Below are 133,841 nucleotides of genomic sequence, written 5' to 3'. Positions count from 1 at the left end.
AAACTCTTGAAAATTAAAAATAAGAAAGTATGAAAGATTTTAAAAAGATACAATGGAAGATTTGGAAGGTGAAGTTGAAGTCTCCCAGAGAGTAGAGGGAAAATAGGAAAGTACAGAGAAGAGAAAAGAGAACTTGAGGATCCATTCAGGACACTCAACATCCCATCTATAGTAATTCTAGAAAGAGAAATGATAAATTTTCCCAGAAATGAAGGTCTTGAGTTTCCAGAATGAAAGACTCCCCCAGTGCCCTGGTAAAATGAGTGCAAAAAGATCTAATCTAAGAACACTAGTGATAGAAAAAGGGAGGATCCTGAAAGCTTCTAGAGAGAAAAAAGCAGGTCACGTAGAAAAGATTACGAATCAGAATGATACCAAGTTAGAAGACATCAGAATAATCCCATCAAATGCTGAGAGAATGTTGTTTTCAATATTCAAGTCTATGCCTTGCCAAAGTATCAAGTGTGGGAATAGTATAAAGACATTTTCCGACTTGCAAGGTCTCATTTATCTATTCTTTCTCAGGAAGCAACTGGATGACATTTTCCACCAAATGATGGAGAAAAAAATCAAGAAAAATAGAAGTCACGGGGTCCATGAAATGGGATCCAATACAAGAAAGAAGCAAAAGGCATCCCCAGTTATGATGAAGGGAAATCCCAGGCAGAGTTGTGTGGCAGGCTTAGGGTGCAACCATTGGAGTTGGAGGACTCCAGAAACAACTGGAATGGATAATTTACCATATACATTTGACTGTATGAGAGGAGGTTTTCACTACTGATAGAGAGTTTAGAGATGGATTTAATGATATGTATATAGATAATTAAAATTTTTAAACAGGCTATTATTAATTCCAGGAAAGACAACTCGTAAAAAAAAATAATTTCTATATATTTCACAATATAATTTCTATAAGCCTGTGACTCATTTGCAAACATTTATATAATCATAATGAAAAACAGAATAGAGATTTAACTAAAAATTATGATAAAACTTTTTTGAGAATATGAGGTGAGTGGTAAGAGATATAAGAAAGTTAAATCCTCATTGTCTATAGTTGAAAGGTAATAGATAATGTGTAAAGTTGAAAAATCAAGAAGTAACAGTAAATGCGAGTTATTTAGAATTGAAAGATAAATACTAGAAGAAACTACAAAAGAGTTTGAAAGCATTGCTTATGGATTAGGAGAGCAGGAATTGGGGTGAAGCAGAGATCTCTGGTTTTATTTTTAAGCCTCAGAATTATTTGAGTTTTTTAAAAATCTATTATTTATTTAATTTATTTATTTTTGGCTGCGTTGGGTCTTTGTTTCTGCACGTGGGCTTTCTCTAGTAGCAGCAAGTGGGGGCTACTCTTCGTTGCGGTGCACAGGCTTCTCATTGCGGTGGCTTCTCTTGTTGCGGAGCACGGGCTCTAGGCGTGCGGGCTTCAGTAGTTGTGGCACGTGGGCTCAGTAGTTGTGGCTCGCGGGCTCTAGAGCACAGGCTCAGTAGTTGTGGCACATGGGCTTAGTTGTCTGCAGCATGTGGGATCTTCCTGGACCAGGGCTCAAACCCATGTCCCCTGCATTGGCAGGTGGATTCTTAACAACTGCACCCCCAGGGAAGCCCTGACTTTTAAAAACTATATAATTTCGTAGACGTTGATATGAAATATACTTAAAATTAAATGATATAATTTCAAAAGTAAGTGAATGGATTGAAAAGTGGCTGTAATAAATTAGCTTTCCAATTCAGTATGGCAGAAAGAGTGTGCATCATACAGAAGAGAGTTAACATAGCAGGCCTGACTGCTGTCCTTTGAAATGCCTGCTTACATGGGTGGCATCTGAGAACTTCCTGGATTTCAGGAAGGTTCTCACCACCCTCACTGATAAGAGTGGTTCACTGTGCTTAAACTATTTGTGCAAACAATATGGTTTACGCTAGACAGCTGCTTTCCTTCTGGAGTACATGCCACCAGGCAGAGGGTGCCTTTGTAACCAGCCCCCAGTAAAAACTCTGGACAGCCTCTAATGAGCTTCCCTGGTAAACAACATTTGACATGTGTTGTTACAACTCATTGTTGAGGGAATTAAGTGCATCCTGTGTGAGAGAGGACTCTTGGAAGCTTGGTCCTGGTTTCCTCCAGACTCCACCCCATGTGCCTTCCTTTTCTCTTTGCTGATTTTACTGATTTTGCTCTGTATCCTTTCTCTATAATAAATTGTAGCCATACATACAGCTGCATACTGAATCCTGATTCTTCCTATTGAATCACTGAATTTGGGGGTGGTTTTGAGGACCCCAGACACACATTTTACTTCAAATACCCATTAAAATAATAGTGTAATTACAGGATGCATGTTTGCAAGCAATAAAACTCAATTCTAGCTGTCTCAGGAAAAAACAGAATTTATTGGAAGGGTTGAAGTGGGGCTGACAGAATTGAAAAGAGACTGGAGGAGCAAACTAGAAATCAAATATAATCTAGCTAGGACATTGCCACTACTGCCTATACTGTAAGTAGAAACTTAATATTTCTTCTTTTACTTACTAGTATTGGAAATACAGTTTATTGTTGCCTGTTCGTCTTATATTTAGCCACCTTGCTAAACTTATTATTTCGAATAATTTGGTTGGTTCTTAAGGGTTTTCTCTATAGATAATTATATTATTTGTAAATAATAGTTTTGATCTTCCCTTTTCAAACATTCCTTCCTCCCTCCCTTCCTTCCTTCCTTCTTTCCTTCCTTCCTTCCTTCCTTCCCCCCCCCCCCTTACTGACCTTCAGCACAATGTTAGATAGAGGCAATAGACATCCCTGACTTGTTACTCAGTTATAAGGAAATGCTTCTGACATTTCCCTACTAAGAATGATGTTTGCTTTCGGTGTTATGTGAGATACCCTTTAACAGATTCAGAAAGATCATTTCTATTCTCACTTTGCTAAAAGTTTTTTCATCATGATGAGTGTTGAATTTTATCAAATGCACTTTCTGCATCTATTAAGATGATAATCGGTTTTCTCCTTTACTGTTAATGTGAAGAATTGGTTCTCTAATATTAAACCATTCTTGTATCTCTGAAATTAGCCTGACTTTGTCATGATTTATTACCTCTTTTATATATCACTGCTTTGGTTTGCTAATACTTTAATATATTTGCATCTAGGTTCACAAGTGAGATTACTGTAATTTGATAGCTTTGGGAATTAAGTTTTATTAATCTCATAGTATGAATTGGAAATATTTCCTCTTTTTCAGTTTTATGGAAGAGTTTGTATATGATTGAAATGAACTATTTCTTGGAAGGTTGGAATATTTTTTCTAGGGTTTGTTCATCTGAGTTTTGCAAAATGTTTTCTTTTGAATCTCTGCTACATTTATAGTTATGTTCCCCTTTGCATTACTAATATTTTTTTCTTCTCTTCTTTTCTCTCCCCTTTACCCCCACCCCCAATCAATTTTATTAATTTTTTTACCCCAGATAGCTAGCTTTTGGCTTTGTTGATCATCCTTAGTCTTTTTTTTTTTTTTTTTTTTGTGGTACACGGGCCTCTCACTGCTGTGGCCTTTCCCGTTGCAGAGCACAGGCTCCGGACGCACAGCCTCAGCGGCCATGGCTTACGGGCCCAGCCTCTCCGCAGCATATGGGATTTTCCCGGACCCGGGCACGAACCCATGTCCCCTGCATTGGCAGGCGGACTCTCAACCACTGCGCCACCAGGGCAGCCCCCCATTTTTTTGATTGTTGCTCTAACCATTTTAATCTGCTTCCTTCCACTTTATTCTGTTACTTTTCTAAAAGTTTGGGTGCCTAGTTTTTTTAATTTTCAGACTTTCTTCATTTCTAATATAAGCATTCAAGACTATAAGTTTACCTCGAATTACCACTGTTGTTTGTTTGTATGTTTCTCAAGTCTTGATACAAGTATTTTCATTTTTGCTCAATTATAAATATCTTTACACTTCTCTTATGATTTTATCTTGGATCCAAGTGTTGTTTTGAAGTGTGTATATGTTAAATTTTTAATTTTGAGATAATTTTAGTTTCACAAGCAGTTATAAGAAATAATACAGAAGGATTCCATGTACACTATCCAGTTTCCTCCAATAGTAATATCTTGCAAAACTATAGAAAATATCACATCCAGAATATTGACAATGATGAAAATTCAGCTGTTAATCTTACTGAGGATCCCTTATATGTGATGAATCATATCTGTCTTGCTGCTTTCAAGATTCTCTTTGTCCTTGGCTTTTGACAGTTTGATTCTGATATGTCTAGACATGGATCTGTTTATCTTAGAGTGTGTTGAGCTTCTTGAATGTGTAGATTCATGATTTTCACCCAATTTGGGACATTTTGGGCCAAATTTTTTTTTTGTTCCCTTCTCTCCTCTCCTTCTGGGACCTCCTTATGCACATGTTGGTACACTTCATGGTGTTTCACAGGTATCTGAAGCTCTGGCTGTGTTCATCTTTCTTTATTCTTTTTTTTCTCTCTATTCCTCAGACTGGAGAATCTCAACTGACCTGTCTTCAAGTTTTCTGATTCTTCTTTCTGCCAGCTGGAATCTACAGCCATGCTCCTCTAGTAAAAAATTTCATTTCAGTTATTGTACTGAAGTTCTTTTTTTTTTTTTGGCCTCGTTGCACGGCATGCGGGATCCCAGTTCCCCGACCAGGGATCGAACCCAGGCCACAGCAGTGAGGGCGCCAATTCCTAACTATTGGATTGCCAGGGAATTCCCCTGAAGTTCTCTTTTTATATTGGTATTTATATTGGTTCTTTTTTATAATTCTTTTTCTTTACTGATAGTCTCTATTTGGTGAGACATTCTCATACTTTCCTTTAGTTCTTTAGATATGATTTCCTTTAGTTCTTTAAACGTATTTATAATAGATGATTTAAATTCTTTGTCTGGTGAAGTCTGTCCATCTGAGCTTTCTGAGAGACAGTTTCTATTCATTGCTTCTTCCCCTTGTGTATGTCCTGTTTTCCCCTTTCTTTGTATGTCTCATATGTTTTTTGAAAACTAGACATTTTAAATAATATAATGTGGCAACCCTGCATATCACATTCCCCTCTCTTCCCAGGGTTTATTGGGGTTGCTGTTTGTTGTTGCTGCTGCTGCTTCTGTTTTTTTAGTGACTTTCCTGAACTAATTCTGTAAAGTCTGTATTCTTTGTCATGCGTGGCACTGATAGTCTCTGCTTGGTTAGTTTAGTGATCAGGTAATGAATTGACAGCTATCTCTTTACATGCCTTGAATTAATGTCTCCTGGCCTTTGCCAGGTGTGTGTGTGTGTGTGCGTGCACATGCGTGTGGTGTTAGGGTATATCTTCAAGACTCCAACACACTGTGGACAACTCTGCTTTAGTCTTTACTACCTGCTTGTGCAGAGCCTAAAGGTCTCCCAGCAGTGAGTGAGATTAGGGTCTTCTCAGACCTTTCCTGGGCATGCACACGGCCCAGCACATACATGTGGTCTTCTAGATATCCAAGAATATGTTGGAACTTTTCAAAGGCTCCTATAGATACCTTATTCCAAAGTTTTTCCTTTTAAGCTTTTTGTCAGCTTCTTCCTTGCCCCACACAATTGTTATCACCTAAGTCACCTGTGATGTTAAACAATTGCCCCTGGTTATTTTCAATAAATGCTCCAGGGAAAAGGGTATTCACAGTGAATGAGCTCTGAGTCAGTTCAAATAAACACAAACCCTGAGAGTGGTGGTTTACAGGGAACTGCCAGACAGGTCAAATAATGACAGTTATTTGGGGATGGAGCCTTTGAAAAGCTCCAAGCCTATTTTGACCTCTCCAGTGACTGCTAGGCTGCTAGTCTTCATGGCTGCCATGTCTGCAGGGCTGTTGGTTTCCAAGGCCACCATGGAAGGAGAGAGAAGACGTGAATAGGGCAAATTAAAATGCTACAAAGTTTTTTGTTTAATGGGATTCAGCCATTTTTTGTAATAAATACTCTTCAGACTGTTCTGAGCCTTTGGTTAATTTTCAGAGTTCGGAAAGTGTTGATTTTGGCAACTTTGCCAGTGCTTTCATTGCTTTTATAAGGAGCAGTTTTCTAAGGTCCTTGCTCTGCCATTTTGGAAGGGTCTCCTATCATTTTGACATTGATACAGTCAAAATAAAAACAATTCCAGCACCACAAGGATCTCTTTTTTTTTTTTTTTTAAACATCTTTATTGGGGTATAATTGCTTTACAATGGTGTGTTAGTTTCTGCTTTATAACAAAGTGAATCAGCTATACATATACATATGTTCCCATATGTCTTAGGATCTCTTATGTTGTCCTTTTATAGCCACATCTGTTTCCTTCCTGTAGCCCTCTTAAGTCCTGGCAACCACTAATCTGTTCTCTGTTTTATAATTTTGATATCTCTAGAATGTTATATAATTGGAATCATATAGTATATAACCTTTTAGATTGGTTTTTTTCGCTAAATATTATTCTTTGGAGATTCATCCAGATTGTTGCCTTTATCAATAATTTGTTCCATATTATTGCTAAGTAATAATCCATGATATGAGTATACCACAGTTTGTTTAACCATTTACCCATTAAAGGACATCTGAGCTATTTCCAGTTTGAGGCTTTTATGGATAAAGCTGCTCTGAACATTCACGTACACGTTATTATGTGAACATAAGTTTCTCTCTGAGTTAGAAGCCCAGGAGTGCAATTGCTGAGTCATATGGTAATTGCATGTTCAGTGTTTTTATTTTTTAATTAATTTATTTATTTTTGTCTGTGTTGGGTCTTTGTTGCTGCACGCAGACTTTCTCTAGTTGCAGTGAGTGGGGGCTACTCTTCGTTGCGGTACACGGGCTTCTCATTGCGGTGGCTTCTCTTGTTGCAGAGCACAGGCTGTAGGCATGCAGGCTTCAGTAGTTGTGGCTCGCGGGCTCTAGAGCACAGGCTCTGTAGTTGTGGCGTGCGGGCTTACTTGCACCGCGGCATGTGGGATCTTCCCGGACCAGGGATTCAACCTGTGTCCCCTGCATTAGCAGGCAGATTCTTAACCACTGTGCCACCAGGGAAGTCCTTTCAGTGTTTTTAATAAACTACCAATCTAGAAGACATAAAAAATGGAAAAATACTCCATGATCATGGATTGGAAGAATTAATATTGTTAAAATGTGTACACTGCCCAAAGCAATCTACAGATTCGATTCAATGCAGTCTCTATCAAAATTCCAATGGTATTTTTCACAGAAGTAGAACAAATGATCCTAAAATCTGTATGGAACCACATAAGAAGCCCAAATAACCAAAGCAATCTTGAGAAAGAAGAACAAACTGGAGTAATTATGCTTCCTGTTTTCAAACTATATTAATCAAAAGCTGATTTCAAAGCTATAGTAATCAAAAAAGTACAGTATTGGCATAAAAACAGACACATAGATCAATGGAACAGAATAGAGAGCCCAGAAATAATGCATATATGACTAATTAACTTACGACAGAGAGCCAAGAATATACAATGAGGAAAGGACAGTCTCTTCAGTAAGTGTCCAGTTGGGAAAACTGGACATCCACCTGCAAAAGAACAAAACTGGACCACTATCTTATACCATACACAAAAATTAACTCAAAATGGATTAAAGACTTGAAACTCTAAAACTCCTGGAAGAAAACATAGGCAGTAAGCTCCTTGACATCAATCTTGGCAATGATTTTTTGGATTTGACACCAAAAGCAAAAGCAAAGGTAAATGAATACATCAAAGTAAAAAGCTTCTGCACAACAAAGGAAACCATCAACAAAATGAAAAGGCAAACTACTGAATGGGAGAAAATATTTGCAAAGCATAGATCTGACAAGGGGTTAATATCCAAAATATATAAACAACTCATACAACTCAATAGCAAAAGACAAAACAATCCAGTTTTTAAATGGGCAAAGGATCTGAATGGATATTTTTCCAAAGAAGACATACAAGAAACCAACAGGTACATGAAAAGGTGCTCAACATCACTATCATTAGGGAACTACAAATCAAAAGCACAATGAAATATCACTTCACACCTGTTAGAATGGTTATTATCAAAAAGATAAGAAGTAACTAGTATTGGTGAGGATATGGAGAAAAGGGAACCCTGCTGCACTGTTCATGGGAATGTAAATTGGTACAGCCATTATTGAAAACAGTATGGGCGTTCCTCAAAAAATTAAAAATAGAACTACCAAATGATCCAGTAGTTCCACCTCTGGGTATTTATCCAAAGGAAATGGAACTACTAACTTGAAAAGATATTTGCATCCTTATGTTCATTGCAGAATTATTTGCAGTAGCCAAGTTGTGGAAACAACCTAAGTGTCCATTGACTGGTGAATGGATAAAGAAGATGTGCTGTATAAGTCAGCTGTATATTTATGAATATTATTCAGCCATAAAAAAAGAAGGAAATCCTGCCATTTGGGACAACATGGATGAACCTCGAGGGCATTATACTAAGTGAAATAAGACAGAAAGACAAATATTGTATGATATCAATCATATGTGGAATCTCAAACAAACAAACTCACAGATACAGAGAATAGATCGATGGTTGCCAGAGGTGGGGATTGGGGTAGGCAGAATGGGTTAAGGGGGTCAAAAGGTACAAACTTCCAGTTATAAATAAGTCCTGTGACTATAATGTACAGCATGAGGACTACAGTTAATAATACTGTATTGTATATTTGGAAGTTGCTAAGAGAGTAGGACTTAAAAGTTCTCACCATAAGAAAAAAAATTTTTGTAACTGCATCGTGATGGATGTTGACTGGACTTATTTGGTGATCATTTTGCAGTATATACAGGTATCGAATCATTATATTGTACACCTGAAACTAATGTTATATGTCAATTATATCTCAATTTTTAAAAAAAAAGCATTTTCCTTGTGTTAACAGGACTAAGCCAGTGGCACACAGTTATCCATGAAATCAGGTAGAAGGTACAGGCAAGCAGTGACTGGTACACGGATAAGTCTTCCTGAACAATATAAGAAACTTAGAACTCTTTTACTCCAAGTACCTGGCCTTCTGATTACATAATATAATTTTCTAGTATTTTAGAACTGTTCTTTTCAATTTAATTTTTGTGGCTAAGTAATAAATTCATAAGGTTCAAAAGCCAGAAATATAAAATGGTATATAGCAAAAAGTCCCATCCCATATTTGTCCCGCATCCGTTCAGTTCTCTCTCATAGGAAATTGCTGTTCTTAGTTTATGTAACCTTCCAGAATTTTATTATGCACAAACACAAAGTAACATAGATTTTTAGTACTTTACCTCTCCTTTTTAATAAAAAAGGTAATGTGCTGCATTAACTGCTCAGCGTCTTACTCTTTTTCACTTAGTATATCTTGGAGACCTTTCTATATCAGTGCATTGAGATCTAATCAGTGCATTGATATTATTATTTTTTTAAATAGCTATCCATATTTCATCATATGGATTACTATAATTTAGTTACCAGTCCCATACAGATGAAATTTGGGTTGTTTCAAGCCCTGTTATTGCAAGCAATTCTGGAAAGAATAACCGTATACACATATTGTTTCATACATATGGAAGTATGTCTGTGGGATAAATCACCCAAAGTAGAATTCCTGGGTCAAAGACTATCACATGTGGAAGCGTGATAGCTCTCCGTAAGGACTGTGCCAGTTATGCTCATATAAGCCATGTGTGAGAGTGCCTGCTTTCCCACAGCTTCATCAGTGGAATGTGTTGGCAGACTTTCAGAGTTCTTGCCAATCTGATAGGTGAAAAAAATGATATTTTGATGTAGTTTTAACTTGAATTTCTATTATTATGAGAGTTTGAGCATTCTTTCACATGTTTAAAGCCATTACCCTGGGAACTGACAAGAGTAAGAATGCATTTGTATATACATTTGTTAAAACTGGTGGAACTGTGCAGTTTAAATCTGTGCATTTCACTGTATGTAAATTATACTTCTGGTATCATTTTTCAAAAAGAGTTTTCTTTCTCTACTTAATGACTTTGTCAAAAATAATTTGACCGCTATGCGTGGGTCTATTTCTTGACTCTATTCTATAACATTGATCTATTTGTTCTTTTGCCAGTGTCACACTGTCTTGATTTTCTTTGCTTTATAATAAGCTTTGAAGGCATGTAGAATAATTTCTCCAAATTTACTTTCCTTTTCTAAGGTCATTTTGAGTATTCTATGTCCTTTGCAGTTCCGCATAAATTTTAGAATCAGCTTATCAATTTCCATAATAAAGCTTGCTGGAGATTTTCATTGGGATTGCATTGAGTATATCAATTTGGGGGGAATAGCTTAACAGTATGAGTATTATAGTCCATTAATAGAATATTTTTTCCATGAATGCATGTCTTTAATTTCACTCAGAAATGTTTTATAGATTTCAGTGCAAGAGTTTTGTGCATTTGTATTAAATTACCCTAAAATATTTTCTATCTTTTAATGACCATATAGATGATCTTTTGCTGGCTATTCTTGTTTTTCCATACCTATTTTAGGATGAAATTGGTTTAAAAAAGAAAGATTCTTTTTTTAAAGATTTTTTTGATGTGGACCATTTTTTAAGTCTTTATTGAATTAGTTACAATATTGCTTCTGTTTTATGTTTTTTTTTGGCTGGGAGGCATGTTGGATCTTAGCTCCACGACCGGGGCTCCAACCTGCACCCCCTGCGTTGGAAGGTCCAGTCTTAACCACTGGACCACCAGGGAAGTCCCAAGAAAGATATATTTTTTAAAAGAAGTCATTTGATATTTTTAAAGGGAAAATTGAAACCTCTTTGATATTGTCTTACTATTCAACAATAGGTCTCCTTTTTGCTTGAGTCTTTTGTGTGCTTCAATAATGTTTTAGGCTCCCCCGCCCCCCCACCCCAACCCATGCTAGGTCTTACACATTTCTGGTTAAGGTAATTCCTGAGTATTTTATATTTTTGTTGCTGTAATGAATGGGACCTTTCCTTTCATTGTATCTTCTGATTATTGCTTGCGTATGCAAAAATTACTTATGTTCATATATTAATTTTTCATATTTTACTTTACTGGATTTTATTATTGTTTGTAGTAGTTTTCAGTTGATTATCTTGCATTTTGCATGTGTATAGTCACATTATGCAAATAATAATAACTTTACCCCCTTCTTTCCAGTTTCTATACTTCTGAATTTTTTTTAGTCTTCACCAATTGTGTTGGTAGTATCTCTAGTATAATGTTAATAGCAGTCAGGGTAGTAGACAGTCTTTTCCTGATTCCATTGAAAATGCTCCTACTGTTTCCTCATTAAGCATCATATTCATTTTGGGGATAAAATTAGTTTATTTTACAATGTTAAAGAAGAATCTATTCCTCCTTTTTAGAGGGTTTTTGTTTTAATTTATTTAATTTATTTATTTTTGTCTTCATTGGGTCTTCACTTATGTGCACGGGCTTTCTCTAGTTGTGGTGAGCAGGGGCTACTCTTCGTTGCGGTGCACAGACTTTTCATTGAGGTGGCTTCTCCTGTTGTGGAGCATGGGCTCTAGGCACACGGGTTCAGTAGTTGTGGTGCACAGGCTTAGCTGCTCCATGGCATGTGGGATCTTCCTGGACCAGGGCTTGAAACTGTGTCCTCTGCATTGGCAGGCAGATTCTTAACCACTGCGCCACCAGGGAAGTCCTTTCGAGGGTTTTTATTTTATTTTTAAAATTTATTTATTTTATTTTTTTAGTTTTGGCTGCATTGGGTCTTCGTTGCTGCACGCAGGCGTTCTCTAGTTACGGTGAGAGAGGGTTACTCTTCCTCGCGGTGCATGGGCTTCTCATTGTGGTGGTCTCTTCTTGCGGAGCACGGGCTCTAGGTGCACAGGCTACAGTAGTTGTGGCTCGAGGGTTCTAGAGCGCAGGCTCAGTAGTTGTGGCACATGGGTTTCGTTGCTCCGTGGTATGTGGGATCTTCCCAGACCAGGGATATGTCCCCTGCATTGGCAGGCGGATTCTTAACCACTGTGCCACCAGGGAAGCCCCTTTAGAGGGTTTTTAAATCAAGGATGTTTGTTGAACTTTATCAAAGCTTTCTTAATATCTGTGAAAGTTATATCCTTATATTGAACTATCTTTGTATTTTTAAAATAATCTTACTCGATCATAATGTGTTGTCTTTAATGTATTCCTGGTTTTTGTTTGCTATATTTTACTTAGTGTACTTAGGCAGTATTTTGTACCCTTGTATGATCCCCTTCCCTTGAAGAAGGTAGGCAGGTCCTTTGAAATATAATAGGGTATATCACTCCTGTGATTATGTTATATTATGTGGCAAAGGTGAGGGGATTTTGCTGATGTAATTAGGTCCCTAATCTGTTGACTTTGAGTTAATGAAAGGGAGATTACTTTGGATGAGCCTTACCTGATCAAGTAAACCCTTTAAAAGAGAGTTTAGGGCCTTCTCTGAACTCAGAGAAGCTATCCTGCTGGCTTTAAAGATGTCAACTGTCCTGAGTTTACAGCCACAAAGAAATGAATTCTGCAAACAACCATGTGAGCTTGAAAAAGGACGTGAACCCCGGATGAGAGTGCAGCCTGGCTGACACCTTGATTGTTACCCTGTGAGACTCTGAAAAGAGGGCCCAACTAAGCTGTGTTCAGACTCCTTAATCCATGGAAACTGTGAGATAATAAATATATATTGTTTTAAGCTGCTGTATTTGTGGTAATTTATCACACAGCAATAGACAACTAACAGTATTTTTGCATCAATACCCAGAAGTGAGATTGGTCTGTAATTTTCTTCTTTCCTTGTCATATTTTGGTACTAATGTGATACCTGCCTTATAGAAATAACTTGGAAGTTTTCTTCATTTTCAATCCCTTGAAATAGTTTAAAAAACATTTGGGAAATAAGCATTGGACGGTTGTCTGTTTCTTAAAGGCCTGGTAGAACTTCCTTGTGAGACCTGGGACTGATTTTTTTGGTAGGGATATTCTTTAAAAACTATCGCATTTTGATTTTCTTCTTATTTGGGAGTTTGTTTTTTTTGGGTTTTTTTTGCGGTACGCGGGCCTCTCACTGTGGTGGCCTCTCCCGTTGCGGAGCACAGGCTCCAGACGCGCAGGCCCAGCGGCCATGGCTCAGGGGCGCAGCTGCTCTGCGGCATGTGGGATCTTCCCGGACTGGGGCACAAACCTGTGTCCCCTGCATCGGCAGGCGGATTCTCAACCACTGTGCCACCAGGGAAGCCCTGGGAGTTTGTTTTGATAAATTATATAATTCCTCAAAAGTGGTACACTTCATACAGGTTTTCAAAATTGCTTGCATAGGGTTAAACAAAGTATTTTTATTTTATTTATTTATTTTTGTTCACACAGCTTGTGGGATCTTAGTTCCCCGACCAGGGATTGATTGGACCTGGGCCCTCGGCAGTGAAATCACGGAGTCCTAACCACTGGACGGCCAGGGAATTCCCAGCAAAGTAATTTTTAAATGATTATGTAAACTATTTTTGTTTCTATGGTTATTTCTTATTTTTGTGTATTTGTGCTTTCTTCCATCTTTTCTTCATTAGTTTAAGTTAGGATTTTTTTCTTCCCCACACCTTTTCCATTTATTTATTGGTTCTTTCCTTCTTGTTTTCTAACTTATTAATTTCTGCTTTTACTTTTTTTTTTTCCATATTCCATCTCCTGTTTTCTTGCCATCTCTTCCTTGACTTCTTGCATTTCTGCTATGAAGCCTTTCTTCATTGAGGTAGTTGCTTGTTTTGTTCTGTTTATAGTTAACTTGTGGTTAGATTTTTAATCTGTTTCTTGTCTGGTTCTTCATCTCTTAACTTTTGCTGTTCCTTCCCACCTTTTGTCTTATAGTATCTTTGTAATAATGATGTGCCACTTCCTTTTTTATTACTCTTTACTCAATGAGTTGGATTTTTCTGGCCCAGCCATTTGTAAGAGATTCCTTCAGTGATTGTATTACATGGGCATTTTCCAAGATCTGCCACCTCTGGGTCATTTCTCTATTCTCCCTTTATCTTTCTTGTACTTCCATCCACATAGCTTCTGACCAGTTGCCTTCTGCCTGGTGATTTCCAGCTCTCTCAACTCTTGTGGTGTGTAAAGGATGTAGGTTGCTCACTTCAGGATGAGCCCTTTACCCACAGGAAATGTAGTTTTACTAATATTTTCTGAGATCTGTCACCTCTGGCCTCTTTCTGTTCACTTAATCCCTGTGGTATCTACTTGATCCCCACGCGGCTTCTGTGATGCTTTTGGCAGCACTTAATGCATTTTTAAGTATACAGATGATACCTGTCACTCAGTTTTCCTGAAAATAGAGTTAACTGGTTTTTAATCCCCCATATTTCTTACAGTTTTTGCAAGAGAAAACTTTAAGAAGAGAGAAGTTGTTCTCACCAACCCCCTTTTACCACAAGCCTTGACCTTTAATTAACCCTACATATTAGATATTTTCATTATCACTTGGCAAAACGTTTGTTCAGATTTGCCTACATTTCTACTGTTTGTTTTTTTTTTTAGCCTTCCTTTCTTTCTTGCATCTCAAACCTTCTGACTGGTATCTTTTTCCCTCTATCTGAATTGTATCCTTTAGAAATTCTCAGAGAAGGCTAGTTGGTTTTTGTTTATCTGAAAATATCTTTAGTTCATAATTTTTCTTGAAAGATAATTTTCTGGTTGTAAGTTTAGGTTGATAGCTATTTTCTCTCAGCACTTGGGGCAATATTCCAGTAGTCTAGAATTTACTGTTGCTGTTGAGAAGTATGCTGTTAGTCAGTTTGTTGTTCCTTTGTAGGTGATCTGCCTATTTTCTTTAGCTGCTTTTGAAGCCTACTCTTTGTCTTTGATGTCCTGAGTTTTACTGTATTGTGTTTAGATGTGGTTCTTTTTTTTTTATCTTGCTTGGTATGCATTCCGCATTCTTATCAGAGGATTCAAGTCTGGAAAATTCTCAGTAATTGCTATCCCAAACATTGCTTCTCTCCAGTCTCTTTGTTTTCTTCTGCTGTGACTGATTAGATTACATCAGACCTTCTTGTTCTATCCCCCATATCCCATAAACCCTCTTTCAGAGCTTTTCACCTTCTTATCTCTTTGTATTCCAATTTGGGTCTTGTTTTTTCACTCATAGTATGATGGCATTTTTATTTCTTTAAGCATTTCATACATTTAAAAAGATTCAAGGTCTTCCCTGGTGGCACAGTGGTTAAGAATCTGCCTGCCAATGCAGGGGACGTGGGTTCAAGCCCTGATCCGGGAAGATCCTACGTGCCGTGGAGCAACTAAGCCCGTGTGCCACAACTATTGAGCCTGCGCTCTAGAGCCTGTGAGCCACAACTACTGAGCCCGCACGCTGCAACTACTGAAGCCCGCGAGCCTAGAGTCCATGCTCCGCAACAAGAGAAGCCCCTGCAATGGGAAGCCTGTGCACAACGAAGAGTAGCCCCCGCTCGCTGCAACTGGAGAAAGCCCATGCCCAGCAACGAAGTCCCAACACAGCCAAAAATAAATAAATTTAAAAAAAAATTTTAAATAAATAAATAAAAAGATTCTATGCCAAACGAAAGATGCCAGACACAAAGGGGTACATAGTGTACAAGTCCATATAAATGACATTCTGTAAAAGACTAAAGCATAGGGTCAAAATTCAGATCAGTGGTTGTCGACGACTGGTAACTGGGGGGAGCAAATTGACTTCAAAGGGGCATGAGGGAGTTTTGGAGGTAAAGGAAATATTTTGTATCTTGATTGTGGTGGCGGTGATCTGACTGTACACCTGTCAAAATTCCTTGAGCTGCACACCTAGAAAGGATGAATTTTACTATACTAACTTATACCTCAGTGAACCTGATTTCTAAAAATTGTATAATTAACCACAACTTACATGCCAAATACAAATAGTGGAAGTGGGGAAGAGGAAGAAAAAAATTCATTAAAATGTATAAATATATACACAACAATGAAAGAAATACGGCTAGAGGTGACAGTCTTCATTCTGTAATTGCTTATGAGGATGCAGTTGGTATGTATGACTTTCCCCTTCTGTAATTTATGCCACATTCCCTTTGCCTTCACACAGGCACTCAGTGGGCTGAGGTTTCTTAGTAAATTTACCTTCACAAGGGATCTAGCCCTTGATAATTCTGTCCTTTGGGGGTGTGGTGGTCTTCCATTAACTTTTTCCATTGGATGTGGTAGTGTAAGACCTGCTCTAGAACAACAGATCTGAGTTAAGATTCTCTCATGCCCACTTTGAAGCTGCAACATTTCTATCTTGTCAGTATTATTCAGGATCAGTTACCCCAGTTAACACCATGACCCCTCTTTTGCCTAATTATTTGTGGTATAAAAGTCCAGAATGACCAACAATGGAAACATTGTTTTTTCCCCTTGAGTAAGCTCTTGTATCCCCAATCCCAAATAAGCAGAGTCCCAAGTCATGGAGATAAGAAGCAATTATTTGGCAAGTCATTTCACTTAATATTGAAAGGCGCTATCCCACTTCCACCTCATCGTTTCCATACCTGCAATTAGGAGAAGCACTGTGTGCAGATACATTGGTTCATGATTTCAAGCAGGTAGTACATCCTGCAGGCCAGCATCCAACACCTCACAGGTGTTGTCTCATTTGGAGGTTCACCTGGATCCTCAGTAGGCCACTCTGCTGTGCTATAAGGCAAGCTGCTGGTTGAGGCATGGAGAAAGTATGAGATACCACTTCACACCCATTAGGATGGGCAGTATCAAAAAAAAACAGAAAGCAACAAGTGTTGGTGAGGATGTGGAGAAAATGGAACCCTTGTGCACTGTTGGTGGCAGTGTAAAATGCTATAGCCTCTGGGGAAAGTATTATGGTAATTCCTCAAAACATAAAAAATAAGATTACCATATGATTCAGCAATTCCAAGTCTGGGTATACACTGAAAATAATTGAAAACAGGGTCTCAGAGTGATATTTGTGCACCCATATATGCATAGCGGCATTATTCACAATAGCTAAAATGTGGAAGCAACCCAAGTGTCCATCAGTAGATGAATGGATAAGCAAAATGTGGTACATACATGGTATTCAGATTTTAAAAGGAATTCTGCAATATGCTACAACATGGAAGAACCTTGAGGACATTATGGTGAGCAAAATAAGCCAGTCACAAAAAGACAAATACTGTATGATTCCACTTGTATGAGGTACTTAGAGTAGTCAAAACCATAGAGATAGAAAGTTGCCAGGGTCTGGAGGGAATGGACAGTTATCGTTTAGTGTGTATTTTACCATAATTTTTTTAAAAACTGGATAAAAATGAGCAATAGAAAAATATCAGTATTAATCCTATACAAAATTATCATAATAAAAAGGAATAATATACAGAATAACATTCCTTCAGCTAATGAACACATGCCAGGACAAGCTCAAACAGTAGATCAAAGCTGTAACCTATTATTTTAAAACAAGCTAAAAGACATTAAAATAAAGTAATACATGGTATGAAAAATAACCCTAAATCAGAATTAGAAATTCTGAGGTGACGGAATTCAGAAAGTAATAAGAAATTAAAGATCATTCCATAAATGAAAACCTAATTAAAAGAAGCACAAGAGTGGGAAAACACAACAGATGATACCTTAAGAGAAATACAAAGTGAAAAGAAAGAAAATTTTGAGATAAAGTGCAGAAAAAGATTTTTTAAAGTATTTTAGATATAAAGCAATTCCAACAAGCAGGGAGAGCATTCCTAGGACATCCTCAGATCAGTAGCCAGTACGTGGCCACCACAACAAGAGCCTCATTTCTCTCTAATGGGTACATCACTTCACTTGCCTTGTATAAGTTCCACTCAGGGTCAAACTTTCCTCAAGTGTCCCTGAGCTGGAGGAAAAGATTCGCAGCCCAGCGGCTCACTCTCTCCTTCCAGAGAGACTCAAGGGACTCTGAGGTCTTTCCGCCCTTGGACTCCCAGGGCTCTTATGTGACACGGTAGAACAGCCAGTGCTTTTTGAGATTTGAGCAAATGGTTGAGGGAAATGCCAATCGATAATATAGAAGAGAAATGTTTACCAGACACTTGATTAGCCAATAACGAAGCAAAACAAACAAAAAAAGAAGCAAATTTAAAGGTATAGCAAGTGTGTTGCCTTCTATAACTTGGCTGGTGACCAATTATGAGACCTAGTCCAATACATCCTGCTCACGTTCAGCTGTGATTATCTTGCTTTTAACTTTTACTCAGTCACTTTGACAATTTCCTTTAGTTAATATTGGGGAATTGGGATCTTTGTTTTCCTCATTCTTTTGCGGGGACTGAAGACAAGTATATTTAGACCCTGCTTCTCTTTGAAGGTTTAGAATAGGCACTCTCTTCGTCTGAAGCAGCCCTTCTTCACAGCTATAACCACATACCACACCACCATCACCCCATTTATTCTTCCTAAAGCACATTTTGTCCTGTGTTTTTCTTTCTTTAGCATATCAACTTTGAATTTGATACCTTAGGCCTCTAGCATGCACTCTCATGTTCCCCAAAATGATATGTTGAAGTCCTAACCCCTGATACCTGTGACTGTGACCTTATTTGGAAGAGGGTCTTTGCAGATGTAGTTAGTGAGATGATGTCATGCTGGAATAGGGTGGACCCTAAATCCAATGACTGGTGTCCTTATAAGGAAGATGGAGATTTGGAGACACAAACACACAAAGGGAAGATGGTCATGTGAAGACGGAAGCGGAAGCTGGAGTGATGTAGCTATAAGCCAAGGAATGACAAGGATTACCAGTAACCACTAGAAGCTAGAAAGAGGCCAGGAAGAAGTCTTCTTCTCCCTAAAGCCTTCAGAGGGAGCATGGCCCTGCCAACATCTTGATTTCAGACTTCTGGCCTCCAGAACTGTGAGAGAATAAATTTCTATCATTTAGTCACCCGGTTTGTGGAAGTTTGTTACAACAGCCCTAGGAAACTGATACACACTCTCTGCCTCAGCTTGTTTAAGTTAAACATGTCAGACAGAAATTATGTGAATGATGTAGTGGTTTATCTTTGTAAAAGCATACTTAATCAGAAAGAGCAGTCATTTATAAAAATTACCTAACAAGTCCATCAAACACATCTCTTACTGCTATTGTTTTCTAATCAAATAAAATATGATTGTTAGAACCTTTAGGGACTTGAATTAATTACAAAAAGAAAAGACAAATGGGAAGAAACCAATTTGTTTTTCCTTTTTGATATAAGAGATATTGTCAGTTTAAATTCTGTAACTGAAATTTTTTCTTTTAGAGTTTTCCTTGCTAAGTGTGCGAGGAAAATCAACAAAGAAGGCTGTTAATTAACAAGTGAGCACTGGATATGAATTTAGATCAAACAGGCTGGAATTACAAAGTTTGGGAAGTGTTTGCTCTTTCATCTCCTGAGATTGGTTCTGGGAACTAGCAAACGCTACCTCCATATCATTTGCTTTCTTTCCTTTTACAGTGTTTTGAGGATTAAACAGTGCAGTGATGGTTGTCCAAAAGTCAAAGAACACAGCTATGAGATCAGAGACACTAGAAAACTGAAAAAGTAATTGGCTTTTACTGACTCGGGGAGATGATTGCCCAAGAGGGAAGAAAACTAGTATCTGAGAAATAAAGGATTCAGAAATGTGACTGCTGAAATAGGGAAAACTAGAAAATAGCACAGAAACGTCTGAGATGAAGTCAGAAAAGGGTTGTACTGTGAAGAAGAATGAAAAAGCCAAACATTTCAAGTCAGGTGAGTATATAATATAGGAGAAAATCTAGGTGACCTTGGGTTTAGTGATGAGTTTTTAGATACAACACCAAAAGCATGATCCGTCAAAGAATAGATACATAAGTTGAATTACATTAAAATTAAAAACTGCTCTGCAGAAGATACTGTTGGGAGAATGAAAAGATAAGTCACAGACTGGGAGAAAATATTTGCAAAGCATGTGTCTGATAGAGGACATGTATCTAAAATATACAAAGAACTCAAAATTCAACAATAAGAAAACAAACAACCCAATTTTTTTTTTTTTCTTTTTTTTTTTGGCTTGCACCGCGCGACTTGCGGAGTCTTAGTTCCCAGACCAGGGATTGAACCCGGGACCTCAGCAGTGAAAGTGTGAAGTCTTAACCACTGGACCACCAGGGAATTCCCCAAACAACCTCATGTTTTTAAATGGGAAAAAAAATCTGAACAGTCACCTCACCAAAGATGTCCAGATGGGAAATAAGCACATGAAAAGATGATCAACAGAATATGTCATTAGAGAATTACAAATTAAAACACCAATGAGATTCCACTACACAACTATTGGATTGGCTAAAATCCAAAATACAACACTAAAGGCTGATGAGGATGTGGAGCAACAGGAACTCTAATTCTTGGCTGGTGGGAATGCAAAATGATGCAGCCACTTTGGAAAACAGTTTGGAAGTTTCTTATGAGGTTAAACAAAGGCTTACCGTGCAATCCAGCAATTGTGCTCTTAGGTATTTACTGAACTGAGTTAAAAAAGTATGCTCACACAAAAACCTGCACATGGATTTATAGCAGCTTTATTCATGATTGCCCCAAACTGGAAGCAACCAAGATATCCTTCAGGAGGTGAATGGTTGGATAAATTGTGGTGCATCCAGACAATGGAATGCTATTCAGTGAGAAAAAGAAGTGTTATGTTATCAAGTCACGAAAAGACATGGAGGAACTTTAAATGCATATTGCTAAATGAAAAAAACGATGTGAAAAGGCTACCTACTCTATGAGTCCAACTATATGACATTCTGGAAAAGGCAAGACTATAGAAACAGTAAAAAGATTACTGGTTGCCAGGGCTGCAGCAGACAGGGGGTGGGGGTGGGATTAATAGAGCACTCAGGGCAGTGAAATTATTCTGTATGACACTGTAATTGTGGATACATGACATTGTGCATTTATCAAAGCTATAACAACTATACAACACACAGAGTGAACCCTAATGTAAACTATGAACTTTAGTTCGTGAATATATCAGTATTGATTCATAGATTGTAACCAATGTACCACAAGATGTTAATAATAGATGTGTGCCTATGTATTATAACCAAGAAGGATTTACCATTGGAATCTAAGGATAGTTTAACATTAGAAAATCTATTAGTAGATTCATTATATAAAGAGATTTAAAGGGGAAAGCATGATCATTGTTATAGAAAAGGCATTCAGTACAATTTAACAGTCATGCAACTTCTTTTAAAACACTAGCAAATTAGAAAAAAATCAACTTCCTTAACCTGATTAAATGTATCCACCAAAACCCAGTAAACATTCATACTTAATCGCAACATTAAGTATTTTAGAAGTACTTCCTTTGAAACAAGGCAAGGTTGTCCACTATCTTATTGTTGTACAGACTAGGTATGACCTCTGCCCTTCCCCAGTGCTCATTATTAGACAGAGGAGCCAAAATAAAAAGACATCCCAAAGAGAACTACCTTCAGAAGTAGAGGTATTCAAACAGATGAACCAAAAGTTTAGAACAAGCATAATAGACATTAAAATAGCTAAGGGAAGGGCTTCCCTGGTGGCGCACTGGTTGAGAGTCCACCTGCCGATGCAGGGGATACAGGTTCGTACCCCGGTCCGGGAAGATCCCACATGCCATGGGGCGGCTAGGCCCGTGAGCCATGGCCGCTGAGCCTGCGTGTCCGGAGCCTGTGCTCTGCAACGGGAGAGGCCACAACAGTGAGAGGCCCGCGTCCCGCAAAAAAAAAAAAAAAAAAAAAGCTAAGGGAAGATGTTAGTGATATGAAACACAAAATAATGAAATAGATATATTGGGCATGTTCTGTCAGTATGCATGCATTTTGAAGCTCTGTTATTAGACACACACACGTTTATGATTGTTATGTCTTACTGATGAAAACTGACCTTTTCATGTTATAAATGTCCCTCTTTGTCTCCAATAACTTTGTCCTGAAATCTTTTTTGTCTGCTATACTGTAGCCACTCAAGCTGTCTTCTGCTTAGTGTTTTCATAGTCTATGATTTTTCATCCTTTTACTTTCAATCTACCAGTGTCTTTATATTTAAAGTACTTCTCATGTAGACAGCATGTTGTTGGGTCTTACTTTTTTATCCTTTCTGACAATCTCTGCTTTTCATTTGAAGTGTTTAGGTCATTTGCATTAATGGAACCGTAAATATGGTAAGATTTAGGTCTACTATTTGTTACTTCTGTTTGTTCATCTGCTTTTTTCTTGCCTTTGTTTGGGTTAATTGAATGTTTTACTCGTTCTGTTTTGATTCTTGTTTTGCATTATTTTTCAGTGGTTGCTCTAGGGATTACAGCATGCATCCTAAACTTATCGTAGTCTACTTGGATTTTAATTTTTTCTTTTAAATTTTTTGGCCATGCCATGCAGCATGTGGGATCTTAGTTCCCCAACCGGTGATTGAACCTGTGCCCCCTGCAGTGTAAGCATGGAGTCTTAACCACTGGACTGCCAGGGAAGTCCTCTACTTGAATTTTATATTGTCTTACATCACATGAAATGTAAGAATCTTACAACAGTAAAGTTCCATTTCCCCCAACTTATCTTTTGTGCTATTGTCTTCATATTTATTAAATATACATATATTATAAACTCTACAATGTAGTGGTATATTCTTCACTTTAAATATTCATCTCTTTTAAAGAAACTATGAGGAGAATATACAGTTGACCTTTGAACAACGCAGGGGTTGGGGCACAGACCCTCTGTGCTGTCAAAAATCTGCGTATAACTTATAGTCAGCCCTCCATATGCACAGTTGCTTAGTATCCACAGCTCTGCCTCCACGGCCTCAGCCCGCCACGGATCATGTATTACTGTATTAAGCCTATCTAGTCAATTTTTCATGTATGGTTTTTAATTCTAGAATTGCCACTTTTTTTTTTATAGTTTCTAGTTGTCTGATGAATTTGCTCACTTGCTTATTCATTATGAGTACATTTTTTAAAGGTTCTTGAACATATTTATTATAGCCACTTTGAAATCTTCACCCACTAATTAAATATCTGAGTTATTTCAGAATTGATTTTTATTGACTGCCTTTCTTTTGGCTATGGTTCACATTTCTGTGCTTATGTGCAAGTTCAGCATTAAACAAAAATCTTTTAATACAGGGCATTGTAGCAGATACATTGTAGAAAATCTAGATTCTGTTATCTTCCTCTAGAGACTATTTATTTTTATTAGGCAGTTAACTTGGCAGGCATAAAATTCCAAATTCTGTGTCCCTTGAGATAGGCAGCAGCTAAAATTTCTGCTCAGTTCATTTATTTTCCAGTTGTCTTTTTCTCATTGTTTTCTGCTGGGCTCCTTGGAGTATCCCCTGTACATGCACAGGTCAGGAGTCAGCCAAGGAGTTGGTCAAATTTTATATGCATTTTTAAGAAGCCTCTGTGCCTTCTTCCTTTCTTGGATTTCCTTTCTAAACTTGATTCTCTGACTTGTCAAACTAGCAACTTTACGCTTGAATTCTGGCCATTCTATGCTATGTTTTCTGGGTAGTGCCTTCAGGCAAAAATCCTTATAATCACAAGTCGTATCCAGTGCACCTCCCTTCTATCAATGGTTGACTCCCTTCCAGTTTCTTCCTGCTTTTATTCTCTCCAGTCCCTTCAAATCATGGTACTCTTTTATTTTATCCAGAGTCCATTATTATTATAATGCAATACAGGCTACTCCGTCACTACTAGAAGCAGAACCTCCTACTTTTGTTTCAAAACACTCAAGTGAAGATGTTGACTTGTCTGAGATTTAAAGGAAAGATCCAAGGTAGATATATACATTTGGTATTCATTGACCTATAGATAGATGGTACTTAAAGCCATGAGAATAGGTGAGACAATTAAGAGGTGAGCATAAATAGAAAAAGGAAACAAGAATAGAGGTTTTTTAAAATTAATTTAATCCTCATGAAATTAAAAGTAATAACACATGCTATTTATTGAATCCTATGCAGAAGACTTTTTTTTTTATCTTTTAAGAATTTTTAATTTATTTATTTTTGGCTGCGTTGGGTCTTTGTTGCTGTGCACAGGCTTTCTCTGGCTGAGGCGAGCTGGGACTACTCTTTGTTGTGGTGTGCGGGCTTCTCACTGCGGTGGCTTCTCTTGTTGCGGAGCACAGGCTCTAGGCGCACGGGCTTCAGTAGTTGTGGCACACGGGCTTAGTTGCTCCGCGGCACGTGGGATCTTCCCAGACCAGGGATCGAACCCGTGTCCCCTGCATTGGCAGGTGGATTCTTAACCACTGCGCCACCAGGAAAGTCCCCTGTGCAGAAGACTTTCTATGCGTTCTATGCATTTCTCATTGAATTCATCCAACAGTATCACCAGACAAGAAATTAAGGCTCAGACAGAAGTGGTTTGCCGGTAGTCACATAGGAGGTGGATGAGAAGAAGAAGGAGGGAAGGAGACTATTGAGAAGAAGCAAACTGTACAATAGCAGAAAAACCTTGGGTGAATTTTTTAAACTCTCAAGAGTCCCAGTTTCCACATCTGTAAAATGGGAATAGCAGTTACTTTGTCATTAGTGTGAGGATTAGAAACAATATATGTAAAGTACCCAAAGCAGTGCACCTAGGAAACATGCAACTAGAGGATAGCTATAATGCCTATAAATGTTTTATTTGTTGTATTTAGCTTTATTATTTCATGCAAATAGAATGAAGTTTCCCCCAAATTCCTTACCAGGAGTAGGTGGACATAGGGGTGGAAAAGACGGAGAGGATCAATAAGGAAAAAGACAGACAAGAGAGGGAAGGGCCTTTAGGATGATTATCCAAAGTGGACTCTGGATTGACCAGCATCCATATGGGAGAAGTGGAAACTGTTTCCCACTACCCCTAGGACCCTGTGTGTCTGCTGGATTGATGAGTGGACTCTCCGTCTGGCTGTGGGCAGTACCTCCAGGTCCTTTCAGGGATAGGGGCTCAATCTATACAAAAGGAAGAAAACCTACAGATCAAGTCAAAAGGTAAAGCTTTTATTATTTTTATTTTATTCTTTTATTTATTAGATTATAACCCAAAGTATAAAATAAATATCCATGAGTCCATTCTGGTATAAATTGCTGAATAAATCTCCCATACAGGAGAACTCCAAATAATTTTTGTAGATATTCCCTTCTCAAGGAATGGCAGTGAAAAAGGGGAATGAAAGGGGGAAGAAGTAACTTTATAGTGGAGAAATCTGGCTAACACAACCTTACCTAGGTAATCAAGGTTAACACTGACAGTGATAAATCATTTTTTTTTTTTGCGGTACGCGGGCCTCTCACTGTTGTGGCCTCTCGCGTTGCGGAGCACAGGGTCCAGATGCGCAGGCTCAGTGGCCATGGCTCACGGGCCCAGCCGCTCTGCGGCATGTGGGATCTTCCCAGACCGGGGCAGGAGCCTGTGTCCCCTGCATCGGCAGGCTGACTCTGAACCACTGCACCACCAGGGAAGCCCTGATAAATCATTTTGGTACTATATACTCTTTTTTTTTTTTGGCTGCATTGGGTCTTCGGGTCTTTGTTGCTGCGCGCAGGCTGTCTCTAGTTGTGGCAAGCGGGGGCTACTCTTCGTTGTGGTGAGCGGGCTTCTCATTACGGTGGCTTCCTTTGTTGCGGAGCATGGGCTCTAGGCGTGCGGGTTTCAGTAGTTGCAGCACGCGGGCTGTAGAACATGTGGGCTTCAGTAGTTGTGGCTCATGGGCTCTAGAGGGTAAGCTCAGTAGTTGTGGTGCACGGGCTTAGTTGCTCCATGGCATGTGGGATATTCCCAGACCAGGGCTCAAACTCGTGTCCCCTGCATTGGCAGGTGGATTCTTAACCACTGTGCCACCAGGGAAGTCCCTGATGCTATATACTCTTCATACAATGTGATCAGAATGTCATTTTGCTCATGTGGTCTTAGTCCACAAAACACATTATCCCAGTCTTATCATGAGAAAACATCAGACAAACCCTAAGTGAGAGACATTATACAAAATACCTGACCAGTAACTCTTCAAAATTGTTAAAGTTACTGAAAATAAGGAAAGTCTTAGAAACTGTCACAGCCAAGAGGAGCCTAAGAAGACATGTGGCATCCTGGATGGGATCCTGGAACAGCAAATAATAGGTAAAAATTAAGGAAATATGGAAGTTTGGATTTTAGTTAATAATATATCAATATTGATTTATTAGTTGTGATAAAGGTAGCATACTAATGTTAGATATTAATAATAGGGAAACTGGGTGTGGAGTACATGGAAATTCTCTGTTTTTTCTTTACAGCTTTTCTATAAAACTATTCTAAAACTAAAAGTTTATTTTATATATTTAAACAAATAAATTTTAAGGTTCAGCTTGACACTAGACACAGATAAGGTTTTTTGGAATCATTTTATTCCTGATTCTTAAGGAGGTGGCTGAAGTCATGGTTTCACTGTAAAAAAGGATAGGAAACAGGGACTTCCCTGGTGGTCCAGTGGTTAAGAATCCTCCTTCCAATGCAGGGAACGTGGGTTCCATCCCTGGTTGGGGAACTAAGATCCCACTTGCCGAGGGGCAACTAAGCCCACGTGCCACAGCTACTGAGCCCACGTGCCGCAGCTACTGAGCCGCGTGCCACAACTAGAGAGCCCGTGCACCACAACTACTGAGCCCGTGCGCCTCAACTACTGAGTCCACACACCGCAACTACTGAGCTCATGCGCCACAACTAGAGAGACCACACGCTGCAACTAGAGAGCCCATGTGGTCTGGAGCCCAAGTCCCACAACTAGAGAGAAGCCCATGCACTGCACTGAAGAGGCTGTGTGCTGCAATGAAAGATCCCGCGTGCCACAATGAAGATCCCACGTGCTGCAACTAAGACCCTGACACAGCCAAATAAATAAATTAAAAAAAAAAAAAAAAGGATAAGAAACAGGAGAGACAGGTGTGGATAAAGGCAAGCAGACTCCTGGACAGGTAGAGAAGGGTGCCATTGGAACAATGGAAAGGTCTCAGAGACAGGCAAAGAGACCCATATATCATCTCACCTATTTTTGAAAACTCATACCTAGGCTGAGCATATTAGAAGAAGTAGTTGAGCACTGGCTTAAAAAAAGGAGTGAAAAGAAGGTAGGTAGGTAAGAAGGAAGGAAGGGAGGGAGGGAGGGGGGAAGGAAGAGAGAGAGGGAGAGAGGGAAGAAAAGGAAGGGAGGGAGAAGGGATAGGAGGGAGAGTAGGAGGGAGGGAGGAAGAGAAAGAGGAAGAGAAACAGAATTTCCATTTTAAAAAATTCATCTTAAAACAACTTTCTGGAATGTTAGCAGTATTTCACAATGCAGTCATCTCATTTTGGCAGCTTGATTGATTTCCTGATTTCCAGGAAAACTGAGCTGTCATCTGGTTCCTACTTGGCGCTTTACCGACATGAATATGCAGTTCTCACAAAATGTGAAATGGCTGCTGAAGAAGTGAAATTTAATTCTTTCTGACGTATTGCTCCAAGCCCTCCACTGTCTCAAAGATAAAGAAACCCAGTGGAGAAACTTTCCTCCTCTCCCCATAAAAAAGAGAGTGAAGGTTCATTTCTTTAGGAGTTTTTCACATGAACTAAAGGTTCTGAGCCAGTCTGTTGGGTGGGAGCAGATGGGAGAAAGCACAGTGCATACCTACATGACTCAGCCAAAAGCTTGAGAGCAGCGGCCATGGGCCATGGCGTATATTTCCCAGTACTTCCAAGAGGATTGCCATCATCAGTGTGTTTTTGAGCACCTCCTGGTGCAAGAACTAACATTTACTGTGCACTCTGTATGCACTTACCCCTCACCAGTCCTGTGAGGTAGACCCTTCTATTACTCCATTTTAGAGAAAGAAAATGAAGCTCAGAGAAGTAAATACCCTGCCCTCAAACACATGGTGTGATGGTTAGTTTTATGTGTCAATTTGGATAGGCTGTGTGCCCAGTTGTATCCTTAAACACTAGTCTAGATGATGCTGAAAAGAAATTTTGTAGATGTGGTTAACATTTACAATCAGTTGACTTTAAGTAAAGCAGATCACCCTCTATAATGTACGTGGACCGCATCCAATTAGTTGAAGGCCTTAAGAGCAAAAACTGAGGTTTCTTAGAAAAGAAGGAATCTGCCTCAAGATTGTCATATGTATGGAAATTCTGCCTGAATTTTCAGCTTACTAGCCTGTCCTACAGATTTCAGACTTGCCAACCACTCCCCACCCAGTCGCTGAGCCAGTTCCTTAAATCCATCCCCCTTCTCTCTCAACCCCAGGTCTCTTCAGATGGAAAGCTCACATTCTCAACTCCACACTCTCCTGCCTCCCAGACCCTGCATGAGAAGCTGCAGATACCAGGGTCGTAATATACGCTGTAGTATGAGTGACTGGGGCCAGGTCTCCTGAGGACCTATGAGGGAAGATTTAACATGAAGGAGACCAGGTGAGTGGAGAAAACTGCTGTTGAGAAGGAGGAAATGACAGTGTCCGGAAGATGGGGTAATCAGGGAGGGAAGAGGATGTGGTAGAGAAAATAATTTAAAATAATAGTTAATGCTTGGTGAGCCCTTCCCATGTGCCAGGTACTCTTCTGAGTGCTTCCCTTATGTTAATTTCTTTAGTAGTAGTATCCTTATAGATGAGGAAACTGAGGCCCAAGGTCACATGGCTGGTAAGTGGTAGAGCAGGAGGCAGTATGCCTCCAGAGCTCAACACTTAACCACCTTAGTAAACCACATAGGGAAAGAAGAGGGTAAGACAGAGGTGCCACTCTTCTGACAGAAGGTAAAAAGGAGAGGCTGGATTAAGCTAGAGTTTCTAAAGCCAAGGCTGTATCCTGCTTGGCTGGAGGAAATCCACCCACAGTCTTTATTGGGGTTCCTCCTTGGAATTATACAAAAGTTCTGGGATCTTGTGGACCCCACAATACGAGGAGAGTTCCTCTGATCATCAGTCTGTACTTAAAAATACTGAGCTGCTGCATCAATTAAGAAGGGTGGGCTATCCATCGGAGAAACCCTGAATGATTTCAGCCAAGACCAGGAGAATTTGCTTACGGTCCAGCCTCCCTGAGCGCACCCAGCAGCTTCCTCGTGAGTTTTGCCAGGGTGTTAACAGGGAACTGGACATAGTCCAAAAGAATGTGAGCATTAATGGGCCTCTACCTCCTTCCGGTCAGGAGAAGCTGCCTAGCTAAGCCACACCACTTCTCAAATGCACTTCCCTTCCTCACTCCCTCACCTTTTCCCCTCCCAGAGTCCTACCAAAATATTCTCAAGGGTGAGACCTTTAAGAAAACAGAGAGAAACAAGTGTGCTTCTGGGAGTTTCTTCCCTTGGCCAGTTAACACAAACCTGTCTCAAAGCCCTGCTACTTTTGTGTCCGTGATGGTTGGGGGGAACAGGGACAGTAATGCAGGGAGAGAAGAGCACACATTGACCTCAATGTGTGCTCGTGCCACCGTTGCAGTGGAAAGAACGGTGCAGTGGTAAATAGGAGACCTGGGCCCCAGTCTCTACTCTGGGCCCAAATGTCTTCATCAGTAAAATTGTTTAGAAGGAACGCTGTGGGGTGGGGATGGGAGGATTCCACCTCGTTGAAAACTAGATATCGAGGCCTCAGCAAATTCCCTAGCGAAATGCCCCAGTCAGACCCATTCCTACCTGGGCAGTAAGGTTGGGAAACACAGTGTGGGAGTGGTGGTTAGTATGTGTTATAGGCATCCAGGTGCAGATCTGGGCATTTCCAGCCTGGCTCCATGATCATGCAAGGTGGGGGGTGGGGGCACAGACGGCAGTACAATACGGGGGTTGGCTAAGACGTAGCAGAGGATTCCAAAAGTCACATTTTAGTATCTGGGACACGCGTTTTTAACCGGGGCCCACAAACCATAGACTGTACACTGGAATTCAGAGGTCCATGAATTTGGATTGGAAAATATTACAACTTTTAAAGGCAGCAAACTACAGTTGCGTTAGCTGGGCCAGTAGAAAGCAGTACTTTTCATTTCCCTTTACAGTTGCTGCAGATATCTTGAAACATCGTTTAAACTCATTTCTACTTCAGGTTTGCAGTAGTGTGTTGGGTTCACCCCCTTGATCCTGTTATTTAAGGTGTTAATAAAGAAACCCATGTACACCAAACAGCACACCCTTAAATATTTTCACAACTGTATTTCAACATAACTAGCTTCCTTTGTGATCCCGTGTATTTTATTGTATGCATAGGAAAATATTTTGAGAAGGGATCCACAGCACAAAAAAGGTCAGGAGCCCCCAGACAGGGCGGGGTGGGGCCTTGTTGACGCTCTGGCCCAGAGTTGGCACAGCTGCCCCGCTGAGCACAGGCTCGCACAGGAGGAACCAGGTCAGAATCCCAGCGGGCACTGCTCCAGCTCCAGGAAATCTTGGGGTGGGGGTGTGAGGCATGACAGCGACATCTTCTTTAGCTTGGTAGGGTAGCCTTGTGCCTCTGCTGCCCATTGTGAATAAGGGGGAAATCACCAGCCTCTTACCTTAAATCACAGGGGGTTTAGGGAGAATGAGGACAGAAAATGTGGGGAAAAGAGGAAGAGATTCCTCCCTCCCCAGCTGTGGTTGTTATCTCAGCTCAGGGACATGACTGTCCCACACCCTCCTGGAGAACAAAAGCTATTTCAATGTGCCAGGTGCAAGTTGAGCCAAGCCCTCTTTCAAGCAAGCCTCCACCCTTGCAGGCACTGGGACATCTGAGCACACCGGGCTCTCCTTGCAAGGGCAGTTCCTCCATCTCTGCCTTTCCATGTGCTGCCCTTCACTGGGAGCAGTGCCACCCCCATTTCATGCCAGGCTAGCCCTTCCCCGAGTGACACAAATTGCCAGGCCCCAGCGATAGGTCCAGGCTGCCTTGGGAGAGGAGCTGTGCCTTTGTGCAAAGACACCCTTCATTTCACAAAGGAGGGAATCAAGGGCACGGTCGCTGTTACCTCTCTCCAGTTCCTGAGTCTGGCTTCCTTATCTCTGTCAAGACCTTTTGAGCTGCCCCACTGGCCACAGGGCAAAACTCAACCCTGTCCACCAAGGGCCAGGGGCAAAAGACCTGCAGGCCCACTGTGAGAGTAACTGAGCCCGGAACCCCAAGCTCAGCCCCTTTCCCCCACCCAGCCTGAGAATGGACTCATCTCCTGTCACTCTGGCCAGGTGCTCACAGGGTAAGGCAGAGCCCACGAACCCCTTCACACTGCTCAGCACCTTCACCTCCCTCTGGAGAAACTTCGCAAGTTTGAGATAATTGTAGAGAAGGGGCTGAGGTGACACACACAAGTTTAATTCTGGGTGGGGAATGGACTGGAGGACACTGAGGGATGATGGGGAGAGGCCTGGGAGTCTGAGAGCCTGAGATTTTCAGGGGAAAAACTCTTAAGGTACAGGCCAAGGCACCCACTTCTGCTTCCTGCTGGATTCTCTGCTGCCCCGGATGCCATGCTGGTCTGATCTGGGCAGAGAAACGGCCAACAGGCCCTTGGGACATCATTCATTCATAGATGTTTGTTCCAGTCAGGGGCTCACAGTGGGCAACGTGGAGGGGAAAGCAGAACCGTACACACTGTAAATGCTGTTCATAGAGGGCCAGGGGCAGAGGGAGGAAGCTGCCCATTCTCTGATGGAGGGTGATGGAGAATGACTTCCTGGAGGGAGGCCTGAGGCATAGTCTTGAGGGAATAAGGAGGAGAAAGAGGGAGGGACTTCTCCACAGAGGCTTTGAAAGAAGCCCAAGCTCCAGGCCTGCTTGGGGAAAAGCAGTATTGGGACCTGCATACTGGGCTGCACTAGGCAAAGAGGCTTCTGTGCATGCTGGCCATCAGGAGAAAGGGGGTCCTGCAGTTAAGCACACTTGGCAAGTTCTGGATTAAACAATGTTGAACAGTTCTCCTCACTGTAGGACTTGTCAGAACCTTTAACCTGTTAATGAGCCTCATGGTGTTGTATCCCAGGGCTGGTGTTCCTTGGCAGGCCATGCTGGCATAGGGAAAACGGGAGGCAGTAGGAGTAGATGAGTTTAGAGAATGCAGGGGACTTTGAATACCAGGCCAAGAAGGCTAGACTTTCCTTGGGGCTATTGAGGAGTCTCAGAAGACAATTCACTGAAGGATTTAGACTAAGGGGACCGGTGGCAGTTTGGTCACCGGCAAGGTCAGAGCCCCTCCCTCGATCCACTCCTCCCTCCTGGATAGGAGGGCCACTCCTTGGGAGAGAAAACAGGGTCCTTGGACACAGGCGGCAGTGAGGAAGCCCAGAGACAGGCTAGAAGGGCGGGGAAGCTGGCAACCCTTGATTCCAGGCTTGGGTTGACGGCCTTTGGCACAGTGTTCGAGGCTGCTGTGGTTCAAATCCTGACTTTACCACTTTCTCACTGTGGGTATCTCTCTGGAGCCTCAAGCTTTTTCTTCTTCCTTTTAAAAATAGACATTATTTTTTAGCGCAGGTTTAGGTTTACAGAAAAATTGTGCCAAAAGTACAGAAGGTTCCATATACTCTCTCCCTCCCACCCCCATGGTTTCCCCTAATATTAAATATTAACATCTTACATTAATGTGGTACATTTATTACAATTGATGAACCAATATTGGTACATTATTATTAAAGAAAGTCCATAGTTTACTTGAGGGTTCACTCACTGTGTTGTACAGTTCCACTAGTTTTGACAAATGCATCGTGTCGTGTATCTACAATGACATCATTCAAAATAGTTTCACTACCCTAAAAATGCCCTGACTGAGCCTCAGTTTTAACACCTCTAAAATGAGAGTGTGAAAGTCATCTAAAGCCCCTCAGTCTCCCATTGTAGGTTTTTAATTTAGGCCTTTTGACAAGTTAAGTGGTACTGAAATCAACTAAATGTTTCTCTAAATGTGGTCAGATATCCATCAGAATCACTGGGCTTGGGGTGAGGTGAAGAGGTCCTCATTCAAACGTTCTAGGGTCTCAACCCCAGACCTGCTAAATCAAAATCCCAGGGGCTGGGCCCAGGAATCTGCATATTAACCAGGCCCTGGTGCATAGGGAAGTTTGAGACCTGAACAGAGTTTTCAAAACTGAACAGAAGGATCCAATCCGTTGTCAGGTTAAAGCTCAGGAGAGATGTACAGTTCCCAAAAGGGGGAAGGAGTAGAACCGTTTTCCTGGGAAAAGCCCATTTCTGCCTTCTGCAGCTCCCAGTCAGCAAGCCTGCTGTTTCACATCCTGACTGCTGATCACTCACCCAAAATAACCTGCATGCAATGTCTCACCAGCTGCAGCTCTCTCTGCAGCTCCCTTAATTTAGCAGCCAAACACGTTTGGCTCCACAACAAAGGGGCTCTGGGGTGGGGCCCCTCCCTCATAGCCATCTGTAGTGGGTTGAAAAATGTGCCCCCAAAATTCATGTCCACCCAGAACCTCAGAATGTGACTTTATCTGAAAATGAGATATTTGCAGATGTAATTACTAAGGATTAAGATGAGATATCACACTGGATTAGGGTGGGTCCTAAATACAGTGACTGATGTTCTTACAAGATCAGCCAAAGACAGAGATACACAGAGCAGAGAAGGCCCTGTGAAGACAAGAGGCAGAGATAGGGGTGATGCAGCTATAAGCCAAAGAACACCAAAGATTCCAAGAGCCACCAGAAGCTAAAAAGAGGCCAGGAGGGATTCTTCCCTAGGACCTTCAAAGGGAACATGGCCCTGCCAACACCTTGATTTCAGACTACCAGCCTCCAGAACTGTGAGAATAAATTTCTATCATTTTAAGCCACCCAGTTTGTGATAATTTGTTACAGCAGCCCTAGCAAACTAATACACCATCACTGCCGTAGACTCCTGCCCCAGTTCAGCCCCACTACAGCCATGAAGGTAAGGACCCCACACACAGGCGATTCTCGAGATGGGTGCTTTAATATGGCCAGTTATGATCATAGCTATTTTCTCCCAACCAACACCTGAATTCTGCATCTCCTAGGCCTGTTTCCTACACAAGGACAAGGGTCCTCTGTCCTCTGCTTGGAATGCTATATAATCCAAGACGGGTTAAAACTTCAATAAATAAATATTGGTCCCAGGGGCAGTGCCTGGCAGGTGGTACCATGTGGCCATTCCTGGGCTCAGCCAAGGGTCGGGCTAGACGGGTCACTGCAGCTTCATGCCACTCCGGCGCCGAGAGTCCTTCCGGGCGATGGGGCGGAAGTTCACAATCTCCTTGTAAATGTGCTCTGAGAAAGACAGCGTGGTTCAAGGGGTAGGTGGTGCTGAGGGCAAGAGAGAGCCCCCCTCTCCCGACAGACATAGCGTGGAGCAGAAAGTCAGCTCAGCGCAGGGAGAAAGCAGTGCACACAGGAGACAGTATTCGCTCAGAGAGAAAGAGGTGATAGTCTCCAGGAGGGAGCTGGGACCGGCTGAGGGCAGGCAGGAAAACGAAGCAGGCAGAGGAGAGGGATGCTGCAGGCAGAGAGAGGAAGCAGCCCGAGGCCCCGAGCCCTTACGCTTCCATTCATCCACTGTGAGTTTCTCCTGTTCTAAGAAATCATCAAATGGCTGCTGGGCCTCTGTTTCCTCCTCAGGGTCCCGGCAGGATTCAAAGAAGGGGTGGGTGAGGGCCTGAGAGGCGGTCAGGCGCTTGTCCATGTCCAGCTCCAGCATCTTCTCCAGCAGGTCTGCAGCTGCGGTCACAGAGTGTGAGCCTCACACGCCATGGAGAGCCCGCCCGCTGAGACAGACTGCAGGTCCCAAGACTCACCCTGGGGGCTGGCATGCGGGAAGAGCTGAGAGAAATCCTTCTTGGGGATTTGTGGCAGGGACTGGATGTAGGATTTGGCCTGGAAGACAGAAAAGCACTGAATAATCCCCAGTTGTCAGCCCCTCAGGGCTTAGGCCATGGGGTATAAAGCAGGGACCCCAGAAAAGCCCCTGAGCAGGGCTGAAGGCTCAGGTCCGAATCCAAAGTGAGATGAAGGCAAGAGCCCTTGCCAGGGCAGAGGGGAGGCGCAGCCTGCAGCCCACCTGGCCCTGGTCAGCCAAGCACACAGCCCTGGCCAGCCTGGGCCCGTCTGCCACTCACCGCTTTGTCATTCAACTTCTGCACAAACTCAGCGTCCGGCACCCCCGTCACTTTCAGGATCTGCGTCAGCTGGTCCAGGTCTTGGCAAGCAGGTTAAGGCTCAGCCTCACTCCCTGTCGGTGGGTCTGAAGCTGCCCTTCCTGCTGCCCCTCCATCAGGCCCACCCAGCACTGTGGACCATCCAGGTTCCAGACACTCACCTCCTCCTGCTTTTAGGAGGGGAGGTTCATCCTTCAGGACTCAGGTCTCTGGAAGGCTTCCTACCTGCCAGGCTGGGTAAAGGGTCCCTCCCTACAAATGCTCCTGCGTATGCCACCTTCCTGGCCTCATCCCGCTCAGTCACCTCCATCCATTTCTTTATGTACTCCCCCCCGACACCCTCGCACTCTGAGTTTGGCAGGGAGACCCACATCTCCTCCTTAATCCCTGCACAGCACACATAGGTGCCCAGTTTCAGGTGTGTGGTGCCAAAACGTCAAGTATTTTCTGCATTTATGTGTTGGAATGACAGGTGACTAGTTTTCATCACTTTGCTTCTCTGTACTTTAAAGTTGTGCCACAGGGAGCATGTATCACTTTCACATTAAGAAAAAGAGAGAGATTTAAATAATCAAGTGTCTGTTGAAGGAATGAATCCCTGGATGCAGTCTGGCTTTTCCAGCAAAGGATACAATCTTTCCCCTTGAACAGAGTTTTCCCCGTCAGCATCTCTGCCATGATACAGCCCACAGACCAGATGTCCACTGCAGAGGGAGGGGGAGGCAGTGTCACCTGGACCAGCTGACCAAGACCCGGCAGTCACCAGGAGTCAACCCAGAGTCACCAAGACAGCCTTGAGGAAGCTGTCAGAGAAGAAGCCCAGCCCCGTCCCCCTCCCCCGGGCAGTGGACCACTGACCAGTCTGGTTGTAATGCATCCAGCTGAGGATCACCTCGGGGGCCCGGTACCAGCGGGTCACCACATAGCCAGTCATCTCTGCATCTGCTTGCCGTGCCAACCCAAAATCCAAAATCTATGGCTCGGGACACATAGGAAAAAGGAGCTCGCTTAAGAGAGGCTCCCCGAGCGGCTTCTGGGGGCTCCTATTGGAGAGGGGCCCACCCCAACCCCAGGCTGACCCTGCCTGGGCCCACTCACCTTCAGCTCACAATCCTCATTGACAGCAAGGTTGCCTGGCTTCAGGTCCTAGATGAGACAAGAGATGGAGCACTGGGCAGAGGCAGAGGTGGGCGCTGTCCCCACTCGGCTGCCAGCCAGCGTGTGACCTTGGCCAGGCCCCTGCCCCTCTCTCTGGGTTCTGGTCTCCTGTGCAGAATGAGGGTTGGACTAGGTGTCCTCTAGGGCCCATCCAGCTCTAAAATGCCTCTTGGGGCCTGAAACACCCAGCTCAGGGCTTGCTTTGTTGGCAAAAATTTCCCAGAAAGTTCCCCAGAACACAGCAATTCTGAGCAGGTCTTCCTGGGCCAAGCCTAGATCTGAAAAATCCACTTTCCCTGCTTCCTCCACCTCCTGGAACCCCCTAACCCTAACCCTAGCCCCCAGGGGTGGGTGGGGCCTCTGAGGATGTAGCAGAGAAAGCACTCACCCTGTGGATGACCCCAGCTGAGTGGATGTACTGTGTTGGGGAGAGAAGAAGAAGGGTAAATCCAGTGCCCGGCTTTTGCACCAGGTGTTGCAGGCTGGCTCAGAGATCTCCTCTGCCTTGTCATGGTGTGCTCTCCCAGCCGTCAAGGTCTAGCCTCCCCCACACCCCAGGTCTCAACACCAAGCCCCCCTCCCCTGCCATCTTGCAGGCTCCCACCCACCTTAAGACCTTTGAGCATCTGATACACCAGGTACTGGATCTTGTCCTCACCGAACTCCATTCCCATGATCTTCTGCAGGTCCATCTGCATGAAGGGCATCACCAGGTAGCTGCAAGTCATGAGGACTTCTTGAACATCCCCAGCCTCACCCAGCTCCAGGTCCGAGCTCAGAGGAGGGCAAGGGGCTGGGCAGAACAGAGGCCTTAGGGATGACCTTCATGTGCAGAAAGAAGCAGCCCCACCACAGCCAGCCAGACCCCCAATGCAGTGGGCCTCCTGACTCCTGGCTCCCAGCCTGGCCCTGGTGGCTGCCCTGTTGGCAGAGCTCAGGGTACGTATTTCAGCTGGAGCTGTGCTCAGGGAAAACAAATGGAGCAGTGCTCCCTCTCTTTAAAGGTGCCCTCTGCTTGCCCTCCTCTACGCCCCACAGAAAGCCACTGCTGTGAGTTAGAAACATTTGCCGGTGTTTCCTTCTGCTTCTGTACAAATATTTCCTCCCCCAGAGGGTCATGCCCCGCCAACATGGCTCCTCAAACATACAAAAATGTCCTCCTTCCAAGAAGGAAACAATAAAAGTTTCCAGGAGGGTGAAGAAGGAAGAAGGAGGTAGCTGAGCCAACACACCCTCTTATGGGATTGCAAAACGGGTGGAAGTCAGCAAAATGTAACTGTTACTCAAGGCAGTAATAGCAAAGTCCAGAACAAAAAAGGATAAAGATTTAGGAAGGAATAAAAAAAAAAAAAAACAAAGGACGTGGAGGCCATCTCCCTGAGCCTGTGACTTTTGAAGTCTCCCCCCACCTGACCGCACCCCCGCTTCCCTCCCCCACCCCCCCAGCACAGGGACCCTGCTCCACGCACAGACCCTTCCCCACCTTTGTGTTGCACCTCTGCGTGGACCCTGATTCTTTCTTCTCAGCTGACAAACTTGCTGAAGTCTCTCTGTGATACAACCACCTTCCCTTGCTTAACCTTGTTTCTTCAAGTAACCACCCCTTCTCTCTCTTTCCCTCCCGATCAAACTTCTAGAACAAGCGGTCCTCACCTCTTGATCCCACTGCCTTAACATCCAGTCCCCTGATAACTTGGCATCTGCTCCCACCCCACCAGCCCAACACATAACACCCATGGCTCCGGTTCTTTATATTCAAAGTTTTGCAAAGCCTGACACTCCCTCAAAATTCTCTGCTGCTTCTACCTCTAGTCAGGCTCTGTCTGTTCATCCTCTTATACCTTTTCTTTAGTGTTGATACCTTTTTTTTTTGGCTGCTCCGGGTCTTAGTCTTGGCACACAGGATCTTCGTTACAGCGCGCGGGATCTTAGTTACGGCATGCGGGCTTAGTTGCAGCATGCAGGCTCTTAGTCGCGGCATGCATGCAGGATCTAGTTCCCCAACCAGGGATCGAACCCAGGCCCTCTGCACTGGAAGTGCAGAGTCTTAGCCACTGGACCACCAGGGAAGTCCCTTTAGTGTTGATACCTTAATGAACAGTATCAAATCATGTTCTACACTAGCCTGTCCCTGGGCTTTGGCTATCATCCACTGGTGATTATTCTGGTCCAAATCCACATCCCTAGCCCAGACCTTCCTAAACTCCAGGTTTATTTGCAACTGCTGATTAAACACTGGAATGTTCATAGGCTCTTCAAAAATGAAGTGTCCAAAATGGAGCTCACTATCTTTCTCCCAAGATCTGTTTTTCCTCCACCTTGTATTCTGAGCAGGAACCTGGCACCCCCTGACATATGCCACCTCTCCCAGCCACTGCATCACAAGGGGTACAACATTCTGACAGTCCTGCCTCTCGATGGGTGTCAAGTCTGCTCTCAGGACTCCATCACCTCTACTTTATTTGGATCAAGGTCGGGGTCTTGAACACTACCCTCCAGGTTTCCTACCTCCCAGAGTTGCTCCCTGCTCCTTTCTTGCTGCCACCAGAGGGTATCCCCAAAATCTGATCTGACCACATCACAGCATCTCCCTGCTCAAAACCTCTACAGACCTGAGGATGCCTGTAGGATCAATTCTGGTCTCAGCCTGACCAAACCAGCCTCTGGTCTCCACTAGCCACACTGCACTCGTCAATACTGCCCAAACGGCCCAGCCTCTTTCAGGCATCATGGCCTTTGCCCATGCAGTTCCTTCTACCTGGGCTCCCTTCAGCCCCTTCTACCTCAGGCAAATGTCAACTTATCCTTCAGGACTGGGTTCAAAGTTTCCTCCTCTGTGAAGCCCGCTGAGGCAGCTTGCAATTTCTGGCTCTCTATCCAGACCTAGAGTACTGACCACCACTGTCAGTATTCACTACTGTCAGCCCCCGAGGTCCACTTTAAATTCCCAATGCTTGGGCTTCCCTGGTGGCTCAGTGGTTAAGAATCCGCCTGCCAATGCAGGGGACTCGGGTTCGAGCCCTGGTCCGGGCAGATCCCACATGCCACGGAGCAACTAAGCCCGTGTGCCCCAACTACTGAGCCTGCGCTCTAGAGCCCACGAGCCACAACTACTGAGCCCATGTGCCACAACTACTGAAGCCTGGATGCCTAGAGCCCGTGCTCCACAAGAGAAGCCACTGCGATGAGAAGCCCGCTCACTGCAACGAAGAGTAGCTGCTGTTTGTGGCAACAAAGACCCGATGCAGCCAAAAATAAATAAATGAATTTATTTAAAAAAAAAAATTCCCAATGCTAAGCCCAGCAGCTGGCATTATAGGGAAAAAAACCCATTCAAAATCACGGCATTAAATTGAGAACGAAAGCATCCTAACAAAGAGACCTGCAGCTGCATTTGAAACAGGACTGAAAAAAAAAATCCACCTTCCCAAAGCTTCCTATATTTTACACCAGGTACTGCGCTAGCAAAGCCGTGCATTTAGCAACTAAATTTTCTCGTTTTATGTGACTCTGATAAACATCCCATCAGCTAGAGGTAGCCAAGGCTTCCTGATCCTCGCTTCATGCTAGGAAGAGCCCCAAGGTCCAGATCCACACCTGCGTCCCCAGGAAATGGTGAGGTAGGTTGATGCAAACCCTGTGGGGACTGGCAACGATGTCTCTTTGGTGGTAAAGCTGGGTAAAGCAATGCAGATGAGCAGACAGCTCTGTGTCAGGCAAGGTCCATATAAAGCCCCTCCCACCTCTTCCTGCCGGCCTTTCTCTCCGCCCTTGGCTGAAAGAATCTCTCTACAGCCCAGAGGCACAGGGACTCCTGGGGCAGGAAGCTCCCCTACCCAGAAGAGAGAATCTGGACCCTCCCCTTACTTGCTCCCCAGTGTCAAGTAAGGCCTGCAAATGTCCTGGAACCCAGCGCAGCCCGACTCACAAATCATGAAAGTTGCGCAGGGAAGAGGCTGGGGTGAAGACATCCAGGAGTCCGATGACCTGGGGAGAAGGTTGCCAGTGAGGACTGGGCAGCCGCTGCAGCCCTCTGCTCCCCTTCTCTGGGGCCCCAGGCCTGCACAGGACCACCTGCCCTTTCCTAAAACACCATCTCCAGCAGGAGGCAGGTTCCCAGCCTTCCGGGAAGCAGTAAAAGGGGCAGAGGTGGAAGAGGAATTCCTCTAATTGGGAGGGAGTTTGCAGTGCACAGTGATGGAGAGTCAGGCTGGGGAGAAGGGGAGGTGGACACTCCTGTGCTCACTGACCCGAAGTCTGGTGTTCCGGACAAGCAGCACAAACCCACTCTCAACTCAAGCAGGGAACCACAAGTGGTGAAAGGAATCAAGGAGGAAACAGAGAAGGGGTCTTCCAGCCAGCAGGCTCCCTGCCCTTGACCTTGGGTCTCTCACCACATCCAACCTTACCTGCCAGAGGGCTGGTTCAGAGCTGGGGGCAAGATTACCCTGGCTGGAGGCCATGGGGAGGGGTTTGCTGAAGAGGAATGGGGCTTAAAACGTGAACAATATTTTGAAATCATTATGTTAAATGCTTACCTTCCAATCTAGGTATCCTGCAGAAAAGCCTGGGCTCCAGGCCTAGCACTGGGTCATTAGTCTTCCTGGCTGTTTCAATCAGACAGGGTACTCTAGAGGTCAGGCGCTGGGGCCTGGAGCCAGGTTGGGTAGGGTCAAATTCTAGCTCTGCCACCGACTAACCATTTAACCTGTGAGCCTTTCTGTGCCTCAGTTTCCCCATCTGTATATGGGGGTAATAGTACTTATGTGATATTGTGAGGATTAAACAAGTTAGCTTATGCAAAGTTCTTAGAACTGTGCCTGGCACATAATAAGCGCTCGTAAGTATCTATCATTCTTGTTGTTATTATGTGGAAACAACACTAACCAGGATTCTGGGCACCACCTCTTAGATCTAGAACAACTACGAAGTTCCTCTGTGCCTATTTCCTCATAACAGTGAGACAGTAAGTTCGCACCTCACCGAGTTTGTTCTGCTCCACTGCCAAAAATTCCCTTTGCACCCTTCCTGGGAAGTAGGCAGGGTGGGTCCTGGCACCTGATTTTAATAATTAGGTGAGGAACAAGGATCAAAGGAGCAGGGAGGAGATTCCCCTTCTGCTGGCCCTGTTATGAGTTCCCTGCACCCTCGTGGGCCATCTCCTGTGTGCGCCACACACACACACACACACACACACACACACACACACACACGCAGGGGCCTGGTCAGGACCCTCTGTGGGGCTGCCCTCCACTCCCTGCCTCCCAGCAGCGGCCCCCAGGCCCAGCCTACGTTCTTGTGCTGCATGTGCTTCAGCAGCAGCAGCTCACGATAGGCCCGCTTGGCAAAGATCTCAGACTGGAAGGGCCGGCTCAGCTTCTTGATGGCCACCTTCTCCCCTGACTGCTTCTCGATGGCTGAGCTGTAGGGTCAAAGGCAGGTCAGCAGCCAGTGGCTCCCCATCACAACCCTGGGACTCCAGATCCTGGGTGGTAACTCCCAGGCCAACTAGGAAGTTATGGCCATCCTCACCCCAATCCCTCTTGGCCAGCAGTCTAAGCTGGGAGGAACTGATGCCCACCACCGACAGCACAGTGGAGCTGGGAGAAGGGGGAGACAGCAGGCAGAATCTGAGAGAGGTGCACTGCCCCTGGGTCAGACACAGCTTAATGCCAACAGGATCCTGAGCAACTTGGCAAGTCACTTCTTGTTTGGGCCTCAGTGTACCCATTTGTAACAATGGGGATTCGCCTGGATGAACTCTGGGGTCCTCTGTAAGGTTCAAGTCCTGGAGAAACAGATCCAGTCCTAATTCAACCCACAGAAACTCCCACCAAGCCGGTAAGAAAAGAGAGATGGCGCCTGGAGTGGCCCTAGGCCAGCCTCCAGAGCCTGGGGCTCCTGCTGCTGCTCTACTTCACTGCCCAGCTTGCCGCTTCCTCCCAGCTCCAGGCCTCTGCCCCGGAAAGGCACCCGCGAAGTTCTTCCAAGCCCGCAGGGCTCCGGGCCTTGGGGTCCTCCATCAAGGTGGTGGGCGCACAGCCTCGAGCACCAGCAGGAGAGGCGATACCGGAGGCGGGTCCGGGAAGGGGGCATTGGCTGGGCCCCGGCTCTTCCGGAGGCTCCACCCGCGTCCCGGTGCCTGGGCGCCCACCATAGTTCCACCCCGATGCCCCAGGCACACACCGCCCCCCCGTGCCCCCACATCGGCGCACAGGCCCGGGGGTCTCACCACACGGCGCCGTAGGCCCCGCTGCCTACGTGCGTCAGGGACACGTAGGTCTTGGGCAGCTCCCAGGCGGTCATGTTGACGTCCTGCTTGTAGAAGCCCTTTTTCCAGGTGAAGTTCATCCTGGGCACTCAATCTCGGCGGCCCCAGCGCGATGGCTACGTTCGCGGCCCGCCAGGCTCCCAGCACCCGCCCCCGCCCGCGGTCCCCGCGGTGCCCGCCCCGCGCCGCCCGCTCCTCCCCACCCTGTGCGAGGGCGGGGGCCCCGGCCGGCCCCGCGTCCCACTTGCCGGCTCGCCCAGGTGCGCCCCGCAGCCACGCCCAGGTGCGCCCCGCAGCCACGCCCAGGTCTGCCAGACGGCAACCTGGGGAGCCCGATTTCCGCCAGCCCCGGAGTTTGGCGCCCGGACCACAGACCAGCTAGAAGCGGCAGGTGAGCCGCCCTGCAGGGAAAGGGTGCTTCCCGTCGTGTGCTGGGGTGGGGCTGGGGGCCCGATAGACCCGAGGGGCTCCCACGGATGGCGGACGGCGGGAAGATACAGCCTCCCAGATTCCTCCAGCGCGGGACTCTGTAGGAGGATCTCCCCGGAGATTCTGAAGACAATTTTGGGAAAAAACAAAGCAAAACAAAACCCCACGTCTTTTGATTATGGAAAGTTTCAAACGTATACAAAAGTAGACAGACTAGCTCAGTGCTTCTCACATTTGAATGTGCACACGAATCCCCTGGGAATTATATTTTATTAACTACAGATTCTGATTCAGTAGATCTGGGGTGGAGTCGATTCTGCATTTCTAACTAGCTCCTAGGCTCCGAAGATCTCTGGACCACACTTTGATAGCGAGGTTCTAATGACCCTGCATGGCCCCAGTCCCACAGCTTCAACAACTACATCAACTCCTAGTCAGTTCTGTTTCCTCTACATACTTCCTCCCCCATCATTTTTGAAGCAAAACCAAGCATCATATCATTTCATCCATAAATATTCCTTGTATCTCTGAAAGATAAGGATTATTTTAAAAACACAACTACAGTATCATTTTTACACCTAAAATTAATAATAGTAATCCTGTAATAACAACTATCCAGTCTAGGTTCAAACTTCCAGTTTTGAATGTAGTTTTTGCTGGTTTCCTAATGCCTCCTGAGGGCGATGACAAGCCAAGGCCTTCTGCCACCTGTGTCTGGTGGCTTGTGCGTCCTGGAGAAGATTCTGTGCTCAAATTAAATTACCGAGAAGGCCCAGGAACAGGGTCAGGTGTGGAGAATGGCTATAAGGGGTCCAGATGCCTGGCCTGGGAAGGGGATTGTGGAAGGGATGGGGACCACTTGCTTCACTTTGTCAACAGTAGAGAAGAAGGAAAGGAACTTGCTCGTGGCCTGCAGAAAGCTGGGGGTCCTCCCTAGAGAGTCTTCTGAACCCAAACCCTATGCCACAGCCCCTCCCATGCAGTCCTGCAGCGTCGGGCACAGCCCAGACGATTGGGGGTTTGGGGGAGGGAGATGCAAGGATCCCACAGAAATGCCCAACAGGCATTGCAGACGGGGAATCTGTCTTACGCATATCTGGCACACAGTAGGATGTGTAAAACTATATGGAGAATGAATGGAAGAGTCAGTCCATTAAAAGTGAAAAAATATTTATTTAATGGTTTGCCACGTACCAGTCATTATTCTAAGTGTTTTACACACACACCTCCCTTAATCCCGGTAAGAGTCCTATGAGCCAGTTGTAGTATTATCCTCATTTTAGAGATGAGGAACCTGAGGTACAGAAAGGTTAAGTAACTCGCCCAAGGTCACACAGCTGGTAAGGGACAGAGCTGGGCTGAAGAAGCTAAGACCATCTGGTTTGAGACTCCAAGGCTATGCATTGTCTCTGGGTTGAGAGGCATTGCTTCTTAAAGGAGATGGCCTGTGTTTCAAATCATCTGCCTCACCCATCACAAGGACGTGTCTACTGATCAAACCATGTCTCCCTCATACATCCTGCCCTAGAAATCTGGCATACTCCCCACCCTCTCCCCTGCCCCACCCCGTACTCCAGCCCTGAGACACTATAGGAGGAGAAGGTGAGGGGCTACGAGCCTGGGAGGGCTGCAGGAGTTTTGGGTCTTGGGGGTCGGTGGTGCCAGTGGAAGGCACTCTGATTCTGAAGTTGGGACAGGATCCTGGAAGGCAGAGTCTAGGGCTGGACACAGGCAAGAGAGAGTCGTCCGGGAGACTCAGGTTTCCTTCTGGATTGAGGATCCGGTTCTCCAGGGTAGGGATGGGTCTTGAGCCTCTGTGCTGTGTGTCTTGAAAACCTGAGTGTGGCAGAGGTGAGCCAAGAAAGGTAAGGAATACCAGGGAAGTGCTCATTGCCCAAGTGGGTGCAATCCTGCAAGGGCATGAGCTGGCCACTCAGGTTGTGGCTCTGAATGCCTCTTAAGCAATGGTCAGGAAGTGACTCAGGCCTCAGACTCTGCTGACACTGACCCCCACCTCGGGCCTCCGCAGCCTTGGAGAGATGGCCTTGGGCGATCCTGTCTGGGAAGTCATGAATGGGAGAGGAAGAGGAGGGGTCACTGAGGACCTCCTGGGTGTCCCCTCCCACAGTCCCGGTGCTCTCTTCTCTTTGAGCTCCGAGGCCCCTCTGCTCTCCTCCTCCCAGACACTGGCCCAGTGTGGTCGGTTTTTGCCCTGTCAACGTCGAGGCGGGGGGTGAGGAAACCAACTTTGGAATGGAGACCTGCGTTTCCATCCTGCCTCGGCACTTCCAGCTATGTGACCCTGGGCAAAGTTCCTTCCCCTCTCTGAACTTCAGTGTCCTCCTTGTAAAATGGAAATGATATTAAAACATGATAAGTATATTTAAAGGGTCCTGGGAATGCTTCATTCCAAGTGCAGTAAAACAACAACCCAATGAGGTAGGGACTGTCAATGCCTCTAGCCAAAGATACCCAGAAACACACCTGTGGGTGAACAAGCTGGGTTTGTCACTCACTGCATTGAGGCGGGGACATGCACGTGGGAACCGGGGGCGGGGGAGCGGGGTCTGTGTCTCAGTAAGAGGGTGTTGGAAAGGACTTATTGTAAGGTTTGGGCTTGCGTTAGGTAATTTGGTAGAGGGTATAAGGAAGCCGGACTTTGTTCCAGATGAGGTGCCATCAGGAAGTGGAGGTGATTCCGTGATTAGGTGTCTTAAGAAATCTTATCTGGAAGGACGGCCAACTAGAATGAGGAGAGAGCCGTAACTGGTAAAGCAGCAACCTTCACTCAGGGTAGCCAGATGGGGGTGTTGGGTCACGTTTGTGGTTTGGACAATACTCGTGTTTTCCCTGTGATTACAGAGTGTCTTGCTTTTGTCTTGATCCATTGTGGTCACAGATGGCCTTGTCTGCATTCAATGGGAGCACATCAAGATGAGCTGTGCTGGGCCAGCTCCGAGCAATGCCAGGGCCTGGCTGATGGGACTGGGCAGCTCCCAGGTGTCAGGATACCATTATTTCCCTAGTACAGTTGGAGAAACTGAGGCCCAGAGGCATTAAGTAATTTGCCCAAAGCCACGCATGACCAAGAAGGTGGTGGACGTGGTCTTCAAACCTGGTGTCCTGCTCCAGAGTCTGTACGCCTAACCACCAGTCAGGCTGCCTGGTGCCCAGCAAGTGCCTGTTCTTGTGGTGCTGTCTTCCTAGCGAGCCTGTGAGCCTCTGGAGGGCAGGGACATGGTTTTGGGGTTGCGGACTGACTTCTTAGAAACTGAGACAAAACCCCCACATGATTATGAGGTTGGGTGCCCATCCTGGCCTCCCAGACTGCGTCTTGACTCAGAAATATGGCAACTCCTCCAACACTACAGTCCTCGCGGTCCCAAACAGCAGGGCCAGCTACTCAAATTCTCACCATGATTGGCCATGAAGCCTCTACAAAAAGACAAATTATGACCTACCTGGGGTCTCTCAAGCATGAAACAGTAAGGCAGCCTGAGAGCTCTGGCCCCAAATCTGAGAGGGTCCCATGCTCCTTAGGGGCTTTTGAAACTCCATGAAACAATCAAAATTGCAAGGAGGTGAGGAGATGCAGAGGGAAGGCCCCCTGCATGTGGGGGCTACTCTGTGGCTTGTTAAGTTAGCTAGTGAGCCTCAGACAAATTAGTTAGCCTCGCTAAACCTTAGTTTCCTCATCTGTATAATGGGAGAGTAAGTGACAATACCCATCTCATGGGGCTGTCACGAGGACTAAAAGAGATGACAGAAGTGTCTAATTCAGTGCCTGGCACATAGTAGGTGCTCGCCAGATGCTCCTTCCCCAGTGCTGTCCAGCTTTGCCTCCCTGGCCCAGGTACCCGGCTGCTCTGCCCTTTTGCTGTTCAGTCCCAGCTGCAGAAGCAACTCCCTAGTCAGCTCCAACTCACGTCCAACTCCTTTATCAACTTTTTTTGCCAAACACCCAGCCCAAGGATTCATACACCCATTCATTCAACATTTACTGTGTGCCAGGGACTGATCTAGGTGCTGAGGATGTAGCAGAAATGCAACAGATAGGAGTTCCCTGGCGGTCCAGTGGTTAGGGCTCTGCGCTTCCACTGAAGGGGGCCGAGGTTCGATCCCTGGGCGGGGAACTAAGATTCCACGTGCCACACAGCGTGGCCAAAAAAAAGCAATGCAACAGATAATAATCCCTACCGGGTGGACCTGACATTCTGGTGGGGGAGGCAGATGAAAGACCAGTGAACAAATATACAGTATTGGGTTGAACCATATGACATTGCTGATATTTGACAATTTTTTTTTTTTGGCGGTACACGGGCCTCTCACTGTTGTGGCCTCTCCCGTGGCGGAGCACAGGCTCCGGACGCGCAGGCTCAGGGGCCATGGCTCATGGGCCCAGCCGCTCCGCGGCACGTGGGATCCTCCCGGACCAGGGCACGAACCTGTGTCCCCTGCATCGGCAGGCGGACTCTCAACCACTGCGCCACCAGGGAAGCCCTGATATTTGACAATTTTATATGGCTCAGTCAAATGTAATGCCAGGTAACAGTAAGTGCTGTGAAGAAAATACTGCCAAGTAAGGATATAAAGAAGGGCTGTGAGTACTGATTTTAGATGTGGGAGGAGGGGGAGAGGCGGAGAAGGTCTGTATGAAGAGGTGACATTGAAGCAGCACCTGAATGAACAAGGGAGTGAGCCAGGCAGATCTCTGGGGGGGAGCAGGTGGCTGCCTTCCAAACGTTTCCGCTCTGTTCCCACATCGGACCTGCCCTCCAGCCTCATTCCTCCTGTGCCCCCGCCCTCCCCACTCCAAAAGTCTCTGGTAAGTCCTCCAGCTCAGCACACCAGGGGCAGCTTACTGGCCTCTGGCTTACTGGGCCATCTTCCCGCAGTACCTCTTCCCCTTCTAGGGACTCAGGGCCAGAACAGAACATCCATCCCAAGAACAGAACATCAGCCATTCCCTGCTCACAGGCGCCCCTCCATTGCAGAGCTGTTCTCTCAGCCTCCCCACCCCTTGCCTTGACCTGGTCCTCTCTCCCTGCCTCAGCGCTAGCACCCCCTGGTGGAGGATGGGGGTAGGGACAGCGCTGCTAGAGGGGCAGCTCCCAGAAAGCACACCTCCCCTCTTCACACCCTACACCGCGCTGTCCTTCACACCCCCTCTCCTCCACCCAAGAGCCACCTCCCTTCACCCAGCCTACTGGACGGGCCCTCCTGTCCTTGACCCAGTCCTGTGAAGACATGGCCTGGGGTCCGTCTGGTGGAATATTCCAGCAATGTCGAGGCCTCCGCTCCCTCTGATCTCTGCATTGTCCTTTGTAGCGTTCACCACACTTTTAATTAATCTGCATTGTCCTCTGTGAGGTGTCCGTCTCCACAAATGGAAAAATGGCTCCGTGAGGGCAAGGACAGTGTCTTGGTCACTGCTGAGCCCCCAGCACCATGCTGGCCCACAGTAGGTGCTCAGTAAAGACTTAGTGAAGGAATGAACCAAAGATTTTTGTGTCTCTTGGGGGTACAAGAGGCAGTGAGGGGATGTGGTTTGAGGACCCAAACGGTGGACCTGAGGGAGCAACAGTAGGGGAAGGTGCTTGGCATCCGTCTACTGTGAGGCATCTGGGGAGTGGTCTCTGTCAGTTGGGCACCTTCTGTCCTGGAAATTTGGCTTTCACTGTTCTCTCCTTGTTTCCTGAGGCAAGGCCCATGCACGTTATGCTGTGTGTGCAAGGCTGGACCTCTGTGTGGTGGTAAAAAGCTCTTAATTAAAAACCAGGGTGCACAGCCCAAACTTGGGGACCTCTTTTCTCCCCAAGAATTTGCACCAAACTTGATTCCAAAGCAGGTCTTTCCCTGTCTACGGCCCTCACTGCTCCCACTGAGGTTCTAGATAAGACAGACCCTCCACCCTTTGGAATTGCCCTTCCTTCCTGGTCTTTAAAGTTCGGCTCTAAACTCACCTCTTCAAAGAGGTGTTCCCGAGTGAACTGCAGACCTGCTCACCCCAGGACCCCTGTACATACCCTGCCGACCTGATGACCCCAGCTGCTCCCCACCACGCACCCCCAGGCTTTGTGACATCCACGCTCTTGGGTGGGCTCGTACTCTTCTGAACCAGTGGAGAGTAGCCAAGGACTGGGAAGCAGAGCTGGGTTTGAATCTCATGCCAACACATAGAGCAGTGTGACCTTGAGCAGGTGAGTGCATGTCTCTGAGCTTCCTCATCAGTACAATGCGAGAGCGACACCCACCTGGCAAGGAGGATTTAATGAGACTGTAGATTGCAAGGTTGCAGGCCTTGTGCGTGGTGCTCCCTTCTGTCCTTCAGGACTGCCATATGTCACCTCCTCCGAGAGTGAGTCCTCCCTGACCCATCACAAGCCATGCCCCACCTGCCTTTCCCGGCCTCAGTTTCCTTCAAGCCTTTATTTATTTTATATATACCCTTCTATGTGTCAGGCCTACGAGGGTAGGCGTTTTGTCTACTTTGTTTGTTGCTGAATCCCAAGTTCCTAGAGCTATGCCTGGCATACACTGACTGACTGAATGGCAGGTACGTAGTAGGGGCTTTATAAACAGGAGCTACTGTTATTATCATACATCTCTGTCTTATTTGTTTGCAACTGATAGGTTAGCCGAACTCACCTTCATGCCTGGGGGGCAGTCCTGGCTTGAATGACCTTATGAACGAACTTCGGTAATAGGGTCGCTGTGCTGCCTGGGCTCCTGTGTGACCTGCCCCAGGAAGAGGAGGCTGTGTACCCGGAGGACACCTCAACAGCGTGCTCTTCCGGGGCAGAGGCCACTGGGTCTGCCTGCTCCACCCTTTCTATGTAAAAATCCAACGCTGGGACACATGGATCATCCCCACAACACTTGTCAGGGTCAAAGAAATCCAGACAAGACTAGTAGGGATGATTCCAACTCTGCCTCTAACTTGCTGTGTGACCTTAAGTAAGTCACACTGCCTCTCTGAATACTTAGTTTTCTATTTTATGTATCTAACAAATATTGACAGAGCACTAATGACTTGCCAAAAATCGTTCAAAGAGCTTATGTACATGTAACTCATTTCTCTCAAGAACCCTATGAAATGGGTTAATAATACCCTTCATTTTACATACGACAGGGCTTCCCTGGTGGCGCAGTGGTTGAGGGTCTGCCTGCCGATGCAGGGGACACAGGTTCGTGCCCCGGTCCGGGAGGATCCCACATGCCGCGGAGCGGCTGGGCCCGTGAGCCATGGCCGCTGAGCCTGCGCGTCCGGAGCCTGTGCTCCGCAACGGGAGAGGCCACAGCGGTGAGAGGCCCGTGTACCGCAAAAAAAAATACCCTTCATTTTACATACGACAAACATGAGGCACAGAGAGGTGAAGTGACTTGCTCAAGGTCACACAGCTAGTAAATAAATAGCAGAGCCAGGATTCAAGCCCAGGAGTCTCGCTGCAGAGTCAGTGCTGGTAACCACTATGCTCAGCTGCACTGGACGGTGCCTGTGAAGGGCCAGCCTTTACCTGTTTGGAATCTGAATTTATTCTCCTGATGGAGCCTCCATTATTTGGCAGACACTCATTTTCCTAAAGGCTCCATTTGGCTTCCCTAAACAAGAATCTCCCGGGAGTTCCCTGGCAGTCCAGTGGTTAGGAGTTCGCGCTTCTACTGCAGGGGTCACAGGTTCAATCCCTGGTCGGGGAACTAAGATCCTGCCTGCTCTGCAGTGTGGCCAAAAAAAAAACTCCTTTCCTGCCGTTCTTCAAATCTAATAACTGAATCCCCGTGACTTCCAGAAGGAAACAGCCAGTGGTATGTGGGACAACCAGTGCTGGGGGATGCCTAGTGTTTGTCGATCTCTGTGGTATAAATACCCCAACCATGGCCAAGTTCACGCTGCCAACCTGACATCAGTGAACACAGAATTGAGAAGAGGTACATAAAATCAGCCCCCAAGAACCACCATGAGCAGCTCCAGTGCACCCCTGTCAGCCCAAGCAAAGGTGTGGCAACAGGGATGAGTAAGGGACTCCTCAGGTACAAACCACCAGCTGGACCTGCCTCACAGGCCCTGTCAGGCCTCCCCTCCCTCACACTTCCCTGAGGCCGCCCTTCCTAACATGCAGGGGGCTGGGGCTCCAGCTCTGGTCACCTGGAGAGGGTGCACCAGTTGGGCGGCTTGAGAGCCAGGCTGAGCAGGTGTGACAGGCGAGCCAGCTGTGACTAATCTTCCTGGTTAGAGCAGCATTGCCTCCTCGTCACTCCCCACCCTGTTAGCTCCCAATTGCCTTTGGGATAAAGTTTAAACTTCTTAGACTGCTGGACAAGGATTGCCCTCATCTGGGCTCTGCCTTGCTAATCAGATCCTCCACGGCATCTGTGCACAAACAAGCCTTACTCACCTCTGTCACCACACCTTGGCTTGAGCTGTTGCCCGCCTGGAATGCCATTTCTCTGCTTTGCCCAAGATGGGGCGGACCCTCATGCCTCAAGACCTGGCTCAGTAGCACCTCCTGGGGCTGGCTTTGCCAGGCTGCTCCTGCCCACGGGCGCTCTCCCTCCTCTGACTCCTGTAGGATCGTGGCTCAGCAGGCCTAGACTTGAACTGTCAGTTAACTTTCAAACAAAACTAAACTGTAAGTTTCTTGAGGGCATGAGTGTCTTAGTTTTCTCTGTTCTCTGTACATACTCAGCAATGTGTTGTAAAGCCTTAATCCATTCCACCAATGAGCACCTATCAAGACATGGAGGAGACGTGGATGGATGTCATGTATCCTGTCCTCAGGAAGCTCATACCCTAGTGAGGGAGGCAGAGCAAAAAAGGGAATGACAATACACTGTCACCTGCAGGTAGGAGCGTAAATTGGTACCAGCTGTTAGAACTGGTTGGCCATTTGCTATTAAAAGGGTGAAAATGTGCACCTCATTTTTCCTGATAATTCCATTATGGATGGATTTAGTCTACATAAAGCAGGCAAGGGGTCACACACTATTACTGTATTGTTTATCTTCTGTATCAATAAAGAGACGTTTCCAGCATTGTGAGAAAAGAATAAAGAAAAAAAATGCCTGGATGGATTGTTCCAGATTTGGAAAGCTGGTGCATATCATTCCCATATGTGCTTTTTACTTGTGCTATATATGCATGTATCCATAAAAATATCAAGCTAGATAATTCTGCAATTTCCTTTTTCACTCAAGATTGTTGGCGAGATCCACCCATGTTGATTTAATCTAGCTTAGACTTCTCAGCCTTGGCACCAGTGACATTTACATTTGGTGCCCAATAATTCTTTGTGTGGCGGGGGTGAGGGGCTGCCCTGTGCATGAGAGCAGCGTCCCTGGCCTCTGCCCACTAGATGCCAGTAGCTCACCCTCCACTCCCCAGCTGTGACAAACAGAAATGTCTCCAGACATTACCAGTTGTTCCTGGGACACAGACGAAATCTGGGGTGGGGTCGGGTAGCAGGGGAGAGCAGAAGGCCAAGTCATGCTAGTTCATTTGTTCTCACTGCTGTGTACTATTTCGTCACATGAATGCACTACAATTTATTTTTCTATTCTGTTTTTTGGCCATGCCGTGGGGCTTGCAGGATCTTGGTTCCCCAACCAGGAATCGAACCCATGCCCCCTGCAGTGGAAGCACAGAGTCCAAACCACTGGACCACTAGGGAATTCCCTTTCCTATTCTCCTATTGATGGACTTTGAAGATTGTTCCAGGCTTTTTTTTTTTTCTCTGCTATTACAGATAATGCTGAGTGAAAAGTCCCCACACTCATTTCCTTGAGCCCATATGGGAAAGTTTTTCTAGAATAATTACCTAGAAGTAAAACACAGGGTCATAGGGATGTGTAGCTTCCACTTTTACTAAATCCTGCCAAACTGCTTCCAGTGTATGAAAGTTTTACAATTTTTGTGTAGTCAAAATCACGAGCCTTTCTCTTGTGGCTTCTGGGCTTTGTGACATGCTTCAAACGCCTTTCTCCATTTAAATCTTTGATTTACCTGCAAGTGACTGTAGCTAAAGGGAGGAAAGGAGGAGATGTCCAGTTGTTTCAACACCATTTATTGACGCAGATGACTGAATTATATGCATCTGTGTTTATAAAAGTTAAATATCTTTACAGATTTAGGAATTTTTTTAGGAGTTACACCAACCTGCCAACAGCTCTTATTTCCCGGTAGTGGGGTAATAGAGGTTACCTAGCTACATTCAAAAATTTTCAGCAATAAACATGTTTTACGTGTGTCGTGAAAGAATAATATGTAGTTAGAAAAAGTACAATGGTAGGTGCTTTGACACTAGTCAGCTTGGTGCAAGTTACGGAAACACGTGGAGTGGCTACCTGACTCCCATGGAGGCTGGGTGGGGTGTGGAGCAGGGTAGGATTTGTCAGGGGAGAGAACAGCTTCCAGATGGGGATACTCCCTACCACAAACACTTTGTCAGCAGCTATTATCAGATAGGCAATGCCTCTGTCACCAGGCAGAGCTGTGGCTTCGAGTTGGGTCACGCCTGAGCAATGGCGGGGCTGAAATGGGCCTTCGTGCACTGGCACAGACAGTGACGTCACCTCACAACCGGCAACAGACGGCTGCGTCGGCTGCCCTGCAAGTGGAGCCAGCTGTTCAGGTCACGGTAACACCCAGGAGGACACACAGGCCCAGGACTCCCGCTAGAAAATCCCACTCCCTGTCTGCTGAGTGCCATGGAGGTGAAATCAAAGGTGCATCTGGCCTAGAAATGGCCACCAGCAAAAGACACCCAGAGGTTCTGTTCTATGGTGCCAGGGAAATGGTACAGTCATTGTTTACGACTGTTCCCCCATTGGAATGTCAGCTGCAGGAGGGCAGGAATCTAACCTTTATTTTTTCCCCCATGTTCTCAGTGCCTGACACATCAAAGTTACCCAATAGCTCTTTGTGGAATGGCTGAATGAGGGTGCAAGGTACCGTAATGACTTCCAATTCCCCTTCTTTTTCCCTGATATTTTCACTTTAAAGTGGCAGATGGATGGGGAAACAAATTATCTAGATCATGGCCCTTAGCCATCTTCAATAATCTTTTGATTCTTGTTCCAATTCATTGAATTGCTGTGCATCCAACTTGAATTACACGGCAAGATGGAGCCAAGAGAATCAGAAACTAATTCTCACACTTGTCTCGTCTTAAACTGGGAACTTGCACATGGCAAGGTTTCTTAGGGCAGATAATCTTTACATACTTGGTTTCTTTCTTTGGATGGTCTTTGCTACTGCAGACTGTCGATTGTAAAAACAGGAAACAGGACAAGATGATTTGCAAGTGATTAAAAGATGAGTTATTCACTGACTCAGTCAATAAAGATGAGATGCCTACTGTGTGTCAGGTTCCATGCTAGGTGATGGGGACACTGTAGTGCACAAGAGAGCTTGTGCCCTCAAGGACATACAGCCCTGAGCTAACTTTTATTGAGCACTTACTGTATGCCAAGGGCTTTACATATCTTGACTCATTTAGTCCTCACAATGAGGACTGTGAACCTGTGAGATAAGTTCAGAGAGAAAAATAATTTGCCCAAGATTATACCAATAGGAGATGGAGAGGCTGGGATTTGAACTCAGGCAGACTGGTTCCAGAGTCTGTGTCCTTAAGCTTCATGTTTTTTCTCTTGAACAAGTGATACAGACACCAGGCAATGACAAAGCAATGTGACAAGTGCTACCACTGATCAATGTAGATGAGTACCAAAAAAAAAAAAAGCACACAGAAGCCACACCTAATCCAAGCTTGGGGATGCTCAGGGAAGATTTAGAGGGAGTGATAGGGAAAGTTGGCCCAGAGGAGTGAGGCAGGAGAAGGCAGGGGGTCCTAGGCAGAGGGAGTATCACGCACAAAGACCAGGAGACAGAGAAAGCAGTGTGCATTTAGAGCAGTGCCACAGAGAAGGAGAGGAAGTGACATGAAGCTACGGAGAGAGGGAGGGAAGAAGGTAGCTGCTGTAGCCCTTCGTTGGCCTGCTTCTCTCCAGAGGGTGGAGGTGCGTTTCTATACCAGATGATAAGGAAGCAGTGGAGGGGGGCTGGGACCTGGGTGAGGCCCAGCGTGTGCCTCACGAGATAAGGCACCAAGTGCCTATCCTACCCATTCTAGTCTTCTTAGTCTCTAACTGATTATATTGTAAGCAATATGACAAATGACACAAATATAATGCAGATTAATTGCAATAACTGCAAATCTTGCAAAAGAGTGGATTTGATGAACTTGACAAATAATGCTAGAAAACTGCTCAAATCTCAAGCTAAGCCACTGAAAAATGTGGATCTGGCAGACTCAGAGGATGACAATAAAGGGAGAGGTGATAAGGTGATCACCAAGGTGATCACTTATAAAAAAGGACAATGTGAATATCAAGAGATTGAGGTCCATAGGAAAACAGGAAGATCTCTTTTTTTTTTTTTGCCACTGAGTGGCATGTGGAATCTTAGTTCCCCGACCAGTGATCGAACCTGTGCCCCCTACAGTGGGCGCTCGGACGTTTAACCACTGGACCGCCAGGGAAGTCCCAGATCTCAAATAGTTTTGAAAAAATTCCCTCTATGATTATGCTGTAAAAATCAGGTGGAAAGAATATTGTAGGATACTAAACATGGTTTCACTCGAAAAACAAACACTTGATTCTTTCTTTGTTATAAGAATTTTTTTTAATTACAAGCTTTTATAATTTCCTTCGGTTTTCATGATGAAAGTCCCCATTAGACTTCCTCTCTCCCCGAATCCCCACCATATACAATGAAATTCTGGTCCCCGTTTTAAGTGGATTCACTTTTAGGTGAGCTTTTCCTGGTGTCAACCCTCTCCCTGAGCTAAACAGGCCCTTTGCTCTCAGCAGCCTGGGAGGAAGGTTGTGTCACGGTGCCGATTCTGGTATGGGAAGGCAAAATATTTCCTACCATTGTCTGATCCTTACGGGGGCTGATGTATCACGTCACAACTGGGTCTCTTTTCTCTTACCTCCTTAAGAAGTCACTGAGGACAGAATGAAGACAAGAGCCTGTGCTTGGTTTGCCTTCTATCCCTGCCATCATTCCCAGCTGCCAGCCAGGGACCAGACAGCACAGGACAAAACCCCCGGCTGCACACTCTCAACATCCTCACAGGCTGGGCCTCACAACCCACCCTGGGACCCCTGTCAGTCGGCATTCTGGGGCCACTGAGGAAGGAAGCACACCAGCACAGGCCCTGAGAACAGCTGTGAGACCTCGTGACTCTTTAATCTTGTGATGCAATCCAGTAGTTTTGAAGAATATTGTTGTCAAGGGCCATATGACGAGTCATCAAATGCATTTGCTCAAAAGTCTATAAACAATGTACACAATCAACCTTCTGCCTACAATTTTAAAATAAAAGCATAACTTTCTAGAGATAGTCTTGGAATGTCAAAGCTGAAAAGAACTCAAGCATATTTAAACAAACTTCATGTTTCAGATGAGGAATCTGAAATCCTAGGCCAGGGGTCGGCAAACTTTTTCTGTAAAGGGTCAGAGAGTAAATAGTTCAGACTGTAGGTCATATGGTCTCTGTCCTAACTATTCAACTCTGTTGTAGCACAAAAGCAGTCACAGACGATACGTAAACAACGTGTGGTTGTGTTCTGATTCAACATTTATTTATGGGCACTGAAATTTGAGTTTTACATTATTTTTCACATGCTACAAAAATACTGTTCTTCTTTTGACTTCAAGCATTTAAAAAGCTAAAAACCCCTTTTAGTGGGCTACACAAACAGGTGGGAGACTGGATTTGGTCCCTGGGCCATAGTATGCTGACCCCTGTCCTAGGCCACTCTGACACCCAAGTGTAGCCTGTAGTGTTACACCTTGTTTATTTGCTCTTTGCTTTGGCCATCCACATCAAAGACTCTGACCTGCTTAACCATAAAATGCACAAGCAAGGAGCTCTATAAATGTTTTCTACGTTTTAGGAGTAATATTAAGGTCTGTCAGAAACATATGCCAGGCCACAGTTGCAAGACAACTGATAGAATGCTATATTGTGTATTAAATAAAATCAAGAGAAAAAATATAATAAATTTGAGAAACTCACTAAATTTGAAAAATAGGCTTTATTTTAACCAGTGGTATTGTATGACATCCTATATGGCATAAATGAATACAGCCAAGTTCATGAGTACAAATAAAATAGAATTTTCCCTCATTCTCTCTTTCGCTTTCTGTTCAGAGAAGTCAGGAGATGGGAGCATTATGCTCAGAAACCAAGGAGCTCTTCCACAGGCTCCGGCTGAGTCCAGGCTCCTGGCGCGTTCAGCCTCTTAACACGTATATGGTCTCATGTGCAAAGACCTTTATGACAAAAATATTCAGAGCAGTATTTCTGTAGGAAATCACACTAGCATTTACAACAAAACATGGCTGATAAAATTCATCCTGCTGTGGATCACGAGGATTTGAACTGCATATAAAGGAGATGAGGCCTCTGCGTTCATTTTCCTTTAAAGAGGGGGCGAATCCCGGGTGAGGTGTGATCACCATCAGCTGCCTCCTTCCTTCTCGCTCCAGTTCACGCGGGGGTCCTACCCTGTCCCTCTGGAGTGCAGGTATCACTGCACTGTGACAGAGAAATGGAAACACCTTGGCCCCAATACAAGATTCTGTCACACAGCCAGCACCTGAAGTGGCTCTATGCTTTCTTCTTTCACAAAAGGTTTAAATATATGGGCCCTTATGTAGCGCAAGATGCCTGAAATTCAGAAAATTATGAAAACAACTCTTCTCCACCCCTGAGGATATTTCATCTTTATAAAGCTGAAAATACAAAATATTAAAATAATTTGCCCTCTCTCCCCATCAAAAGGAATCATATTCTCAATGGATTCCTGCAATATAGAAAATTCTGAAACAAAATTTATTTCTCCACAAACCAAGACCAAGAAGTCAATGTTAAGCTGCCAAGAAGACCCTTTTCCAAAGAAGGGTGGAAAAGACACCTCATTACTTTTTTAAAAAAAAATAACCATATTTAGACAAAGATAGCAAAAGGAGTTTCTGGCCTCATGAGCTTTTATTTTTCACTTTGATTTTCAGCATTTCTTAGCATTGGTTATTGGGAGTGAAGAGAATGACTTGTTCTCCAAAGTCTGAGATATTCCTGGGACAAGCCCTGATCTTTCCTGGTTGACAGCTCCCCCAAAATAGTCTGTTGAAAACCAGATGGCAAGAATGGAAATGCTATACAACCATCTGTTCCATTTCTTCATAGTTTTCACATCAAAAGCACCTGGAGTATCACTTGTGTTCAACACAAAATAGCACTGGGGGCTGAAGAGAGGATGACATCACTTGCCCATAGCATCAGCTGAGGTGACGTGGATTCTGAACTACCCACAAGGTCTTCACTGGCAAACTTGCCTGGCACCAGGGCCTCCGGAAGAGAACAGGACGAGCAACCGTGCATGCTCAGATAGCAAGACGTGCAAAACACATCATCACTCTGCTAGGAATAAAGAGCACGCAGGAAGTACACTGAGAGCAAGAACCAGCTTCTGACTCCTGGGGCCAGTACTTAAGAAACCTCTGCACTGAAGGTGGTGGGTATGCAGAGAAATGGCAACGATGCCTGGGTGGGGGTGTGGGCGTGAGGGAGGAAAAGAGAGAAGCACATATACGCATGCTCACACATGGTGCCTCTGAAGGCTCCCTGGCCACTTCGGGTTCACAAGTGGCCGTCCAACAACCTGACTACTTGCCTGGCTCAGAACTTCATCCGCTGCACTCTCCCAACCAACTACACTTTCTTCTCTCCTTTTAAGGCACAGACATACTTATAGTTTCAGGTACAGCTGCTGAGTTCTGAGAATCACACTGAGCGAGTTCATCACAGACTAGTGCACAGAAGCCGGTTGGTCCTTTTTGGCTGATGCATCGCTGAGCGACAGCTCCAGGTGTGAAGCAACCAGAAGGTGTGAGCCTTCTCTCTATGCCACCGTGGGATGTGGTCAAGTCTAACCTCCACCGTCAAGGTGGGGCCACAGGAGAGGCCAAAATGGCAAAAGCACGACTGGGGTCTGGGATGTTTAATATTTTTCACTTTGCATTTAACAAACCCTACAAGATGGCAGCTCTTGCCCGCCTAGCTGACTCTCACGAACAAGAGCAAGCAGAGGCTGCCACAGAGCATCTGTCACTCCACGTAAAGTCACTGTGATAGTTTGCTCATAATCTCTTACCCTCCACAAAGTCAGACACACATAACACACACACACACACCCCTTCCACCATGGAGGAAATCTTTGCGACAAGAGGCACTTGAATGATATTTGGAGAGTTCCCATGAAAAGGCCTTCCCCTCACAGTGAAGTGGGATCAACGGAACAGAAACCAGATACTCAAGACTCCATCTCTTCTTGGTCAAGGGGTGGTGGCACAAAGCTGATGACTTCATCGTAGGTCAGGCCTAGAAATTGGGAAGGAAAAGTACGACGTGAGAGTTTAGACTATGCACTTTGCTGGCAAGCATCCTAACTTCTAAGCTCAAGATCCTTCCTCCCTGTTCAGGCCGCTGGTTCGATGGGCTACTTCAAATAATTGCCTCATTGCTTGTGTGTAATATCCTAATGGAACGTGTGATTACACAGAAGTTCAAGGATACATATAAAAGAACCATTTTTCTTGTTTCTTTCATCATCTAGTGCCTCCTCTTTAAAGCTCTAGAGAAGATGCTCAAGAGTAGCAAAGCAATCCCACACGCTACAGCAACAGATAATCCTGGCTTTTGGGATTTAACTCGAGTTCTGAATTTGTGTTTTATGGAGAGAATATGAGATTGGGCATGGGAGACCTGGGTTCCATTTCTGGCCGCATCCCTAACTATGTCTAAGGTAAGAGACATGATATAAACTCTCTTTGCCCCAATTCTATCGCTTGTAAAAATTCCCTATTCCCTACTTAGCTCAGAGAGATGGTATAAATGCAGAAATTCTGAGAACCTCAAAGCTCTATGCAGACGTGAGGGGCTGTGCACAAAATCAGACCAGACAGAAGCATCTCAAAGGTCCAGAGTGTCGTCATCTACAACAGACAGTTTCCATCAGAGGAGCATACTCATTCTGCATTAGAGACCCTCATTACAAGTTTTAACGAGCTGGGTAGAACCAGAAAAAATTCCACCCCCACCCCCACACAGCTTTTGGATAGTGGTTCGCTTAGGAAAGATTTTTAAATCTAAGTTCTCAAGCTAGATGCTATGACTTACTTTTCCATTCATCTATAAGGAGGTCCCTGCTTTCGAAAGACTGATCGTAAGGATCAGCCACTGGTTCATCGTCAGGATCATGGTACTGGGCAAAGTAGGCATGTGCAAGGGCTTGCGCTGCTGTAATTCTCTTATCTGAGTCCAACACAAGCATCTTCTCCAGCAAGTCGACAGCTATCAGTACCACAGATTGGAAGGAAAAAAAGAAGAGTTTTTAACACGTTACCAAAAATTTATGCCTTATTAAGCAAACACACAGTTTTGACCCTTCATACCCAAACAAAGAATTCTCCAAAGTGTCTGATCTAGGATATATTACTCCTTTCCTCCTTTAAACATATACATGTGTGTGCATGCGTGTATGGATGGGTGGGTGGATTTTGTATTTTTTAAGAATATATTACTGGGACTTCCATGGTGGCGCAGTGGTTAAGAATCCACCTGCCACTGCAGGGGACATGGGTTCGAGCCCTGGTCCAGGAAGACCCCACATGCCACGGAGCAACTAAGCCCATGCACCAAAACTACTGAGCCTGTGCTCTAGAGCCCTCGAGCCACAACTACTGAAGCCCACGTGCCTAGAACCCGTTCTCCGCAACAAGAGAAGCCACTGCAATGAGAAGCCTGCACGCTGCAACTAGAGAAAGCCCACGTGTGGCAATGAAGACCCAGTGTAGCCAAAAATAAATAAATAAATAAATAACCCCCCCCAAAACTAGAGAATGTATTAGTAAAGAGAATTTTAAAAAGTAACAGACTGTGTTTGAACAAGCTTCTGTGGAATGTCAGTGTCAAACTGCTACCACTGTGGTCAAAATGTCAGAATGAAAGTCCATAACTAAAGTAATCTACAAGAGATAAGCAGGGCCGGTTTCTTACTGTTTTGTCCCTTCTGTTTATTTACATAAGGCAAGTGAATATTCATCTCATGGATCTAATGAACAAATTGAGGATTTTTTTATGGGCGTGTGGACGAGACGTGGTATTTGGATAAAATCATTATGAGCGATTTCAGTATACAAAATAATAGGACAGTGAATCGTCATATGCCCACCACCAACAATTAACCTTCTGTATTTCTTTATCTATATATACATATATTTTTTGCCAAACCATTTAAAAATAAAATTAGAGACGTGAAACTTTACCTCTAAATATTTCAGCATACAGATAGCTTCCTACACAATCATAAAACTGTTATAACATATGACAAATATATAATTCCCAAATAGCATCTAAAATCCAGTACATGTTAAAATTTCAATTACCCTAAAGTTGTTTTTTATACCTAGTTTGTTCAAACCAGGATCCAATTAAGGGCCATGCAATGCATTAGATTGAGTTTCCTTAGTCTCGAAATAATCCCCCCACTTCTAAACCCTATTTTTTCCTAACTTTGACCTGAAAATACCCACCCCCAGTTATCTTGTGCTATCTTGTACTTACACCCTTGTTTTCCTCTATTCCCTGTATTTCATGAACCCTGTTAGATCTGAAAATTTGGTAAGAATTGGGTTATGAATATTTTTGGAAAGAATATTTCATAGGTGATGCTATGTACTTAATGGTACATTAAAGCCATCTGTCCCATTAATAATGATGCTAAAATTTGATCACCAGGTTAAAATGTTTCTTTTTTGCCCCAAGAAAGTACCCAGTGGGACACACCAGGTAAATATCAGTTTCTTTCACTTACAGCTTTCAGCATCCATTGATTTTTCCTTCCCAGCAACTAATTCATTAGGGGGGGGTCACAAAACAGTGGGGTTTTTGTTTGTTTGTTTTCTAATTCTTACAAATGAGGATGTTTTGAGTTTCAGAATGGTGGCACTTGGGAGGACAAATAGTGACATTTCGACAGTTATCACTTTGGTGTAACAAAGGCGTTCGAGGCTTTGCAAATTATCGATGTCTCCTTAAACGTGGAAGTGGGCAGGGATGGGTAGTGAAGGGGAGGACTGTTTCCTGAAGAGACCCATGCTGCATACACTGGAGGATGTAAAAGACCCCTGTCCTGCAGCCTCAATTCCAGAGTAATCCAAAGGAGAAATGTGGGTTTCAGAGGACTACAGGAACAAAGTGAATATTTATGTGTCAAGTTCATAAGTTTACACTTTAAAGCATTGGGAAAATTGCCTAGATATATATTTCTTCTTCTCTACTTAGAAAGAATAACCTTATCAGGTGTTGTTTGGGTCATATGATGAGTCTTTGCCACCCCCAGGGTAGAAAGAACCATATCCTTATAACCAATACCTTGATTAAAAAATAAGATCAAGGTTAAGAAAAAGATTCCTCTAAGATCTTGACAGATACAAATACACACACTCCATCAAAGGGCAATTTAAGTTTTACTTCATGTTTTGAGGATAAGGGTGAAACATGAAGTCAGTAATGGACAAAATAGAGCTGTCAATATTTACACTGTTAGCATATTCCTTCTCGGTTAACATGCTGGGCACAAGTTCCTGGTCAGTAACACCATGTTCTGCCTGCAAGAAGAGACTCTGTATGACATCACTGGGCAGTGGACTGATAGGTCTGTTTAAAGTTTGAGAACTGCAGTGCTGAGCAGCAGATGGCTCAAAGCCTCCCTCAACTCAATAGCAGCCTGCAGTACTAAGTGGTATTCAGTTCTTCTGAATGCTTAAATGTCACGATTCCAGAGAAGGGGGACACCTATCAGGATAGATGTGACCCAAATAAGCTGCTGGGACACACACATATTCCCCCTTCCTTGGAAAAATGAATTAACAAATCTCTTGGAGTCAGCCATCAGGAAGTCAAACAGTAAGCATTGCCATGTCAAAACGTGAGCTGATATGATGAAAAAACTCATAACAGAATGACAGACAGGGAAGCGACCAGCATACAACATAATTTCCCAACATCCTACAGTACTTATGATTCAAAGAGAGCTTCTCACAGACCCTTGAACTAGATAACACAGTATAAACAAATCATACAAAGCCAACCACAGCATACCAGGGCAGATGCAAACCCAAGCCAACCCCGGCAGAGTTCTGTATACCCCTGATGAGTTTGTGGATTTATTCTTCGATGTGAGAGTGATCCAGCTGAGATCTGACATACTCTCCGTCTCAAAGGCCGACATGGACTCATCTATAGCTGCCTAACACTTGAAAGAGTGCGAGCATCTCTGCTATTGTAAGAATTATCACAGTAACACTAAACTGCTCTCAAACAATCACCGTGGATGAAGTATTTAAAAAAGTAAAGCCACTTAGCCTTCACTCCAACTTCTAAAGAGGCTGTCATGGGTGTCAGCTCTCAGAAGGATAAAACTAAACCTGAAGCCCGGTTGCTGGGACCCTTAAGCAGAGGGATGACCAAAACTGAGATTTAAAAACATACTACTAAGGGACTTCCCTGGTGGCGCAGTGGTTAAGAAGAATCCGCCTGCCAATGCAGGGGACACGGGTTCAAGCCCTAGCCCGGGAAGATCCCACATGCTGCGGAGCAACTAAGCCCACGCGCCACAACTACTGAGCCTGTGTTCTAGAGCCCGTGAGCTGCTACTACTGAGCCCGTGCTCTGCAACAACAGAAGCCACCACAATGAGAAGCCCATGCACCACAACAAAGAGTAGCCCCCGCTCGCCACAACTAGAGAAAGCAAGCACGCAGCAACGAAGACCCAACACAGCCAAAAATAAATAAATAAATAAAATTTAAAAACAACAACAACCAAAAAACATACTACTAAGATACAATCTTCAGAAAAGTAAGAAGGTTGATTGTACTATTATCACAGCATTGCTCCCTTCCTGTCATAGAGAGGTCCTGGTCTGATTTTTCTGTGTCTGTCATTAAATAGCACTGTCCTCTGTCTTCTCCTAGAGTCAGGGAATTAGAGCCTCAGGCAATAACACTTTGGGGGGCCAAAAAAAGTAGATATCAGCCCCCAGTTTTAAGGAACAAAGCAACTCTTTTTTAGCCAAGGCAGTACACATCCTGCAGCTGCCACTGTTATGTCCCTTTGCCAAAGATCCTGGAAGTGATGGTGGCAGGAACGAATATGGAGCCATTCCTTAAAGTCTGGGGTGGCAAATTAGCTTCGCAAAGAGAGAATGGTTAAGTCTCTAAGGGCAAAAGAAGAAGAGGGGGAGGGAAAAGTACCTGAGGATGATGGGACCTGTAGGTAGAGCAGGGCACACTGCAGGGAGCGCCTGGGTGGGTCTACTAACCACCATCTGTGCTTCGGTTGTTTTCTCCCTCAGTGAGGGACACCGCAGAACAACAGTAGTGGGCTTCCCTGGTGGTGCAGTGGTTAAGAATCCGCCTGCCAATGCAGGGGACACGGGTTCGAGCCCTGGTCCGGGACGATCCCACCTGCCGCAGAGCAACTAAGCCCATGCGCCACAACTACTGAGCCCACGTGCCACAACTACTGAGGCTGCATGCCACAACTACTGAAGCCTGCGGGCCTAGAGCTCATGCTCCACAACAAGAGAGGCCATTGCAATGAGAAGCCTGCACTCTGCAACGAAGAGCAGCCCCTGCTCGCTGCAACTAGAGAAAGCCCGCGTACAGCAATGAAGACCCAACGCAGCCAAAATAAATTAAATAAATAAATACATAAATAAATCTATTAAAAAAAAAAAAACCCAACAGCAGTGGTGAACGACTCACAGGCTTTTCTCTGTTCCTCTTTCTTCCTGTATCCCTCAATCTGTTCTCCTAGCGTTCCCATTATTTCCTCTCCTTTCCTCACTGTCCCAGCCTATTTCCCCATTCAAATTCTGTGATCATATAAATATATAAGCATGTCATGAGACTGAAAAAAAAAACTGATAATACAAACACGGATAATAAATGGCATTATTTACCTCCTTCCAAGATTTAATTAATGGTATGATATTTAGTCAAAAGGAAAAACTCTTCTTCAAATACCTAACTTATGTCATAACCAATATTGAATATATTGATATTGAATCCATTAGATGAGGATATGGTCAACTTACCCAAGGGATTGGCACCAATAAATACATTTGCAAAGTTCATCTTTGGCATCTGGGTCAAAGACTGAATGTAGTTTCTTGCCTGTAAAACAGAGGGTTTTCAAAATGGCTTTGTTCAGTATTGTTGCTGCTCTCAAAGAGTCTGGGTCCTGTCAAAGAACGAGTGTTAACTGACAGGGTCTGCTAGCTTCAATGTTTATGAATATCACTGACATTCTTTAAATACTTCTCTCTTACTGCCAACCTAACCTCCTTATTTACGATCAGCACCTTTATTTACTCCTGCTATCACTCACAGTTAAATTTCAAGTGAAAATGCGAACCAATTAAGTTCCCTTTCATTAGCATCCTGGTCACAGGATCAGAAGTTTAAAAAGATATCTAAGGGCTTCCCTGGTGGCGCAGTGGTTGTAAGTCCGCCTGCCGATGCAGGGGACGCTGGTTCGTGACCCGGTCCGGGAAGATCCCACATGCTGCGAAGCGGCTGGGCCCATGAGCCATGGTCGCTGAGCCTGCACGTCCGGAGCCTGTGCTCCGCAACGGGAGAGGCCACAGCAGTGAGAGGCCCGCGTACCACACACACACAAAAAAAGATATCTAAGAAGTAGACCTTTCTGAGACAGCCTTCCTAAAATAGCTGCAGTTGGCATAGGGACTGGTTTCCCCAAAGAAAGTCTAGGATCAATTGTCTTTTGATGGTGCTGATCTCAGCAGGTACTCTTAGTATATGAAAAGGATATCAGTATTAAGCCTTGCTAACAAAATATTCATGGTGACAAGAAAGTAACCATAGGCGTTATATATATTATTCTAAGAGGTTCAAACACATTTTAAAAATACTAAACCAATTTAATAAGAGTAATAAAGAATAGTGGATAAGTTACACAGCCTAGGCAGAAATCCTTCCCCTACCACCTATAAGATACATCTTCTTGGGCAAGTCTTAACTAGCATATCAATGACCTCATCTGTAAAATATTAGTATTACTATTAGATATTAGTATTTGGCTTGCCTATACCATATGGTTATTGTGATACTCAAGCAAGATAAAACTCATGAGAGCTTCCAACTAAAATTGTGACACACAAAAATTTATATACCAATATAGGTTTTATAAGTTTGATCCTTGGGGTGGGACAGGCCTGAGTTTGAATCTTGACTTTACCACTTTGGGTAAATTACTTATTCTCTTTTAAGTCTTTAGTTCTTCATCTATAAAACAGGGTTAATAACAGTGCCTACCTCACAGGGCTGGAGTGAGGACTACCGATAACAAAGCAGTACCTCCTTAGCGTGGTACTTGGTTCAGAGGGAGAGCTCAAATTAAACATTAGCTGCTATCACTGTTGCCTTTAGAAAGGAAAGCCTGACAATTTCCGGACTTCATTCTAAGGAACTTAAGGTGCTAATAAATACTTTCAAGGACTGACAGCTCTAATCAAGGCAAAGCCAAACACTGGTCTTGAGAATAATCATATAAACACAAATGTAACTCATAAATGTGTGCTTCAGATATTAGGTATTAAAATAAGTTTATGACCTTCCCTGTTTCAAAGAATAAATCCCACTATCAGTAGCTGAGGTAAAACTTCTTTAAAGGTATGCATTATAGTTATGTATGTACGTATATTCACACACATACAAGGTTAGAAAAAGTTTTAGCTGCTAGGGCAACTTCACCTTTTTAAAATTTATATATATATATATATATAAATTATATCTATAATATTAATACATATAATACAATATTATGTTATTTTCAGGTATATAACAGTGATTCAAATTTTTATAGATTATATTCCATTTAGAGTTATTTATAAAATATTGGCTATATTTCCTGTGCTGTATAACCTATCCTTGTAGCTTATTTATTTTATACATAGTAGTTTTGTACCTCTTAATAACTTCATATTCTTAGTCATTGTATGCAGAGCAAGCAGGAGAGGCCCACTTTCAAAAGCAGCTGAGAATCTTTCTGATTTGAAAAGAAAGCTCTAGGAATTGAATTATCGACATGCCTGTTATCCCTTCCTACTTGAGCATGTAGATAAAAGAATGAAGGGAAAACAGAGTTAAGAGGCCTGTCTCATGCAGAAAACAATCTTCCCTATAATAAGCTAAATAAAAAGACTACCTGAATAAAGCTGTGTTGCCAACCTGATTCCCAAAAAGATTAAGGGCACCTTAGAAAGAAGTGCCCCAATCATCTCTGATGATAAAACCAGAGTTAGATTGGTAAAAAAGGCACCTAACCCTATCTAAGTGTTCAAATTTATTTTATATTATTTGCATATCTTCTTTTAAATATAGTCCTTACTAGCATTAGACATTTTTTAGGTTTGTTTGTTTTTTCTTTTTAAATGAAGACTCTTCTTTTGGTCATTAAAAAAATGGATGAATAGGAAAGGATGTTAATGGCCTTCAGTTAATACACCTCCAGCTGAAAATCATTAGGTGGTAGCATACCCTGACTGTAGGCATAGAATCCTAGGAAAACACGAACTTCCTCTTGAGCACTCAATTCATAAAACTCAAATATAAAAGTAACATCATTTTCTAAGTACAAGCCTGTAAATTATATTCTCAGTTCACAGGATTGGGTGACCTTTTCTCCCAAATGTCAACATTCTGTTATAGCACACAGGCAGTCTTTGCCTTAGTAGCCCTCAAGGCACATGCAAGCATTCAGTGACATTGAAAACTGTGTTGGTTATACAGTGGCAATAAAATGAGAATGTGGCCCTCTGAATGAGATATCCCTGCACCGTCTATTTGTCCTCACCTCATGGCTTGGCATCCTGTTAATGAGATAAGCAGGGGGAGTCCCCGTCAGACGCATAATCTGCTGAAGCTGGTTAATATCTTAGACGCCTAGTCAAGGGCATTGTTAAGCATACAATGCGAGAAATAACTTTCAACTCAAGTTTTAAAAAAGGCCAAAAAGCCACCCCCAAACAAACAAATAGCCTACTTCCACCCATCCCGCCCACCCCAGGCCAGAGCCCAAGGCTGCATGTGAAATCATGCTTCTGTGAATGGCATGAGAGTTAGTAGGCATGTGGCCAGTGACCGGCCATGTGGAGAAGAAAAACTTTCTTTTGGTTTTAGCATCATCTTTAACATTAAATATTTAGGCTCCCTGGAAAGAGACTGCCCCTTGGATCCAGGATGCCAGCCAGAGAACTGTTTTCAAGTACTGATGGCCAAAACGTGTTTGCTTGTGGGGTAAATGGAGAGGATTCAGAAAAGTTTGACTCAACTTTGGATATAATAAGATGTCCAATATATCCATTTAAGGTAGAGGTTAAATTTTTGTGGCACAGGTTCAGGTGATTCTCCAAAATACCACCCCTCCTAAGTTAAGACCAAGGTGGTATGTGGGTTGATAAGCAGTGCCAAGTTTCAAAGACAGTAGTTAGTGATACATTTAAAATACATGCCACAAACACACAATGGGAAGTGACAGGGAGATGGGGGGGAAGTTAGAAGCTAATGGCAGAGACAAAACAGAAGTCACAAGCTGCTGACAGCATTACAGCATGCCACAATGATTTCTCCCACAAGTCTCTTGAACAGGTGAACAGACTGACTTTTGCTTAAAAACATCCTGGAGGAAGTTAGCAAAACACTCTGCAAGTATCTGACAAAGGCAGAACTATGAGGCCTTCCAAATGTATGCGCACGTAGGTAAGTTGTACTCTAAACTTCTCTCATTTAGCTGTCCCATCAATTTTAACACAAACACTACAAGAATTGTTAGTTTATCATGTGTTGCTTATTAAAGTAGAGTGATAGGATTTTTAAAATCCTCAACACAATTCAATAAAAGCCTTTTCATATTCCCTTTGCTGTTATCTATTAATTCTCTCCTTCTGTTGTAGCATAATTTTCAATAAGTACCTGAATCAAGTAATTTCACTTCTTTGTGGCTTCTCTCAATGATTTTTCCACTTTAGCTCATCCTCTGAACTCAGATTCCCTAGTGGTCAGATTACTACAAACACATGTTCAAGGCTGGCTATTAGGAAAGGGCTGGGGCCATGAGCTCCACCCTGCCGTTCATTCTCCCTGGCCCAAAGACAGAAGCCAGCAAATTCAAAAGGTGGTATGAAGTTCTTTTAACATTCTCAATAAAGTTTAGATTTACCTCTAAATAAATTACATAACAAACTACTTTGCATGCCAAGAGAAAGAACAAAAGGGGGTCAATAAGTAAACCAGCAATAGGAATACCAGCTGGGTTTTAAATGTTAAAATCCTGTCACCTTTCTCTTCTTTCTTGTGAACAATAACTTGGCCTGCACATTTTCTGTTTGTTTTTTTTTTGTCTCCTTTAGTCAAATAGGTTATTGTATCCCCTTTTTGTCTGGAAGTTAGGAAGAAAATATTTCCAGAGAAAAATGTGAGAGTGAGTCAGTGAAAGGGCTTTTGCTTTCTTAATATGATTTTTTTTTGGTCCTTTCACTGATTACTATAGGTAGTGGGTCACCAACAAAAAAAATTCCCTCTCCTTACATCCATCGTGACCCATTTTTCCCCTTTCTCATGGCACATGCTAACTTGTTCTCAGTCAGCCCATCTATTACTGCACTCTCTTACTCAGAATGTCCTATTATTTATTGACTGAATTCCATCAATCAATAAATAATGGCATCACTTCTTCACTACTTTTCAGGAGTAACGAAAATAGCCATTGGCTTTCTCTGTTTACTACATTCCTCCACTAATGAATTTTTCTTTTCACTTTGAAAAGCTTTAAACCATTTTATTCACCTGGCTTTGTTATTTATGCATCATGTGTTCCACAAATCATGTGCTTCTAAGATAAACTAGTACTTGAGCAGTATCACTAACATCAAATTAATCTTGTCTACCCTTTTCAATGTTTAAATTACTTTTATGCAGTAGTCATAACTATGCAGGAGGAAAAAACACCATTTTCTTATTTCTATACTCAATACAATATTACTTAACTTCTGTATTCTGATACTCAATGTTATTATGCCCAACTCTATACTAGAGCTGTTGAAATGTATGATGTGCCCTATATCACATAAGATAAAGACATTTCATTATTAGGTCAGGCACTTAGTGTTGTTTCTTTCTTAAAAAAAAAAAAGATGGATTAATGACAGGTAAACATGATCATTTTACCCACACTTTTTCTTTCAGAAATTCTTGCGACTAACAGCACGTACCTATAGGGCAGATGGCTGAGGGTGGGCGAGAAGACTGAGAAAGAGCTGCTAGTGGCCACCGCCAGACAGGGAATGCATTTGCTATCTCAGTCTCGTGAGCACTATTCATTAATAAACGGAGCTCCTCCCCAACCCCACTCCCTTGCCCCATGTCCTCTCTATTAGCCAATCTTTCTAAGCAAATGCATTTAAGACAAAAAAGCACCATCCTCTCTAAACATCATCCCATATCTTTGATTCACTCCAACCCAGCTTTCTGCATTTCATAAAGCAAAAGGAAACACTCCCTCAGGCTGACACTGTGGTTGATAACTCTGACAATGACTTTCAAAACAGTGTGCAGTCGTGAGATTAAAGTTTAGAACACATTATCAGAACATCTGGGATGTATGCTCAGCTCTGTCAAGTGACTCAGTGCGTGACTTGGGCAAGTCACAGTCTTTCTGTGCTTTTGCTTCCTCATCTTAAATGAAACAAATTAAAAGCCTGCCTCTGGCTACCCAGCAGTCTTTCCAATTGGGCAGTCAGAAACGCTGGGAGGAGAATCCAGAAAGGCACAACTGGAACTTGGCTCCACAGCTCTTTTTCCCTTTTATCCAACTGCCTGGCAGCAGACAGAAGGGAAAGGGGAGAAAGACTGGGCTTTCATGATTTCTCTCACGCCTCTGGCCCAAGAAAATGACCAACAGCAGGAAATGAGAGCCAAAGTAAGCCAGAGTCATATTCCCATGGCTTCTCTCTAAATACCTGCTTAGAAGCAGGAAGGCATTAGCTCCAAAGCTTTTTCTCAGGTTACTCAAACTTGTAATTACAAAGGCAGGCTGTGGGAGAAGGATTTACAACCCTACTCCTGTGTATCTGAGGTGTCAGGAGTGGGGCTGTTACCTCTGATGGTCTGGAGACTGGGTAGAGAGGGACCCCTGTGGGGGATAGACATCTTACACAAGATGTGCGAATTGTCTATTCTAAAATAATAAAAAGAAAGTAACTTCTGGAAAAGGGCAAGAGAATGGAGATAATGCACATTTCATTCTTTTAGTGATAAAGCTAGACTAATACATGGTGAAGCTCATGCTCTGAGGATAAACACTAACCAAAAAGTGAAAGGAGACCTTGAGTATATGTGAAACTGAGAAAGATGAAGTCAGGGCTGGACAGTGGAGACAACAAATTTTCCATTAATCTCTTGGAATGAATTAGAATCTCAAATCTCATTTACTGGCATACTACTGCCCAATACAAGCTCCTATGCTCTAGTATTACATACCCAGATAGAGAGAAAACAAAACACACCCATGCATGTGAGCAGGCAGGTACACACAGACACACACACACACACACACCCTTCATCTTGGAAGTCAGCACACAAAGGGCATATGTGCTTACAAACATACCCGGGTCAAAGTACAGACTGACAGAAGGGAAGTGGCAGAGGCTCCCAACAGGGCAGATTATTACAATCAAAGCAACAACTCACAGACTCTGAGGAGATTTTCTTCAAAAGCTCAGCCCCTGGGGTTCCAACGAGTCTTAAAATGAGCTTCAACTGATCAATATCTAATGGTGGACTATAAAGGAAAATGTTGGGACAAAATAAAAATGAAAAACAAACAACAAACAAAACAAACAAAATACCCCAATAACAAAAATTAAAAACCCCAAACCAAGCCAAAATGGTGAATTCATCTAGGTCAAGCCTTCTGTAGGATGGTCACTTCAAGTAGAACATGCTCCTCCTGTACAAAGATTCAAAATGCGACCACACACATACCCAACTTATATTCATTTTATGCTTCTGTCAACACCCCCTATCAGTAAAGTGAAGCGACTATAGCTGCGTACTTAGATGCCAAAGACAGCATGTGAAAACACAAAAGCATCACTCAGTCCATATGCTCAGCCCACACCTACCTCCTTACCTTCCACCAAAGCACCAGTAGCCAGTCAAGCAAAGAGCACCGGTCAGCAGAAGGCCACAGAGAAGAAAGAAGCAGAGAGCATAGGAGCTAGGGATGTACAAGCCTACCTGTGAATATTCCCCTAAGGCTTGATCTAAGGAGCCTGTAATACGACAGGGGCCTGGGAACCTCCCGGGGCCTAACCACTTGAGATGTCCTCCAGAAAACCTCTCTGTCCACACTGACTATGGTAAGCAGAGAAGCATTTGTAAGCGATAGTCAGCCAGCAGAGGGCCCCACCACCTCACTGCATCTGCACAGCCTTCTGGAGCGCCATAACATAGAGCATATGAGGCTTCAACTTTATAAATGCATTAACAAACCTCACGCATCCCCAGAGCTCTAAATAATAGGCCACAAGGCCCAGACCTTTATTGTGGCAGCCAACTCTTCTGTGCATATTCACTATGTATGTACATGTATTGACCAGAAGACAGAAACTTTCCATTTGTTCTTACTGCTTTTAGCCTTGCCTAAAAAGCTAAAAGGAGAGAAAAAAAATCTTATAAAATAGCTTTCAATATTCTCTATGAAAATTTGAATAGCTTATCCATGTCTGTATTGACATTCAGAGGGAAAAGGAGGGGAGGATGACTATCTTCTGATTCCTGTAAAAAAAAACCCTGTCAGGTTTTTTGCATGATCAGATCCTTCTCAACTTCAGGTGTCGGCTTGAACGTCACCTCCTCAGAGAGGCTTCCCCCAACGCTCTATGGAAGAAGCGCTGCCCTCCCTGTTATTCTCCACCTCAGCACAGTGCGCTCGTCACAATCTATAATTGCTTAGTTTTCTTACTGTCTGTCACCTCTACTGATCTATGAGGAGAGGGGCTGCTCTGCCTGTTCACCACTTATCCCCAGTGCTTAGCCTAACATCTGCTATGTGGTGGGCACTCAAAATATTTAAGGAGGTACGGCAGGATGGAGAGGAGAGAGAATGCAAGAAACTATTTCTGTTTATGATTATACATATGAAGGCAGTACAGTGCAACTTAAAAATAATGGCCTCTGCAAGCCAGAGTTGCCTGAGTTACAGGAATTGGTTACACAATAATATCCTGCCCCATTCTTTTTTTTTCTCCAGATATGGAATTGGCTTAAACACAACAAAATTCTAGACAGGAGTCAGCAAACCCCAATCTGCTGTCTGTTTTGAAAATAAAGTTGTACTGGAACACAGCCATGCTCATTGTTTATGTATTGTCTATGGCTGCTTTCAACTTACACAGCAGAATTGAGTGGTTACAACAGAAACCGTATGGTTCCCAAAGCCTAAAATATTTACTATGTGGCCCTTTAAGAAAAGGTTTGCAGAACCCCATCGTAGACTCAAACAATTTATGTTCTATACAAAATAAATTAAAAGGAAGTCCCCTCACAGAAGTTACTTCTGAATTAAGAATAGTAAAGAATAACACTGTAAATCAACTATACTCCAATATAAAATAAAAATCTAGGGCTTCCGTGGTGGCGCAGTGGTTGAGAGTCCGCCTGCCGATGCAGGGGACGCGGGTTCGTGCCCCGGTCCGGGAAGATCTCACGTGCCGCGGAGCGGCTGGGCCCGTGAGCCATGGCCGCTGGGCCTGCGCGTCCGGAGCCTGAGCTCCGCAGTGGGGGGGGCCGCAGCAGTGAGAGGCCCGCGTACCGCAAAAAAAAAAATAAATAAATAAAAATAAAAAAGAATAGTAGAAAATTTTGTCCTCTGCAAATGGCAAAAATCAATGTGTTCTGGAGGCTAAAATTTCAATACTGATTTCTTAATTCAAGGTGTTGTCAAGAAAACAATTTTAAGGCATACATTAATGGGGACAGAGCAAGCAGTGGGGACAGATACCATCTTGCTCTAAAATAATCAAATTAACTGTATTACAACAGAATTTAGTATAGGATCCTCTTTGCTCATTTGAAATGATTCAGTTTACAAAAATTCAGTTCCCTCACATTCTTAAGGAACAAATTTAACAGGGTAGCTATCGCACAAGATAAAGTATATTACATATGAGAAAAAAACTGGACTACTTGAATTTTCAAACAGGTAGTTTTACAAAAAATGCATCAAAATTGATCTCTAGAAATAATACTAGTGAGATTGACACTCTTATATAAAAGACTTCTGACTAATGAAAATGAGAATAAAGTTTTATACTCCCTCTGAGGAAGACTCTGGGCAGTTTCTCAAGTGTCTTAACTTCACCCCAACATACCTGAAAAGTATGCCACTTCCATTGGTCACAGTGGTTATGACAACAATGACCTGGGGGACCCCATGTCGTTCTCCTGCCTCAGCCAGTATGAAACAACCTCAGGCCTGAGGAATAAAGCCCCAATTCCTCAGCCTCAAATTCACGGCCTTCCCTGATGTGGCATCAAGACTCTTTTCTGACTCTCCCTCCAACTATTCTTCCTTAATGCACTCAATGCTTCAACTCACACCAACTATTCCAGGCACTTTTAAGCTTCCAACTTCTTATTTCTCCAAGTCATAAAGAGGAATACCCTCCATCCTCCCCTCCTACCAAACCTTTTCTTTCCCTATTTACTCTTCAAAGTCCTGTTCAAACAAGAACTCTGCCATGAAGTCTTCCTGGACATCCTGAGTTTGAATTAATTTCTGCTTCTTCTCAGTAACTTATTTATACCTCTATTATAGTATTCTTATCACTACACCTTGTTTTATAAGCAGAGAGCAGACATTTGTTCAAGTGACTCCTATAGCTCACTTTCTGCTGAGTATGATCATTCTGGTTTGGAGGACAGGTACCATCTTACCTCCAGCACTTTCCACTGAGTAGCTCAATAAATATTAACTTGAAAAGACTTCCTGTAATATGCTTTCCGACTCAGCTCCACCCCTCTGTCTTGCCCTGAGAAATCTAGAATGACCATACTCTAATGGAAAGTCTATATACAAAAAAGAAGTCAAGAAAAGTTGCTTCATTTCATATGCAAACGCCCCATCTGAAGTGTTTACACCATAAAGAGTATATAAATACAGTGCAATGAGTGTGTAAGGGGTATGGACAAAGAGCTGGTACAGCATGACAGCCAATACTTAGGAGATTAGTAAACACACAATGCAAAATAAAAATCTACTTAGTAGCTAAAAGCACTTGCATGAAGGAAGTCAAAGCATGCAAACTTCATAGGAAATCACCATAGGTTCTCCAAGAGCTGGCAAATCCATTGAAATACAGGTCAGTCTTCCAATAATACCAGCTACTGTAAGGCCACTACAATTTGTCCAGGCAGTTAAGGCCAGAAGGAGCTTCAAGTAGCTATATAAGCAGAGCAAAGCAAAATTTACCACATTATGACAATTATTTCCACAGCAAGCCATCCTTCTTAACAGGTTTAACCCATTTTTCCCTAGATAGCAGGTATTTTTACTGTTAATCAAAAATGTGTTTTAATTGTAATAATCACAATGTCAAATTTTAAATCATAAATCTCCTGATTTTTCCTAAAACAACTTAGGCTTAAGGTTACTCTTTAGACTAGGTCCTCTGTAACAAAAGTAAAAGGTGGCCAGAATGAAAAGGCAAGGAAAAAAAACTTAAGGGTAATGGGGTATTTAGAGGGAAAGTAAAAGAGAGATATTCTATTCACTTCTAAGTGTTCTAGGCAACTCCTAGGAAACCTCTGCAGGCTGGAGAGTTGAAGATGAATAAGAGGACCATTTGCAGAACCTACATGTGACTTCTGCTGCTTATGAGCTGCAGTTTTCAAAAAAAAAAAAATCCATATGAGGCAAAGCTGGAACAAAGACCTGTGGAAATTCCCTGGTGACAGACAGGTGGACTAGAATGGGACTTAGCTTACTTCCTTCTCTTCTTGGTCATCAAAATAGGCATTTTCACTGTCATACAAGGAAAAATTTTTAAGGTACTTTAGATTTGTGGACAAGCCTGAGAGTTCTAGCCTTTTCAAATGGGGAAATATATTCTTAAGTTAGAGAAGAAAAGGCAAATAACCTAATAAAATATTTTTCTTCTTCAACATTTATTAGGACACTTGCTTTTAGTGTCTGAAGTACGACTGTTTTTTTAAAATGAGAGACTGTTTGAAACCAGTGTCTGAAAGAAAGGGGTAGATGTGACAGGAAGGGGTATACCAGAAGTTTTAACTCCACTGGCAATGTTTTATCTCATAATCTGGGTCATATAAACATAGGTGTTCATTTATTATTCCTTGTCTTTTTGTATGTGTGAAGTAGTTCATAAAATGTTTGAAAAAAATCAAAAGAAGAAATAAGGAGCCAGTAAACACTAATAAAAGTCATATAAAGTAGGGCATCAAGCTGATGGCAGGAGCCTTATTATCTTCTAGTTAATGTCGAAGTTAATGATAATGTCTAGTTAATGTCTAGTTACCATTTCTATTAAAATGAAAGAAGGAAAGAAAAGTTTTACACATGAACAAAATTCATTTGATTACCTAGCAAAGGAAAACAATAGTAAGCCGAGGCTGAGATGTCTGGAAGAAAACAGTACTTGACGTGCAACAGGGCTAGGAAACTCATTGTCTCTCTTCCTTAGGCTGCAGACTGTCAATCATTAGTAGTAATATTTTCTAATTGGCTTACTCTTTTCAGAACCAATGGTTTTTGAAATAAGTTAGCACCATACCTGAAGACACATTCTGTGTCCCCACTCTCTTTCTAATAGACAGTTCTCTCAGGTGTGTCCACTTGATATATATATATATATATATATATATATATATATATATATATATATATATACCCAGTCAACTAGACTTATGAGGAAGGGCTCCATTCTTAAAAAAAAAAAAAAAAAAAAAAAAAAAGTACTATTTTTGAGCTAGTTGGGAGGGTTTTGCAGAGTCACAAATGAGAATAATTTCTAACCTGAAAACATAATTAGCTTTAAGACAAAAATTAGTATATCTTATATCTTCAGGGGAACTCCAGGGATTATCAACAACTAGTAACAAAAGATTCTCTCAAGAAGACTAATCGCAAAAAAAATGAGAAAAAGGTATTACAGGAAGATGATTTGTCAAGATCTAAAACTGCACAGTCCAATACAATACCAATAATCACATGTGATTAAATTTAAATGTAATCTAAAGAAAATTTAATAAAATTTAAAATTCAGATAAATACACTCATAAAACTATGAGTTTTATGAAACTATAAAACTATTCAGAAGAGAACTCCTTGCCATGATAAAGAGTATTTATGAAAAATGCAGAGCTAAATTACACTCAAGGCTGAAGATAAGAGCAAGAGAAAGCTGCCCACTTTCACCACTGCTGTTCAACATTACACTGGAAGTTCTAGTCAGAGCAATTAGAAACGAGAAAAAAATAAAAGCATCTAAATTGGAAAGGAAGAAGTAAAACTACCTCTATTTGCAGATGCCATGATCCTACATATAGAAAATACCAAAGAATCCACAAGAAAGCTACTAGAGCTCTCAGCTTTCAGCTATGCAAAGTTGCAGGCTACACGATCAACAAACAAAAATCAGTTGTGTTTCTACACACCAACAATGAACAAACCAAAAAGGAAATTCAGAAAGTAATTCTATTTAAAATAGCATCTTAAAGATGCTAGGAAAATACCTAAGAATAACTTTAACCAAGAAAGTGAAAAACTTGTCCACTGAAAATTATAAAACATTGCTGAAAGAAATGAGACCTAAATAAGTGGAACGACATCTCATATTCATGAACAGGAAGACTTAATATTGTTAAGATGTCAATATTACCAAGTGATCTAAAATACAACACAATCGCGAGCAAAACTGCAACAGCCTTCTTTGCAGAAATGGAAAAGCCAATCCTCAATTTCATATGGAATTATAAGGGAGCCCAAAGAGAAAAAAAAAAATCTTGAAAATGAGAGCAAAGTTGAAAGACTTAACACTTCTTGATTTCAAAACTTACTATAAAGCTAGAGTAATCAAAACAGTGTGGTACTGCTATAAGGATAGACATATAGACCAATGGAATAGAACTGATCTTTGATAGAAGTGCCAAACCCATTCTGTGGGAGAGGACAGTCTCTTCAATAAATGGTACTAGGACAACTGAATTTCCACATGCAAAAGTATAAAGTTGGACCCCTACCTCACATCATATACAAAAATTAACTCAAAATGGATCACAGACCTAAGTATAAGAGGTACACCCATAAAACTCTTAGTAGAAAATACAGTAAATCTTCATAATCTTGAATTTGGTAATACATTCTTAGAAATGACACTAAAAGCATGAACAACAAAAGAAAAAAATAGATAAATTGGAACTTCATCAAAATTAAAACTTATGTAAATCAAAGGACATTATCAAAAAAGTGAATAGACAGCCCACAGATGGGAGAAAATATCTACAATTCATATATCTGGTGAAGGCTCAATATCCAAAATATATAAAGAACTCCTAAAACTCAACAACAAAAAGACAACCCAATTAAAAGATGGGTAAAGGTTTCAAACAGATATCTCTACAAAGAAGACATACAAACGGCCTGTAAACACAGGGAGATACTCAACATTATTAGTCATTACGAAATGCAAATCAAAACCACAAAAAGATACCACTTCATACCCACTAGGATGGCTATAATTTTAAAAAGAAGAAGGATGGGAGGAAGGGAGGAAGGAAGGATGGAAGGGAGGGAGGGAAGGAGAAAGGAAGGAAGAAATGTTGGTGAAGATGTGGAGAAATTGCTCATACATCACTGGTGGGCATGTAAAATGGTGAAACTGCTTGGGAAACAATGACTGCTCCTCAAAAAGTTAAATACAGAATTACTATATGACTCAACAATTCCACTCCTAGATATATATCCAACAGAAGTGAAAGCAAGGACTCAAAGAGATACTTGTATGTCAGTGTTCACTGAAGCACTATTCACAATAGCCAAAAGGTGGAAACAACCCAAGTGTCTATGAACAGATGAATGGATAAATAAAATATGGTATAGCTCTACAATGGAATAGTATTCAGCCATAAAAAGGAATGAAGTTATGATCCATGCTACAATATGGATGAACCTTGAAAACATGCTAAGTGAAATAATTCAGACAAAAAAGGACAAAGATTGTGTGGTTCCACTTAATATTAAATATTTAGAATAAGCAAATTCATAGAGACAGAAAGTAGAAGAGAGGTAACCACAGGCCGTGGGAGGGAAGAATGGGGAGTTTTTGTTTAATGGGTACAATTTCTGTTGGGGTGATGAAAATGTTTTGGACATAGTGGTGGTGGGTGTACAATTTTATGAATATAATTAGTGCCACTGGACTGTATACTTTAAAAGGGTTAAAATGGTAAATTTCATGTTATGTTTATTTTACCACAATAAAAAAAAGTTAAAATGGCAAATTTTATGTTTATATGCTTAACCACAAAAATATTTTTAATTCAGTTTCTAAGTTTCACTGGCCACATTTTAAGTGCTCAATATCCACATGTGGCTGGTAGCTACCAACAGCCATATTGGACAGTACATACATAAACCATTTGTAAGCCTACAGAAAGTTCTATTAGATAGTTCTTATCTAGAAGCTAAAACCGTCAGTTCCAAATGCAAGATAAATAATAATTTAGGAAAACAGGGTGAAAACTGTGCACTCAAATAAAGAGCATAGTCTAGAGGTTACCTCAGCATTCAGCTGCATCTTAAAATCATAAATAAGCAGTAGATGCATGCTTTTCTGGGCAACAGAAGAGTGTGTGGGGCCAGCACATTCTGCAAAGGTTTTAAGAAAATGAGTTTCAGAAATTAGGAGAACAGGCAACAAGTAGAATATTGGAAAGAAACTAATACCTGAGTCAGATCAGAGGTTTGTATCTTTTTCTGGGTTCTTAGTTTCCTTATCTATAAAAACAGAGGATTCAACTAGATGTTTTCTAACATCTTTCTAGGTCCTCAAGTGGATAATTCTAGATTCTTAATTTTTCTGATCTCATTGGTACCTTAAAAAAAAAAATGAGGAAAAACTGCTAACTAAGTAACTTTTTCAGGGTCAGCCTGAAAGATTAAAACTAAAATCCAACCAGGGTAAACTCTAGTTGTACTCAACACTGGCTGTACACGAGAATCAACTGGGAATTTGAAAAAGTAATAGAAAACACTTTCCTCTCCCTTTGTCAGGCAACCAAAGCTATATCCACACAGATTGCAACTGACAAGAAGGGAGTTATGTATATTACAAATACAATCCTCTGAATCTGAATGTATATTACAAATACAGTCCTCTGATTCTGAATGTTCCGATCCAGGAGAACATCTGTCTGAAGGAGCCAAGTAGGAAAGAAACAGTGTATTACTAAAATAAGAATTTTGAAATGAATTCTCATATATTAAAAAGAGAATCTCCTGGGCTTCCCTGGTGGCGCAGTGGTTGGGAGTCCACCTGCTGATGCAGGGGACACGGGTTCGTGCCCTGGTCCGGGCGGATCCCACATGCCGGGGAGCGGCTGGGCCTGTGAGCCATGGCTGCTGGGCCTGCGCATCCGAAGCCTGTGCTCCGCAACGGGAGAGGCCACAACAGTGAGAGGCCCGTGTACCGCAAAAAAAAAAAAAAGAGAATCTCCTAGTAAAAAGTTTAAATGCTAGGTTTTCTACCTAAAGTTCATAGAAGGAAAAGAAGTATGCATAAAAGGGAAGACTTCTAGGGCTTCCCTGGTGGTGCAGTGGTTAAGAATCCGCCTACCAGTGCAGGGGACACGGGCTTGAGCCCTGGTCCGGGAAGATCCCACATGCTGCGGAGCAACTAAGCCTGTACGCCACAACTACTCGAGCCCACGAGCCACAACTACTGAAGCCCACATGCCTAGAGCCCATGCTCCACAACAAGAGAAGCCACTGCAGTGAGAAGCCCTCTCACTGCAACGAAGAGTAGCCCCCCCGCTCACCGCAACTAGAGAAAGCCCGCACGCAGTAACGAAGACCCAATGCAGCCAAAAATAAATAAATAAATAAATAAAATTTATTGAGAAAAAAAAGAGAAGACTTCTTAGAGGCTGAAAGTTCGCATTTTAAAAAGGTCAAGCCATCAGTAAGCAGCTGTCCTGCAGATAGGACCGTAGGACACACACAACTGCTTTGAAACCTTTCTACCAGTAGCCTGCCAAGGGGATCCATCCTTTACTACCTGTTACAGAATTTAAATAAAACAAAAAACTAGCCTTTAAATGATTCACAGTTAGACAATAAAGTGGGAAGATGAAGGGAGAAACTGCTTCCCAAAGATCACTGATGAAGATGATGGCTAACATCTGTTGGCAGGCTCTGTTCTAAGTACGTTCCAGATTTCATCTCACTGAATTCTCACAACCACCTTATGAGGTATGTACTATTATCAGTATTTTATAGTTAAGGAAACTGAGAGACAGAGGTTAGACAACTTGCTCAAAGTCACAGAGCTGGGAGTAAATAAGAGCTAAGTAAGATCTCAACCCTGTAAGTCTGATTCCAGAGCATGTGCTCTTAACCAGTATGCTCTACTGTCTGTCTCTCTCTATCACTTTGTGTGTCTATGTAGGTATGAGTGTCCACGACTGACTGTAGATGGAGATACAGATACAAAGAAGAGGAAGAAGAGGGGGAACAGAGGAGAGCATCAGACAGTGTGCTTGGGAGGACAGACTAAAGAATGGGACTCTAAGATATGTGCCTGAGGAAAAGGAAAATTACAAATTTTCCCTAATTCTCTTAGCTTGGACTATAATGCATATATCAAATTTCTAAGAAACAAGTAAAAGGTAAATGAAGCAAAGGACAAAGGAGAAACACTAGGTATTAAAATTAGAATCTGGGGATGAGGAGGAATAAGGTGAGCTATATAAGGAGAATATACTCTATATCAATCCAGTAATATTGAGAGGGAAATAAATGGCTGAGGGAAGAGGTTTTTCAGTTCATTAGGAAAGTACACTCTAGCAGAAGATAGAATATACGGATCGATAACATGAACATCACAGTCACCATAGAAGTATTATCCCAACTGTAAGCCAGTGAACTGACAATCTGGTTTACAAACTCAATGAGTTTGCATAGGTGAGGTGCTAAAACAGCTTTTAGGTCTCTAACCATGATAGAACACAGGCAATTGCAGCATCTCTCAACCAAACCCACGGAAGGCTAGTCAAATGAATTTTACGAAAATCTTCAAACCTAATTCTAGACATATATTTCAAAATTCTTTCTTGCCTAAACATCTTCCTCAAGTGGAACTGATGGGAGTTACAACAAATCACATTTTGATGATATTATTACTAAACTGTGAAATGGGCATGCAGCAGACAGGAAAGGGGCTAAAATAAAGGGGCCATGATAAACCATAAACTAGACAATAACTCTGGAAGTAAATTAAGGTTTGGCTACAATCTGGGATAAAAGATAAAGTCATGCTGAGGGGAAAAAAAGGCACACAACAGGGTGACCTTATCTCCTTGCTTTTATTCTTTGTTGTTAGACAACAAACAAAACGAGTCAGCAGGTGTATCATTACAAGGACCAAAAACAGCCTTTTTAATATGTAAATCAAACATACAAGCAAGATATCCCCGATTTATAAATGGTTATCTTGTGTTCATTGAGCGCTGGTGCAACGAACACTAAACTAGTCATTGAGATCTAGAACTTCTCACCAATACACTCAGGTGGCAGAAGGGCTGTGGGAAGATTAATAAGGAACTTGCTGCAAAAAAGATGACATATGAAAGATTTAAAGGGCTTTCCAGATTATGAAGAATTTTTGCAACTCTCAAAATAAACTGAAGCCTCTTTCTTGACAAGGCAAGATACTCAGCAAGAGAGCAGATCTCACAATGCATATCTGGACTATAAAAGCAAGTAACTGAAGGCCCTTCCTAGAAATAGGTAAAAGTAATATACTACCATGGACACCAAAATACAGACAAGAAACAAGAACCCAAAACTTTTTAAAGGATACGGTCTGTACCAGGAAACAGTGTTCTTCCAGTCAACAGCTCGGCCATTATGCATCCCACTGACCAAATATCAACTGGCAAAATTAAAGAGAAATAAAAGTAATATAATGTCACTATTATCATACTTGGCTACAAATGGAACTATAGTTAAGGGGTGAAATACTGAAATTAATATTTAAGACATCCGAGGTTCAACAATCACACTCATTTTTATAGAAATAAATAAGCTAAGACCTTTACCACATTAAAGGGCTTCATGGGTGGGCTAAGTCAAAACATAGTTATGGCAAGAGAAATAAGCTGTTCACAAAAGGACAAAGGTTTCTTACTGGTAGAAATGATGGATTCTCCCAAGTAATATTGAGAGGTTAATATTATAAACCCAATGTCTTCAGGCAGGAGTACTCAGAGAATATGCTGAAAATATAAATAAGTAAAAAGCCAGGGCTTCCCTGGTGGCGCAGTGGTTGAGAGTCCACCTGCTGATGCAGGGGACACGGGTTTGTGCACCGGTCCGGGAAGATCCCACATGCCACAGAGCGGCTACGCCCGTGAACCATGGCCACTGAGCCTGCGCATCCGGAGCCTGTGCTCCGCAACGGGAGAGGCCACAACAGTGAGAGGCAACAACAGTGAGAGGCCCGCGTACTGCAAAAAAATAAATAAATAAAAAGCCAATTGCTAAATCACAAAGTTTGAAAAAACCCACTTTATCTGAGCAACTGAAATATTTTTCTATTCGTGGACTTAAAATGATCACTGAGGGAAGAAAAAAAATGTTTCTTCCTACTCCTGCCATCTCCACTTCTGAGAACCCCAAATACACACAACATAGTATTAATAAGGCCCTAAATAAAAGAGCAAGTAGTACCTGTCTGGTTGTAATGCATCCAGTTCAGCATGATCTCAGGAGCCCTGTACCACCTAGTGGCTACATAGCCTGTCATTTCATCATCTGTATGTCGAGCCAGTCCAAAATCCAAGATCTAAGGGAGAGAAGAGAAATCAGCCACTGGAACAAACTCCTAAGGCTTGTAAAGCAGGTGGGAAAAAACTCCAGTGCCTTATAAAAAGTGAGAATATAGCACTTTCATAAACATATTTCCTGGTCCATGCTTAGAATGCATGGGGAACACAGCAAGAACTTAAAAAAAAATGAAATCACAAAAAGCAAAACAAAAATGCCACTGCTAGGCATTTATCCAAGAGCAATGAAAATATATGTGCCACAAAAAGGCTTGCACATGAATATTCATAGCAGCTTTACACAGCCCTGAAATGGAACTGAAGCACGTGTCTATCAATAGGTGGATGGATAAATAAATTGTGGTATAATCATAAAATGGATCTACTCAGCAACAAAAAGGAATGAACTACTGATACACACAATACAGATGGATCTCAATAATATTATACTAAGCAAAAGTCAGACACACATAGAAAAATACTGTATGATTCCACTTGTATGAAACTCCAGAAAAGATAAATCTACTCTATAGTGTCAGAAAGCAGATTGGTTGTTGTCTGAAGCCAGGGTTAGGGGTAGAGGTGTGGGGACTGGCTAGGAAGGGGGCACAAGGGAACTTTCTGGGGTGATGGACATGTTCTTTATCATAACTGTGTTGGTGGTTACATAGCTATATAAGTTTGTCAAATGTACACTTAAAGTGTTGCACTTTATTGTAAATTATGTTTCCAAAAAATTGAGTAAAAAAAGAAATGAAACAAAAAATTCCAGAGTTGCTTGCTCTTTATAGATTATTTATCTCTTAGTTGAATTATTTTGAATAAGTGTGTTTCTGCCATTTTTTTCTCTTAGAAACCCATAAAATCTAATAATTACTCTTCAAGAGGACTGCTTACTTGATATTCACACTATAATTCTCCTTTATTATAACTAATATATTAAATTTCAATTTAACTTTATTTTAGAGTGAAAACAAGACACCTTATGCTACCTTCAATATCACTTAAACTAAAGCTTACTAAATCTCTGGTTTAAATTTCAAAGTCTAATGATATTCCTAAGGACAATAAGAATTTTCAGATTAAAAGTCATGGCTTTATAAACACATTCCCTATATAAATTTGCCTGGTTAGTTAAACATATAGTTACAAGGTGAAACAATTACCACTGTCACTTCATCCTACCTTCAGCTCACAGTCTTCATTCACAGCTAGATTACTAGGTTTTAGGTCCTAGGAAGCAAGTAAGAGAGAACAGGATCAACTTTATGACACATGGTAAATTCTTTCCCTAAGGGTAATGATGAAGTGCTAAACATAAAAGACTTCATCTAGGGCTTCCCTGGTGGCGCAGTGGTTAAGAATCCACCTGCCAATGCAGGGGACATGGGTTCGAGCCCTGGTCCAGGAAGATCCCACATGCCGCGAGGCAACTAAGCCCGTGCGCCACAACTACTGAGCCTGTGCTCTAGAGCCGGCAAGCCACAACTACTGAGCCCACATGCCACAACTACTGAAGCCCACACGCCTAGAGCCTGTGCTCCACAATGAGAAGCCCATGCACCACAACAATGAGTAGCCCCTGCTCACCACAACTAGAGAAAGCCTGCGTGCAGCAACGAAGACCCAACGCAGCCAAAAATAAACATAAATTAAAAAAAAAAAAAGACTTCATCTAACTATAAACAATCTCCATTCTATAGTCACTATCTAGTCCTCATTAGCCTTAAATAGGTAAAAACTATATATCTTCATTCTTTAGTTAAACCTAGAGCAAAGTTGCAATCGCTCAATATTTCAATGGCTAAAATAAGCTTAGATTAGGATCTTGTCAATCTCCCTAGCCACCAGCACCCCAATAATTTAATCAAAAGACAATACCTACCCTGTGAATTATGTCGGCTGAATGTATATACTGTGAAAAAGCAAAAACTCAGTTATGTCCAGCCTCCTACTGTCATATGACATATTTGAAGTACATTTTTATGAGTCAATAAGAAATGCTAGTATTAACAGCAGGATTAGCAATCAGAACAAGTAATTATCAGTAGTCTGTACATTTATCATAACTATGATTTCCATACCATCAACTCTGTTCACAGAGCTGGAGTATGAGTGAAATAGAGCTTTCAACCTGTTTCCTGGTGGGTGCTCTGGAGCACAATAAGGACTCAAAGATGCTAAATATTAAAGGTGGTTTAATTTAAAAACTGCCCCTGCCACAAATAAATTAGGCTTCTTGAGGATGTTTTCAAAGTTTCAACATGACACTGACCAGATATTAGATTACATCAAGAAATTATTATTATTGTTTAGATGTAATAATGAAGAGTCTTTAACTCTCAGACATGCCTACAGAAGTATTGATGGGTGGAGTGATATGATGTCTAGACTTGCCTTAAAATAATCCAGGGTTTGGGGGAATACAAAAGAAACAAGATTAACCATATGTTGGTAATTGTGGTCGCTGAATAAACACAGGGGTTCATTATACTATGATTGTACTTGTGATTTCTGTATTTGAAATTTTCCATAAGAAAGTTTTGTTTGTTTTCCCTTAAGCCCTAAATAGAAGGGAAAGAGGGAGAGAGAGAATTCATTCCTCAAAATTATTACTAATACTGACTGTACCTTGAGACCTCGGAGAATCTGGTAGATAAGGAACTGAACGTGGTCATCCGTAAGCTTCTGACATTTCACAATGTTGTTCAGATCTGCCCCCATGAGATGGGTCACCAGGTACCTAGAAATTAATGGACAGTTACACAATAATCCAGAACCCTAAGAAAGCTCTGATCTTCAAAAGACTGTTAGAAGTCCACTCAGTAAGTACCGCAGTGACACCTAAAAGCTTAGTAGCTACTCACACGCGGCTTGTTTCCAACATCACTATTCTAACTTTACTACCTGTCGTCTATTTTTCTGAAAATTTTTATACTAGTTCCTACTTGACATCTTTTCCTAGGTTCTCTAAAGAAAAGAAAAAAAACAAAAATGGAGATTAGAATGCTATATGTGTTAGTATCATTTTTCTTAAAAATGATATTATTGTATGAGAAATACACAGTATAACTAAATGCATGGCCATATTTTTAAATCCGCCATTACATTTCTCACCTCATTATATATCCTGTAGGGTCTAAAATAGGAGTATCTTCAAATGAACTTATTTACAAAACAGAAGCAGACTCACAGACATAGAAAACAAATTTATGATTACCATGCGGGGGAGGGATAAATTAGGAGTTTTGGATTAGTGATTCAGAAATATATGTATATAAATAAAGAGAATACTGCTGTACAGTATTCTGCTGTACACCAGAAACTAACACAACATTGTAAATCAACTATACCTCAATTAAAAAATAAATAAATAAAATAGGAGTATCTTTAAATTTTCAAATTATACCTCTCCTTTTTCAGGAATGACTGGTAAAAGGATATTGTTCACTGACAATATTCCTGCATTTACTTTAAAGGAAGGAGGAACAAAATTTATCTGCAAGCAAGATGAGGCATTCTAGAACTTCTCCCCACAGGTGTGGTGCTGGATATGTATCCTGTCCTTACATCATAAGATTAGGGAACGATTACATTCAAGTCCAACAGGTTCACCACAGATATTCTAGATGCAATGCCTTACTCACTCATTACCGTATCACACTGCTACGGGAACATAACAACCACAATCAGTACTAAAGGAGTGGAGTTTTTAAAAATTCAGTTAGGTTTTATCTAGTATGAGAATGATTACCCATTCCTGAGGCTGAATAATAATGTATATCAGTTGAGCTATAAAAAAATGCTGATTTCATGTCATTTCAATTTTTATTTTTGATAAATTTGGAAGAAAAGAAACCAGGTCAGTAAATTTAAATATACTATTAATGTCTTACATGACTATATATGTGTATAACCTCTCTTTACACACACACACACACACACACACACACACACACACACACCACCACATTTATTACTTTCTTTCCTCAAAGAAGAATTAAAATTTTTCTTTTTCTGTTTCCTAATTTCCCTGTTGGGCTGCTATGGTCAGTTCCCAATTTGATGAAGAGCAACAGGACTTAGCATAGATGTAACCTTAAGTTAGATTTTTTAGCCCTTCATATTTTTAAAACTTGCATGTTTATATTGCCTTGAGGAAAGAGTATACTCTGTCACTTAAAGACTATATTGGATTTTTGGAAATATTTTCACAAAGGTTGCTCTGATTTAAGAGATGCTCCAAGCTCAACATAACATAATCAAAGGCATTCGTGCTTATTCTGTGCCAAGCACTATTTATTATGCCCGTGTCTCATACACTCTTCCCAACAAAGCTGTAAGGTAAGTTCCATTAGTATTCCCATTTCCCTGAGGAGGAAACACAAGACAGAACAAGTATATATAACCTGCTCAAGGTTAAAAGAGTGGTAATGTCAGGGGCTGAATCCACAACTGTTTGATCTCAGAGAATATGATCTTAAATCACAGCCCATACTGCCTCCAAATTCTTCCAGTTGACAGAGAATTTAAGTCAAGAGAATGATTTCTTTTAAGTTTTATAAATGTTGCAATATTCCATCCTAATCACAGTCACTGTATTTTTTTAACCCCAAATTGATACAAAATCCGACAAATACGAGAATGTTGTGAATAACTGGTTAATATTGTGAAATCAGAACTTCCCCCAGAAAATCTGGGATAATGGTTGCCATATCCATAATACCAATTATGACAATTTGCAAGGCTCAGGTTGAGGAAGAGGGAATCCAATTTTTGTTTTATAAGACTGTTTTGCAAATAACTACATTTTATGACATTGAATAGTAAGAGGATTATTCTTTCAACTTTCAAACATATTTTTAAGGAGAAAAGGTAAAAAAAGGAAATACTGTTCTGCATGATTCTACCTAGAAATCTATCTTAATTTGTCTTGAGATAAAACCTAAAAATCTTAACTCTCTAATGTCTGCGCTAGTTCTCAAAGGTGTTAAGCAGTACTACCAAAGCAAACATAGTAATTTCAAGTCTGAGTATTGGGTTTAAATGGTTACCAATAACTTAAAAAACCCTATACAGACAGAAGACCACTAACTGCACAGCCTGAGAGAGCGAGCATGCTTTTAGTTAGAATATTCCACCACTGGGCTTCCCTGGTGGCACAGTGGTTAAGAATCCGCCTGCCAATGCAGGGGACGTGGGTTTAGAGCCCTGGTCTGGGAAGATCCCACATGTCGCGGAGCAACTAAGTCCGTGTGCCACAACTACTGAGCCTGCGCTCTAGAGCCCGTGAGCCACAACTACTGAACCCACGTGCCACAACTACTGAAGCCTGCGCGCCTAGAGCCCGCGCTCCACAACAAGAGAGGCCACTGCAACGAGGAGCCCATGCACTGCAACGAAGAGGAGCCCCCACTCGCCACAACTAGAGAAAGTCCGCACACAGCAACGAAGACCCAACTCAGCCAAAAAATAAATAAATAAAATATATTTATTTTTTAAAAAAGAAAAAAGAATATTCTACCACTGTGTAATTCCCTTTAAGTCCCCTCCCCATCAGAGACCACACTCATTTTATCACTAAAATTTCCAGACACCGGGAGAGACTGTCAAGACATTATATAAGTACATAAGGTTAATCAGTCTATATAGTGATAACTATCAAACGTTGCTGCTAGGCTCCAATCAAATCAGCTGAACCACATTATTCATGGCAGATGTGTCTGGCAGGAACTAACCTAATCACTATATGTTGTTTCCACGAAGCCCAAAAGACCAATCCATGAAAACCAATTGTCAAATTCCAACTCATCACATATAGAAAGGTTTTTGAAATAAATTTTGCAACAGTGGACAAAAGCAAGTGTTGTGCAAAGTTCCTGAATGCTTATGGAAGACATAACAATTTCTAAAAGTAGTGAACAAGGAAGTGGGAGGAAAATGTTGATGGGCACATTTTAAATAAGCCAGTCCCAAAAGGAGCATTAATAGATGCCACATAGGGGCTTCCCTTGTGGCACAGTTGTTAAATCTGCCTGCCAATGCAGGGTACACGGGTTCGAGCCCTGATCCGGGAAGATCCCACATGCCGTGGAGCAACTAAGCCCGCATGCCACAACTACTGAGGCTGAGCTCTAGAGCCCGTGAGCCACAACTACTGAAGCCCATGCACCTAAAGCCTGTGCTCTGCAACAAGAGAAGCCACTGAAATGAGAAGCCTGTGCACCGCAACGAAGAGCAGCCCCCGCTCACTGCAACTAGAGAAATCTGCGCAGCAACGAGGACCCAATGCAGCCAAAAATAAATAAATTTAATAAACTAAAAAAAAGCAGATGCCACATAATTTCTATAGTATTAGTCTCTACAAAGCAATTACATTTAATTGCTTAATTAATTACATTTTAGTAAAGACATGCCTATTACTGTCAGTGTTCAGAACACCTCAAATAATTAAATCTGACCAACAGCTGGAAAGCTACCTAGTTCCCCCATCTTTAAAAAGGAATTAGATAAGTAGGGCTTTATTAGGTAGAGGGCTGAAAATATGATTTCACAGCCTGATGATACAAATCTTGTTTTCCACTTTTCTTGTGAGGATGGTTTCCTTTAAACTATAAAGAGCATAAACCATCATTTCTCAAAGTAAAATGTACTGTACCAGCAAAAAGGCAGAAGTCTACAATAAGTGGTTTTCAGTACTCAAGACAGCACCCCATTTAGAGCTTCATTTATTAAGCGCTTCTTGGATAACACCCAATTGTCAAAGACTCCTACTCTACTGCCTTTTCTTTTTTTGAAGCATAATACAATCAGAACCTATGTAGAAAAAAATCTCTTCTATATCTATAGTTTGGCATCTCTACTACCATCAGCCCTATTTGATAAAATAATTATCAAAAAGGGCAAAAAACATTTCCATATTAAAACAAAGTATTTAAAATAACCATAGGGATTGACAATTCGTAACCACATGCTTCTGAAATACACCCAATGATCCTTGGGACTCACTACAGCCTATTCTGAAAACAGCAGAGTGATTCTGTAAAAATGAAAAATAGACCATGTCACTCCTCTCAAAAGGCTTCCCATTTCACTTAAAGACAAAAATCCCTTCAGCAGCAGATAAAGCTGTACATAATCCAGCATCCTGTCCCCAATTCTCTCTCTCATTTCTTCATCTACTTCTCTCCCCTGCTCTCACTTAGCTCCACACTGGCCTCCTTACTGCAGCCACACAGGGCCCCTTGCTGCAATTCCAATACAGCATGCAGTCTTCTGCCTCAGGACTTTTGCACTGGCTGTTCCTTCTGCCTGGAATGCTCTTCCTCCAGATATTCACAAGTCTAATTCTTCTACTTCTTCAAATTTTTGCTCAAAATTCACCTTTTCAATGAGGCCTATCCTTACCACCCCACTTAAAATTGCATCTCTCCCCCAACCCTCACACTTCCCTGCTCTATCTTTTCCTCTTGTCCATAGCATTACTGCTTGCTAACATGCTAACTTCCTCTTTTATATGCTCATTGTTTATTGCTATCTATCTGTACAATGTTCAAGGAGGACAGGCTTCTTTTTTGTCCTCTGTAGTATCTAAAGTACCTAAAAACATTGTGTAGCAGATATCAGGCACTCAATTACCACTGAATTTAATTGAATGACCCAGGACAACTCATATAGTATTACTAGTAAGACCAGGCAAGGGCATATCTTATTGGAATACTCATGCCAAAGATCTTATCTGGTAAGCAGACCAGACTGTTCCAATGTAAGGGGTAAAAGCACCATTCAGCAGCCAGGTAGGCAGCTTAGCCAGCTTATTTCACAACAAACTATTCTCCTCATTTGAACTAAAGATTACTGAAAGATGCCCTCTACATTACCTGCATCAAATAAACCAGATTCAATATTCTACCATATGGTCTATATTCCAAGATAAAAACAAAAAAGTTAGTCAAAAGAGAATGCACTGGGCATGCTATCAGACAACTAGATTGCCAACCAGTTATAAACAGGAAAGCACAAGGTTATTTATTCATTCAGTCACTCCATCAACAAATATTTATTGCTGAGCACTAGGAGTACAACAGTGGAAAAGAAAGATACAGAATTTAGATGAGAGGAAGGTATATACTCATAATAGAGCATAATTAGAGTTATAAAAGTATACATCAAGGTGCTGGAGAACACACAGGGGAGGGCACCAATCCAGACTTAGGAAGCAGTTAATTACAGGAAAATTTCTTGAGAGAATCAAACTCAAAACTATACCTTGAAGCTTCTTTACCTTTTTACAACAGCTAATCTGAGAAAAAGGGGGTATCTTACTGATCACGTCAGACAAAAACTGAATGGTGTTTTCTTAAAGGATGTGTAATTTGTTTAGATTTCAAATGTGAGTCAGTGACGACACCTACATGCTTTACCAACTCTCCATCCTCATTTTAGCAGACCTCTCTGATACGGAAATAAATTGCAAATATAACTGTTAATACAGTTAACTCATTCATCTTTCTCCCAGACTGCTTCTCTTTCTGTATTACCAATCTTGAGCACTCAACCTATTTTCAAGGAAGAAGAATATTTCTGTAAGTCCAAACAACTGGGCTGGGAATTTCTTTCAGTGATAGAGGAAAGCACTATTTCCAAGCAGATAATGCCTCTTAGCTAAATTAGGAAAAGAGCTCTCCTGCGCCACCAAAAAAAAAAATTCATAATTTACCAAAACACAATTTTTATCCAAGTACAAAAGAAAAATCAACAGTTATCTACTCCTTTAACAGTCTCCATTCCACACAAATCTCCTTTTTTGTATACTTTATACATTTCCTTCATTTCTTTGACTATCTGGAATATATTTCGACCTCTACACCCAATCCTTATTTATCTGTTTCTTCAAATACAGTTATTACCTTCTTTAGAGGCTTTCCTCCACTAAGTTTCTCTCATATTCTGAGATTACTTAATACCCTGTATGTTGCTTTGACACTGCAAATTTGACTTGGTCCTTTAAGTTGTTTTAGGTAAGCATTTATGCTTCATCTCATTAATGAGACCACATGCAACTGAAGGCCTTTAGTTTTGACATCTTACATACAACCTATCACACAGCATTTACCCAATGAGAATGGTTAGCAAACTTTCAAATAATAGAGCTCTGGATCAAGAAAAATGTGACTAGAAATAGACTTAGAGCCAAAAAGACCTAAGATGTGTACAATTTTTTTTTTTTTTTTTTGTGGTACACAGGTCTCTCACTGTCGTGGCCTCTCCTGCTGCGGAGCACAGGCTCTGGATGCGCAGGCTCAGCGGCCATGGCTCACGGGCCCAGCCACTCCGTGGCATGTGGGATCTTCCCGGACCGGGGCACGAGGCCGTGTCCCCTGCATCGGCAGGTGGACTCTCAACCACTGCGCCACCAGGGAAGCCCAATGTGTACAATTTTATATGTGGTATTATACAATTCAGTTCATCACTCTCAACTTCTGAGAATTTCTAACTACTAAAGACTCAACAAAGGGGCTTCCCTGGTGGCGCAGTGGTTAAGAATCTGCCTGCCAATGCAGGGCACATGGGTTCGATCCCTGGTCCGGGAAGATCCCACGTGCTGTGGAGCAACTAAGCCCATGTGCCACAACTACTGAGCCTGCGCTCTAGAGCCTGAGAGCCACAACTACTGAGCCTGCGTGCCACAACTACTGAAGCCCGCGAGCCTAGAGCCCATGCTCTGCAACAAGAGAAGCCACCACAATGAGAAGCCCACACACCGCAATGAAGAGCAGCTCCTGCTCTCTTGCAACTAGAGAAAAGAAAGCCCACACGCAGCAACGAAGACCCAACACAGCCAAATAAAGAAGACTCAAGAAGGAAGAAAATAAACTCCCTGCTCTAATAGAGCTTACAAGCTACAGGGAGAAGACAGACAACAATAAATATATGATGATAGGGCTTCCCTGGTGGCTCAGTGGTTGAGAGTCCGCCTGCAATGCAGAGGACTCGGGTTCGTGCCCCAGTCCGGGAGGATCCCACATGCCGCGGAGAGGCTGGGCCCGTGAGCCATGGCTGCTGAGCCTGCGCATCCGGGGCAAAAAAAAAAAAAAAAATATGATGATAAAATTTGCTAAGAAGAAAGTAGAGTAAGGAGTAGACCCTGACAGTGGGGGTAGTATTTCAGCTATGCTGGAGAGGGGAAAAAAAAGCTTCTGATGAAATGACCTTTCGGTAGGGTCTTGAAGGAAATGAAGGAATCAGTCATGGGGATATGTGGGGAGAGTATTCCAGGCCAACATTAGAAACCAGTACAAAGGTTCTACTGGGAATGTGGATGTCTGTATTCAAGGAAGAATAAAGAGGCCAGAGTGGCTGGAATGGAGAGAGTGAGTGGGAAAAGTATTAGATGAGGTCAGAGAGTGAACAGTAATAAAAATCATGTAGGATCTTCCAGAACCTATCACACTGTATTTTGTTTGGTCATTTAAATTGTTCTTCTCTCCAACTAAAGAGTCTCAATCTATCATCAGGGACCATGTTTATCTAATTTGTTATATTCCCCAGAGACTAGTACTACGCTTAACACAGGATGGGTATTTAAATATTTATGAATTAAATCAGGTTAAAATATAAATCTAGAAACTTCCTTTACCTATTTGGTACATTCAGCAGCTTTTACACTGATAAAAAAGGCTACACTTAGTGGTTGAACAATCATTTTTAGTTAGTGGACGGCTAAATAAGCTAGGTGATTATCTGCCCATTGGCTTTCACTAAAACAATGGCTGCTGACTGACCCTGTTGTAGATCTTCTTCTAGATCACGGCAGAATCTAAAACCCCACTTCCACATCCCTCTTCAAGAACCAAGCAAAGATTAGGAACTTGGGTATAAGAAACCTGGAATGGGAAGTTATAAAATACGGGGGAAAATGGCAATTCAGCTTTCCTGAAATCTGAGGAAGTTGTTTGCACTGAGTCCAAAAACTCTTCATTGTCTACTAAGCTTGATCAGAGAACCACTATAGTTAAGAAAAGGCAATGTTGTAGTAGCATGAAGTTGCAGCTTACTCTAGGGTTGGGTTCTAATACTGGCTATTTCAAGATTTTGGATTCCTATTGGTAACTAAATATTTGCAGCATGCATATGGCACATATATGCCACCTCCTGACAAATATTAATATCAGGAAGCAAAGAGACAGCCTACCCGGCTCTTTGGTGGGGCTGGTGGCAGACTCTGGGAGGGCTCACGCCAAGGACTGCTTCCCACGACTTCTGCTGCCAGTGACCATGTCCCCCCGGTGAGCTGCGGCCACCCCAAGCCTCTGCAGGAAACCCTCCAACACTAGCAGGAGTATGGATTACGTCAAAGCAGTCAATGATGGAGCTGCCTAGTGGGTTCCTGCTTCACTAAGCTCTACATCTTGGTGTGTGTGTGAGGACCTGACTGTATCGTTAAGGATCTACCTTCCCAGGACTTCCCTGGTGGCACAGTGGTTAAGAATCTGCCTGCAGGTGCAGGGGACATGGGTTTGATCCTTGGTCCAGGAGGATCCCACATGCCACATGCAGAGCAACTGGGGCCATGCACCACAACTACTGAGCCTGCGTTCTAGAGCCCACGAGCCACAACTACTGAGCCCTCATGCCACAACTACTGAAGCCCGCACGCCTAGAGCTCAAGCTCTGAAACAAGAGAAGCCATCACAATGAGAAGCGCGCTCACCGCAATGAAGAGTAGCCCCCATTTGCCACAACTAGAGAAAGCCCTCGTGCAGCAATGAAGACCCAACACAGACAAAAATTTAACAAAATAAAAAAAGCAGCAAACAGAAATGTCCAAATGATATCCAATCACTAAAAAGATCTAGATATATCTTATAAAATTTTGCCAACTGTACAACCACATCATATCGCAGTCAAGAACAACTTGGTACTGTATTCTCATCTTTTAACTCCACATTTTCTAAACACCAGCTCTGTTATATTCAGTAACTGCACATTGTTTCTAATGATCAAAACTCACTACCTATCTATTATTCCTTTCTCAAAAGTATAGTCTTACTAATGAATTATGTAGGATGCCTATTAACTAAGAAATTTAAAATTCAGTAAAAGCTTGAATTGTATGATAAATGGAAAGTGCTAACTGAAACATAAAGGCACAAATACACATAACACATGATTAAAAGCCAACTATAACTATGAAAAGTAATTAGAAATTTTGTTAATTAGCACAGAAAATTAATGTTCAAAATTACTGTTTGGGGCTTCCCTGGTGGTGCAGTGGTTAAGAACACGGGTTCGAGCCCTGCTCCGGGAAGATCCCATATGCCGCGGAGCAACTAAGCCTGTGCGCCACAACTGCTGAGCCTGCGCTCTAGAGCCTGCGTGCCACCACTACTGAGCCCATGTGCCACAACTACTGAAGCCCACGCACCTAGAGCCCCGTGCTCTGCAACAAAAGAAGCCACCTCAATGAGAAGCCTGCGCACTGCAATGAAGAGTAGCCCCTGCTCGCCACAACTAGAGAAAGCCCACACATACCAACAAAGATCCAACACAAACAAAAATTTTAAAAAATAAATTAAAAGAAGCAAACAACCCCCCCCAAAAAAAGAATAAATATTTTAAACAAAAAACAAAATTACTGTTTGCTCTAAACCTGGCAGCCTGTAGAACCACTCTAGTCTTCAGCTTGTTTGATTTGGCCAGAACAGTGGGTCTTTGTCTGTTTATTTTGTTTTAATGTAAATTTGAATGCTTTTAGGAAGTGCAGGTATTCTGTATAGCACTGAGCCTAGTTTATGTTATTTGTCTGGCCCTAAAGGTATTTAAATTTGCACAACCTGTAACTGTAGGTGAAGATGTTTGATCTCTTATGCAAATTCTGAAATGACTTTGGAAAATACTGAAATAACCATAGTCCTGGACAAGTACTAAGTTTTTCTCAGTGATACATAAATCATAAAAAAGTAAACAATGAAACATTTTTCCAAAAGGTATCCTTAGGTTCATCATTCTATTTTCAGAGATTCTCTGGGATTGAAAACACTTCAGAAGTGAACCACCCCAATTTTCATCATTTTACACGGAAGCTAACTGGGACCCAGAGAGGAAAAGTGACTTGTCCAAGGTCTTACAGTCAACAGATAACTTGGTTACAAAAGTGTTGTTTTTGTTTTTTTAAATTTACTTATTTTATTTATTTATTATTTTTTGGCTGTGTTGGGTCTTCGTTGCTGCACGCAGGCTTTCTCTAGCTGTGGTGAGCTGGGGCTACTCTTTGTTGTGGTACGCGGGCTTCTCATTGCAGTGGCATCTCTTGTTGCGGAGCACAGGCTCTAGGCACGCAGGCTTCAGTAGTTGTGGCTTGTGGGCTCTAGAGCGCAGGCTCAGTAGTTGTGGCACATGGGCTTTGTCGCTCTGTGACATGTGGGGTCTTCCCGGACCAGGGCTCGAACCCGTGTCCTCTGCATTGGCAGGCAGATTCTTAACCACTGTGCCACCAGGGAAGCCCCTACAAAAGTGTTTTGAATTTATTTCCCCTAACAAGATTTTTATTTCATCAAGGGAAAGACTAGTGTTTCTGATTATCCTGAGCCTTGTTCTAACACTCTGCTCAGCAAGTATTCAACAAGTAGTACTGAGATTTGCTCCCAAATGGTGAACTACGTTCTTATTTTTAAACAATCATAACCCAAATTACACAATGTTGTATGTCAGTTATACCTCAGTAAAGCTGGAAATAAATAAGCAAATAGAACCCAGTTACAGTTACATAGAAAGAATAGATTCCTGCTCAGTAGCCATGGTATCTGTTGAATGAATGAATGAAGAAATAAATGCAATTTCAGTTCAGTGGGTATGCTTGTAAGTCAGTGAGCCTTCAAATGGATAAAGGAGCCAACAGGCACCACAATGGATAAAACTTAACCTCCCAAAGACACTAGCCTTAAACAAGGTCTTTGACATAGGAGAAACAGGCTCATAATCCAGTTCCATATGCCTGATTAAGGCAAAATACAGCATTAGCCTAGGTCAGCGAATTATCAATTCCTTTCTTAAAAAAAAAAAAAATCAATCCTCATCACACCTGAAATTTTGGGCTATAGCTCAATCCTGATTCAAATGTTTTCTAAAGTAATTCACAAACATATTACTTCAGCATTTTTTCCACATTTAGACAGAATATCAAAACCCATCATTCTTAGGGCAGTGAAAATACACTGTATGATATTATAATGATATGTCATTATATATTTGTCTAAATCCATAAACTTTTCAACACTAAGAGTGAATCCTATGGTAAACTATGGACTTTGGGTAATTATGATGTGTCAATATAGGTCCATTCTTGGTGAAAAATATACCATTCTGGTGATAATGAGGGAAGCTATGCATGTACAGGGGCAGGAGGGTAAGCAGGAAACCTGTGTACCTTCCCCTCAATTTTGTTGTAAACCTAAAGCTGCTCTTAAAAAAAAAAATCCTCAAAAAAGTAAAAATTAATGAATTAATGTTAAAGAAAAAAAACATCATGGCCATATTCTCTTTTCCAAACATAGCCTACAGCAGGGCTCAACAACTTGCAACACACATGCTTCTGCCTGGGGCATCCAGTAAGGAGGCTTTAGAAGCCTCCACATTCTAGAGACACGCAGGGCTCAGGAAGCACAGCTGTTCTTAGTTACTGCCTTTTTTTTCCCCTTTGCTTGAAGGAAGTTCAAAGTTTTTTCTTAACTTTCATTAGCAGGATCAAGGTTAATGTGGGTGGGAGTTCTTGCACTTAGACTAGATTCTCCTTCTTTCATCTTCGACTCACAGTCATATCATGTTCCAACTAAGTTCAAGTGGTGGGAGATTTTTTTGCTACCTTCCTCCTTCTCTTTCCATTTAATATTCTACATTTCTTTTTCATTTTTCCCCCCCTTTCATTAGACAGAACACACAAGCTCAAACATCTCCTCCACTCCCTCCCACTTGTTCTTTGGGAAATGAGCAAATGGTGCTTGCACTTGGCCTAGGATAAGGGTAGAAGAAACTGAGCCCAGGATAAGGGTGGGGTTAAGTTCAGCACTGGGGACAGTGGAGAGTAGAGGTTAAGGAAGAGAGGCCAAGATCTGCAATTTTATTTGGATTTTCACAATAGTCCTCCTTTCCACTTAGGAACGCCAAAATTTCACCAGGACAAAATGTATAACCCTAAATTTAAGGTGTTCCTTCTCTCTTATGTTATAGTATACTTGTGAATTGGGGACGGGAGGTATGTTAATTCAGATATTGGGAAAGCTACAGTAGAGCACTCACACGTACACAACACCTGCACAACATCCACAACACTTGCTGGAATCTATCTTGTACTCATACAGGTGCAACCTGGGCAGGTGAGGGCATTACTGCCCCATGGGGCAACACTTGCCAATGGAGTCAGAAGCCAGTGGGTAAATGCTCCCATCTGAGGTGCATTCTACACAACTTTTGGAAAACTGAAGACCCTGGCAGTTTTCAGCCCAGTTGCACACAATGGTGACTGACTTAATAACATATCCTCGTAGCAACTTTCTCTTCCTCTCTGTTTTGTTTTCCCTAGCCCTCAACTACTGGTTCCTGAGAATCTCAGGCCCTCTTTCTAGGGGGGGTTCCCCAGGCTAAAACAATAGAGATGGTCACAAAACTGGGAGAATCAGCTTTCTAAACACATGAGGCTCACCATTTGTCCCAGTACAGAAATCCAATACTTTAAAGATCAGCATGCATTTCCCACACACAAGCAGGATAAAAGAAATGGAAGAATCTATATGGAACCAGGACTCCACTACATTTCTTTCTATTTTTTTTAAAAAATAATTTTATTTATTTTTGGCTGCGTTGGGTCTTCGTTGCTGCATGAGCTTTCTCTAGTTGTGGCGAGCAGGGGCTACTCTTTATTGCAGTGCATGGGCTTCTCTTGTTGCGGAGCATGGGCTCTAGGCAGACAGGCTTCAGTAGTTATGGCACGCAGGCTCAGTAGTTGTGGCACACGGGCTGAGTTGCTCCGTGGCATGTGGGATCTTCCCAGACCACGGCTCGAACCCATATCCCCTGCATTGGCAGGCGGATTCTTAACCACCGCGCCACCAGGGAAACCCATCACTACATTTCTTGATATAAACATGTCCCTTTGAAAGCTGGGACAGACAATTTGAGAATAAAAATCATGGTCAAAACTCCCTATACTCTTCTCTATGGAACTGTTGCCAGGACCCACCACTGTGTCTCCAAATAGGGCACAATGTGGCTGAGATGATGAAAATACGAATTTATACCCCCCAAAATATACATCTTCTGTATCCATTCCCCATTCCACAGAAGAGTTGGATGACAGGAATAAAGAATCTAAGTCTGATAGTGCTAAGTGTTTCAGGATTAGAAATGGGCTGCTAATCTTTAACCTCTAGCGGAGGAAGGCAAACACAGAGGATTTACTCACACATCATTGAATTCCTCCAGAGACCTTGCAGGTGTGAAAACATCCAACAGACCAATCACCTGTAAGAAAACATAAAAATCAAACAGTAAATAAATACTGAAATTATCCATCAGGTCTTAGTCATTTTTTTTTTTTTTTTTTTTTTTTTTGTGGTACGCGGGCCTCTCACTGCTGTGGTCTCTCCCGTTGCAGAGCACAGGCTCTGGACGCGCAGACTCAGTGGCCATGGCTCACGGGCCCAGCCGCTCCGCGGCATGTGGGATCTTCCCGGACCGGGGCATGAACCCGCGTCCCCTGCATTGGCAGGCGGACTCTCAACCACTGCGCCACCAGGGAAGCCCAGGTCTTAGTCATTTTAATAGGAACTAATTCCAAATCCTGCTCTCAGTTCAATAACATTACATTATCATATATCTAATAACTCCAACTTATTTTTTACCCAAATTATGCTTTTGTTTTTTACTTGTTAAACGTCACTTTTCATAATAACTCATTTTACTACTAAAATCTTCATGTCTTTAGAATTTGGTCACATATAACCATTAGCTTATCAGGAAGCAAAAAGATTTAGGACTCTTGACTTACACATGTACTGATAGGCTAATGATTAACAAACAGAAAAGAGTCATACTTCTACAGCTGTTGTTTCAGTATCATTTTTCTTTTTAAAATATATTATTATTCAATAAAAATCACTATATAGTCTTCAAAACTGACATTTTTAAAGCCCCAATATATCTTCTCAGTATATTCTTGGTATTATTCTTATAATATTCTTAATATTAGATTATTAATCACTATCAGGTATTTAGATCAGACTATAAAAATGAAAAAAAAAAGCTATCTTTATACAAGGATAAAGCAAAGAGCTACTTAATACTCAGTAATCCATGGTCTTTGAGCAGTTTTTCTGGTCATGACTTTACACTGATTAATTTAATATCCCCCCCTTCCCCAGTTCCTCCTAAAACCCAGACCACTCATTTCCACAAAGCTAGGCACTAAGAAGGCAAACAAGACATATAATTCATGTGTAATATGTTCAGCAAGATTTAAGGGAAACTGGAAATGGAAAAAACAAAAGCTAAATGGGCTTCATGAAAACTGACCAATGACCGTGGACTCAGTAAAATATACCAACACTCAAAATATTATCATGAAAAAGGGCACTTTTTTTTTTTTTTTTTGCAGTACATGGGCCTCTCACTGCTTGTGGCCTCCCCTGCCGCGGAGCACAGGCTCCGGACGCGCAGGCTCAGCGGCCATGGCTCACGGGCCCAGCCACTCCGTGGCATGTGGGATCCTCCCAGACCGGGGCACGAACCCACGTCCCCTGCATTGGCAGGCAGACTCTCAACCACTGCGCCACCAGGGAAGCCCAAAAGAGCACTTTTAATTAGAATGTTACACCACTCATCCAAATTATCAACTTTTGGCTTCCTTGGTGCCACAGTGGTTAAGAATCCACCTGCCAACACAGGGGACATGAGTTCGAGCCCTGGTCCGGGAAGATCCCACATGCCTTGGAGCAACTAAGCCCGTGTGCCACAACTACTGAGCCTGTGCTCTAGAGCCTGTGAGCCACAACTACTGAGCCCGTGTGCCACAACTACTGAAGCCCACACGCCTAGAGCCTGTGCTCCGCAACAAAGAGTAGCCCCAACTCGCCGCAACTAGAGAAAGCCCGCATGCAGCAACAAAGACCCAACTCAGCCATAAATAAATAAATAAACTTATAAGACAAAAAAAAAAAACAACCCAAAAAACCCACACAAAAATATCAACTTTTAAAAGCAATTTCAGGGCTTCCCTGGTGGCGCAGTGGTTGAGAGTCCGCCTGCCAATGCAGAGGACACGGGTTCGTGCCCCGGTCTGGGAGGATGCCGCAGAGCGGCTGGGCCCGTGAGCCATGGCCGCTGAGCCTGAGCATCCCGAGCCTGTGCTCCGCAACGGGAGAGGCCACAACAGTGAGAGGGAAACAAACTAAAAAAAGACCTTGGAATTCAAGAATAGCTTTTCAAGTCTTTGCATCTTATTGCAAAGGAAAGGCACAGTTATCCATCATCTCCTTACACTCCTTTCTTGTGTACATCTCCAACCGTACACAAGAAAACGAAAATTACCTCTAATTGTACTACTGGTTACAACTATCATTAACATTTTGAGATACTTTCTTTGATTTTTCTGATGTATATAAATTAAATCAGGGTTATACTATGCATACAGTTTTATATCCTGTCTTGTCACTTAACAAATAATGACTCTTCTCATGTCCTCAAATGTTTTTCAATAATATGTTCTACCATTTGTATATACCATAATAAAACCAAGTTCCTATCTTTGGACACTTAAGGAACACTGCAAGTATATGTGCATATGCGTGCATGCGTGCATATATACACCTTGTATTTTCTTCCAGAGAATAAATTTCAAGAAATAGAATCACAAGATCAAAGGACATCAATATGCTTAAGGATCTTAATACTGTCAAACTGTCCATAAAGATGAGGCCAACTTACATCCCACCAATAGTGTTATCTATGACCTTATAATAGCTCTGAATAGTGCTTTAAATTAAGTCAAATCATTTTTTTTCCTTTCCCATCTAAATCATAATTGTTCTCCTTGAGTTTGATACAGTCCTGGCTTAAGACCTCTGGTCTTTTAAAAAATTAATTAATTAATTAATTTTTGGCTGCATTGGGTCCTCACTGCTGTGCAGACTTTCTCTAGTTGCAGTGAGTGGGGGCTACTCTTTGTTGTGGTGCACGGGCTTCTCATTGCAGTGGCTTCTCTTGTTGCGAAGCATGGGCTCTAGGCACACGGGCTTCAGTAGTTGTGGCACGTGGGCTCAGTAGTTGTGGCTCACGGGCTCTAGGGTGCAGGCTCAGTAGTTGTGGCGCACGGGCTTAGTTGCTCTGTGGCATGTGGGATCTTCCTGGACCAGGGCTCAAACCAGTGTCCCCTGCATTGGCAGGCGGATTCTTAACCACTGCGCCACCAGGGAAGTCCCAACCTCTGGTCTTTTGATTACTACCCCCTACACCCTCTTGTACTTCTGATAGCTGAGACCTAGAAGCCAATTTTATTCACCTGCTCCAATATTTTCTAATCACTGATTCTTGTTATTTGAGATGCCCCATCTTCTCAACAAGGAAACTTTAAAACAATTTACATTGTTTTACATTATTTGAATTGTGGCTTTGAAAATATCCTCAGATCAAAATAAAATTAAACTACTAGAGATCCAATTTACACAGGATTATTCATGCAAGGGTTATCTCAAACACACTAAAGTGAAACAAGTCCAAGCATTTTAAATAAAAACTCCCATTTCAATCTGAAAACACAATAGTATTTAGAATCAAACAGCTGTAAATTTGAACCCCCAATCAATCTGTGACTTCTTAGACCCATGAGCTTCTTTCTTTTACATTCCAATAACCCCAAAACATGGGATGTTGCTGGGCACACAGCAGTTCAATTAATATTTGTTACATAAATAAAAATATCTTCTCTGAGCCTCATTTTCCTCAGATGAAAGACACGTGTATATCATTGCTTATTTTCGTAGTATTTTGGGGAAGATTATGTAGACTGACCAGCTGTGGATTACCAAAATAAATCGTGACCAGAAACTTCAGAGTTTTATAATGAATTGTAAAGTACAAATCACAGAAACAAACTATTTGAAGCAGCTACTTCCAGTAACAAAACATGACATATAAAGCTAAATTCAATTATTCAAATGATTAAAAAGTATGGCTGCAAGAAGCACAATGACTAATTTGGAAAAAAATAATAGAACAAAGCATATTAGCAAATACTCTATCAAGTTTTAATTTCCTTAAAAGGGACACATTTTATGACATTAAAGCCACTCATGTTACATCAAAGTATTTTTAATTTTTTGTGGGCTTTTACAAATATCCCTTCTCTATTAATCCTATTTATGGAATATTAATCATAAGGAAAATACTGTAAAACAAAAGTTTCCCAGCATTAAAATAGATTTGGGGAACATTCCATAATTGATTCATTTCTCATTTCTTAAATGGAAATTTATTTTTAATTTGTCATATTTTAGCCTATTTCCTTACTCCTTCTGCCATTATGATTTCAGACGCTTTAGAAAGTAACCCAGGAATTAAATATTTAGAAAAGACGGTTATAGTATAAATAATCAGCAAATATCTCTGATGACTGTCCTACAATGACAAACAGAAGTAATATATCTTTATTAAATTGGTATACACTCACAAAACACTTTCTAAGTCAGTAACCAGTCAAAGACAATATTTATTCTATTTAACACAAACACACCAAAACAACCACTTGTTCTATCATGGTAAGATTAACTCTAAGGCTCCCAAATAAAATATATGAAAGGAGTCCCTTAATCATTAAAAGTTTTTTTTAATGTATAGCTCTCCAGGCCCTTAATTGTACAGTACCTACTCAGACAGCAAAAGGATGCAGCTAGCCAGCTGCTTCCTTTTAATCTTTCCTTAGACCAGATGTCAATGAGATCAAGGTCAAAAATTCAGTCAGGAATGGGCCAGGTAAATTTGTTCAGAGAGTAACATCCCCTAGCTCCTATAACCCATATGAAAATTACATATCTGTCATTCATTATCACTAATAAAAGAAATAAAATGAACTATGGATTTTAAGTCAGAGGCATTTTTGTGTAAAAGATCACATGTGCATTCTGGCACCTAAAAATTCTATTTGCTACGAATCCTTACTTAACTTTTTCATGAGTTTTAAGTTCCTGCTGCTGCTGTCTTTGGAGTCAAGGCAGCTAGCTCAAAGTTAGACAGTGGCCCAAAACAGTCATTAAAGAGAAAGAAAGAAAAAGAGGAAGAGAAGATAAAGGAGAGGAATTCCTCTTAAAATCCTCGATTGGGCTTCCCTGGTGGCGCAGTGGTTGAGAATCTGCCTGCCAATGCAGGGGACACAGGTTCGAGCTCTGGTCTGGGAAGATTCCACATGCCGCGGAGCAGCTAGCCCCGTGAGCCACAACTACTGAGCCTGCGCGTCTGGAGCCTGTGCTCTGCAACAAGAGAGGCCGCGATAGTGAGAGGCCCGCGCACCGCGATGAAGAGTGGCCCCCATTTGCCACAGCTAGAGAAAGCCTTCACACAGAAACGAAGAGCCAACACAGCCAAAAATAAATAAATAAAATTTAAAAAAAAAAAAAAAATCCTCGATTAAACTTACTTGGAAGTCTTGGTTCTTCACCTGGTAAAAATACTTTTACACTGTACATACCTAACAAGCGTTTGTAAAATAGACTGAAATTCAGGAATTTTTCTACATTTAGTCAAAGACTTTTGGCCCCTTCCCAGTCCCTCTTCAAACATTTGCCAACAGAATGGAGAACTATGAACATTCAGCCATCTGCCTCCTTTTGTTCAAACAACAAATCACCATCTAAATACAGGTGACCCTCTACATCGATACAGTGAAAACCTAAACATTTTAATATAAAAAAGACTGCTATTAAGCAAACTGCTTATAAAACAATCTAGATAAATTAAAATCCTGTTTTCCTAATACGGTCAGTCCTCTTTAAATTCGCATAGCCTTTCCTAAATTAAGACAATTGTATCCCATCACTGTGGCCTCTTCATGTCTACAAATACAGAATGGCTCAAATGCAACCAGCCCAATATCATGTAAGACATATTTCAAAGTATCTCATTATGGAAAATTAAAATATAGCATACTAAATAAGGTTGTTGCAATGATCACTAGAAAAGCCAAGGCATGGATTCAGATAACCCAAAATAATTTTTGCCCTAAACATTGGCTTAAATTGACTATGAAATAAAGCAGAACAATAAATTACAGTGCTGGTAATCTTCTACAGTAGATGTTCTTAAATTAGCACAGACAACATCAGTGGGATCCTGGGGCCTCCTGGAGGTGCTTTGGGGTTCCATAAATGTTTGGCTTGCATTCCATTTTCAAAGTATTCTTAAAAAGCTATGACAGTATCTTTGTCACATTTATTAACGTGTAATGAAAAACAGCATACACACTCAACTGTGATAAAAGCCAAATGTAAACCCATCAGTTAAGTTGCCAGACCACCTTGATTTTATGCAGACTTCGGAATAAAGATTCTCCTGCCAGCTTTCTCCACATATCTCAACTTCTTATAAACATGTCACTGATTAGGAAGGCTGCAGCTCTGCACTGAACTTTTTAAAAACTCAAGTTTGCACATGGATGCTCATATAAAAATTATACCTAGGAATGGAGATAATCTGTGGAAAACAGGACGTTCTCAATAGTATGCAATTAAAACATGAAAATAAATAAGTTGCAGCTGTGATTACAACAGCTTAAATTCCAAATTTAAGTCACAATGCTCTCAATTTAGAAGAAATTTGTACTTTGTGAAACAAATGTATTTTAATACATTTTTTCTTACTATGAAGAAAAAAGAGTTCAATTACTGAAACAAAAATATCTTAATAGCCAAGTAATATACTGAAACAGAAAAATATCTTAATAGCCAAGTAATAAACTGAAAAATTGAATTTTTTTTCTACACAGTAACCACCAATAGGGTCAAATAGTTCTAAAAACTCTATGGCCACTGTTTCTACAATGGTACAAATTTTACAGTTCCTTTCATACAGCAATCACATAAACCCTTTCTAACTTGATTTTGAAATTCAGGAAAATAAGTGTCCTCAGTCAATTGTTTTTTCACTTTCAGTTAATATTCCAACTGCATCCATTTATTTATGCTATTAGGATTTTTAAGCACTCCTTTGCAGGACAGCATTGTTCTCAAATGTCTAAACTTATAGACAAGGAAACGTTATATTTAACTTAAACAATGTCTTTGTCACATTTGTTAAAATCCCTGAATCTAGAAAAGCTGTCTTTTAAAAATTAAAAGGAAAAAATTATATTAAATTATCCAGAAAATAATACCCATCTCTGATAGGACATTCAGTGAACCTAAGGCACTCTTCCTCAAACTTCTCCACTGAAGAAACCCAACAACACAAAATACCATGGATTCCCATATTCTGATAATATAGTCTTAAGTAAACCAAGTAGAGAATACGAAACTTCTTTGTAATATTTTCTGTTAAAAATCCTTGTGAGGGGGCTTCCCTGGTGGCGCAGTGGTTGAGAGTCTGCCTGCTAATGCAGGGGACACAGGTTCAAGCCCTGGTCTGGGAAGATCCCACATGCCACGGAGCAACTGAGCCCGTGCGCCACAACTACTGAGCCTGCGCGTCTGGAGCCTGTGCTCCGCAACAAGAGAGGCCACGATAGTGAGAGACCCGCGCACCGCGATGAAGAGTGGCCCCCGCTCTCCGCAACTAGAGAAAGCCCTCGCACAGAAAGGAAGACCCAACACAGCCCAAAATAAATAAATAAATATTTAAAAAAAAAAAAAAAAAATCCTTGTGAGTTGTGTTTTATCTCACAATATTCTTTTTTTTTTTTTTCAGTACGCGGGCCTCTCACTGTTGTGGCCTCTCCCGTTGCGGAGCACAGGCTCCGGACACGCAGGCTCAGCGGCCATGGCTCACGGGCCCAGCCGCTCCGCGGCATGTGGGATCTTCCCGGACTGGGGCACGAACCCGTGTCCCCTGCATCAGCAGGCGGACTCTCAACCACTGCACCACCAGGGAAGCCCACAATATTCATTTTTGTTAAAAAAAATTTTATATGCTTTTCCTCTAAAAATCTTTAAGTAAAACTGAAACTCCAGGAAGATGCACCGATTTCATCCCAAGGCTTTGAGTAATCTACCTGACATAATGCAGTGGTTACTAACACCCCAGTACAAGGACGGTCCAAGTTTGATGTACTCTAATGCATTTCCATTCGCAGTAATTAAAACACAATTTTTTCCAGTCTATTAAACAGCAGAATTTATCCTGCCTTGAATTATTAACTTACATTTTCATGTTTCATATGTTTAAGTAACCGCAGTTCTCTGTAGGTCCTTTTGGCATGAATAATGGACTGAAATGGTCTGGATAGCTTCTTCACTGCAACACGTAACCCAGTTTTTGTGTCAAAAGCAGCACTAAGGAAAAAAAAAAAAAAACATAAAAAGCTCATCATTAAATGTTCTCTTAATATATTAAAATCAGTATTTATAAGGCTATTTCATTTCCAAATTAAATGGGTCTCTAATAAATTTTAAAAGTATAAAGATAAAAATTAAAATGACATATAATCCCACTATCCAAAGTAATCTATTAATTATTTTTGGTGTTTCCTTCTTGTCTTTTTTTCTATGCATCTAAATCAAGGATCAGCAAACTTTTTCCGTGAAGGGCTGTGTAGTAAGTATTTTAGACTTTGTGAGGCTTAGGGTCTCTGTCTCAACTACTCAACTCTGTGCTTGGAACTGGAAGGCAGCAGATAGTACATTTTTAAATGAATGTAGCTATGTCCCAATAACACAAAAGCAGCAGCCACCTGATCTAGATGAGCCAACAGACTGGTACACAAAGAGCTGGATTCTGTCTTCTTGGCCTAGGCCTCAGTGTCACCTTGCCACCAAATGCTGCCTGATCAGAGGCCTTGGAAACCACCATGTTTTCAGGACAATGAGTTGGCAAAAAAATTTCTTGAGCACCTACAAAGTATTTGTCACTTTCTAGAAGCTGAGATATAGTCGGGAATAAGTCAACATATCCCTGACCTCAGGGGATGGGGGGAGAGGGGAAGAGCAGAATAATAAAATAAATTTCACACAGTGATGAATGCTATGAATAAGTAAAATAGAATAACGGGATAAAGAGCGACAGAAAGCTGGTGGAGTTATGCTACATTAGCTAGGATGTCTGAGGAAGTACATTTGAGCTGAGGGAAGTGAATGATAAGAAAGTAGCAACCATGTAAAGATATAGTGGAAAAGAGCCTCAAGCAGAAGAAAAAATAATATTATTAACATTTAGTGAGTCTTTATTATCATTCCCCAGTTGACAGATAAGGAAAATGAAGCACAAGAGAGTATAAATAACTTGCCCACAGTCACAAAGCTAGAGAGTGACAGTGCAGGAAGTCTGGATCCAGAGCTCACACTATTAACTATTTTCCTATGCTGCCTCTCAGAAAAGCAAGTGCAAACAAAGGAAAAATAAAACAGAGGTAGAAAAAATATGGTATGCTGGAGTGACAAAAGAAACGAGGAGCAAGGGGAGCGAGGAAAAGAATGAGGTTAGAGATACAGGCAGAGGCCAGATCATACAGGACATCTACAGCAAGAAATGATGTGTATTCTAATTATTTTTAGAGACTGTTTGGGTTAATTCTATCATGTCTCATCCTCCTGTTTATCTCCAGTCTCTAATTGGTACATCCAAGGCTTTCGGATCATCTATTCTCACCAAACTCTCTTTCCCATATGACTCTGGCTCCAGAAGTTCCCCTCCCTTCGCTCCCAAGTCCTTACCCTATGTCCTTGCTCTTCAACTCCCAATTTGTAATCAACTCCTGTAAGTCTTCACTTCTGAACTTTCCCCCATTTCCTTGCTTTAATTGAAACCAGGCTGTACCTTGAAGACACTACTTCTCTTGTAGCCATGCCATTAGAGTGGATTCTCACTCTCATATCCCACGTACCTCACGGCTAGCAGGTGGCGTAGATGTCCCCCTTGCCAACTGTTTCCACTTCCAGACCATAACTTTCCCTTTGATTTACACAAGCTCCTGCTCACGAACATCTCTCCCTCTCTGTTGCTGTTATCCACTGACCTGGAATTTTCCATCTTAAAGTCCTATCTTAAAGTCTCTCGCCCCTCCCAACTTCTGTCATCATTCCTGGCAGCTTCAGCATCCAGGTGGAGGGCACGTCCAATTTCCTGGCCTCCTGTGTGACCCATCCTCTTCAGCTCTTCACCTCAGAGTCTGCCTGCCTACCCGCAGGCTGAGTATTTTCCCCTCTCCTCTGCTGGGAAGCCTGTTGGGGCCTCTTGGAGCAAGGAATGCCATCGGGTTTCTAGCTGGCATGCCTGCAACTGAGTGTGTAAGTTCAATTCAGGGGAGAAGAAAGAAGACGCCCACTTGAGCCACCTGTCCAAGTCATTCTCCGCGCTAGCTTTCCAGTAATAAAGTACATATTTTTATATCTCTATTTGACTCCTGTATCTATTAAGCAAAAGGCAAGCTAGGATTAATCAGTACCCTACAGACCCCAATAATCACAATTTATTACTGTATGTTTATTTACCACCCAGCAGAGTGGTTAAATAAGGACTGGGGCTTTGGTATTAGACTCTGGATTTTAATTCCAGTTCTGCCAGTTAGTAGTTATATAACCTTGAGGAGGTTAATTAAATTCTCTCGGCCTCATATATAAAATGAGGATAACGTTTATATCTAATCTGTCCGATGTTTGTTAGGATTAAATGTGATAATTTTTGCAGTAGGTTTAGCAAAGGGCCTGGCCATGGTAAAGCTCAAATATTAGACATAATAACGTCTGCGTTTTCCACTCATCATAAGCACCTTGAGGGCAGGAAGTGTCTTCTGTTTTATTCAGTATTGTATTCCATAGGACTTAGCTTAATGCCTGGCACGTGGCCCATTCTCAATAACTGCTTTACAAAAGTATAAAATGAAGTATGAAAGAAAAACTTCAACTTTACCATTTGGCCCTCAATTCTTATAAATTCAATAGCATCCAACAAAAAACTGATATTAATGTTAAAAACTTACATGTGTGTTGAGTGTTTATTATTGTTAGGCATTGGTTTTAATCTTTACATGAATGAACATCTTTATCACAACTTTATAAGAAGACATTATTATTATTCCCATTTTACAGATGAGAGAACTGAGGCACCGAGAGGTTAACTAATGTGCCCACACAGACAGAAAATGGCAGAGCTGGGATTCAAATCCAAGTGATGTGTTTCAAACATGAACTCTTTAACCATAACAGAAAAGCAAGTTCAACCTAGCCACCAGTTCAGTCCATTTTAAATATATTCTAATCGTATGGACTCTGTTTCTTTTCTAAAATGCGTCCCACTATAATTAATTGCATTTCATAAGGAAAGTTCTTCCTGTGATCTTACATTGAACTCAGGATAATATTAATGAAAAGTATTTCATAAGAAATAACTTTCACTCAATATACATTACTTTATCAAGGGGGAGTTTTTAATCCCTAAAGTTATACTATGACTCTAAAACACTATAAAGGAGTCAATGATGTAATAACTCACAAATACCAAAATATCACTTCCTAAGCATTTACTGAAAAATCTCCTTCATGAGACTCTTTGTGGATACAAAAGAAACATTAAACATAGTACCTGATATCAAAGAACTTAACCATCTAACTGGGATGATGAAACGTACATGAAAGCACAGAATGCCCATAATACAGTGCAACTATTACACTTTTGAAAAAGTTGGGTTCAAAAATAGGTAAGTTGGGTTTAAAAATATAAAAATATATAAGTTGGGTTCAAAATACATAAATGTTCATTGCAGCCAGTTCACAAGAACAAAACTAGAAACTACCTTAATATCCAATACAGCAGAGTTTAAACTATGGTACATTCTCATGTACCGTATACTGCAGCCATTAACAAGACCCTCCACATACTAATATGTACTTGTTATACTGCTGATGGGAAAGAGAACAAGTTTCAGAAGTAAAGAATTATCCCCATCTGTGGGGAAAAAACATGTACACTCATTCAGATATATACACATGAGCAGAGAATAAATGTCTAATATACTCAGGACTTTTAACACTTTTGTTTTTTAATGTATATTTTTCTATCCCCTGACTTTTTAAAAAAATGAGCTTATATCTTTTAACAAGGTTATTAGTAAAGTCAGAAGCATAAATCGTCTGTGCTTTTCTGTTACCCTAAAACAAACAAAAAGAGGCATGCTTTCTAACTTTCATAAAACCACTACTGACAGGTATATTTCCTTCGAATGATCCTTACATAGCTATACTCAAAGTATATAAATAAATTTGTACCCACCTTACCTAAGCCATAAGAATTTTCTATTTTACTAAACAATCATTCACAACAATTTCAAAAATATCTGAACCACAGACTACTCATTCTCTTATTGATGGGCCTTATAAGCTATTCCATTCATTCACATACACAAATAATACAAACACGACTACAATGGACATCTTCACTCACATTGCTTCTTTCATAATTGCATGACTTCCTTAGAAGAGACTAATAATTTCTACTTCAAAGGACACATATTCCCACCTTTTAAAATATACTTTACTTACAGGAGAGAGCAAACAGGAATTGTTCAGAGAAACTGCTCTGTTAGTTAGTAATCCTTATGGCAAAAGTTGCTGAAGCAAAGAATATATGATCCATCCCCTCCCCCACCTCTTTAAGCATTTAACTTGCTCTGACCTAACCTGTTCTATCACTAATCAAAGCAATATTTGGAGAAAGAGGAAACCACATATTTCATCCTAAATTGAACATTGTATTTACCCAAAGCAGAAATTCCTAATAATTTTTTAAAGATCATCTGATAAAACCAAATGAATACTCGGAGGAGAAGAAATTCAAGTTATTGAATACCTGATCATACCACATATTATTTGGGAAACATTTCATTCAATCCTCATAACTTTGTGAGATAGTTATATTTACTTTCCAAAATAAGAAACTAATGGTCAGAAACATTAACAACTCACTGAATGGCATATAACTCATATGCAGTGGGATTCAGACTCAGATCTGTCTAATTTCAGGGCTCTTTTTCCAGGATGCCAAGCAGCCTGAGATAAGGACAACCCCAGCTACTGGCTTGCCTTTATTATTACACTTACTAGTATTACAGTTGGGAAGATTCCTCTTAATCACATTTAAAAAACTGTTAACTACAAATAAAACTGTGTTTTCATGAGCAACATCATAACATGGAATTACTTTTATGAAAACCAGGTTCTCCAAACAATTGAATAAAATCCAGGACACACTGCTCAATAAGTTTTTCTCCCAATTGTAAACTCATAAAGTTCTAAAATTAATTCATACTTTATAAAAAACATTGCTATGGTAAAAAAAATTAAAGGGAGAAATATAAAATTCATTAAAAACATATTATAATATTAGACTGTCATCATCATGTATCTACTGTTGACTGTGAATCCAGTGCCTAGGACAAAATAATATTCATTAAATAAAATTAAATGTTTTGTTATACATTCATACCTGCCTCTCCTCCCTGAAAAAATAGTGGCTTACTAGGTTCTTAATATCCTAATTTTGTTTAATTCTAAATTTACTTACATATACCCTGCTTTATTTCACAATGGATTTAAAGTAGCCTAGAAGTATATACATACAACTTGACATAAGAATAAATGACTAGGGGAAAAATAAACAAGATAAATAAGAAATTATGTAGGGGTGAGGTTAGTGCAAATGTTTATTGTGAGGTCCTTTCTAAATACCTGTTAGAGGTGGGCCCCAAATTTGGCTCTGAGCCCACTAAAGATATCACAAAGAGAATACAACCAGTTAAGACATGAATCATAGGAACCATATAATAAAAACAAACCAGGTACTCAGAGAACTGAAGAGAGGCATAATTATTCTTGTAATAACACCTGAGAAGAGTTCCTCCTGTGTATGTTTATGAAGAAGACACTGTATAATGTGGTAAAAATGTCCTAATCAACATCCTTACACAATTATAGTAGTGGGTTTCAGATGGTTCTTTACTTAGAGCATCCATCAGTGGAGACTGTTTCATAAGGCCAAAATACAGTTCATTAGCAAAGGCAGGGAGGAGAGGACAAAACAGCACAGCACACTGCTCTCTGACAGACTTACTTAATCCAAGAGGAAATCTTAAGTGTTTCTAGAAAAATAGATAATAAGCTCCATATTCCTCAGACAATCCTCCAAAGATGATTTCCATCAACTGAGCTTTTGATAGATATAGAGACACAGGGACTTTGTATTTATGCTCCATGACTGGAACCTGGCTTGGAGAGTGTCTGTGTTGCAAGGCAAAGGCAGATCAACATGCTGAGTGAGCAAAGGAAGAGAGACAACGTCTTAAGAAAAGTGAGATGCTACCTAACCAGGACAACTGCCCACGTCCACAGAGCATGAGTATAAATGCCTGCATCAGGATTTTCCTCAAAGAACAATTTGGGTTTTCCCCAACAAAATGAAGAATGAGCAATCACCTGGCAAGCATCTGAGTAATTTGTGGGAATCATAAACGATTTTATAATTTCTTTTAATGGTCACAGACAACTTCTCTAATCCTTGAATGATGTTAAGGAAAAATGAACGGTCAATAATGGTTAAGAAGACAACACAATTTTACGTATTTTTGGCAATTAATGGAAACATTTTTTTAAAAAACTTTATTTATTTAAATTTTTGGCCGCCTTGGGTCTTTGCTGCTGCATGTGGGTTTTCTCTAGATGCAGTGAGCGGGCTTCTCATTGCAGTGGCTTCTCTTGTTGGAGAGCACGGGCTCTAGGCACGTGGGCTTCATTAGTTGCGGCACGCAGGCTCAGCAGTTGTGGTGTACAGGGTTAGTTCCTCCGTGGCATGTGGGAGCTTCCCAGAGTAGGGCTTGAACCCATGTCCCCTGCATTGGCAGGCGGATTCTTAACCACTGTGCCACCAGGGAAGTCCCAATGGAAATATTTAAATATATTAAAATCCGTAGTTACACTGAATTAACAAATTGTCATTAATACATTGAATTCATTAAAATATCTACATGGAGATAAATAATTTGCAAAGAGATGACATCTCTTCCCCATATAATTTGAGGCTTTTTTCCAATTGAATTCAGGTTAATTTATAACAGTTTTCAAGAGTTTCTAAATAACTAAGTAATTCAGATGACTAACTTTGAACTTTCTCTTTACCTATAACAACTTGACAAAAATATTAGCAAATACCATATTGGAAATATTTTTCGGCACATCTCTCTCTACTACAGAAACCTACTTTTTCTTTCTTCTAAATTCAGACAAATGTGCAAGTGCCACTGTACTTTTGATGCTTATGCTCTGCCCCTCCATTTTGGAAACAATGTCATGAAAATAAAGGCAACTTTATGCAAAAACAATAACTCAAGTTTTAATTTGAGAACTTCAAAAATATTCTTCAGAGTAGCGAGGGACTTAAAGTTGACTTTAAAAACTCTTACCATTTGAAACATTGTTAGCTCTCTTTAAATACCTTTTACTAACTCTCAAATATCTTGTTTGAATGTCTACCTTACACTTTCATTTTTAAAATAAATCACAAAATGATCTACTTGCAGTATATATAGTATTTTAAAATGGAATTCAATTTCTTACAATAACACTTTCATATTGATAGGAAGAAAATCAGATGTTATTAATACAGTTGTTACAAGTACGTGCAATATGACCAATCCCCAGCTTTTCAGTTTCTAAAAATTCTTCTCAGAGGTTAAAAAAAACACAAATGACACATGAAAAACCTTACCAATAGAGAAGCAGCCTGGAATGGAAAAAAGAGTCATTTAATTGATCACTTACCTTGCCTTGCAGAAACTTACAGTTCAAGAACTTTTAGGCAAATTCAGTATTTTCATGAAAATCTCATTCAGATAGAAAAATGTATTTGTGATAGGATTTATTAGGGACATTAGCCATGGGGCTGGCACTCAGGGAATGGCAACATATATGCTAATACTTGCCATTCCTAACTAATCTGATCCAATTCCTGCTGCAAAAGCTTCTAAACTACTGGAACAAAAATGTTTTTCACAAACTGCTTCCATTTTTACTAGGCTGATGGAAACTAACATTCAAACAATGTAGAAATTCACTTAGGCATACAATCTAAAAATCCCAAACCATTTGCGATTAAAATGCACTTAATCTTCATTTGCTGAAAGCTCCGTCTGAAGTAAGAATAATTTTGTTAAGATTTGCAGAAATTTATAGAAATTATTTTGTAATAATTTCTTCACTGAAGCTTTAAAAGCTGCAGTGGTGTCAGTTAACATATATCTTTGATTGCAAATGTGAAGTATGTATCTGCATCAAGAGCAACAGTTATCCCATATTGAATGCAAAAATATTACACATGGATTATTTCATTTCTTTTAAAGGGGATTACTTTCCAAAGCCTCATTAGAATGTTCCCACCATGGGTTTATATCTTCTCTACTTTTATGTGTTTGAAAATTTCAATAACAAATGTGTTGGAAGTTATCATTAAATAATTTTAACTCCTTTCAAACAAATCTGAAATACTGAACAGACTAAACATATATATTACATTGTAACTATTTAGTATTACCATCAATCAACTTTGCCTTGCTGCTACAATTAAAAGTCTTGTACAGGGCTTCCCTGGTGGCACAGTGGTTGAGAGTCTGCCTGCCGATGCAGGGGACACGGGTTCGTGCCCCGGTCTGGGAGGATCCCACATGCTGTGGAGCGGCTAGGCCCGTGAGCCATGGCCACTGAGCCTACGTGTCCGGAGCCTGTGCTCTGCAACAGGAGAGGCCACAACAGTGAGAGGCCTGCGTACCTCAAAAAAAAAAAGAAAAAAAAAAGTCTTGTACAGTAATAGTGTTCATAGACTTCATATCCAGAAAAGCACCCTACAAATATATGCTATGATCATGACTAGAGATGTACATAACACACATTGACATGACTTCACAACTTTTGGGTTTTGCTATGTCTGTGACTCTCCATCTTATATGACATATCTATCTATGTATCTATACACACACACATATATATATACACAAACACACATATATATTTTTATAGTAACACTTAAGAGTATTAATTATCTATCACTAGATAATAAATTACCCTCAAATTTGGTGCCTTAAACAAGATTTAGTATCTCACTTTCTGTGGGTCAGAAATTCAGGAGCAGCCTAGCTGGGTGGTTCTGGCTCATGGTTTTTCCTGAAGTTGCAGTCAAGATGTTGGTCAAGCTAGAGTCATCTGAAGGCTTGACTGAGGCTGCAGGATCCACTTCTAAGATGGTTCACTCACTCGGTGTTGGCAGGCCTCAGTTCTTTGAAATGTGTACCTCTCCATAGGGCTGCTTCAGTGTCTTCTCAATGTAGCAGCCCTATGGTTCTCAACACAGGGCAATTTTACTCCTCAGAGGACATCTAACAAGGTGTAAGACAACTGGGAGTGTGTGGTGGCGATGGAGGGAGTGTTGCTAGTGGAAATGGTGGGTAAAGGCCAAGGTTACTGCTAAATATCCTTCAAAACAAAGAATTCTCTGGCCCCAAATGCCAATAGTACCGAGGCTGAGAAACTGCCCTAGAGCAGATGATCTCAGAGAAAGACCAAAGCAGGAGTCACAATGTCTTTTATGACCTACCTGCAGAAGTCACACTCCATCATTCCTGCCACAGTCTATACTTTAGAGAAGTGAGTTACTAAATACAGTCTTCACTCAAGGGGAGGAGAATTAAAGCACCACCTCTTTAAGGGAGGAGTATCAAATAATTTTCATATCATTATTTTTAGCAACTTGATTTTTAAAAATCAAAACACTGGAAAATATCTTGCTTACTTTTGGTAACACTAGATAAGTACTTTTTTATTGCTCTAGAAAAAAAACCTCTGAAATTCCACTTAACAAAGCTACTTTTACATCCTAGTGAATGGTCTCTGTTTGCAGTATTTCGATGATCTGATCTCAAAAAATTCTGTTAAGCATAAACATAGACAGTCTGACATAGAAAAAAGTAAACCAGTAATCAAAAGATTTCAGTTCTAGCTTTGGTTCTGGAACTTCCTAGCAAGTGATCTTGGCCAAAGCTTCTACGAGCCTGTTTCCAGATCAATAAAATGGGGGTGTCACTAGCTCTGCTTATCTTACAATGCTGTTTTGAGGCTCACATAAGATAATTATGTATAAGTACTTTATGAACTATAAAAGACAAGTAGTAAATGTTCCAAGTGGAAATGAATGTGCTATTATATAATACTTTCATGATCAGCTTCCAGCATGGGGTTTATCACATAGTAAATTCTCAACATATATTTTTAGATCTCTTACTCTCAAATTTGAGGTTGAGTATATTTCTGAAATAACAGTAAGATAGGGCAGGTTATTAAAATATAACCAAGGGCCCAAATCCTTGATCATTTGCTGTCATGTTACGGAAAACTAAAATATCGTTTCCTTTCAAGTTAAAATGCACATTTATTCAGCAGTTAATGGATAGGATCTAGGAACTACTACAATCAGAAACATAATGTAGCCAATTCTTTAGACACTAAACTGAAAAAAAAGGTATTCCTATATATATTTGTTTCCCAATTTAGACTTTGAAGGAGAGCAGAAGCTATAGTTTATTTATCTGTTTATCTTCAGGAACATAATGCAAGATTAGTAAATACATACCGAGGCAGAGAGTTCCTGACCTCAAGGAATTGAGAAACCTAGCTGGGGAGTCAGATTAAAGAGATACGCACATAAATTACTAGAGACTTTTACAAAGCAATATATTTGCTTCCTCCAATCCATTCTGTAACACTCCAATCAAATCAATTTTAAAATACTTTCCCTCCCTACTTTACAATTCAAGAAACTGTAACTAGCTCTCTATTGCCTAGAAAACTGCAGTTGCCTTAACCCTACTCCAGACCTTACTCTTAATTTCTGGGGGTAGGACCCAAGCATCTGTATGTTTAAAAGCTCCACAAGTGATTCTGAAACACAACCAGAATGAAAACCACAATTGGGTTCACCCTATCTGAGATACTACCCTTGTCAGGGCAGTCCATCTCATATCTAATTCTCTTAGTTATGTTTTCTCCTGTTATCTAAAAAGTTCCCTTTCTAGAAACGCTCCAAATACTACCCATCCTTCAAAACAACCTTCAGGGCTTCCCTGGTGGCACAGTGGTTAAGAATCCGCCTGCCAATGCAGGGGACACAGGTTCGAGCCCTGGTCTGGGAAGATCCCACATGCCGCGGAGCAACTAAGCCCGTGTGCCACAACTACTGAGCCTGCGCTCTAGAGCCTGTGAGCCACAACTACTGAAGCCTGCGCGCCTAGAGCCCGTGCTCTGCAACAAGAGAAGCCACTGCAATGAGAAGCCCATGCACCACAATGAAGAGTAGCCCCCGCTCGCCACAACTAGAGAAAGCTTGAGTGCAGCAAAGAAGACTCAACACAGCCAATAAATAAATTTATTTTAAAAAAAAAACCAAACAATCTTCAAATCCTTCCTTCATGAAACATGCCAACTACTATAGCCCACAGGGCCCTCACATCTCTGTATACATCAATACTTTTATATATATATACATAGTTCACTAATATTTTATGTCTGTTTCTTTTAGACACTGGTGGGCATTTAACACTATCAGATGGATGACCAACAGATTTCTTTCACTACAGCAAATCTAAAACATAAATATAAAAATACATACATTTCAAACTTTCAAAATTATGTTGCTTTAATACCTAGTTATAGAAATCTTCAGGCAATTGGCTTATTCCCTGATTGTAATTTTCATGACCACTGTCATTCATTAGTGCTAGTGATAAGCTTCCTTCAAATATCAGTTCCACACATCTAAGGCTGAACCATACAAGTTTATAACATGAATCTAATCCTAGGGTAGTTAGTGCTATATCTCTGAGATTGTCCTCAAGAAGTATGTAGAAAAATAATCAAGGGAAAGCATGATACATTACCTTTCAATAGACTTGAAATCCAGAGTTAGACATTCTTGATATTAGGTTTGGAAGTATAAATTTGAATGTACACTATATGAACAAGACACTGTTGAGACTGTATCAGACAATGAATTCAAAGGGAATACACACAGAAAGTATAGTGTTTCTTTTTGCAGGTGGAAGGTTCAAGTTATCCTATCTAGTTTTTACTCAGGGCCAATCAATCCAAATATATAGGGTTATATAAGCAGTTCTCAACCAAAGGTGATTTTGCCCCCAGAGGACATGTGGCAATGTCTAGAGACATTTTTGGTTGTCACAACTGGAGGCTGCAACTGGCATCTAGTGGGTAGGGTACGGGGTTGCTGCTAAATATCCTACAATGCACAAGATAGTCCTCACAACAAAAAAAATTATCAACCCAAGATGTCAACAGGAGGAGTAACCCTAGTGTTATACTATATTTGGGAATGTAAGCACGGCTTGATAGATGCTTATAATACTTACTGCATGTTCTCTTAATTTGCTAGTTTTTCCCTTTTGCTCCCTTTAGCATCAATATCATTGAGACTGCTAATTTCAAAGCAGATCATTCAAAGCATAAGGCATTTAGGCCACTAACCTAGGTATCAGAAAATGAACCAAGCCAAACTTATAATGTCAGATGAGGAAATTATTAAAAGCATATCAGTGTAAGATACCAACATCAAAATTTCACTTCAATTTAATACTAAAATCATGAAGGAGTCATGTTTTATTACACCAAGTGAGAAAGATAACTAAGATTTTTACAAGTATTTGGTAGCCTGGAGAAGAAAACATAAATAGAAACTAGTATTCAATAGTCTAAGTTCAAGAAGGTTCAAGCTACCTAAAGCCCTAGATGCAGGATTTGATGAAGGTAGAAAAAAGAAATAGCTACTGGGGATTAAGAATAAAGCATTTAGGGCTTCCCTGGTGGCGCAGTGGTTGAGAGTCCCCCTGCCGATGCAGGGGACACGGGTTCGTGCCCCGGTCCAGGAGGATCCCACATGCCGCGGAGCGGCTGGGCCCGTGAGCCATGGCCGCTGAGCCTGCATGTCCAGAGCCTGTGCTCTGCAACGGGAGAGGTCACAACAGTGAGAGGCCCGCATACCGCTAAAAAAAAAAAAAAAAAAAAAAAAGAATAAAGCATTTATTTCTGGGAATAAAGTTATATCTACTACAGGGATAAGGAAATACAAGAATGAAGAGTTCAGAAAATACTTGGGTAAACCAGATACCTCAAGTTCAGTGTCACAGGACGGACTAAAGGCATGATTGTTAGGGGCACATAATTTGCAGGTGAGAAGACGGTCACGGCAGAGATACTACCCCATGTGGAATTATAGGGCTGCGTTAACCATCTACAGGACACTTACTCTCATTGTCCCTTTCCTCCCCTAAACCACAGCCTCCCTGAGCCCTTGGCAGATCAAAAGAAGTTCTGACCTCTTGCGGGCACATGCTGATGTCATCGCTTTCTAGTTCTGAATCAGATGGAAAGGTCTCTCTGACACAAATTTCAAACACACATCCTTGCAAAAAGTTGCCCTAGATGTAAAAAGTGACCACTATGTCACTAGATTCAAGAGAGACACAGAAAAACCTAAAAGAAGATTTCAAGGGACGCATTAGAAATATAAAGGTAGATTTGAGATGGCAACTTAAGCTGAAAGAATGCAGAAAAGAAAAGCTACTGAGGACTTCCAAAGCAATCTCTGAGAAAGCAACATAAATGTGTCCCTTCCAGACTGATATTTTCAAAAGCAGGAACCCTTTCTGCTTTTTTGTTTTTTCAGTCTTTATAAACAGAACACCTACTACAGTGCCTAGCACTGGCCATGCTGAATTAATGAATTTAAGAAAACAAAGAAGAAACTGGTTTAGATTTTTTTTTTTGCATAATGATGTGTGATGCCTACACTCTGGACCGTAAGCTTGGTAAAGCAACCAATGCATACTTGCAGGTAGACTGACAGTAAGACACACACACTCACATACCTTCCGTCGTGTCACAGGCGTAGTGACAATGCCACCAAGGCCTAAGAGGAGAAGGTTTTGAGGAAAACAAGGAAATCTGTAACATCATTCAAAGTAACAGAAGTCAAAATGTTCAGGGTATAAAGTTACTCAGACAGCAGGCCTAGACAAAATAAACACTTGTTCTATTACCTTTTTGTTTTGTTGTCATGGGAATCTGTGTTTAGGAACACTTATTTTCTGCAACTAGATGACAGAGCAGTAAAAGGGGGATGGCTTTCATAAAAGAGAAAAACCTGTATCTATAAAGGCAGAACAGTAAATAAATCCTATACGGTGACATGTGTGGAATCTGTCAATCTATAAGATTTATTCAAGTTAACAGAGAAGTCATTGGGGGCTCCTAGCCAAAACATTATTAACAGGTAATGATAATCCAACCTCTACTAAAATTATTGTGATGGGGGCAAGGCAGAGGAATGTAAAGCAGATACAGGGCCAAATAAAACAGAAAATAAATGAGACCTTAAAAGTTGAAAGAAGGTAAAAATGACTTTTTAAAAATAACCCAATAGTAAGAAAAAACCTAGAAGCCCAAAGATGTTAGAAAACATTCAACCTGCCAGCAGGCTAATCTTCTTTTGTCAGAAGTCTAGAGCTAATCTCTTTGCTCCCTTCCTTTTGGCAACAGAAACCTGAAAAGTGAAGTTAAGCTCCACATGTTATTTAAAGAGCTGGACTGGAATACCCTGCATTTCTAGGGCCCACCAAAAGTACTGGCTCTGGTACACTGAGCCTTCTGGAATGAGAGTTGTTGAATATGGATCAGGGCTGTACACCAATTCATCTGACTCCCCCACTCTACCCTAAACTACAGTTAGCACCTCTAAATGGGTGAGGAACAGAAATGAAAAAACAGGGACCCCAGAGCAGAGAGATCTGTTAAAACACACGTTAGATCATGTCTCCCCTCTGGTTATAACCCTCCATGGTCTCCCGTCTCAGAGTAAAAGGCACAATTCTTACAAAGGCAAATAAGACCCTTTATGATCCCAGCACCTCTGTAGCCCCTCCACTCGCTTCCCCTACTACTATTTGGCCCCTGGTTCATTCAGTTCGAGCCATACTGGTCTTCCAGCTATGCTAGAGAATGAGGCTTTTGCCTCAGGGCATGTGCTGATCCCTCAACACGGAATTGTTCTTCCCTCCCCATTCAGGCCCAACCAGTGTTCTACATCACTGCCTTCAGGTCATTGCTCAATTGTCACTTTATCACTGAGGTCTACCCTGCTTAAAAGTGCAACACAGCCATCCCAGTATTCCCTCTCTTTTCCTTACTTTATTCCCCCATAGTATTTATCACCTGACATGTTATAAATTTTAATTTTTTGTTTATTGTCTACTTTTATTCCCCTGCCCTTAGAATATAGTTTTTTCTTTTGTTTTTTTTTTGCGGTACGCAGGCCTCTCACTGTTGTGGCCTCTCCCGTTGCGGAGCACAGGCTCCGGACGTGCAGGCTCAGTGGCCATGGCTCACGGGCCTAGCCGCTCCAAGGCATGTGGGATCCTCCTGGACCGGGGCACGAACCCGTGTCCCCTGCATCGGCAGGTGGACTCTCAACCACTGCGCCACCAGGGAAGCCCAGAATGTAGTTTCTTATGGGCAGGAATTTTTGTCTGTTTTGCTCATACTCTAGCACCTAAAGAATGACCCACGCATAACAGGCGCTCAAAGTATCGGTATAACACAAAGTCCTGGCCTCAAGGAGATTAGCATGAACCCATCCTCTTCTCCCTATAAGACTCCAAAGTTAGATCCTGTGCCCTGTTAAGACTCCAAAGTTAGATATATCCATTTGTCCAAGGCCAAAACTTAGGGATCATTCTACACCCCTCTCTCTTCTGTACTTTCTCCCCAACACTCAGCCTAGGAGCCAAGCCCAGGATCCATTTGTCAAAAGTGCAGAATTTACAGGCCACCATCTACTTCCTCCCTAGAATAAATTATTAAAAGGCTAAAATGCTGGGAAACTGGTTAATTTTATAAATCCTTAACAGACATGTACTTAACTTACAGAAGGACTATGCAAAGACAACTACTTCTAATACTAAAAGCTTCATTTATTTAAAAAAATTTTTTTTCAAGTTTAAAGAGGTTTTATTTGTCCTGAAGAAACCCGTGCATCACTTCCAAGTACATGGCAACCATGAAATGATATTCCTAGGTTCCAGAGTCAGGGGAAGCCACTTTATAATGAGGTTTTTTTGAGCTCTATAGTAATTATATCTCTTGGATAGAAACAAATCAATACCAAATTTCACAGTAAAGAGCAAAAGTCCAGTGTATTTTCAAAGGCCTAGAGAGGCAGTTATTTCTATTTATATCCTATACTATACTTACATAACAGAAGCACATACAGAGAATCTCAACTTTCCAAAATGTGCACAGAAGAATTTCAAGCCAAGGGGATTCATAAATTCAGGAATTAACTAGTTGCACTGATGATCCTTTGGGAAAAAATGTAATCTGGGCAATGAGTCCATTTTTGGTCTATCAATTCTGAGGAAGAGATATGACTTTAATAAGTCATTACCTCAGATTAGCTAGGCTGACATTGGTAGGATTGGTTAGTCATAGTTCTACTATTTCAAGTGACCCAGCAACCCCTTTCTTCACAAAAGGAGGGAGGGGAGAGGCAAACAGCACAAGAGAAGGTGCCACCACACAATCTTAGCAGTCTACAAGTACAGGAAAGAATTCTAAAGTGTTGAAACCCCAGAACCAAATCCTTAGTAGCACTGACAAGTATGCCATTCCTTTAAGGAGTCCAGCTCCTCATCTATACAACTGGGTTAATAATACCAGCCTTCACAGAGCCAGTGAAAACTGAATAATAATGCTTTGAAATGCAAATACATTATGAAGTGTAAAATCCCATAAAAATGTCAGTTAATACTAAAGTGAGAGGGATCTAGCACAGTGACTTCTTCCACCTTTGAATCCTAAGCCCCAGGGTCTCAGCACCATCTGCACTATTGCCCATGAAAGGCAAAGTCAATGCAGATCATCTGAGGCTGATTTAGAGGGAAATCAAAAGCATAGTCCTCAGTATCAAGAAATTAAACTGGCAGAACTGAAAAGCCAGAGGTTCAGGATATCCTTATTTTAAAATGGGAGCCAGTGGAAAGGTTTCAGTGGAAAATGGAATCCGATAAATAAAGGATGACTTTATAGCCAACCTGACTGAACTCTTTCTAAGAAAGTCTGTATCGGGCTTCCCTGGTGGCGCAGTGGTTGAGAGTCCGCCTGCCGATGCAGGGGACGCGGGTTCGTGCCCCGGTCCGGGAGGGTCCCACATGCCGCGGAGCGGCTGGACCTGTGAGCCATGGCCGCTGGGCCTGCGTGTCCGGAGCCTGTGCTCCGCAACGGGAGAGGCCGCAACAGTGAGAGGCCCGTGTACCACAAAAAAAAAAAAAAAAAAAAAAAAAAAAGTCTGTATCAATAATACAAATATTTGCCATTGTGTTTAACTATTTATTGGTTGGTACTGGTAACATGCAGACAATCACCTTGCTTTTGGTTACAAAGGAAAGCAAATGGGAAGCAAGATCAGCATGGGCCTATTATCACCACTAGGAAAATAAACGGCACACCCCTCTCACTCATTAGGAGTCAAGAAAGTCACCTTTGCATACTCAATAATGACGTGCTTTTATTTATTCGTGCCCTGGCTCATGCTAAAAAAAGGAAAAGATTTAAAATGGTGAAGGGCCATTAATACTAAAAAAATTTAGCTTCACTTTTTTTTCTAATAAATTTTTTTTTTACTATTTATTTTTGGCTGCGTTGGGTCTTCGTTGCTGCGCACAGGCTTTCTCTAATTGCAGTGAGTGGAGGCTACTCTTTGTTGCAGTGCGCAGGCTTCTCATTGTGGTGGCTTCTCTTGTTGTGGAACATGGGCTCTAGGTGCACAGGCTTCAGTAGTTGTAGCACGCGGGCTCCGTAGTTGTGGCTCGTGGGCTCTAGAGCGCAGACTCAGTAGTTGTGGTGCAAGGGCTTAGTTGCTCCGTGGCATGGGGGATCTTCCTGGAGCAGGGCTTGAACCCATGTCTCCTGCATTGGCAGGCGGATTCTTAACCACTGCGCCACCAGGGAAGTCCTTCACTTATTTTTATTAGTTATTTACACACAATCTTTTTTTTTTAAACATCTTTATTGGGGTATAATTGCTTTACAATGGTGTGTTAGTTTCTGCTTTACAACAAAGTGAATCAGCTATACATATACATATGTTCCCATATGTCTTCCCTCTTGCGTCTCCCTCCCTCCCACTTTCCCCATCCCACCCTTCCAGGCTGTCACAAAGCACCGAGCTAATATCCCTGTGCCTTGCGGCTGCTTCCCCCCAGCTATCTACCTTACTACGTTTGTTAGTGTGTATATGTCCATGACTCTCTCTCGCCCTGTCACAACTCACCCTTCCCCCTCCCCATATCCTTAAGTCCGTTCTCCAGTAGGTCTGCGTCTTTATTCCTATCTTACCCCTAGGTTCTTCATGACATTTTTTTCCCTTAAATTCCATATATATGTGTTAGCATACGGTATTTGTCTTTTTCTTTCTGACTTACTTCACTCTGTATGACAGATTCTAGGTCTATCCATCTCGTTACAAATAGCTCAATTTCATTTCTTTTTAAGGCTGAGTAATATTCCATTGTGTATATGTGCCACATCTTCTTTATCCATTCATCCGATGATGGGCGCTTAGGTTGTTTCCATGTCCTGGCTATTGTAAATAGAGCTGCAATGAACATTTTGGTACATGACTCTCTTTGAATTTTGGTTTTCTCAGGGTATATGCCAAGTAGTGGGATTGCTGGGTCATATGGTAATTCTATTTGTAGTTTTTTAAGGAACCTCCATACTGTTCTCCACAGTGGCTGAACCAATTCACATTCCCACCAGCAGTGCAAGAGTGTCCCCTTTTCTCCACACCCTCTCCAGCATTTATTGTTTCTAGATTTTTTGATGATGGCCATTCTGACTGGTACACACAATCTTGTTCCACAAAGCATTTAGGAAGTTGGATTTGATTTCTTAGTAAATTTTGCCATCCTTTTACCAAAAGTTTTGTTATACACTTTATATACTGATGATAAACATAAAATGCACAGCACAATGCCTGGAACATAGAACACAATCCATAAATGTAGTTATTATTTGCATCAGGCTATAAACCCTATCAGGGAATGGACTGTCTTATTCTGTCTTGCTTAACACTCTAGCTCAAGAAACCTAGCCTGCTATCTGGTCCATAGTTGGTACTCAATAAATATTGTTTAATAAATGATTGAATATGATTTAAGAATAATTCTCAACACTCACCTATTTTAAGGTACCAGTGCCCCACCTCCTGTAATCAGAGGCAAGTGTCCGGAAAACCCATACACCAGAGGAAAGGCATTTAAGTTCCTGTTTATATTTCCTTAAACTCACCACAAAGCTCCTCCCCCTCCTTCTGTCCCCAAACCACAAAATCAATGCTGTGCAACAATGTATTCTTCAAAAATCTTGCTTCATTTCCCCTCACAGACAACAAAGTTCCTTAAAATTGCAAGACTTAGTTTAGTTCCTTTTACCCCTTAAAAAGGAAAGGCATATTTGTAAAACCCTATCAATTCCCAAATTTCTAGTCTGATTCCTTGATCTTTAATTCACGGTTGGTTATCACTCAGGTTGCTACATACTTGCTTTACTATATATACTTAGTACAAATTAAAGTACTGAAAATTGGCTTAATATTTTTTAAAAAATTTTTTAAGTTCCACATCAAAGTGTATCACACTTCAGAGCAATCAAATTAGGAAACTGACACAGATTATTTCAGTGACATTGCATTCCTTGAAATACTTTCAGAGATTCTTTTTTGGAACAGACTTCAGATCTAGTTCTACAAGTCACACAGGAAATTGTGTCATTACTTTATGGTTACAAATTCTATCTGACCTAAAACAGTATCATCAACCTGGCTACCTAATCTTTTTCACCAGACTTCAGTCCAATTTTCTAAATTATTTCAGAATCAATTTGATTTTGTAATTTCCTAAAATTAAATCTGCTCTCAAGAAAATGAAGATAGTGAAAAATAACACAGGCTCCAAAGTGGATTCTAAGAGAAGTTAAAAAAAAGTTTTCTGCCACACCTGAAAGTTGCTAATTGAAAGAACAACTTCAAATAACTACTCTAAATGAGATAACACTTGTACATCTAAATTCTGATACTTTCAATCCAAAATCAGTTACATTTGTTTATGGCCAGCTGTCACATAATATCAGTTATTTTTCTCCACCAATATGCTATAGGTTACATCTTAAATACCCTTAGCAGAACTGCCTCCATGGAAAGACACACAAGAAACTTAACAGTGGTTGTCTCTGAGGAAAGGAACAGCACAATTGGAGAACAAGAAAGGAAAGGCAACTTTTCACTATCTTTTTATACTTTCTGAATTTTATACAATGTGAATGTATCACCTACTTTTAAAAACCTGTTTAACAAAATTACTTCCAAGTGTCAGATATTGATGGTTTCTAAAAGCCAGAAAAGTATAGTACTAAAAAAACATGGAGTTCATCTTAATGGCACTTTGATGTAAATCTGGATCTCCAGAGCTAAGGCAGAGCTATTCACACCAACATAGGGAAACCTTGCAAGGAATTCTTTTCAAGTTCACTAAACTTCCCATAGTTGAGTTGTTCCGCTGTATCACTCCTTAAGGTTTAAACATTATTGGAAACAAAAACTCGGTACCACAAAAATTAATGTGTCAATTCAAGAATGAAAAATGGAGGTAAACTAATGAGCTATTAAAGGAGCAATGATCCAAACACATCTTCGAAAATTAGCAAATCAACAGCACACTATAAAAATGGAAAAAAGATGTCAAGCATAGTGCCATCAGCAACATAACTCAAACAGCCTGAACCAGAAAATGCAATATGATCTGTTGCTGGACACAATTGCACAATCTCAATTACCCAGAAGATTCTATAAACCGGAAATTCATGCTGGGGCTTTAAGAAACACAGGAATTATATTTAAAGATTAACAAGTCCAAAAGCCTGGAATTTGTGGCAAAACAAGAAAATAATTTTGTAGACCTCTCTTCAAATGATGCATGCACAGGAATTACATGAATTAGCTTCAGATCAGGAGGTCTCAAATTTCAGTATATCTAAAATACAGTGTTTAAAGCCTTGAAAGTTAGAAAAGTTTAGTGAAATATTTCAGGTCTGAACATTTTACAGTATCATTTAATTGAAAACACATTCACAGTGTGAATTAAAGCTGCAAAGTGTCTCTTCCTTCCTTTGCTATATATTCCATATCCATATCGTGTACCTCAGGCTCTAAGTGTAGATAAGTTCCCTGCAAACTCTCAAAGGGACTTTAAAAACACAGTATTTCACAAGAATTATCGCAATTAAAAAATATTTACAATACCTCCCGGCACTGCTAATAACTTTTTGATCTTGAGGGCGTGCATCGGATCTGAATCTCACTTGCTCCAAAGGAGAAAACTGTTTTGTCAAACAATACTTAAACGAGCAGGGGTATGTGACTAATCAGTGAGGCCGCCAGTTTCTCAAGCTGCACTGTGTTTGCAGGCACTACCACCCACCCCCCACTCTGCGAAAAGGAAATACGCTTTCAACTGAATCGGAAACACACCACACTAAAGCTGGCACAGGACTCACCGAGATAAAGTCGGTATTTTAAGCTCTATGGATAGCTACTAATTCAAGTGCGAATTCAAAAAGAACGCTTCTCAAAATGGGATTTCGACAGAGGTTTGCAAAAAAGCCCGCACTGAACGCCCTTCGTCCTCAGTTTTGTTCAGATGACGGCAGTCTCCCGGTCGAGCTTTTGCCCTTCTGTTTCTCCAGGCAGCTCCCCGGGCTTGTCTGCTCCGAGGGCAGGCTCCGGCGCCCAAGGTGGGCACATCTCGGGAGAGAGTCCTTCTGCTCGATGCCAGCAGGGAAACCCCCAAAGAGGGCCCTCCTGTTCCTATCCCCAAAGCAGCAACCCCCCAAAAAGGGAATGCGCAGGGTGCGAGCCAGGGCCGGGCTCCAACACCATCACCCACCGCCCATCGTGGACCTGCGTCCTACACACAGCTAACCACATATGTGGGTGTGCAGGGTGAGGGGTGCAAGGGGTACAGGGAGGGAAGGACAGGGGTCGAAGGGGCAAGGATGCCCTCCCCCAAGGAAAATTCCTACCGCTTGGTGCATTGCTGAGCCGTGGGGGCAGGCCTGGCTCTGGGGCATAAAGGGTCACCCAGCCCACCGAGGCCCCGAGCCCGGTGACACTCACCACACGGAGCCATAGGCGCCGGAGCCCACCGGGGACAGGTTTTGGTAACGCTCGGGCACCTCCCAGATTGTCTTGTTCAGCTCCTGCCGGTAGAACGTGGGCCTCTCCTGAGACATCTTCCAGCGGTGGCCGCGGGGCGAGGAGGTGGCCCTGCGGGGCCCCGCCTGCGCCCGCACCCGCTTCCCCGACCTCGTCGCCCGGCCGGACGGGCGGGGACCCTGCGCTGGCCGCCCGCGCAGGTGTGAGTGCCGCGAGCCAGACGACTCCCGCGCGCGCGGCCCCTGTCAGCCGCAGCGGCTGGACGCTCCTCCGCGACGGGGGTGAGCCCTGCTAAGGGCAGGGGCACGCTCAGGGGCTCAAGGCTGCGCCCGCCACGTTCTCGCTGCACCCTCTCCAGACCAGGCCGACTCCCGGCTGCACCGCGGGACTACGGCTCCAGCTGCAGCGACCGCGGAGGATCCAGTGGTCGCCGTTCCACAGCCTGCGAACAGGAGCCTCCCGCCGTACTCTCGCGAGAACAGCTCCGGGGCCTCTCTGCGAGCCGAGATTTTACCCAATATGGAACCTGCCCAAGGGAGGGGGTTGATGAGAGGAGAGGATGGGAGGAGCAATTCTCGCGAGAAGAGAACAACAGCTGGCCACCAGAGGCAGGAACTCCCAGGGACTGCTCTTCTTAAGGGCGCCAAGGCGGACCCGAGAAGGAGGGGATAAGCAGACAACACATGCCGCGTGCGCCCCACCGTGGTCGGCGGGGCAAACGCCTGGCTCCCAGGTGGAAAGCGACATTGACAAACAAGGTGTCGGGAAAAGAGCCAAAAGACCTTTGAACTGCGCGTAGTCACCAGCAGCCAGCCGAGCACCTGCTCAGCAGAACCCCCAATTTCCAAGAAATACTTGCATAATAAAGAGGAAGGTTCCGGACAGAAAGCCGTTGCAGTCCCATCTGCTCAAGGACATACACGGCTTACTCTTCGGAATTCTGACGAAATCTGTCCCAAAGGTAAATATTAGCCCTGCATTAAGGTTGAGGTTTTCCACCCAAACTCTTCCAGTAGTTCTCAAACTTTTATGTGTAGAAGAATCACCTTGAGAGTTTAAAAATGCATATTCCCAGGATCCACAGTGAGTTTAGTTGGAGAGGTCCGTGAGGCGCACCAAGAACGTGTATTTTTACAATACGCCCCAGGTAATTCAGATTCAGGAAAGTCCCTGGTATCTCCCTTTGAGAAGCATTTTTAAACCATTACCCTGAAGGTTTGAAACTGATTCCTACCTTGAAGAGCTTCCAGTGAAGAGGATTTTAAGAATTTTAATCATGCCTCTCAGAGTAAGAACAGTGCAGAGAGTAGTCTTCCGGCAGTGTCATATTGGGCAAGTCAATTGACATTTCTCAGACCTTAGTTCCAGTTTATGCAAAGAGAATTCCTGCCCCACATTCCCACCTGAAAGGTGAACAAGATAATAAATGTGAATGGGCAAGGTATTCTAACCCCATACCTTGCCACCACTGTTAACGTATTCCTACGCTAAAGCTTGTTACAATAGGCAGAATTGGACCCTATCTTATTCTTAGTCATTTCTTTTAGAAATAACTAGATTCAAGCCAGGACAATTCTCATCACTATCCATGATTATTCTCTTTTGTGTATGCATCCCTTGGAGTGCTCAGACTTTGCCTATCTTGTTCCAGCATCTAGCACAGTGCCTAGAACATAAAAGGTACTTCATAAATATTTGTTGAACAAATTATGAACAATGACCATGATCTCAATTTAGGAGGCGGTGCAGGATTCTCAGTTCTCCTCAAAGAAAACCGAAATAAAACCCCAAACCAGGGTCATGGGTGATTTGTGGAAAGCTTTCTTTGGATTCAATGTGACTTAGCCTGGAATGTGACTCTTGCCTACGAAGACATGTTGCTTAAAAATGTTCCAAGGGACTTCCCTGGTGACACAGGCAGGTTAATCCGCCTGCCAATGCAGGGGAGATGGGTTCGAGCCCTGGTCCGGAAAGATCCCACATGCCGCGGAGCAACTAAGCCCGTGTGCCACAACTACCGGGCCCGCGCTCTAGAGCCTGAGAGCCACAACTACTGAAGCCTGTGCTCCTAGAGCCATGCTCCGCAAGAAGAGAAGCCACCACAATGAGAAGCTGCACACCTAGAGCCCGTGCTCCGCATCGAAGGGTAGCCCCCACTCGCCGCAACTAGAGAAAGCCCGCGCACAGCAGCAAAGACCCAACACACCCAAAAATAAAAATAAAGAAATAAATTAATAAAAAATAAAAATGTTCTAATTCAACCTGCAGGGTAGGGAGCTTTCTAAGAAGTATCAGAGGTTGAAGGAGGAAGTGAGAGCAAAAATGCAACTGTAAAGATATGAGGGGTGGGAGTGGGAAATCAAGGTGATGAGTGCAAGGATACAAGGGAGGAAACCTGGAAGTAGGAATTCTAAGAAATTCATATATTTATCCAACAAATTGGAATGATGAAGTGAGAGTGACCAAAAGGGTAAAGATGAGCAATACATTCACTCATTCAACAAATATGTATTGAATGCATCCTAGGTACCCGGCACTTCTGATGGAAAAGCGATTAAAAAGCAGAGAGTTGCTGCCTATGTGGAGCTTACAATGAACAGCAGGGCAATCATTCAATTATTCAACACAAATTTATTGCGCACTTACTAGGTCTATCACATTGCTTTAGGCACCAATGATACAGCAGTTAATGAAAGAGGAAAATCCCTGCCCTTTTGGGGATGAGACAAATTACAAAAAGGGATAGGTAAAGTGAACAATATATTAGACACTAATACAGTAATCAAGCAAGTGTAAAACAGCAACTGAGCCAAGCAGGAATACAAGGTATAGTGAGAGGCAGTGACTGGTATTGAGCCTCACAAGGAGGTTAAGGGGGATTAGGGGAGGGGAGCAGAGCAGGAGACCTGGGCAGCAGAGTGTCCTTCAGTGGAAGAAGCCAAGCTTGTGTGGCTGAGGATTAAGGTTGGGGACCTCGGTGACCCTCTAGCCTCCAGTTTCCTCCCGCGTCTTCTGTTCCCACAGGGTCGTCGGGAGACTCAAGTGAATT

The 133,841-nt window shown here is 42.1% G+C and overlaps 2 protein-coding genes across 4 annotated transcripts; both read right to left on the bottom strand.

The window, feature by feature from the left end:
* Positions 1-33,877: 33,877 nt before the first annotated feature.
* On the bottom strand, positions 33,878-42,683 carry MAPK13 (mitogen-activated protein kinase 13). The gene is made up of 12 exons (XM_065886350.1): positions 42,490-42,683; positions 41,550-41,679; positions 40,186-40,244; positions 36,866-36,974; positions 36,646-36,675; positions 36,198-36,245; positions 35,958-36,072; positions 35,732-35,803; positions 35,061-35,140; positions 34,740-34,818; positions 34,486-34,662; positions 33,878-34,215 (listed from the first exon to the last, which is right to left on the bottom strand). The coding sequence occupies exons 1-12, from the start codon at positions 42,606-42,608 to the stop codon at positions 34,133-34,135; spliced, it is 1,101 nt and encodes a 366-aa protein (XP_065742422.1). The 5' UTR covers positions 42,609-42,683; the 3' UTR covers positions 33,878-34,132.
* A 13,896-nt stretch (positions 42,684-56,579) lies between these two features.
* On the bottom strand, positions 56,580-131,312 carry MAPK14 (mitogen-activated protein kinase 14). 3 transcript variants are annotated; one of them, XM_065886353.1, is made up of 12 exons: positions 130,754-131,312; positions 108,633-108,762; positions 100,695-100,753; positions 86,867-86,978; positions 86,121-86,150; positions 85,421-85,468; positions 84,141-84,255; positions 83,272-83,343; positions 67,968-68,047; positions 65,188-65,266; positions 60,204-60,377; positions 56,580-59,405 (listed from the first exon to the last, which is right to left on the bottom strand). In XM_065886353.1, the coding sequence occupies exons 1-12, from the start codon at positions 130,867-130,869 to the stop codon at positions 59,338-59,340; spliced, it is 1,083 nt and encodes a 360-aa protein (XP_065742425.1). In that variant the 5' UTR covers positions 130,870-131,312; the 3' UTR covers positions 56,580-59,337. The 3 variants fall into 3 exon arrangements, with proteins under 3 accessions (XP_065742425.1, XP_065742424.1, XP_065742426.1); XM_065886352.1 differs by lacking the exon at positions 67,968-68,047 and adding an exon at positions 71,861-71,940 and having other exon boundaries at positions 57,039-59,405; positions 130,754-130,871; XM_065886354.1 differs by lacking the exons at positions 56,580-59,405; positions 65,188-65,266; positions 67,968-68,047 and adding an exon at positions 71,861-71,940 and having other exon boundaries at positions 60,216-60,377; positions 130,754-130,869.
* Positions 131,313-133,841: the final 2,529 nt, after the last annotated feature.

Source organism: Phocoena phocoena, chromosome 10 (assembly GCF_963924675.1).
Source record: "Phocoena phocoena chromosome 10, mPhoPho1.1, whole genome shotgun sequence".
Taxonomy (NCBI): domain Eukaryota; kingdom Metazoa; phylum Chordata; class Mammalia; order Artiodactyla; family Phocoenidae; genus Phocoena; species Phocoena phocoena.
This window is presented reverse-complemented; position numbering and strand designations above follow the sequence as displayed.

What these genes read in the sequence shown, in the direction of transcription:
- MAPK13 (XM_065886350.1), bottom strand. Translation starts at nt 42,608, where the DNA reads ATGAACTTCACCTGGAAAAAGGGCTTCTACAAGCAGGACGTCAACATG. An exon ending in CTGCGCAACTTTCATGATTT is followed by an intron (nt 36,975 to 40,185) that starts GTGAGTCGGGCT and finishes CATGACTTGCAG; the next exon opens with CTACCTGGTGATGCCCTTCA. An exon ending in CACAGTGGATGAATGGAAGC is followed by an intron (nt 34,216 to 34,485) that starts GTAAGGGCTCGG and finishes TGTCTTTCTCAG; the next exon opens with AGCACATTTACAAGGAGATT.
- MAPK14 (XM_065886353.1), bottom strand. Translation starts at nt 130,869, where the DNA reads ATGTCTCAGGAGAGGCCCACGTTCTACCGGCAGGAGCTGAACAAGACA. An exon ending in ATGAAGACTGTGAGCTGAAG is followed by an intron (nt 84,256 to 85,420) that starts GTAGGATGAAGT and finishes TCTCTCCCTTAG; the next exon opens with ATCTTGGATTTTGGACTGGC. An exon ending in TATTGGTGCCAATCCCTTGG is followed by an intron (nt 60,378 to 65,187) that starts GTAAGTTGACCA and finishes TGGTACTGATAG; the next exon opens with CTGTCGACTTGCTGGAGAAG.